This window comes from Aptenodytes patagonicus, chromosome 14, assembly GCF_965638725.1.
Source record: "Aptenodytes patagonicus chromosome 14, bAptPat1.pri.cur, whole genome shotgun sequence".
Classification (NCBI taxonomy): domain Eukaryota; kingdom Metazoa; phylum Chordata; class Aves; order Sphenisciformes; family Spheniscidae; genus Aptenodytes; species Aptenodytes patagonicus.
Genome location: NC_134962.1, coordinates 11,499,158 through 11,603,560, shown reverse-complemented (window position 1 = coordinate 11,603,560; position 104,403 = coordinate 11,499,158). Strand labels below are relative to the sequence as shown.

Here is a 104,403-nt window from a genome sequence, read left to right as displayed (position 1 = left end):
AGAGGAGAGGAGAGGAGAGGAGAGGAGAGGAGAGGAGAGGAGAGGAGAGGAGAGGAGAGGAGAGGAGAGGAGAGGAGAGGAGAGGAGAGGAGAGGAGAGGAGAGGAGAGGAGAGGAGAGGAGAGGAGAGGAGAGGAGAGGAGAGGAGAGGAGAGGAGAGGAACACAATGTCCATGAGAGCTGTCCCTCCGTGCGTGCTTGGGAAGCCCGGCACCAGCCTGCAGACCACTTAGTGCTACAGGCAGAGCAGAAGGAAATTTGCTGGCAAATTGATTTCTCTCAATAGAGGGCAATTTAATCATTTAGGCTGATAAGGGCTCAATTATGGCTTTGCAACAAGGCCAGTGTTTGGGGCAGTAAGCAGCTGCCGTGGCTGGGGAGCAGCCTGGCTTGCTGGGCTCCTGGGGGCGCTGGGGAAGGTCCCTGACATGGGACGTGGCACTGGATGGCTGAGCCATCGAGGACTGCCAAGCTCTGCCCCTGCCAGGGGACAGGGAGGCTTTGTGAGGGCTTGCAGGGACCCGCTGCAGTGCCCCCCCTTGCCAATGGGAAACCAAAGTGGATTTGGCACCCTCTGACTGCCTACAAAGAGAGTCGGAGACATTAAAGAAATCTGTGGGCCTGTGTTTGGAGGGATGGGACCTACATGGAAGTGGCTGCCCCGTCGTGGGTCCCTGGGTGATGGGACAGCCATCAGCCAGGAGAGTGAGGGTGGCAGCACTGCCCTGTCCCGGGCTACACCGCAAGGAAACTGGAGTGAACCCTATGAAATGAGATGAGATTAGCAAAGCAGCTGAATTATTCTAAGCTAATAAAATACCTGGTCCAGATGGCTCCCACCATGAATACTATTAAAGAGAAAAATTCAGGGTAAATTAGGAGATTCGAGGCCCAGGCTTTTAATTCATGTGCAGAAGATGCTCTGTGGGGTGGGGAGCAGCCCCCTGCTCCCTGGCTGCCTCCAGGGGCAGAGATTTGGTGCTTCCTTGCAGCCCTGGAGAAATGAGTATGTGCTCCTTCTGACCCAATTTCTTCTGTCTTTCCCTTGGAAACCCATGCTGGCCGTTCTTGTTGCCTACTGGCACCACCAGGCTTGGAGCCATGGAGGTATTTTCTTGCCACACATGTGCCCACACAAACTCCAGCTGCTTGGGATCTGTTTGCAGAATTATTTCCCAGCCTTCAGGGTGGTTTGAGCCCCCAGACACCTCTGTGCTGGCCCCCTCCCGCTGTTTGATGGGAGCCCACACTAAGACTCTCTACTAAGGGAGCAGGCAACGTGAGTTTGCTCCTGAATTTTGGTGCCTGAAATAAGCCGTAAGCAGCAATGAGACCTGTGCTGTGTTTGCCTTGCAAAGGGCTGAGCTGCAGCCCCAGACGCAGAGGGGCTCAAAGGGAAGCTGCATTTAAGGGCTAGCTGCAAACCGCAGCGTGCCAGGTACGATTTATCCGTCCCCTTGCCCTGGGAAATGGATGCCAGAGGCAGTAAGTGAGATATTGGTGCAGAGCAGGGGTAGATGCAGCCCTGAGCTGAGCTGGAGGGAGTGTGGCAGTGCTAACCGGGGTCCAAAGTGCCTGGTACATCCGTGCCATGCAGAGGAGAGTGACAGCTCATGACATGGGCTTGACACCTTACAGAGCAGCTCAGGGCAGGGAAGCAGAGCAGGCAGGACCCAGCGGGCACTTAGAGGCATGGAATTTCCTACCCACCAGGGTGTTTGGCTGAGGATGGACATTTAAAGCACATCCTTATTCCAACAGGGAGAGGGAGAAACTATGGCAGGGAGAAAAGAGCTGATTTTGCTCCATCCGCAGTGACTGGGGCAATAGATGGCTGGTGTGTTTAGTTTTTGAATTACCCTGATGAAATGTATAAGCTTGTTATTTGTTTTAATTAATGTGAAGGAAGCTGTCAGAGTGCCAGAAAGTGTCGAGAGAGGGGGAGCAGGGAGGGGAGATGGGGACACTTGGAATTGAAGCATCCTATTAATATCCCCGCTGTTATATGAAAGGTCATTAATGAACCAAAGAAAAATGAGCTGGGAGGGAAGCAAGAGAACCGAATCCCTCTCTCTGCCTCCCACCATCCGTGTTGCCACCGGGACACCTTCCAAGCACTGCTGAAGCCCTGCTGCCCCTTGTCCCGTACCTTTCTTTGCTGTCTTTAAGCTGCCAGAGGGAGCTGGGCTCCCATCGGTGCTGGACGGGATGGGAGGGTTTCAGGGAAGATGGGAGCCGGTGCCTCATGACACTGACACGAGCCTGCTCAAAACTGCACCCATGTGCTGACATCCTGAGCAACGTCTCCTGCCTTTGCCCCAGGACCTCACCTGGACACAGCCTTGCACCTGCAGTGCCGTGGTGAGCAGCAAGGGTGCCAATCCCCTGCTGAAGGCATCGAAACCCCAGCGCTGGAGTGATGTTTGACAGGGAGAGGTGCTGCAACAGGCAGTAAAACCTCACTCGGTTTATTTCTCTCATTTTTTCTGCTCTTTTGGAGGTTAACGTAACCAGTGTGTGTTCTCAGCCCTGCGCTGAAGCTTTGCTTGCACAGGAATTGATTTGCCACGCTTGAGATGGAAGAAAACAAAGATTAAATTTAAGCTATTTGTTCTGTATCTCAGTTACGCAATTGGACATTGTAGATTAGGGAAGGTGACCTCCTGTAGCACAGGGGGGATTTACTGACATGTTCGAGCAAATATTACACTTCCTGGGATCTGGCACAGCTCAGGATGGAGGAGAAAAGGGTACCAGCCCGTCTGCCCTGCCCGCCTGCGCTGCCTCCCTGCGCAGGTGCCTAAACCCTGGTGATCTTCGTCTTCCCCCAGAGCCTCAGACTGGAGGACCCAGGATCTCCGAAGCAGGGGACAGCCTTGCTTCCTCCGGCAAGGAGAAAAAGGGAGAAAAGGAAAGGACTGAAAGACGAATGGGAGGGGAAGGGGGGAATGAGCCTTTGCAGAATCTCCACCACCTGCTAAGCACGACCAGCCCCAGGAGATGGAGGATTTTGTTTTGGTCACCATGTCCCACGCTCCTGGCTCCTGAGAGCTTCATGGTGTTGGTGGAGCCAAGGCTTTGGGCTCTCGCTTGCCGTCAGGAGGCTCTCCAGGGGCCAGGGCTAGTCCCGAGGGCTGGGCAGGGGGCAGGCAGAGAAGAGGATGCAACACTAGAGACCATGGGAAGGTTCATTTGCTCAGGAGGCCATTAATGGACCAGCAATTTAAAATTTAAATCTGTGCTCTTAAAAAAGAAAAGAAGGGAAAGAAGCCAGGGAGGACTGGTGTTTGCATTGCAAACTGTCACTGTCTCTGTTTGTGAAAAGGCTTTTGACTGACAGCAAAGTTTGTCAGAGACATCTGACGTCAGAGCCCTGCGCAGCAAGGTGTCGGAGTGACAGCTTGCCAACGGCAACAGCAGCATCAGCCGCCTCTGGGTAGCTCCGAGCTTCCCGCCTCCTCCTCCTCGCCAGGCTTTCAGAGCAGACGAGCAGGCTGCCCCGGCACCGACCTGCCCGCTGCCCGTGAAACTCCTGGGTGGAGGAGGAAAGGAAAGATGCTTTCATGCCTACTGGATGCCACATGGCTACGGAGCTGTTGTACCTCCGTGATGGAGACATCCTGACACAGACAGGGCAAGGTGCCCAGAGCCACCTCCCTCTCCCTGCAGCCCTGACCTCCCACTGGGCCTTGACAGCAGCTCGGCTCAGTCTGCAGCCCGGGAGGGGAGCAGTGGAGGGGAGCTGGGCTGCTCACAGGAGCGGTGTAGCAGAGCAGACTCCAGCCCGGCACCTCCCAGGTGCAGTGCAAACGCCTCCAAACCTGACCCGGGGATTTTTCCTAACAAAGTGTTCCGCGGCCCCTTCTCTGGCTTCTTCCTGGTTCAGAAAATTCATGAATGTGCTAAGTGCCAGACTGCAATGCTAACCACCTCCTGGGCCTTCCCCCTCTCCTTGCTGGCTTTTGTGCCACCTCCTACACAGCCTGGACGAAGCAAGGGCTCTGCCTGAAGCAAACCAGGCAAATCAATAGGAGACTAAACCAGTTATTGCATGCTTTGACACTGAAACAATATAGTAGCTCTGGCAGTGGCAAGGCCAGGGAGAGCTGAGGACAGAGGAGGAGGCTGGGACGAAGGCAGCACGAATGTCTCATGTTTGCTCTCTTGATGTGAGATCTTGCAAATGGAAATGATTCGCCAGGAGAGCATCTGTTCCTCAGGCAGGGGCTGTACCACTGCAGGCATCCTCTAGAGGCATCGCTGGCCCTTTGTGCAAATAAATAAATCAATAAAAGCAGTGGCTACAGCGAGGGATCTGGCTGTCCGGGCTTGGAAACACCTGAGCCATCCGGGATAATCACCCTGTGGCCATGGACGGATGGGTTTTCTGAGCCCCGAGACACCTGCTTGCCGCTGAAGTGGTTTAGTCCATCTGTTTAATGCTGTGCTAGCTGGGAAATTGTTTCTTTGCTTTGGCTTTAAATGATGAATTGTTGCCTGAAAGATTATCCTTTGTTTATCTCTCTCTGTTCTAGTGACCCCCTTTGCTGGGTCTCCTCTCGCCTCCGCTCGGGCGCTGCAGGGGCCAGGGCAGAGGGAGCAGGAGGCGAGCTCATTCCCAGCCCTGAATGTCAGACTGTTGATCTTTCCTCCAAGCCATCCTGTCCCCAGCTGAAACCCTGCCTCTGCCCAGCTCACGGCTTCTCCAAAACACAGAGCAGGGTCTGGCACTCCTGAGACTAGAAAGGAGCACGAGAAATACGTAATAGCTGGAATGAGAAAGGTGGGAAGGAGAAGGACCAAGCTCCACGTCTCACCCCCTCCCTCCCTTCACCTCCTGCCTCTAATCTCCTCCACTTCCATGGAGAGAGCAGGGGGCTGCTCTCTGTGCTTGCACAGGAAGGTCTGTGCGTGCTCGGGGATGGGGCTGTGGCGGCACCACCCTCCTGCTGAGGGCCAGAGGGATGTCCTGCGATGGAGGGACACAGATGCTCCACCCTGGCTTGGCTCAGGCAAACTCCGGTGGGACTGAGCCAGGCTTTTGGCACACTCGGCTGCTGCTGGTGGGGTTGGGCGCCAGGCGAGAAGAGCTGGGCTTGGAACGGGCTGCGAGACCCTGCATGGGTGCTCCCCGCTTCACCCAGCACCCCGAGCCCCAGCACTACCAGCACCTGAATGCCCCCAGGGTGAGGCCACCTCTGTGGCCCTGCTCAAATGATTTCCCCTGTTTTCCCTGCGTCCAACATAACGGTCTCCAGAGGAAGAATTTGCCAGCTTGATTTGCAGTTTAGATAATTTCCCTTAGAAAAATCCTTAGGCTGTAATTCTCTTAGGAGGACCAAATATTTTCCCTCTGAAATTTGGCATGGCTTGCTGCTCTGTTGATGCAGGTGTGAAACTGTTAAACATCCTAAGCCAGCTGGGTCTCTGACCCTAAACCGATAGGAGCAGCGACCCCAAGCCCCGAAACCACCTGTGAGAAGTTCCCATTTCATTTGGGTGTTTCTGAGAACCGGAGCCCGAATTCCTCTCTGTTCCCTGATGACATGGACCAACCACTTGGGAACCAGGTTTTCATGCAAATGAATTAGCGGAGGAAACGGAGCCGTTACAAAAACGAGTTGAATCTCACTGAGGAAACTTTGCGGCATGAGCCCAGCTCAGCGCAGGAGACAGAATAAAGCAATGAAGTGACAGGATGGATTCATCTGTAATTTGGTTAGAGCTTGGGGTGGGAAATCTGCAGAAGGTCACAGTGACACTAAACAAGTGTCTTGTATTAAACCCAGCTCAAGTTTTAATGTCTCGGTAAAAGAGCTGGAGCATCTATAACTAGTAGCAGGTTATTTTTGGCATCCCAACCTATTTTGTAGCTCCCAGGAGGACAAAACTGCTTCTCTTTGACTTCGCAAAGCCTGGATTTCTTTTTGTGTCCGCAGGATGCTGGGATCTGCATTTAAATTCTTCTGCCACTGCCTGTCTTAACAAAAACTCACAGGTCCAGGCAATTACTGTTCTTGCTTGCTTTGCACAGAGCAAAGAGCCCGCAACCTCGATGAGGGCTGCGTTGTTCAAGCTGCTGTTCAAAATAACAACGCAAAATGATGTCGCAGCCCTAAAGAGCCTAAATTCTCAGCAGACGCGGCGGTCCGAGGGGTCACTCTGTTATTGCCTTCTTACAGGTCACTGGGCCACCGACATTTGCTTGACGTCACTTGGAAAGTCGGTAGCAGAGGCTGGTACCAGAGGCAGGCCATCAGTGGTTTCCATGGACCTGTCATCAGACAGGTTTCCATGACTCTCCCTCGTCCTTAGCATGTCCCTTCCCAAGCCCTGGATGCACCCACACCATGTTCCCACACTTCCTAAGGCTGTTTGTCAGATGGGTGCCAGATCTCCAGTTCTGCAACGCACTGTGTGACATCTGGTCTGCCTTCCCTCCCGCTTCTCCCAAATGGAGATAGCCGGAAAAATATTTAAGCCAGCATACACGGACCCATCAAAATCAAAGTACTTCACAAAATTGACTGCATTTCACTGGAATTTTGTTTTTAAATGAAACAAACAAACAAACAGATCTGGCAGCATCAAAACATCTTGTTTCAGCGTTTTCAGGAGAAAGAAAACCTTCCTGTTCTATTCTGAAAAGGCTTTTCACTGCTGAGATTGTTTTAGAAAATAGCTAAATCAAGCAGAAAGCAAATTACAAAATCAAAGTCTTTTGGAGATGGATCCAATTTCCAGATTTTTCTCTGATTGGCAGCCAAGGGGGGCAGTGCCACTCTGGGCATCCCACCCAGTACGGCGCTGGTATGGCACTGCTCGCCTCTGGTTCCCTATGTGTGCATGGGGGGGACAGTAGAAGAGCAGGGAGGTGACCCAGGGCTAGCTAAAACCCGGGTAAACCAGGCAAAATCAGGGAAACCCTGCTATCCGTGCGGAGATGCTCCTCCTCTCATCAAGGACCAACCTCCAGAATAAAGTTGTGCACTGAAGAAGGACAAAGAGGACTTGTGATGTGACAAGACCAGATGTCTTAGACGTGTTCAGACAACCCCTGCCTCTATCTCCTGCATGAGGAAGAACCGGGCAGGTTCTTCCATCACATCAATGCACGTAACACCCACGGCATGTACCCGGGGACAGGAGTGCTCCCGCACTGCCCATGCCAGGGCCCCATCCCAGCAAGGTGGGGACAACAGAGCTGAGTGCTGCAGCACCCTGCGGCTCCCCCAGCAGCCGGGCAACGGGAGCAAACCCCACGGGGCTGGGGTGCAGCTCACAGGGTGTGCAGGTTTCTCCTGCAAAGTTCATTATAGGAGAGTTTTCAGGGAATTCAAGGCTGTGTGCTTAAGCCTGGTCTTCAATTACCCAAACATCTCATCTCTTCATACGTCAGTATTTCACATTTCCTTCAAACACTTGGATGGATATATAAGGCCACTCTAACTCTCGCTGGCGTTATGGAAAGTGGCCTTGTCAGGGAGCAGAGCCCCTGGCACAGGGAAGCTGGGCAGATGCCTGCAGAGCCATCAGCTGGGGACTGAGGGAAGCATGTATGGGGGGGAGCACCCCCTCCAGAGTCCGTCCAGGGCTCCAGCGTTGAGTGTATTTTGCCTCGAAAAGCAAAAATAAGCAACTGCTCCAGTAAGTGATCTGCCCCAGGGCAGCAATGCATCTGCTGGAGGAAGAGCTCTTCTGTGCTCAAGCTAAAACGGGAGCAGTCAGCAGTGCAGGGGTGTTACATGGGAACCAGAGCACAGTCAATGCACCAGCCCTGGGAAACACAAGATTTCCTGGGGTCGAGTGGCACGGGGTACATCTCTGTCAGAGCTGACACATACGATCCTGACACATACAAGTTTAATTAGGCTCTTTGTTCATGAAAAAATGAAAGTGGATTCGAGCCACTGGATCCCCACAGTAAGCTGGTCCAAATGCTGAGGAGCATGTCACCAGTCCACTAAGACCTTGGACAGATGCTGCCGGATAAACAAAATTCCTGCCTCCTTTAGTGATGTGAGTTTTAGACAGGCAGGAGGGAGAGAAACAAACACGGTGTTTACAAAACTAAAAAAACCCCTAAACCTGAACCTCCAGGATGGGGATTGTACTGTCGACCCAGTCCACAAGGGATCCAAAGAAGAGCTGGTACAATACATGCTGATGCATAATCAGTGGTGAATACCTCCTTCCCGTATTTCTACATCCCCCACAATTTTATTGAAATAAACTAAAAGCAATTCTTGGACCTTGTAAGACAAGGCAGTTAACTCTACAGCCAGCCAGCAGCAGATTTATTGACCTCTAAGGTGCGTTCGAACCATATTTTCTTTCATATGACAAGTGTCCTGCTTTATTAAAGCAGTTTTTCAGCAGTCCTGAATCACCGCTGCAACTCCATTTTGTCAAAAGCAAACTGAAGATGTTTTCCACTAGAGGCAAGGAAATTGAACACAGTACCTTTGTGAAATGGGGAACGTCAAGCCTTTAATGGTAAGAATTGAAGTGAAAAAAGGGCAGGTTTTCAGGCAATAATGATAAACACTTTAATAGCTGAACTTGAAAGTGAGGGAGTCTTTTTGGCAGCAAGAGTAAAAAAATACGGTAAACTGTTTTTACAGTACTTTCACTACTGTATTTGAGTATTTGAATGAGTGGGCCTAGTAGTTTGAAGATTGGAAGCAATTTGGATGAACTTGAAGAATTCTCCTTGGCAAAAAGTGTGAAACCCAGTCTGAATTGCATTAGGAATGTTGACAACGACGCCCTCAAAAAGATTGACAAAGGTGAATGATTTGATGAGTTTGCAAATGTAAGAAAAAGTTGAAATTAAATGTGAAGAGGGGAATAAAAATAAGACTGGTGAGATAAGAAATGGAGTGATATATTCAAGTACTTGGTGTGAAATACAGTCTCTGCAAAAACATGAAAACATTATCTGGGCTTTTACTGGTACTACCAGAACCAATGTATCTTTATAGGCAGATGATAAGAAATATAATAGCTCTGAGGCTACTAAAGCAATCAATGTAAAAATATATTTCCAAGATATGCTTGTAGTGAATTTTATCATATGCTTCTTTAATTTTAAACTTTCAGAAGATACACATTCTTGCCAGTACAAAATCCCTTACATGTCCTCCTAGAGTTCTCTATACTTAGAGAATTAAGAGAGGAGTTACAACACTTGAAAGAGCAGTCTGTTGATGGCATATATAGATAAGGCATTTTGAAAGGTAGAGCACATTATTTTTGGGTTTAGGACGGGTTATGTCAGAAGACAGAAGAGAGTTGTGAAGCTAAATGTGAGCTTGCTGGTGAAGACTACAGCAGGTTATTGAGATCTCTCTTTATTTTCAAGTTGATGCAATGTTTTAGGGTATTACGATAAAACTTGTGTTATCACTTGGTTGATCATAACTGGTCTTGCCTTCAGTTTGTAGTTACACAGTTTGAGTCACAGCTTCAAATAATTTTTCTTGTACAGCCTTCTATAAACAATCTGTTAGGGGCTTCTTATGTAACATTCCTCTCAAGTTCAGCAAAAAATGCTGCATTGTGAAAAATGTGCATAATGTATAACAAATTTAGCCCCTTTGGTAACCGCAGAGAAGTGAATCTTCCTTTCATTTTGGAACATGGTTATCGCAGCCTGGAGGAAGGAGGGAGGGAAAAGGCAAGGCAAAACAAGAAAAAGGGTAAAAGCAGCCTTTGTGGCAGTACCATAAAAATACAAACGCATTTTACCAAACTGTTGCTGGCTGTTGAGATGAAGAAAAAGCATTTTTCCCTTCCTCCATTGGCTTCTAGGGTCTTGCCCCACACTGCAGGACACAAAAGCCCTTTAGGCTGAGACCAGCCTCAGCACAGACGCAGGCGCAAGATGGCAACACATTTGAAGTATCCTCAAGTGCTTGCCGTGATTTCTCCCTCCAAGATGCAATTTTGCTGTAGCCGCTATGTTGCATCACCTCTCATTCTATAAATCTGTCAATGTCTATCCAAGCCCGGAGCAAATCCATTTGCTACAACTTTTACAAGTACTAAAGCCCATCTGTAGGAAGCCACGCACAGGATTATTTCTGTCCTCTTCTTATTACAGACTCAGCAGACTCATTTAAAAAAGATATTTCTCAAACCTGTTGCCTCCCAGGCTGAGGGCGTGCGCGCAAGCGGATGGTAGTCCGAAAGCGAACAGGCTGCCCGGGGAAGTGGCTGGGTCACCGTCCCTGGGGGTATTTAAAAGACGTGTAGACGTGGCGCTCAGGGACCTGGTTTAGTGGTGGACTTGGCAGTGCTGGGATTATGGTTGGACTCGATGATCTTAAAGGTCCTTTCCAACCTAAATCATTCTATGATTCTACGATTCTATGATTCTATGACTTCGGCAGCATCGATGACCCCAATGTGCCACTCCTGCGGAGGGAGCAGAAATGCCGAGATGAGGCATGATGCAGTGAGGAACACGTTGTCCACACGATTATAGGGTCTGGCAACTAAAGGACCCAAATCCTAACATTAAATCTAAATTAAATTACCATTCGCTGAGCTGCTGAGAGGTATCTGCTCTAAGGGAGGGTTTATGCCACAGACTGCAGCAAAACCCAAGCAAAATCAGCTCCCAGTTAGCTTGAGTGCCAGCAGCACGCCAGTGGCTGCAGCGCAGAGCTCACATACCCTTATCTGCTGGGTTTCTTGGCCTCCTGACTAGGGGGTGAGCTACCCAAGCCCCGTAAAGCCGGCTTGGTGCCTTGGGGCTGCCCAGGGCATGGGGTGGTCCCCGCTATGGGATGCTTCCCAGGGGTGGCTGGGTGGTGGTCTGCACTGAGGGCTGCTGAACTCCAGCACGTGGGTGAGCCCACGAACACGTCCTTAGCCAAAACCCTAGATTCACATTTTCAAACTCGGAAGCTAATATCGGAAAGCTGAGATGTCTATTTTCTGTATTCCTTCCAGGAAATGGTCTAACTGCACAGGTAGCAGAACTTCCCAGTCTTGGCACTGAATATTGACATTACAACAGTATTTAAACATTTATTCTCCTTTCACACACACAGACATAAGCTCGTGTGTGTGCACAGGGGAATCAGGTGGGGTCACAGTCCTTTTAATGTCAGTGAGAGAAGTAAGCCTGAATTTTTCTAAGCATGACCTGGGATCGGTGCCATACTACTGCTATGTAAGTTGGCCGGATAGTTCTGAGCCATCTTAATTCTCCAGCCATCATTACTTTGCTTGGTTATCATTCATACATTTCTATATGCTAGTTTGCTTGGAGGAAAAAGGCTGGACATTTACAGCTAGAGTGGATGAGTGTATATTTTTGGAATTGGAGCTGAATTACCCACCAGTTGAAGCATTATTGTGTTTTACAATAATCGCTGATTAAAATTCAAATGCACTAAATTCCACCTGTCATTCCCAGCATCGCCTCTGCCTGTGACAATGCCAACGCCAAGAGCGGGTATGAATGAAAGGACTGAAGGAAGCGGTTTGTCTGCACGATTCCATGCTTTCATTCAGCCCAATCTGCTAACTCCCGTCTCCCAAACCCTCGGGATATCTTCCACAAAATGTCTGCTCTACAGGATGCTTTGTAGAATGAAGACACCGTGGTTCAGGTTTTCAAAAGCAGCCTCTTCGTTTTCACACCCATGCAGGACAGACACCCACCTGCCTGAGCTGCTCTATCATTTGTGTCCAAACCTGCTACTTTAATACACAGATGCTTATGACTGTTGATCGAGTTTCCAAGTGGGCTTTTCTCTTATGAAGCTTTTTAGAGGAGCTAGATGAGCTTTTCATGCACATGAGCTCCTACTTAAGTGTCTCATTTTTGCTCCTGGCCATAGGATGTACCCCAAGTCCCTTTTTCCAGCTCTCCTGAACCTGCCTGTGGCTGCAAAACTTCTTCTGACTGGTTAAACTCCCCAGTCCTTTCCTTCTCCCCTTGTGCCTCCTCCAGTTCAGCATTTTTGGCCACCTTCTTGCTTTTGCTCTTCCATCCTCTTTTTCCCAGCTCTCTCAAGCTTTTCCTCACTGTGCCTAGCATTTCCCAGCCTGGAGAGCTGGGGAATAGCACAGCCCCTGGGGAGATGTTGTGTTTATGATAAATCAGGGAAGTGGATAAGCAAGTACCTGCTCTTAACAGCATTGTCTCCATGCAGGTGTTTCCTCTTCCCTTTTGCTTGTGGCTGAATATTGCAACAGACAACATGTGTCTGCAAATTACCGCTACCCTGCGCTTCATCAGTCTGGGTCCACGTTTTAGTCATCAAAAAAGAATCAGCCTGATTTAACATCCATTTACCTATCCTGGCTGCCTGACCCAGGAAAAAAAAAAACAAAAACCAAAAAAAAAAGCCAACATTTGGGAAGGCACAGTGAAGCAGAAGATGCAGAAGATGGTCTGCTGAGTTATACCCCGTGGCAGTGCCCAACCCACTCCCACACTCCTGCTCCCGGGGGCTGGAAGCCACTGAACGGGCTGAACCTGTCCAGATTTAGTAGATGCCAACAGTAAAAAGAGAGTGCAGCATGTGCTGTGAAGCCTCGAGTGCTCTTAACCCTCAGGAAGAGGCTGGCTAGACAAATGTGAGGAGAAGCAGGGCTAGCAAGGGACCCAAGACTGACGGCTCAGCATCTCATTACTCATCCTCTCGACTCTGTCTCACTAGTGGTTTAGCACCTTTGTGGGCTTGTTTTTGACAGCTAAAGAGGGAGAGAGAGATGTGACTCTAAGACAACAGGATATTAGGAGAGAAGGGTGGAAGAACAGCAAGACTGAAAACAAATCTGCTTCTAGATGGGGTTTTGGGTTTGAATAAGTGCAGTGTGTTTTGAACTACACTGTGCACACAGCGTAGCGTTCTGGCTAGCTCCTTAGGGCAGCACTTGCTGTGCCACAGCAGGGCATGTATGTGCCCTGTATCAACAAACCAGAGCACTCCTGGCTTGCCTGGATCCCAACCAGCAAAGGATGCTGTAAAAGCCTGTCTGGCTTACAATGTAATTTTGCTAAGGTTAGAATATTGCTCGTATTAGTGAAAAGCAGAAAGTAGTCTTGAGATTAAGGCAGGAAATCTGCGCACAATTCCTAGCTCCAACAGAGACTTTCCTTATACGGTCTTGGGCAAGCCAAGTAAAACTCCCATGCTTTGCACCCTGAATTTGTATAAGAAAAATTATACTGCCTTCTGTTCTTTGTCTTGACTACTTAGAGAGTGAGCACTTGGGGAAGAGAAAGGCTTTCACTCTGTGTTTATACTGTGCCTGGTTCTTCAGGACATCAGTCTGCAATATTGCCTCAACACAAATAACAAGAAATAATACGTAAGTTAAAATGCGTATTGTTACGCAAGTGTACAACAACCAAGCCCAGTGAAACTGTGGTACTTGGTGTAATTGGGTACATGAGTCAGTATCTCGCAGCGTCATCCCATATTGGATGCCATCCCATTGGGTGGCAACGCCAGGCCATTCTGCGGTGTTTATTCACTGGTTCTGTGTATCCACGCTCAGCACGTCTCACCTCCTGCCCTCCAGCCTGCCCAGAAAGACCAAGAGGAACTCAAATCAGGTAAGGGAATCAATCAGAGCCCTGGAGAGCAGGGATGATCAGGTTTGCATTTGCTTTTGGGAGCTGGAGGACATCACGTACGATCAACTATGAACTGCCTGGCTCCAGCATCAGCTTCGCCCTGAGGAAGGAAGGGGTAGTATGAGACAGGGAGGAGCTCAACTCCCCTTACCCTTAGGGATGCTGTATTTACTCTGAGTAGATTTATGCACGAGATGTGTTCTCACTAGCAGGGTTTGTTTCTCCGTTGCATTTGAGGTCCGAGGACATGGACTCTTTTTTGAGCAAGCAGTGGGCAGACAGGGCAAAGAGAGCAACATACACAAACCAGGGAGTTTGGTTTTATTTCCGAACGGGCATACACAGAACCATAGGGGAGTACAAGAGGGACAGGGCAGCATATCCTCTTGCTCCAGTATATAAAAACTAACTTCCCAGGCTGACCCAGACACCTAAGTCTCAAGTCAAAAATATAAGCTATGTGACTAGTGGGAAGAGAAAGAGCCAGCAGGAAAAATCTATCAGAGCTTTCCATGGTTCAATCAGTCAGAGCCTGCTTCACTGGGAAAATAATCAATTAACCATTTCCACTAGAGCAGCCACAGACGTGCTATTCTGGAGGTAGTAAATCTTTGAGTTTATTTGTTCTCGGTTGTACTCTCAGCTTATTTACAACATCACAGGAATCTTCCTCCTTGCTTATGCTCACTTCTCGAAGTTTCTCCCGAGGATCTTTCTGTCCAAGATGATCAGTGAAGAAGAACACTTGTGGACTAACAGTTTCCAGCTTCACTGCAAATCCTTATTTCCCTTAAACAGGCAGCCAAAACAAACTGTTTCCTCCAGGCATGTGGAGGGCATTATGCCTTTAACTGTCCATCTGATTTCCAGCTGTCAATGCATTTTGTCTCACTTTAAGGCAGATGGTTTTGGTTTAGGATGTTTTGGCCCAACCAGTAATCAAAGAGCCCTGCAGTACATGAATTAGGCAGGTCCCTGCCCTGAGGAGCAAAATGTTGTAGCAGGCAAATGAGAGTCAGATGACACGAAAGCTAAGGGATGATGCTGAGAGCACTCAGCCCAAGCCCCTCCATTGCAGAAGGGTGCAGGAAAGGACTCGAGCATGGCCGGTCCCACGGGTGTGGTACAGAGGGAGGTGTGAGACAGCTTGGAAAAAAATGCACAAAAGGAGCATTGAGAAGATGTGACCAAGTGGTGCTGAGAAGCTGTGCAGGCGCAAGGGGTTCGAACTGCACCCGCAGAGGGAGGGGAAGGCAGATGGATGGAGCGAGGAGAAAGGTGCACAATGGTGATGTGGGTGATGGTGATGGTCTTCCTCAGCACCTCATATGTAGATCTCAAAGCACTCAAAGCAGAAGGGTCTTCAGTCCCAGTGCACTGGTGAAGAAAGCAAAGGACAGAGAAGAGCGCTGGGGATAGAGATCAGCTATCCAAACCACAGGCCTGTGCTGTCCATTAGGCACTGGTACCTCTGCCAGCACTACGCTTTCAGGATGTAGTGAAACAAGAGACATTTAGATGGCCACAGCATAAGGTTGAGATTAAATTTCTATTCCCCATTTAAATTTTTCCCCACATGCTTTAAATGAATAGAAAGCAGCTCTCAGTGCTTCTAGGTAGCTCCTGTGCCTGGGAACCTGGAAGCAGATTTTGATTCACGGGTGCCTCTTGCTCCTCCAATCGCATGGGCTGCCAGGACTGGTAGACAGGAGCTGTCTTAACAGCTTTAATGCACTTGGGTTTGTCCCTACAGCTGCTGCTAATGCCTTGATTGGTGCTATTGAAATCTCTTCTTAAACATATGGTAATACATTCCTCGCTGATGTCCCTGCCTGTCAAAACTCAGACCTGGAGTCATCACTGTCTGTAATAAGTTCATTCTGTTCCTTCTGCTTTACTGCCTGCCCAGCCTAACTTTGGTGAAGGAATTCATGTAACTCCAGAGCAAATTTTGATTAGTTTCTGAAATAAAAAACATATTTTCTATTGGGAAGAGCCCTGCAAACTCAGCTTGGCATCTGATATTCAAATGATCTTTGCTATTCTGGATGCATCATCAGTAATGACAACTCTGGATGTCAGGGCCTGGAGTCCACTAACAGGCCTTAATTGCCCTGATGAGCCTTACCTGCCCCCCCCCCCCCCCCCCCGCCAGGAGCTCCATTTAACCTCCAACCCCGGGGGTCTTCAGTTCCTGCCTGGGCCATATTGTAGGTGAGCCTGCCTGCTGTTTGGCTTTCCTTGGTTGACCTTGGAGCTGGTGTGTTGATAGGACCCACTGCCATCACCACCCTGCTCTACCTCCCACAGTGTGGGACTGTGCCCGGTCAGTGGGGTTGTTCCTGCCCTGTGCTGGGGCTGCTCCTGGCTGCCCTTCCCTGGGAGCAGCCCTGCTCTTGCTGCTTCCTGACACAAATACGCTACAGCTCTGGTAGGATTTTCAGTAGATGGAAGACTCTTAATGGATTGATTTATTAACTGTTTGAGAGAAGAGTACAGGTAATATTACAGGCTATAATCCTTATGTTGCTTACTTTGCATGGAAATAAAAATAAAAGCAGTATTTATCCGCTGCTGCTGTTTCACGTGGGCACCAGTGACACAGCCAGGAGCAGTCTGAGGACTATCAAGAAGGACTACAGAGCCCTGGGAGCGGCGGTAAGGGACTCAGGAGTGCAGGTAGTTTTTTCATCAATCCTCCTGGTGAAAGGGAAGGTTTGAAAGGGCCAGTCAAATCTGGTGAATCAACAAATGGTTATGGGACTGGTGCCACAGCCAGGGGTTCAGCTACTTAGACCATGGGACTCACTTTGAGGAACCTGGTCTGCTGGGGCCTGATGGGGTCCATCTGTCAGAGGAAGGGAAGAGCATCTTCGGTCATAGGCTTGCCAAGCTGGTGAAGAGGGCTTTAAACTAGAGATGCCGGGGGAGGGGAACCTCAATCCATCCCACTCCTACCAGGTTGATGCCAGGGCCAGCAACAGATGCCCAGAGCCTGGAGAATGATCACAGGTCAGCAGGAGAGCACCTGAAGAGCAGCACAAAGGATCTCCAGCCAGCAAGACAGTTTCATCGGGGGCCCAACTTCAATGCCTCTATGCAAACACACGTAGCATTGGGGAATAAGCAAGAGGAGTTAGAGACGTGCGCACGCCTGCAAGGCTACGATCTTATTGGCATCACAGAGATGTGGTGGGATGGCTCCTATGGCTGGAATGTTGGGATGGAGGGATACAGGCTCTTTAGGAAGGACAGGCAGGGGAGACCAAGAGGGGGTGTCGCCCTCCATGTCAATGACCAGCTGGAGTGCATGGAGCTCTGCCTGGGGATGGGTGAAGAGCCGACTGAGAGCTTAGGGGTCAGGATTAAAGGGGGGGCAGGGACAGGTGACGTTATGGTGGGGGTCTGCTACAGGCCACCTGACCAGGAAGACAGAGTGGATGAGGCCCTCTATAGACAGACAGGAGCAGCCTCATGCTCACAAGCCCTCGTCCTCATGGGGGACTTCAACCACCCTGGTATCTGTTGGAGGGACAACACAGCAGGGCATAAGCAGTCTGAGAGGTTCCTGGAATGCATCAATGATAACTTCCTTCTCCGAGTGGTAGAGGAGCCAACGAGGAGAGGTGCTACGCTGGACCTTGTTCTCACCAACAAGGAGGGGCTGGTGGGGAATGTGAAGCTCAAGGGCAGCCTGGGCTGCAATGACCACGAAATGGTGGAGTTCAAGATCCTTAGGGCATTGAGGAGGGCACACAGCAAGCTCACTACCCTGGACTCCAGGAGAGCAGATTTTGGCCTCTTCAGGGATCTGCTTGGCAGAGTGCCATGGAACAAAGCCCTGAAGGGAAGAGGGGCCCAAGAAAGCTGGGTAATGTTCAAGGATCACCTCCTGCAAGCTCAGGAGCGATGCATCCCAACAAAGAGGAAGTCAGGCAAAAACGCCAGGAGGCCTGCATGGATGAACAAGGAGCTCCTGGACAAACTCAAACACAAAAAGGAAGCCTACAGAGGGTGGAAGCAAGGACAGGCAGGCTGGGAGGAATACAGAGAAATTGTCCGAGCAGCCAGGGACCAGGTTAGGAAAGCTAAAGCCCTGATAGAATTAAATCTGGCCAGGGACATCAAGGGCAACAAGAAAAGCTTCTATAGGTACGTCAGGGATAAAGGGAAGACGAGGGAAAATGTGGGCCCTCTCTGGAATGAAATGGGAGACCTGGTTACCTGGGACACGGAGAAGGTGGAGGTACTCAATGACTTTTTGCCTCAGTCTTCACCGGCAAGTGCTCAAGCCTCACAGCCCAAGCTGCAGAAGGCAAAGGCAGGGACTGGGAGAATGAAGAACCGCGCACTGTAGAAGATCAGGTTCGAGACCATCTAAGGCACCTGAAGATGCACAAGTCCATGGGACCCGATGGGATCCATCCACGGGTCCTGAAGAAACTGGCGGATGAAGTTGCTAAGCCACTATCCATCATATTTGAGAAGTCCTGGCAGTCTGGTGAAGTTCCCACTGACTGGAAAAGGGGAAACATAACCCCCATTTTTAAAAAGGGAAAAAAGGAAGACCTGGGGAACTACAGGCCAGTCTCACCTCTGTGCCTGGGAAGATCATGGAACAGATCCTCCTGGAAGCTATGCTAAGGCACATGGAGGACAGGGAGGTGATTTGAGACAGCCAGCATGGCTTCACCAAGGGCAAGTCCTGCCTGACTAACCTAGTGGCCTCCTCTGATGGAGTGACTACATCAGTGGACACGGGAAGGGCTACAGATGTCGTCTGTCTGGACCTCTGTAAGGCCTTTGACACGGTCCCCCACAACATCCTTCTCTCTAAACTGGAGAGATATGGATTTGATGGGTGGACTGTCCAGTGGGTGAGGAATTGGTTAGATGGTCACATCCAGAGGGTAGTGGTCAATGGCTCAATGTCCAGATGGAGGCTGGTGACGAGTGGCGTCCCACAGGGGTCCATTTTGGGACCGGTACTGTTTAATATCTTCATCAATGACATAGACAGTGGGATCAAGTGCACCCTCAGCAAGTTTGCAGAAGACACCAAACTGAGTGGTGCGGTTGACACGCCAGAGTGATGGGGTGCCATCCAGAGGGACCTGGACAAGCTCGAGGAGTGGGCCCGTGTGAACCTCATGAGGTTTAACAAGGCCAAGTGCAAGGTTCTGCACCTGGGTCAGGGCAACCCCCAGTATCAATACAGGCTGGGGGATGAAGGGACTGAGAGCAGCCCTGCCGAGAAGGACTTGGGGGTATTGGTGGATGAAAAGCTGGACATGAGCCAGCAACTTGCACTCGCAGCCCAGAAGGCCAATTGTGTCCTGGGCTGCATCAAAAGCAGCGTGGCCAGCAGGTCGAGGGAGGTGACTCTGCCCCTCTACTCTGCTCTGGTGACACCCCACCTGCAGTACTGTGTCCAACTCTGGAGCCCTCAGCATAAGAAAGACATGGACCTGTTGGAGCAGGTCCAGAAGAGGGTCACAAAAATGATCAGGGGGATGGAACAGCTCTCCTATGAAGAAAGGCTGAGAGAGTTGGGGTTGTTCAGCCTGGAGAAGAGAAGGCTTCAGGGAGACCTTATTGCAGCCTATCAGTACTTAAAGGGGGCTTATAAAAAAGATGGCGGCAGACTTTTGAGCAGGGCCTGTTGCGACAGGACAAGGGGAATGGCTTTAAAATAAAAGGGGATAGATTTAGACTAGATCTAAGGAAGAAATTTTTTACGCTGAGGGTGGTGAAGCACTGGCACAGGTTGCTCAGAGAGGTGGTGGATGCCCCATCCCTGGAAACATTCCAGGTCAGGTTGGACGGGGCTCTGAGCAACCTGATCTAGTTGAAGCTGTCCCTGCCCACGGCAGGGGGGTTGGACTAGATGAGCTTTAGAGGTCCCTTCCAACCCAAACTATTCTATGATTCTATGATTTGTAAGTATGAGGTCTCTGGCTCTATCACAGCCGTAGAGCTCAAGTGGGGTTGAGCCAAGTGCCAGGAATGACTGACCCCAGGATGCCCAGTCATCTTCTGGTTGTCTGCAGCCAGGCTCCAGCACCGGAGGAGGAAAACACTTTTCACTTCAGGCTGTTGTTCTGCAGCACTCAGCGTATCGTAGTCTTAGCTGCACTTTTCCTTATGGAGACGTTGGGCTCTAATCTGCATTTTTGGAATAGTACAAACAGGCCTGTCACTTCATGTGTTCAATGGGATGGCATTTGGTTATCATGATGGGTGGACAGACCAACTGCATGAGGAACATCTTCCTTTGTGCCCCGAGGGGACAGTATTCTCGCTGGGGACACTAAGTTGCTGCCAGAAAACATGCTCTGTCTCATCCCATCCCAGCTTTTGTTGCACGAGGATGTGCTGGGTTTCTTTCCCCAAAGTGGGAACGGGTGATACTGTGATGTCTATGCTGCTTCGGAGCGAGTGGTGTTCAGCACCTGCAGACAGCTGGTACTTCTGAGCCAGTAATTCTCCGTAAGGCTTGCCAGAAGAGAAATACAAGAAGCTAGCCTTGGGGAAGGACCTAGAATTCACTTGTTCACAGAGCACCCCAAGTTCCCACCAGTACCTATCCAATGGTGTGCTGCAGAACTGGTTTAAATGCTGAGCCAGAACAGGCAGCAGCCTTCCAATTTAATTTAACCCTCCAGTCGACCACCCAAGGAAAACCTCTTGGTTTATATGCTTTCTGCCTGGGAGCTTGGATACTTCCAAACAGTGGCTTTTGGTTTTTTGGTGTTTTTTTTTTATTTTTTTGGTGCCTGAAGAGAGGTACCTGGGGAAAGAAGAGTGCTGTGCTGGTGGGTGGTGATGACAATGATCTTTGGGATGGGGATGGAGAAAAGGGGAGAAAGTTTAATGCATGGAATTAAATGCGATCATGGCCTGGTTGGGAATGGCCTTCTCTGGGGAGACAGGGCAGGGGGCCTTCTGATATGGGCAACGGCTGAAACATCCCTTCAGAAGTGGGAGGGATGGGTCTCCCCATTGCTGCTGGCCTGCAGGCTCCGCGGGTGTCTGAAGACCCCCTTACCCCGCGTCTGCCTCAGGGGAGCGGCTGCCCCCCGAGATGGCTGTTTGTGGGGCTGGGGAGCCGGGCTGTTCCGTAAATTACACCACCGTCGTTTATCTTTCCCCCCTCTTTTGGAAGAAACCTCCTGGAAGTCTCAAGATTATTTTTGGTGGGACACACCGGGCCGGGGCCGTGTGAGGAGCCGCCGGGCCCCGCGCGGGGCGGGGGAAGGCCCGTCCCGCTCCCCCAGGGCCTCCTCCGCCTCCGCGGCCCCCGCCACGAAGATGGCCGCAGGGGCGAGGAGCCCCCGGCCGCCCCTCCGCCCTCTCCCGCCGCCGGGCCCCGCCGCTGCCCGTCCCTCCCCTCCGGGCGGCGATTGGCGGCGGCGCTGCCGGGCGTGAGGCGGGGCGGCGGGGCGGGGCGGCGCCCAGAGCGCCGGGCGGCAGCAGGTGGCTGCGCTCCGCACCGCGCCGCTCCGCTCCGCGCTCCCGCCTCGCCTCGCTCCGCCGCCTCACCGCGGCCCCCGCCGCAGCCAAGACGCCGCGGGCCGTGCTCCGAGTGAAGAATGGGGCGGCGAAGCTGGCCAAGCCGCCGCCGGCGGCGGCGGGCGAGGCCCCCGGCGGCGCCCCCGGACCCGGGCTCTTCATGGAGCGGTCGCAGAGCCGCCTCAGCCTCTCCGCCTCCTTCGAGGCCCTGGCCATCTACTTCCCCTGCATGAACAGCTTCGACGAGGAGGACGCGGGTACGGGGGGGAGGGGGCCGCAGCCGCGCCGGCGGGTCTCGGTCGCGAGTGGGGCTGGGGGCGTGTGGCGGTAGGGGTGTAAAAGAGGGGGCAGGGGTGTGCGTGGGGTGGGGAGGGCGCCCCAAAGCAGGGGGGAGACCTGGGGGTGTCGGTGGGGCCGGGGGCAGGGTGTGGGGCCGGTTTCCAGTGTGCGTGCGTCCACCCACGGGTGCCGTGGGAGCAAGGGGGGGTGGTGTAGGCTTGGGCGGTGTGGCGGGTTTGGGCAGGAGAGGGTGGATTTGCGGGGTGTTGGCGCTAGCCCTGACCCCACCGCGGGTTTGGGGTGTAAGGGGTCCCCCTCCACTGCCCAGTGGGTTTTCAGCGTGGGGTTTGTGTGCAGCAGGGTGCCCGGGGCTGGGGTGCCGAACGTTTGTGCAGGGAAGCGTGTGCCTGCGGAGATTAAAAGGGAGAATTTTTTCATGACAATGAAACGCGCTCCCTCTTCTAGTCAATAGCAAAACCAGGGTATTTGCAAATGGAGCGGCTTACGCGCCAGTCCTCTTGTGCCAGGCTGTGTGAAGTGGTGAAGGGCAGCACTCGGGGAGAAGGCATCCATTCTGCTGGACGCTGTGTCCAGTCTGCCATTGATTTATGCACGATGAACTCTCAGGCTAATTGTTCTGAGGGGTTGTTGGCACAATACACCACGCTGCTTTCGGAGAGGGGAATAAAAGGGATTCCATTTAAATGAGCGCAAAGTACATCACAAAGCATGTACAAAAACCTTTCAGAATGGACGCAGTGATTTTTGCCGGCTTCATAAAGACCTTTCTGGCCTCAAAGAGTTGGCAGTGGTCATAAAATAAGACCAAGCTTTCAAAAAGAGGGCCATTGGTAAAGAAAAGTGGGAAAGAAATTGGGTTGAATGGGAAAGGAAGGACGCTGGGTGCTGGAGAAGGTGCTGGGAGTAGAGGGCAGCACAGCAGCTGCATGGGTAGGGAGGACATAGGAGGGAGTGCGGTGTGTAAGCACTTTGTCTGTTCCCAGTGGCTCACTTATAAATGAAGGATGTTTTTCACAGTACACGCTGTGAAAGACACCAAACCTTTAAGTGAATCTTCTGAGCGGCAAATAATGAAAGTTGGTAACTAAGGCGTATTTTAACACTGGCTGTCATGGTTGCGTCCCTCAAAATGCCGGCATGCTCCTTTGTCTAGCGGCTCATCCCAAGATGTGCAGATGCCAGCAGGAATACATAGGCAAGTCAGCCCGCTAACTGCAACACCTGTAATGTTGTTGTTTTTAAAGGAATTGACGTAAGAATAAATTCATCATCTGTGTGATTAACCTAGGATTGTCATCAGCGTTGTGCAGGGGTGTCAGGCAGAAGATTGTATCCTCCAACGGATGTATTTTTTAAAATTTTGTTCTCAAAAGTATGCTGATGATTTATTTGCACTTCATGTTTGGTTCGAATGCTGGGGAGCCTACAAGGCAATAACGGGAGCTTTGGGAAGTCTTGCCGCTGTTGCTTCAGAAATGATTGATAGCGAGACATGCTCGAGTACGAGAACCCGACACGATGCCTTGAACAGTGTTTCATTCCCTGGTGTCTGACCCCTCTTGCTCTGAGCAGGGTGACAGTTTAAGTGAATGCTTCCTCTTCCAGTGCTTAGAAAAATGGTTTTGCACTGAATTGTATTTATTCACAGTTACTGAATGCTCATGCATGAATGTTAATGGGCTGCTCTTAATACAACACAAGTACTTGTCTCTGAGTTAAATAAATCTACAATTAAGACCTCATTCTCCAGCAGCTTATTAGTGGATGTCGCCTGCCTGAGTTAGTCTCGTTAGTAAAGCTGCTTGGGGTAACGTTCAGTACAGCGGGGACATTGCAGTATTGCTCCTGTATTTTGTGCCTATGAGTGTGTATTCAGACACAAATGAGCAAATGGCAAGAAAGAATGTGTGCTGCTTTGTATTTTTTGCGTTAAAACTACAAGCATATAATTTTCTCAAGAAAATGAACGTCATGAAAGAGAAATTATAAAAGAAACACTGAAATTGTGCCAGACAGGATTCTGTATTATTCATACACATGCATGCGCCTGAAATTGAGAGAGATTCTGACCAGTTTGGGTTGCAGCATGATTTCTGTCAAAAAAAATAGGTCTCGATAGCTCATTCAGGGAGATGAATGCTGCACTTGGCAAGATGTTCTCCATAGGATATGGCAGGAAAAAAAAAAATTGATCCCACGAGCATTGACAAAGTAAACAATCCTGTTTCAAACAGACACATCATCCATTTTGTCTGAAGCTGAGAACCACATCTTTAAGAGAATAGTCGTCCTACGGAAAAAGGAGAGGAGCTGATAAATGGCCAAGCTTAAAAGAAACTTGATGTTTTCCTCTGAAAAAGGAAAACAGCCTAATGAGAGCTCAAATCTACAAACAAGAAAAATTCTTGAGGTGTTTCATTTAAGTTACTACAGATGGGTCACATTAAAGGAGTGTAAAAGGAAATTTGCAGGAGTGCCTACACTGAGAGCCGTGGCAGTGTGGAAACATAGCTAGTCACATCTGGCCAATGCTAACGATACCTCTGGGTTCCAGTATTTCCCACTTTTAGTCTTGAAAAATGACTCTGCTTTTGAAAATAGCTTTTACTTATAGAATATTTCCTTTTCTGCCATGGCCCTTTTGTTCTTCTTTGCTGTCCACCTTCTGGACATTAGGTGAGAAGACTGTTCTCATCTTCCACAACTTTTCTGCCTGCCACACCACCAGTGTGTCTGGACTGAGTTCTCGGCAATGAAGTGGATGCAGATGATACCCGCTTATATCTTAGCACGCGGAAGCAGGCAGCCAGCGTAGGCAGGGTAGCAGTAGGACTTGGAGCAAGAAACTGGATCGTTTTTGAACGCTTCCAGAGCATGAGGGTGATTGAGTTTCAGATGTGCCCTGTGGCAAATAAGGCCACGTGCCTGTCTCTCCAAAGAGGTGGATGCGGACTTGCACTCCTATGTTGTAATACCCTTTTCATTCCTCAGCTGCGTATACAAAGAGGATACTCTGAGCAAACACTGAGCTGTGTTCACCAGGAAGCTGCAGTGGGGCTTTGAAATAACAGAAGTTACCGTCTGCACTCAATAGTGCAAGGACTCTAGGTTAATAACTCTTTTGATCTCGGCATGGTAATGTTGCCGTCCTTCCTGCTGGCTGAGTGCCACTATCTTCTCTCCATTGAGGTCCCCAGCAATGTCGGTGAAGTTGAGGATTTTGAAACTGTGGGTTTCATCATCATAATTGTTGGTTTAAGTTATGCAAATGTCTATCCTGAGCTCTGATAATTTTTCAGTTATGGAGTAGTAGACTAAAAAGAGGTAAAAGTCAATCATGCATTCTTTGTGGGCACATACCTAGAAATGTGAGCCTTAAATCAGTGCCTATTTCTAACAGCGTGAACACAAATCTTAGCTGTCCTGAGGATCTGCCATGTGCTTGGTCTTGGCTGGAATCAGCTGTTTGGTGTGCTGGGATTCATGTGGCAACATGTCAGAAGGGACCGAACTGCCAAGGACCAAACCGCCAAGTGGCAAGTGCACGTGGGTTAATAACAGGGTGTTGAGGATCCATGATGACTATGGGGACCTGCCTTGTAGGCAGCTTGTGAGTCCTGGGTGCAGTGCACAATTAAAACTGTGGGATTGTGAAATGGGGTGTATGAAATCCACCTTTGACAGCGGCCTTAGCACAGTCCTGCCCAGTCCAGGATGAGGGACGTCCTTAAGGTTAATGGGGATGTGTTTGCTGGCATGGAGGAGAACCAGCTTGCTCCATGTGCGGAGCATGAAGTTTGGAAAACTGGCTAAAGCAGAACAGAAAGTGAGGTTTTGGTAGAAAGCAACAGCAACTGACTTGGAGCTGCACATACAAAACCCAGCGAGCTTTGGGCAGGAGGGAGGAGGTGGTTTTAGTAGCAGGGGCAGTCAGTGTAACGGTGGTGGACCTGCTGGGAGTCGGGAAGCCAGAAGCAGTCCTCAGCTCTGAAGAGGTTAGAGCTTCCCGACAAGGACCCTGTGTACTGCAGAGGACAAGGACTACACCTAAAGAAACACAGGGATGGGGAAATGCCAAAAATCACTGAGGGGGATGGGGTTTCCTTAAGCCCCTGTGCCTAAACTGCAGGATCCAGGAGCACTTCTCAGGCCTGGGTGTGTGCTCCAGCTGTGCTGTGGCTTAAGTGGGTGAGATGCAGTAATGCACCAGCTCCTTTCTGTTTCATCCTACATCCCGGTTTTCTTGGGAGGGACACCCACTTGCATTGACAGAAAGCATCTGAGGTGTGCCCTGACAGGGATGCGGATTTGGATGTTTGGGAGACTGTAGCCATGGGTCATATTGCAAATGCGGCTACCCTGAAGTCCAGGTACAACTTGAGCATCTGCACAAGGGGAAATGCATGTGTTCAGTACAGGGATCTTACACCCATGCAAGCATGAAGAGCAGGGATGCTTTGATCAGGGAGCAGGAGAAGGTACAGAATAGCTGTGAGGGACGTGTAAGGCTCCCGTAGGTCAGGACCCCAGCACAGGGACTGTCCAGCTTGGCAGACCTCTGCCCTGGCTGCAGGACGGCAGAATTAAATCGTGTCTAAGCCAGCTGGAACCAAGTGTCTGGCAGAGAGAAAATGGTTTCCAAAGTCAAAATGTCTCCTAGATACTGACGGTAAGCCTTCCCTCGTGTCAGCTGCTTGTTCAGAAAACAGTTGAGTTAGAGATGAAATTCAGCCTAGGCTGCTGCTTTTACACACTGTCAAGTACTGGCAGATGCACTGTGTTATGATCAATTGCTTTGAAGAGAAGCTATGTGAAATATTAATTTAATGGGTTGATAAAAACATTTAAAATGTTGGGGTGGAAGAATGTGCTGTGGACATGTAGTTTAGTTTAGAATACCTTCTTGTCTGGGTTTTATCTATTGAACTTTTCTATAATTTTAAACATTAAAGCGTCACAAAGTTATTAAATAGAGAGAGTCCCTATGTGTGTTTTCATGTTGTCATGGATATTTCTCAATTGCAGCACTGTATCGGATTGGGGTACATATGATTTTAAGGAAAATGATGATTCAAGTCCTTTAGTCCATTTGTGTATTTTTTTTAAATGTATATGTATCAAGTGTGTTAAGTCCTTTTGGTGTTTAGTCTGTTTTTGCTTCATCCAAAGTTACCTTTGAAGTTTTGTAAGCCTCTAACCAGTTTTGTTAGTTGTTTGTTAGGTAGGCAACCATGTTCGCATGGCAAACATACAGGGGACAAGGGAAATTATTTGCACATCTGGGATACTAACTTTTTCTTATTAATCTTTTACAAATGAAATGATAGTTCATCCCTGTAACCCTGCAAAGACACCGACTCTAGGGCTCGTCTGGCAATGCATTACCCCAGGGATGCTGCAGGACAAGTCTGAATCAGTCTTGGAATATACAAGTACGTAGAGAGTTTGCCTGTGGCCTAATCCCTGCTGCGCACCTAGCCAGCTCTCTTGGCTGTGCAGGAGGCAGCAAAAGCCATAGCTTTTCCCTCTTTGTGCACAGTAAGGGGTGTATCCTTGGCCATAGGTTATCCTAGTGATTGTAAGAAATGCCTCTCTCCCCGCTGGGCACGTTCTAGCTCTAGGTAAGCAGATGTTTGTTTCATAAATGGATTAAAATGAAATAAAAAATGAGAACAATTTTAGAAGGGCAGCTGTCAAATCAGTCTTTCATCAGAGGAAAGTGTATGAAATGGACCAACAATCTAGAAGAAGATGCCACGGATAATACCTGCAGAGGTTGGTGATCTCACACCCACTCATGAGTTAATCCAGATCATAAATGCAACAACTGACTCTTACACGGCAGATGTGCCTAGTCGGGACAAAGCTGAACAAGCTGTGCTGTTCCTTACATCCCCTGTGCACTAAAGGCAGCTTTCTGCTCTCTGGATCTGTTGCCTGCATACCTGCATATGTGATCAGTAGACTGCAATTACAGAGGACGGGTTTTGTCTTCTCCTGTGGCCGTGTGAGACCAGAGCAGAGCAGGAGCCCTGTGAATGAGTCAGCACTAGGAACAAGACATTTGAAACCTCATCCTCATTTGTTTTGCTCTTGGTGTTGTGGCTGCATGTGAGAGCCGTAGTCCTCGGCCAAGTTCACGCTGCGCCTGTAGAAATGCAAAGCAAAATGGCAGTCTCTGTCCCAAAGAGCTTACAGTCTGTGGCAAAAGCCAACAGATGGGTACGGTTAGACAGATGGGAGAGCGCAGGGGAAGGGTGACGTGGTATCGGTCAGCACTCAGTGTGGTGGGCAGCCTTCCCGGGGCACCAGCTGCCGCCTGCTCCCGTCTCCCACTGGGCACCTCGGCAGAGTCATCCGGCATGCCCCAACCTGGATCATCCGCCTGTGCCTCGTGCTGGTGCTGGATGTAGGCTGAGGAATTGTTTTAAATGATGTAGGATGGGGGAGAAGAGAGAGAGCGGCTAGCCCTGGGATCCTAAGCGCTGTGCCACGATGTGCTGTGCAGACGTTTCCTCGGTGGTCATCCGGGTGTGGATTTACAGGGCAGAGGGTACCTGGATGAGGTCCTGGGCCTCCTGACGGTGGCACTGTGCTGTTCCCTTAGCACTGCTTATGGCAGCACGCACTTGACGTCGTGGGAAAGCACAATATTGTCTCCTTCCCTTGAAGGTGACTGCATCTGGCCTGACGTATGTTACAGGTGTTCAGGGGATGATGTTACGTTCCAGCCACATGTGCAGGAGTTGTAGAGGGCTGGTTATACGTGACCCCTGCCAGCCTCAGGGGAAGGATATCTCTTTCTCTTATTTTGCTGTCAATTTACTTCCAGATAAAAGAGTCTGTCCCTGGAAAGCTTTCTATCTAGGAGAAACTGTTTCCTTAGTGCTTCTATTTCATGTGAAGTTAATTCTAATGCAACATTTATTAATTCAAAAGCACTCTGTTCTCCAGGCTAAAAAAAGTTATCTTTACTCTGTCAAATTCCTACATCAGGACAAGTTGTGAAATGCTGTAACTACTTTGCTTCAACATTTCTGTTTGACAGAATGTATGTATCTGCTTTGTGTAGGGAAGAATTAAGTTTGATTGGAGTAGTTGTTTTGAGGAATAATTTGCGCAATTATTTTCTGAAGCACTATCTGCTCATATTTGAGTGCCTTCAGTTAGATTAGAAATGTGAACGTTTTAATTTAGGAAATGGTCTGCAAGTTGCTAATGTGTTTTAGTGGGGCAATGAGACCTGGCTCACACAGGCTTCTCAGCCTTGACATCTTCTCCTCTCTTCCCCACAGACATCTGTCGTTAGCCTATTTGAATAAGGATTTCTGGTCTTCTGCAGAACTGTTCAACACAATTTGAATATCCATCTATCCAAATGACGGTCCTTTGAGGTTTGGTTTTATTTTCTGGGAGAGGGTGTGAAAACCATGCTATACTGTATGGGAACGTGTCATGATAGGGATCCTGCAACACAAATGATGCCTCAGTAGGTGCCATTGCTTAAATCATCTGCTGATGACATGCACAAATTAGGCACACTCTGCTTTCGCTGTCAGACTGTGCTTGCCTTGGGATCTGCATTTAAGTTATATATTTGGCTTTGCTTTTGCAAAACAGCACGCATGTAAAGGCTGGGAAGCCCTGGTACAGCCTAACTTCATGTAGGAATAAAGCAAAGCTCAGCAGCCCTATCTTTTAACCAAATCCAGCCAGAGTTAAGTCATTGTGGCAGATAATGTTTCAGCTTCATGCCACTAGAGTGTTATATCACCTTTGTCCAATACACAAAGAACTGGTACAGCCTTGCAGAAACCAGTCTAAAATGTTTTAGTGCTCAACAATTTGGAGAGTACAGCATGTACAGAGGTAAATGTCACATTTTTCTCAAAACTGTTTTATGACTAAGAGGAACTCGTGATAATGTCTGCATGTCCTTATTCTTAGAAACGTAGAGGTAGAAGGGGTCCTGAGGAGTCACTTGTGTCCGCTCCCCAACTAGCTAACCTCTTCCTGTTGAAGTTTACCCTATTTAGCTTAAATTAAGCAGATTACTATTGTCTTGCTCCCAGCAACATGGGAAACAATTGATCACAGCTGTTTTTAGAGCAACTCTTCACGTTGCAAAACTGTTCTTCCCAGTGCCAATAATCCCAAGCCAGGAGATGACCGTAATCATGACCATCGCTGCCTGGCATCCCTCCCCCTCCTTCCGCAGCCTTTTGATTTTTGAACCAAAGAAGCCTGATTGAATTTTTTTGCATGGAGCAGTTTTCCAAGCATCATGTTGGCCTTGTTGCTGGACTCGAGATCTTGCAGGAGGAGCAGCGTGGACAGTGCTCTGGCTGCCGTCTGGCTGGCTCCTAGCAGGGAGGAATAACTGTCTCCCACACTTTGTGTGCAATATTCCTATAAATACACACAGTGCTTTGCAAGAGTGTCCCCACTCCTGACTCACATTCAGGGAATGATCCATGCCACTTTCCAGATCATTCTCTGCAGGACTGCTGCCTGGCTATTCCTCCCTTTCCGGCATTTGTGAATTTAGTTTTTTCAACGTTCTGAAGTTACTACTTTTTACATGTGCCTTTATGCAATTTCCTTGTATTGAGTTGGTAGGGTGAGCTATTTTATCCCATCGGTATCGGTCTGAATTCTGTATCTGCATATATATCACAGCAAGACCTGTGCTGCTGGGATGTTTGTGGGATTGGAAGGTGAGGTAAATGGCTGTGATAAGGTGCTTTGTCCTCTGGGTTCCAGGAATACTGCACCATTTTGTGGATGGTTTTGGCAGCCGGAGGAGAGCTCTGTAACTGAGGATCCACGGGTGAAGTGTTAGCATCCTTGAAAACCTTTGCTTTCAGTCCATCTGGAGTGGCCTTGTTTTTTTTCAGGCACCTTCTCATCGCCTCATTTTACAATGCTCGGTTCAAGGGACTGTTGAGGTGTCATTCACACTTAATAGCTACAATAAAGATAATTGCGGTTAATGGTGCTTCACATTGGTGACAGATCTGATTTAAGAGGTTTTAGTCTCCCTCCCCACGTCACATGTGATTGTGTCCCTCTCTGGAGCTGACCACCCTCTTAGGTGCAAGAGCTCAGCTGTTGGGGGGGTCAGACCTGCGGAACGACCCACCTTGGCAAGGAAACGGCTGCGTCGCCAACAGGCAGGAGCGTGTGGGCACAGCCTGCCCCTCGCTCGGCTCCATGGGCAGTGTGGATGAGGCTGACATTTCCCAGTGGTGACAGTTTCCCAGTGGTGTGGGACTTCTGCCAGCTGCCCACCAGCAGCATGTGTATTTACGGTTAGCAGGGAATGTATCCTGCCATGTGGATGGAAAACATGTTAATTGTGTTGCAGCCAAGATGTCTAAGAAGATTAAGATATTATTTTGTTGGAAATCCAGTTCCCCGTTTAGCACTTCTCAGCATCCTGGAAGGATTGTGTGGGTGGGTGTTTTTTTGTTTTATTTTTACTGTTTACCTTTCCTTTCTTGTATTTGATGCATGAAATCACAGCACTACTGAAAAGTTAGGGAAAATTTGATTCAAGATTTTAAGGTTGCTGCTTTATATCCATATTTGGGTTTTAATCAGATTGTCAGGAAAATAAATGAGAAGGCTTTTCCTCTTTCTAATGCCTGTTAGACTTCCAGCTGTTGTAGTCGGTTCATTTCTGGATGGCGGTATTGTGACAAATCGGGCCCAGTAGCTTTCTTTGTCTCTTACGTTCAGTTCGCGCTGCCGTCCCTCTGGCTGAAGCCCTGTTAGCTGCCATGAAATCTCACTGGTGGCCCGTGGGATTAGAGCAATTGCTCTGCAGCAGTTCTGCAGAGCCCTTTCACCTTTATAGTAGTTTTAATTAAATTTACGATAAAGGTGGGTAGTGGTCCAGACTAACTTTTGAGGCTTGACAGTATTCTGCTTCCACCCAGTTCCCCCAAAGCCAGAAGGAATTGCAGGAATTTCTGTCACAACCCAGTGTTACATTTCGATGGTGATTTTGGTATGTTTGTCAAAAAGCCACACATTTTTATGTGGGTTGATCCCCGTACATCTGCCTTTGTGAATCACATAGTCCACAGTTGCATCCCCTCCAGATCTGGGATCTTTATTTCAATGTAAGTAGACAGGAAAAGGTTAGGTAGTATTACCTGATGTGCCTTGAGATAAAACAAGCTTTCTGCAATGAACTTTGTATTGACAGCAAGAGTCTGTGCTTGTTTTAAATATTAAATATGCAAAGTTGGGCATTTTCAAAAATGCCTGGGAGTTTTGGTCTCTAGTATTTGTTGAAAGTGAATGGGATTTGGGGCTGTACCTGCCTTCAGCAGTTCAGAAAATCATCCTGCAGCCCTGCAAGTGTGGGGCTGAGACTCTGCCGCTCCGGTCGTACAAAGCCAGCTTGGGCAGAGGAGCAGGCTTTCGTTTGGATTCTGCAATTCAAGTAAGTTGATGAAGGAACATTGAAAATGCTGGTCTGGAAAGCAGGGCAAGCAGTGCCGAAAGTAGGCATGCAGGCCAGTGCTCAGCCTGGCAGACAGCACACATTAAATCAGGGTGATTTATGGAACTGTTTCTGTTAAAAGCTTCCTCGTGCACTTTAGAAAGCGGAGCTGCCAGATTGGTCAAAATCCAATACCCAGACGGTTTGAATTGGCTGCCGGCTACAGAAATAACCGTGGTGAAACTCTAATAGCCGTTTCATGCAGGCTTTGCAGGCTGCCACATCGTTGCTGCTTCGCAGAAAACAGACAGTGTCAAAATGTTACGCGGTATGAGGACATTTCCATGGTAACGTTAGCATCCCATGACACCCGTTCTTGTACTGCAGTGTCAGTGCATGCTGTCATCATTGTACTTTCTTCGTCCATCTGGGGCCATCCATCCTGATCATATGGATTTCTTCAGTGACTGCTAGTAGTTATGGGGCTGATAGTGGAAGAGATGCTCCCTCTGGGCTTTTGGGTGTCTTAAATAAGGCAAGTATTCCTTCTTTGAGCATAGCAACTCTCACATAATTCATCTTAAAAGCACTTGGTTTTGCTTTCTGCTGCACTAAAAAAGCAGCTTTCCCTCTGTGATCAGACAGCTCACTGCAATAGCTGTTTCGTACCTGGCATCAGAGGCACCCGCACTTTTATCTCGCGGCTCTTTGTCAGGCGACTCTGAGATCACTCAATTCGTGAAGACTCTCCAGTCTTGTTTTGGGTCTGATCCTTTCAGCCTGGAGAATGCTTAGCGCTGATTTCCATCTGCAGCCCGACAGCAGTCTGCTCCCTCCTCCCCTTCCTTTGCAGGAGCCATCAGCTGCTCCAGACACTGCTGACCAGGGCCTGGTTTTGGACAGCAGCATGAGGTCTTGGGGTAGAGTCTCATCCATGGCTATCACCTGGTTTCATTCGTATCTTGATCAATGGTTTTGGCCTGCCTATACTTATTTCAGTATTTTATACTGCAGTAACAATGTCCCGCTAGGATTCTCAGTATTCCCCCTGTGGTTCTTCCTCTTTTCTTTCTGTATTTTCACCAGGTGACGTTTTCCAAAATTAGCATTGTGGGGTTTTTTCACTGTGGAGGCAACACGTGTTTATTGGCTCCTTTCCCTTGACACAGAGAAAGCTGTTCTCAATATTTTATTGATAAGCTAGTGCTTTGGCAAAAAATAGTAAAGGTAAAGATGTTTTCTGTATGGCAGCCCATGGACCTTCCACCAGCGCACATTTTTCACTTGTGCTTGGTACTTTGTAAGAGCAGTAGAGAGATCTTGGTTTAGTTATTTTGCATGCGTAGGTTCTGAAAATTGCATGGGTAAAGAGACAGTCATTTAACTAACGTTTTGCCTGCCCAATATGCATAAGCTATGGATGTGCAATCTAGGTATGTGGGTGCACAGCAAGGCTATTTCTCATACAGCGGTGCTGTGGCATAAAGGGGTCATGTATGATAAAACCCAGTGCTTGTGATTTTAACATCTGTTCTGAAGTATTTCACTTGAAGGGACCGAGAGGATAAATGCGAGACTTGAGAAAGTACAGGTTGGGACTAGGGGAAGGAGCAGAACTTGACTTTCAATCATATCTGTTCCTCAGGACGCACTTCTGGACTGTTTCACAATAATAATTCTCAGCTCTCCCGTTTTGCCCAGGGCTCTGCTTTGAGCCATGCCAGAGTCCCAAGTTATCTTTTTATAAACTTGTTTTTCATCTGCTTCCACTGAATTCCTAGCTTCTGCCTAGTAACAGGAGTAGGTCTGTTCCTGTGACCTGTCTGCTCTGTCTCTGCAGAAACACTCGTACTGCTCCTGGACAGGAGGCGGCTACTGCGTCCTAAACTCAGTTTTTCCCGAGACCTGACCCAAGCCAAGTGCTTCTAAACCTGGCGTTGTGTCAGCCCTATTTCAATATTTTTCTATTTCTGTCTCAGTACTGCCTGGCTTACCTACTAGAGCTCTGTGAAATACTGCATGGTCGGTTGAGGCAAAATTTGGCTTGCTGCTCTAGGAATTATACCAGGCAAATTATCCACAGTCCATTTTAGTTGGTGAATTTGACTCTCTGTTTTCACAGTGTTTGCTGCGGCCATCTGCTGCAGAGAGACAGCAAGCTTGTAGGACAGGTTGACTGTGAAAATCAGGAAGTCTTATTTCAGGCCATAATTTTTTTTTAATTTCCTGAAATCTAGAAAACTGTTTATTTCCTAAAACACCTTTCCCTTAGAGCCCTAAGACTGGATTTCCAAAGATCACCTGTACAGGGTACTAACTGTGTGAAAAATGTTGGCGGGGGGAAGTGAATCCTGAAGCAGTGACAACATGATAACCTGAAAATGTTTCACTGATCAAAATATTCATTAATAATTTCCTAGGCTTCTGTCAGTATTGTTAAGATCTGTACGAGTTGACCAATGCAAAAGTGTTCTGCAAGTGTCAGTAATGCAGATTAAAGCAGCGTTTGGCCTCTGATATTCAGTAAATGGTTTGGAAACTGGATTTTGCCTGCTCTAACGCTAAACTACTGTCAGGAAAGATTCTCAGCCTTTTATTTCAGTTTGTAAGGGGGGGGGGGGGAAAGCTTAACATCTTGATATGAGTACATCTTACAAGGTTTAGACATTGTAAAAGGTTTAGTGACCCGCTCTCTCAAGCTCTTATAGTCATCAGATTTGAGAGGAAATTGCAGTCAAAAGTGAACATTTTAAAACTTGCTGATCTAAGTGGTCTAATAGTCGACCTGTTTTTTCCCTTGATATTCCTGTGCTTATCTCTTCAGACCTGCAGGTGTTCGGTCCACTAAGGCTGCAGAGCAGAAAGGGGAGAAGAGCTGCAAAACTAGGACAGACTTGGATTATATTTAACAATGTTCTATTTTGACTTGACAACCAGCTATGGAACACCTACAAGTTTGCAACTGTGATTCACTCGGAAGCTGACATAACTGATGTCACGTTGTATTAATAGCTACAGAATTGTAACTGCTTTTAGCAATGAGATTCATTAACAGCTTCTACAAACACACTGACAATTGGTTGAAAACCTGAAAATATTAGGTGTATATAAAAATGGATTGTGCCATAAAGGAACCTCCCTGTGCTGCCAAATGTGTTTACAGCAAGTTCTTGTGGGTGTTATGCATAATGATTCCACTTCATCACTTTCAGTAGGTCTTACTGATAGCAAAAGGTGTTTGAGGACTGATCTACACTCTACATTAATTAGGAGCTGCTGATCTAATGGGGTTACACGACATGAGTGTATTTGGGAGTTACTGTGTCCACAGCGTTTTGCTTGGCAAGTGGAAGCTGTCCAACCAATTCCCGCGTAGTGCTGATGTTGTTTTGGGAGATGTTTGGTCCTTTACTTGTTTTAGTTGAACATTTTGGCTTCAACGGGAAGTGTTGTGACAAACCATGCCTAGACAGTACTCTCCAAGCTGTACTAAGTGCGTTGAGTTCAGCTCCGCTTTGCATGCTTTCCTCGGTGTGGGCTGCTAGCCACCTCTGAGGGGATTGGCGCAGAGGAGGTGGAAGTGTTCATTGCTTCCAACCATCTTCTTTGAAGGTACTGAATTAGTAGCTAATGATGGTGGCATATAACTGGTCCTCACCAGCCTCTGTTAACTGTCCTCTGGGTGAATCAGTCAGTTACTCTTCCAGGCTCTTAGTAAAGTCATCTCTGCATTACGTACGTGTGGTTTTAAGGTTTGCATCACCGGCATGATAGGTCAAGACACTGTTGTAGAAGTGAAATGAAAACTGAGATTCAAGAGAGGAAGTGTTCGGGATGACGTTGGCTCGATGTTGAATCGTGTAGCCAGACTTGTCGCTGGGAGTAAATCTGTGGACCTGCGCATTTGGCTGAGATTTCTAATGCTCTGGGTACTGCTGAGAGCTAGTCCATTGCTCCTTACAGAAGTCAGTCTTCTACTTCCCTCGGTTCCTTCTTTCCCTTCTTTCTCTTATACACATCACACTGCCTCTTCTCTTCCTTTTGGCCATGAATAATTCAGTTGTGTTTAAGTTTTCAGGTAATGTCTGCTCTGTCTCATTCATCTATCACCTGTTTTTGGCATCTGTCATTTGGATGTGACTTTGCTTTTGCTGACCTGTGACTCTTAGGCTGGCCTCGTGTGCTGACTTCTGGAGACGGAGAGTCTCCTGAGACCGGTAGGAATGGTTGGCTCAGGACGCAGCAAAATTGCAAATAACAGTCCTTTGAAAATGGTACTGTCTGGCAAGGGAGCAAAATCCATTATTTTGAGAAGATGGAAATCCTAGGCATTTTTTCCCCTTTCTCGTTGTTCTTTTTTACAAGGCTAGAAACCTTGTTTTCAAGTACACCACCAAATGGTCATTCACCCTTCCTCCCCTAGAGTGATAAGCAGCTGTCCAGATAATTAAGTACAGTTGATCATCTTCCAGTAACGCTATTTGTATTTTAAATGTCGCGATAGCAAACGATTCATTGGGCATATAACACAGCAAGTGATCAAACCACCTCTGGCTCAACGTAGGCTCACAGCCTATGACAGTGAAGGAGTGTAATTAGCAAGACACATAGAATGGGATTGAAAAAAGATGTGAAAATAAGCAGAAGGATTTGAAAAGGATTAGGAGACTAAATGACAAACCAGTAGTTAAATGGTGCATGGTTAATGACTGTAGAAGTAAAAGGTTGACTAAATATTGTGACTCTGTAATGGCTGCCCCAAAGTAGTAGAAAATACTTTGTTCAGAAGACTCCAGAAGTGGATTTATATCGACACACATGCTGACTCCGGGTTTAGACGTGTTTCTTAGACTTGGCTTAGGTTGAGATGAGCATCCTCTGAGACGCTTTCCTGGTTGACTTGATGATCTGAGATTCATCTTCCGTCTTTAATATTAATGAACAGCATCAAAATGTCAGGTACCCCACTGAAGTGCTGTGAGATAGTTTATTCCTCTTCTGAGCCTTGGTACAGGTGGGAGTATCAAAACTGTTTGGAGCCACATAGGCAATTGGTGGCTCTTTTGCTGGTATTAAAGGAAGTTACATCTGCACTGGGACTGTTCTCTTAGTGCTACAAAACTGATTTGTGTATGCAAAAAGAACCTGAAGAAGGTGCAACTTCCACAGTGCTTAAAGGAGTAAGTAGGAGTTGCTCTCGGTAATGTGGAGTTGCTGGGTGTAACTCTGTCTTAATACTGACTTTGTCACGTCTTTTATATAACACCTGATCTGGAACTGGGTTTCATCTCTGGTTTCTTGTCACTGCATGTTAAATTCTAATTTTCAAGGAGGTACTGAACTCCTCCATGTATTTAGTAAATATACTGTTGAGGACTTTGAGCAAACTCTGAATTTTCTCTTTTCTGTAGTATCTCTGTCTCTGCTGTTTTAGGATCGGTGTTTGCGTTGTTCCTAGCCATGTTTTGTCTTCAGTCTGGGCCTACAGCCATTCTCAGATCTGCTCTTTTGTGTCTTAGAGGAAACGAAGCTGTATATTAATGTGTTTTAAAGTTCAAGGTTTGTCTCAAACCAATAAAAACCAACAGAAGTGAATAATAATAGATAGATTATATTATCCTAATAGATATTATTAGGATAATATGCCATCCTAATAGAGATGCTTTGACCAAAGCTTTGTGGTTGACATAATTTTTCCATTGGGAGCATTGAAGCAGAGCTGCAGGATAGGGAAATTCTGAGCGCAGCTGAGTGCGTGGTTTTGGCTACCATGAAGAACATTTGCTGTTAATATTGCAGTATGGAGCCCCAGTGAAATTGTTCTGTAACCTTTGATTGGTGGTGTGTGTGCTTCCTAGAGGGTAGGGAGCTATGGAGGGCACCTGCTGTCTGTTCCTTGCTGGAAAGGACACAGCCAACATGGGAGGAAGCAGTTTCTCTGTTTTTCTCCCTCTTTTTTTTAAAAACAAAATCTCATTACTGTCAAAAGTAACATTTTTTTCCCTGTTACTGCTTATTTCTGACAACAGAGTTGGACATACGTAATGGTATGTAATTGTTACAAGTGTCTTGTTTCTTTAGCAGGAGCGCGCTCAGTTTCCGTTTCCCTGCACAGCGAGCAATCCCCCACCAGTTTCTTTGGGGCTTTCATGTTGTGTTGGGAGAGAAAAGAAAAACTTTTTCAAATAGGTGAATCTGTGAAATCACAGAAACTGGAATAATACGTGAGTGGGAAGGGAGCAGATTCAGGACTCTAAACTGTTTTTGACTCATTTTTGGAAGTCTGCGTTTCAGTTGGCGCTCCTCCTCGCCTCTTGAGGACTGTTGCAGGCATAGCTGAACTAATTACACCTCTCCTTCCCAGACCCCCCCACTGGGGCTCTGCCGGCTCCTGCCGTCATCCGCGGCCTATTTGGATGTGCAAGCCGCCATCTGGGCATAGCTGGAGCATCTGTCCTCACCGGTCACCTGGCTCTTGCTTCTTGTGGCAGATAAGAGGCTGAACTGTAACAGGCATTTCCTTTGGTGGGGGTACCAATTCAAATCTCTCTTCTGTCCATGGGTGCTCATTTTCATTAATCTTTGGAAATATGCTACCTCTGAAACCTGATCTCTCTGTGCAGTGTAGTTCAAAGGTTCAGAAGTTAGGGAGGGTGGAAGAAGAGGCAAGACAAGTATTGTTTCCAGAGGCAGCTCCGTTGAAAAGGTTATCTTTGCTCTGCAGAGAGGGAAACTACTGCTCTTGGGCTGCGTGCTTAGAGCGAGGGCTGGATTTGCAAAGATACTTAGACGCCTAAAGAGCCCCCGGAGCTTTAAAGAGTGCTTCACGAGCCAATTCCCACCGATCCAGTATCTGTCTATGTTGTCAAGAGGCTAAACATCTTTAGCCTTTAATTCGGCCTTTAACTGCAAGTGATGCGAGGTTGGGGGATGTCATTTTGTGTGCAGGCAGCCAGTGCACGCCTTCCTGAAGGGCATGAGGGACTGTAGGCAGATTGAGCCCTCCTCGCTCGCCGTGGTGGGAATCCTGCAAAGTCTCCTGGAGGCTGTGGACCTCCGAGACCTTTCACAGAGTCAGAGGCCTGGGGTGTGAAGTGTAAATAATCTGAAGCTGCGGTAAATAATTAGCTCTCAATAACATGTCTGCAGTGACTTCCATCTTGTCAGTGAAGTAGTTATTAGAGATGTGTATTAGGAATCTGTTAATCTTCGAAGATAAAATCATCTATATAAAGTGTATCTGTATGATACATATTCTGTCACTGTGGGACAAATGGCTGTATGAGAAATGGATTTATATTATACACTGCTTTTGTAGCTGGGATCTTTGAATATAGTTCTGTGTTTGGGCACAAATGTGAAAGAAAAAAGATTTTATTTAATGCAACTGCTGTTTTATTTATAATCCTTTCTATAGGAAAATCTTTCCATTGTAGTGTGACAGTCTGTGCAGGGTGCTTTTGATTTTAGCAGGTAGGATTTAGAAGAGTTCAGTTCTCTACTGGATACATATGCCCATGCTGCATTGCAGTGGGAGTTAATGGGAATAGCCAGCTGTGAAAGGAGAAGAATAGATCCCAAGGAGTAGATCGTGTATAAGAAATTTCAGCTGACTCTTATGCAGGGCTAGTCATATAAATTGAGTTTAGATGGAGAAGAGATCAGTAAATGGGTTACTGTCATCTGCCCATCATCTGCTGGGCATCAGGAGTTAATCAGCAAGTGATGTCCAGTGAGACTTGTGAATTATTACTAGTTTTATCTTCCCATATCCTGGCTTACCTACAGAGGAGGTCACACGGCGTTAGAGGTGGGCTTTCGCTCCCCATTTTGAGAAAATTCACTGCTGATTTGAGATGTTCTAGGAAGTGGACAGCATAAAGTAAAAACAAGCTGACAGGTCTGCCATATCAGAAGGAGGAACTCCAGTGTCCTGGTTAGGGAGCTGTACACAAGTGTTAAGGCTACACTTGGAAAGTAGAGAAATGCCACAAATGCCCTGCTGTGGCTGAGTGCCAGGGCAATGACACCGTCACCTTTGCAAGAGCAGGGTGATACAGCTCTGCAACCACTTCATGCTAGCCCAGCATGGCCCACTGCTTCGTGCTTCAGGGATGGATCCACCTCTTGGCTCCAGTGGAATGAAGACAGGGAAATGGTCATATAAAAGTATCCAAAGTCATTGCAAAGGGATAGTACTTTACTGAGAAGATTGCTGCCGTTGCTTGCCGTGTCTTAACGAAGAGATGAGATGAAAAAAGGAAACACCTCTTTCCTCGACTGGACTGGCAGTCAACAGCGTGTCAGTAAAACTGTTCTGTGGAAAATCAGACTCCATCTTCAGTAGCTCCCAGCTTACGGAGTTTAGTTTTGTCTCTGAGCACTAAATTGCTTTGAGTTCAATAATTCATCTCCCTCCAACTGCTTTATTGTCATTTGATTTATTAATGACTTGGCTCGGACAGCTGTCCTAATGCTTTATCACAGCAAAGTGAAACCAAGGGTTGCGCTAAGCACAGGCTGCAAACGCGAGCACATATTGTGTGAACAACACACCATTTCCCCGTAGCTGGTCCTGGAGGGACAGCATGGTTAGTAGATTGGGCGTGCAAGATCTGGCGCTCCTAAACTCTAACCTTGTTTCGTCCGTCAGTGTCCCTTCCCAACACTCATCCTCTGCCTCTGTCTTGCTGTAGAAGAACTTCAGATCATGCTTTCTTTTTTTCAGAAGTGGATTGTGATGGTTAATTAGATAATGTTTGTAGAGCAGCTTACAAAACCTGTCAAGGGTTACTGTCCTCACTGGTATTATTAGAGCTGGAGGAAGACTGCCAGAAGGTATTGATTACTTGGTAAAAATAAACCCTTCAAACTTCTTTGGTCTTTATTCATTATGGCTTTTTATCTCTGCATCCTGCAAACATTTCAGAGGGTGGATTTGTTTGCCAGAAGATCAAAACAAAATGTTGACAACTACTGGTGCCAATTTGTAGCCTCCTGTGTGGGCGACATCAGAGGAATTTGTGCAATGCTCTGGAAAGCCTTTCTAGGCTTTAAATCCACTTGGGTCCTGGAACTGTTGTTTGAGCAAAGCATCCAAGTGGCCAGGTAGGGATAGCGCATCGAGTATCAAAAACAGGGAGAGAATCTCTTTGGGGTTTGTGAAACTGTATTGTGTATAGAAGCTTGTATATACTTCCTAAAGTTGACATTTTGATTTGTTTAGTGAAGTTTGTTGATTAGTTGAGTACAAGTTGAGTCTTGCAATGTATAGTGGGTGCTGTTGAGAGAACTGTGGCTGACTGGTGGGAAGGGCTTGCTGCCTTCTGTGTTTTCTAGTTCATCTCACAGTGATGGTTTACAGCTTTTCTTATACCTCACTGTGGAAAACAAAATGTCACACTTTGAATTCATTAAGCAGCTGTGCAAAGGAGGGGGGGCTGTTGAAAGGAAAGCTGTTTCATACAACAGTAAAATACAGGGGGAAAAGTCACATATCTGTAGCAGAAAATACATGAAAAAGACAAATACTGTGTAACATTCAGAAGGGCTAACTCATGCTTGGTAAAGTGAAATTTCTGAGGAGAAGGGATACAACAGGAGGACACTTTGAGAAGGAGTACAGCTTACAGGATACCAGAAAGATGTACTAGTCATTCATGGATCCAGAGGACTAAAATTTAGTAGTGACTTCAAAGTCAAGTGTAGCCTTATGGTTTACTCTGATTGAAATGTGCAGTCAGAGCAGAAGCAAAACAATAATGTCTTTCTCCAAATTAGGCCAAGGACAAAGCACAGACCTCCAAACATCTGCACACGTTATGACCTAGAAACTGCTTCAGCAGTGAGACTAAAGCCAGGCTTCGGTGGAGACTGCAAAGTGCTTTCTGTGCATGTGTCAGACTTGCAAATGGATTCGCTTTGGTTATCACAAGTCCCCTTTGTGTTCATTTGCTGCCATTATTCCAACCATTAAGCTTCTTCGAATGAATAGTTGGGTAAATAGGAAGTTTTTAAGCAAATATTGATGGCTGCACTTAGTGAGAGTCATCCAGGAGTCTAAGAACTGACCTGTCATGGAGCAAAGAGCACATCTTGTCAGAGCTGCCCATTAGTGCTTGAAGGCGCTGTGCTGGCCTGGCATGCCAACCTGCTTGCTCAGGAACAGAGCACCTTCTGGGTGCGCTGACCAATGTTACTCTTTGGTAACCTTGAACAAGTACCAGCTTATTTTCTTTTAAAACTCAGGACAATTCATGAGCAAAGGATGGGCAAGAACCATCAGCAGGTGCTATAAACTCATTCCCCAGTGCTAGTTGCTCAGATTTCTTCTAGAAGTAACTTAAGATGTGAGCAAGTCTTCTGGATGCCTGCTGCATAAAGTAGGGGTGAAACAGGTTTAAAAGAAAAAAAAAAAGCAAATGACAGAATTAATGTGTAGCTGCGTAGGTACGTTACTGGTGAAAGGGAGGAATGGTGCCAGTGCTGAGAAGTGGCAAAGAGGTTTCTATTATTGAAATGTGTCATAACCCATCATTAACTTAGAGACGGAAGAAGAGCTGTGGGACATGGGACAGTAAAGACCTTACAGTACAATTTTAACTCTTTTCCAATGGAGCTGTTTGTATGTAGTTGCCTGTTTGAGGAGACCACTGAATATAGGTTTTAATGCTGGTGCTGCTAGGCGAGTTCTCATGTGGGCATTGCAGCATCATCCCTGATGGTCCAGGCACGTGTGGAGTTAGACATGAGCATGTTGAGTGAGAGGGGAGGAGCAGATGCTCTGTGGGAGGATAGGGCCTGCCCTGGTGGGCTGGGCACAGATGGAGCAGGGAGACCACGCAGGACATCCAGTAAACCTATTGCACAAGCTATAGAGGAGGAAAACTTGGAAGCAGCTTAGGAAGTGAATGGGAGACTACTGCAGTCTGAGGACTGTGACCTCACTTCTCTGTGTTGTGGCAAAAGGGAAGGAATAAGAGGTTTTTGTGTTTGCAAAGGTGTCTGGAGAAAGTCGGGGAGATGGTAAGAGAGTCCGACACCATGGAGGAAACCCGTGAGGGAGATGAGTGCTGGGACAAGGCATCAGCCTGACCTCCTGATCAACAGCAGTATGGGTTTACCACCATCCCTGTGTAATGCACAGCTAAATGGGAGATGGTGAAACCTGAAAGCAGAAGCATGGTTTCTTCCCAGAGAGCCCCACTTCTGCCAGCCGTGAGTTTGGCTTCTTTTATGAGTGCCTGCCTCGTATCCCTGCTAGTAGTAGCTGCCCAGATTTATTGTGATGCTTCTTCAGGGTGCTGGCCCAACCTCCACTGACTCGTGGCTTAGGGACTTCCTCTGTTCCTGATTTTTTTCGTCATTAATTTTGTCCAGTTGCTTTTTGAACCCTTGTCAATGTCCAGCAGCACCATAAAGTCCTGCAGCGAGGAGATATCCACTCCTTGGCAGGGAGCAGTGTCTGTTGCTCCTCTCGCCTCATTAGGATGTCTTCTCAATTGTTGGCATGATGAGTTCTTGGCTGTGGGTTGCCACAGAGCTGTGGTGGGGCAGACCCTAATTTTAGCACATTACACTGGTTTAATGACAGTAATAGAAAGTCAATTTATAGGTAAGAACAAATTACCTTTTTATATGGGGAGGAGGATAATTCCTCCCGTGTTGCATTATTAAATTGGTAATCTTCATTTCTAATGCTTTTCAAAAGTGAACATTAACAGAATCTAAAATACAGATCTTAAATTTATGAGCTGCATTTTTTTCCCCAAACTCCTCAAGTTCTATAATTTGTCTTTAAAGGTGAACTTCAGCAAGGTGGTGTTTTTTTTTTTAACTTAATAAATTAAAATCCCTTAGTCGCTGCCTATCTCTGGACAAGCTTAAAGGCTCCAAAGATACTTACATTTTAAATAGCAATAATGGATATCTATTTCCATCTTTGCTGAGTGGTGAGCTCTGAGTTCAGGCTTATTCCCTAGTGATAAAAGATACCAGAGAGAAAAAAATGATACATTTTCGTATGCCATTTGCTAGCGAGGAGGCTGTTGTGATGCTCTTTTTTGTTGCCAAGGAAACGGAGCCCTGAACTTGTGGCTCTGCAGGCAGGAGGAGGAGGAAAGGATGTTATTTCTCTCCTGAGCTTGCTTTGTGATTGTGACTTGTGATGGGGGACTGTGAATGGGTTGGGACTGAGGGTCTCTCTCTGAAGTTTGCTTTCAAAATTGTGTGTCCCACCTCCTTATGTTTGTTTCTGTGGTAGTTGAAATAAATGTGAAGGCTGGAGCCTGATGGCACAGTTCCACCCTCGTACTCGTAACGTGGAGCAGGTGGCTGTACGCATGCAGGTCACTAGCACAGTTATTGTACAAAGCGGAGTGAAATGGAGCGCTCGGAGTGCAGTTGGTGATGGAAGAGGGTTGTGCTGCGTCTGAAATGAACTTCTCTGACCTTGCCAGTACCGTCTCAAGAAATCCCAAGGCCTTCTTATGTCAGCCCGGTCTTTAAGTATGAGAATAGAAATGTAAAAGTTAACTGCAAGTATAAGAAAGAAGCAAGTTATGCAGACGCCGGTGCTTCATAAGCAAGGTTAATGCAGTGTCCTCTTCTGACCTTGTTTCATTGCTGTTGGTCAGTCGTTGCCTGCACATCTTATAAAGAGGTTCCCATCAAACATTTTTTTTGTTAGTTATGTTAAAACTATTTTTTCCACTCCTAAATAAAGATACACATTGCTCCGTAATGCATGTTTGATCTTCCTGAACTGGCAGCGTTGTCTGCAAGACTGACACTGCCTATATCACAAGTCCGTACTTCTCTTTTATTTCTTCTTCATCTGTTCTCTTTTCTGCTGTCGTAGGAGAGAGAGAGAGAAATCACCAAGGTGCTCTAAAGCATTTTGTTCATCCCTGCTCCTTCTACAAAATGTATTTAGAAATATTTGGCAAAAATAATGGGATTTTGGTGAACTTGCTTCCATGTACATGTCATGGGGTAGCCATGCTACAAAGAGCCATCCGCTTCTCATGAAGCTGGGCTGGTGTGTGACCGTTTTATACAATGAGTGATTAACACAAATTCCATTCAATACAATATTGAACACTGTAGTGTGTCTCTTCTTGACAAAGGACCGATTTTTCCAGCATCTAATGGTTGGTAATTGAGAAAACTAGATCTTGGTATTGTTTCTAAAACGTATTAATCTGCTCCATTGATGGCTTTTTTTTTCTCTAATCCTCAGTGATCTTCAGACAGGCATGATATTTTGGTTGGTTTCCCACATTCTCCAGTATCTTTCAGCAGAGATGAAGATGTTACGTCTCTTTTCCAGCTCTGGCCAAAGGGCTTTTTTTCCTCTATTGGAAGCTCAATACTCTGCTTAGACAAATGGTGAACTGAATTTCCCAATGGATTTCAAATAATTTGGGGTGGTTTTATATGAGAGTGCTGTTTTTGTGCATGCAGGAGACAGATGTAGGAGGCAGTTATGTGTCTGCCATGTTCATCTGTGGGAGAGTTTATCACTCAGATGAGAGTCTGCATGCATCTCTTCAGGGTTTGGGCTGTGAAAATTTTTCTTGAATGTGGGGGGTTTTTTGTTTGTTTTTGTTGGGAGGCTGCTAGTTAAATTTCAGCGCCTCTGTTTTTGGTATTGGATGGTGTTTTCTGTGTTTAATGGCTTGACTTGTCACCAGTTGAGGATACCTATGACGTATGATTGGCAGGGCTGTTTGCTATGTGATGAAACCCAGTGTTTTGACCACTTCGATTTCTTAGTCACCATGAATCACTTTATATTGTAAGGTACCGCAGCAGCATGATGGCTGGTCCTGTCCTGCTTCTGAGCATCAAAGCCTGACTGACCCTCTCTTCCAGCTGTCCAGAGATGCCTGCAGCCAAATTATCACGGTCATGAAGGGCAGGGTGCTCTCCGTTCACTCCATCCCAGCAGAACCAGGCACTTGGGCCGTATTAAAGTGATCCCAGATCCTGACAAGGGATCCATACGAGAGAACTGGTACGAGCGCAGTGGATCCATTTGCAAGAGCAGAGCTCTCGTTCGTGGGTTGGAAGAGCCAGTGAGCAAGTTGGGCTGCTGCTGTGCCAGATCCCCTCTCCGCCTGCCAGAAAGCGCTGGGCTCTTCCCCAGGCTTTCAGGAAACACAGCCACCCTCCGTGCTCGCTGCTTCGGCATCGTAGGCGTGCTGCGAGTGGAGGTCTTTGTGCTCTTCTTTGTACCGCTTGGAAAGAAAATGCTTCCCTTTAGCGCACCTATGGTGGGATGCGGTAGTTGCCCGGCAGAACAGGCACTGCATGGCCGTGGATCTGTCAAAGGATGTCTGTGCGAGTCAAAGCAATGTGTAGAATTAGAGGGGAAAAATGTGCTGGCTTGCTGGCTTCCTTTAGCATTTGCTACAGGTATTACATGAAAGCACCTTTGGTGAAGGCTGACACAGATAGTTGTATCATCTGGTGAAACTGCCTGGAATTAGAAGGTGAATGCCTGAAATTGTTTGACTTGTCTGGAAACCAGACCATCGTCTGCCCCTCTCTGCTTCCACAGTGGATCAATTAATTCTTCCAAATGGACGCAAGTTATTAAGCAGTGTATATAATTAAAAGTCAACTCCTTGTGAATTTGATCATTCATTTCCTCAAGGAAAATATGATGAAGTAATTACAACCCAAGCTAAACACAAATCAAATGGTATTCTAAGCACAATTCTGCACCATGATTCTAGTTTATGAATGACTCCAGGGTTCTGTGGCTTCATGCCTGTTAAAGAAATGTGGCTGTGTTTTTAATTGTGTTTATAACGAATGAACAAAAGGTTGCATGACTCATTCACTGTGCCAAGACTGTTGCTCGCTCTTTGTGTTCACACACACATGGTCTTGACAAAGCCACTCACTCCTAAAAGAGCATCAGTGGGACAGAAGAAAAGGGAAAAATCTTGTTAATAAATCTGGCCTTGTCAGCTCTTTCCCCCTGAGTTTTATCTGTACCAAAACTAAACTTTACTTGCTCTAGCTGTGAATTTGAGGGAGGCAATTACTTCTTCAATAAATAAGGCAGAGGCCTGTCCTCGCCCTCTCTCCATCATTCCTATAAATGTAGCGCATGCTTTCCAGTTTCGGCCAAATTTGGTGGAGAGGTAGAAGATATGAAGATGCTGTGATGGCTCTGGGTAGAGAGAGAGACCCAAATTAGTGGTCCCAGAAGAAAAGGTCTGATGTATAATCTCAGCTTAAAAGTAGCGCTCTGAGTGAAAACAAAACCCTGGAGCTGAGCATTATAAATCCCCTGCGTGGAAAGGTGTGTCAGCTTCTCCGAGAAGCTTTGGTTGCTTCAAGAGGCTCGGGACCTCAGAGGCATCTCCTACAACAGGAAAACACAGCTTGCAAACAGGCTGCTTAAGTTATTTTGCCCACTGCTTTCTTCCCAAGAGTTACTGGGTGAAGAGCAGGACGCTGGGCCCTTCCAGGAGGCATAGTTAGCAAGCAGGCAGGTTCAGCGGGCTCAGGAAGAGCAGAACAGCCTTGTGCAAAGCTTCCTGGCTTAGCGAAGTGGAGGCAGGGCAGCTCTTTCATCTCATGCCATCCTTCTCTTACAATGACGCTTTCTAGCTGCTTTATTTCCGTGAAGTCACCTCATTTTTGTGATTCTCTTCTAAACTGAGAGGTTTTCTGCAGCTCTGGCTTACTCATATTTTAGATCCTGGACTTAAGCAACATCCTCAGAGTTATTAATAGTGTGAGATGGAAGGCAGAATTAGGACACAGTGCTCTGGTTCAACTCACTTGTAACTAAGTAGAGATCCTGACCTGGCCTTCATAGCTTATGTTGGTCAGCTGGAGGACTTCCAGCCACAGGGACGCAAACCACCTCCACCTCTGGTCCTCCTTGTGAAATAACAAGAAGCAAGCCCTGGGATGGCCCTGGCAGACAAACTAGCCACCCACCTTTCGGCTTCTCATGTTTTCCTGATGCTCAGATCTTCATAGTTGGCAAAGTTTTAAGAGTTTTGAACTGAGAACATTTTGTCTTAAAGCGCTGCTGGTTTTTGGTTCTATGTCTGACATTTCCCCCAGCTTTCTAGGGAATAAATACTACAATGTAGTAGTTTAAATAAAATCAGTTATTTATTGTTATTAATTGCCTGTGGCTGTGCCAAATGTACCTGTTCTCTGAGCCCATCAGCTAAACTTTCCTTGGCTTGGCACATACTCAGATAGCAGACCCCTGGGGCCTCCCGGGTGGGCAAATGTCAAAGAGGGGGAGTTAAACTCCTAGTGAGGCTTAAACCACAAAATCCAAGAAGTGGGAGGATTGGATCCCCTCATTGCTGTGCAATCAGAATGTGTGTGTGTGTATATATCTGTGGTTTATTGCATTATAAATATCATAGTAAGAATTTTTTTTTTAAGCCATCAGCCCTTGCCCAAGCACAAAAGAAGCAGAAGATGGAGAAAGGCCTGGGACGCGTCTGTCCCAGACATGCAGCTCTTCCAGGGATGACCAGTGCAGTATCAGCGGTCCCGTGTTTGTCTGTCCCTAGAGACCTGGGCCTGCAGACGGGGCAGTGTTCGGGTTTCCTTGCTAGGCTGCTGAAGAAATATTACAGCAGTGAATTTTCTGTATGCATATGGACATTTCATTTAATCAGACTCTCCTGCAATGCATGGCAGATTGGGGAAAGAGAAGGGGGCAGCGTGTTCCATTTTCTTACAAAAATAAAAATGCAGAAGCAGCCATCAGATGAAGCTATTTGGATCCTGCTGCTGGAAACAAAATAGAGACATGGAAAGAATTCTGACGAGTTGGATCTAGCTGCAAAGTAGTTCCCATGAAATACCCTGAAAGAAACGAACGTTTTTGTTAGTGTTATGGTACTGTAACTTTTTTGGGGTGAAAAGCTAAACAGTTTTTTATGGTAGTCAAAAAATCTGTTTAAAAGTCATTGAGAGTGGAATATACATGTTTACCTTTTGGTTTGTTAGCTTTCTCTCTTTTGTCAGTGAAAGAAAAAATCTCAAAGTAATTTTCCTGGCTACATGTTAGTTGCAGAACTACTTCTTTAGACGTTTTTAAATGAAAATTTTGGCCACTTAATTTTTTTATATAGATGAATTATCAAAAAGGGCAAAATTAATAATAGTTTCATGGTAACTATTTGGTTTTAACCTCAGAAGGAGCAGAAAAAATATATCACACTTTCCTAGTTTAAAATATGAAAATGGATCTCGCCATGAAGGTAGGAATCAAAATCAATGCTTTACCCGTGCTCCACCCAACCTACAAGAGGCGAGAACGTCTTGCTGGGGGTGGAGACCTGCTTAAATACAGACATAGCTGGATTTAAAACAAACTGCAGCTCAGACCAGCTTGGAGGAGAAGACACTTGCTGCTTTAAAGTGGCTGAGGCGTTGGGGCTCTGGGCTGGGTTGCGGGGTTGTTAGGAACTACAGGCAAGCCTCAAAACTGATGTGTGGGGTTTGGTGCTTCCCCTGCCCACACCGGCGGGGTGGGTGAGGTATAGAGGGCGAAACGCTCTTCTCCCAGGGTGGTCTCGCTGGGGCGGTGGGAGGGAAGGACAGGCTGTGCAGGGGAGTGTCAGATCTGTGTTCCGTTTTTAGCATTTACAGGAAGGAGGTTAGCTTTGTCCTACCTAAATTGAGCTACTGTTAGGCTTTGAAAATAGGGCTGTTGCTTTATGAAGACTCGCAGGGCTCCCGTGCTGTGCACAGCTACGTAATGAGTCGCCCTTCTGCGGGCCAGAGGAAGTTTTCTGTTGCGCATCTCAAGCTCAGTAGGTAAAGAAGGGACGGCAGCCTCTGAGACTGCTGCCAGGTGCCTACTTCATTCACAGGATTATTTTTATTATTTTTGGTCCTCTTTTAATGTTGAGGAGGAAGAAGGAAAAAATACGGGTTCAGGGGGAGTTGGTTTGATGTGCACACATCTGGGCACGGGTGCGACCACTGCCTGTCGGTGTGGGCGAGGAAAGGCAGGGTCGAATGCTAGGATGAGAGAAAGCTTTTTTTTTGTGCTAAAATACCATAGTGGCCTGGGAGCAGTGGGACATGTTGGTGTCTATGCTACGGGTGGGAGTTCGGAGGAGGTGTCTCGCTGGCATCTCCATAGGCTGCCCGTGCAGGTAGGGTGTCCTGGCCCTGCTCTGCATTCAGCTGGGGTCTGTAGCTGTCACAGCAGTACAAATAGTTGCTAATTTTACTATTTTTTGGCTCTCCCAAGAAGAGTTGACTGACCTTTCCCAACCCTGTGGATGTACTTAATCTGCACAGATTAAGAATTAACATGTTGAAATATTTTTTTTTCCATCCCATAGAAGATTTTCTGTTTAATTTGGAAAGAAAGGGTGTGATTTTATTAGTGTCTGAAACTAGGACAAGGGGAACAAAGCAAAGAGCCCGATTAGTGCCCCTGCTTATCCCCAGCCATTTTCTGTCATTTCTGGTGGATTATTCAGGCTGTGATGATAGTCTGGTGTGTTCTGGAGCACAGTACAAACTGCCTCTCTTCAGGTGCTCATAATTCACACTCCATTAGGATGTCGATGTAGAGAATACTTGGCAGGATGTCGAAGCTTGCCAGGCATGATGAGATTGAGTTCATCGTATTAAACTGCATTCTGAAGTGACAATCCAGTATTTATATATATTTTTTTTTTTCCTCAGCAGTAGCATCCCCTTAGGAGAGCGGCATGGCTCGCTCCGAACACGGATGCCGATGTAAAAGGGCCTGTGATGCCCACCCCGACAGCCGCTCTGCTCAGCATGTGCCAGGCTGTCGCAGGTGTTGGATATTCATGCAAGGCTGTGGGCAGACTTTTCTTTTTTCCCTTTGAAGCTGAGCAATGGAATTCTTTTATTCCTCTCAGAATTGATTCATGGCACACGAATCTTAGCACATGTCTGTAGGGATTCAGCATCTGACTACACAGAAAACAATCTTTTATTTTTAAACCCATTAGGAACAACAACACAGTGACAAAGTTTGAAGCGGAGAAGCTAACGTGTTGGGTCTTTTCTCAGAGTATTTGAAAATAAGTAGTAGGTAAAATGGTCAGTGCTTCAGCAGTCTCACAGGGTGCGGAGCTGAGACTCCCACTGCTGCTTTTTGTTCACAGACATGCCAAAGACCAGTTGTTGGACTTGGGGACCTTCTTCCTAATCTCAGCAGGTGATAATAGCCAGATGGCTGCTTGGTGTTCTTCCCTTCTTCATTTTCAGCCCCAAACTGACGTGCATCATCTTTTCGCTGGGGCAGATCTTCATGGAGAAGAAAGCAAGAATCAACTCTCTGTTTTTGACCTTAAGAGTGAAGTTTGTGGTTGTGGGAAATGAAAGGGCTTGCAAGACCACGTTTGAGCCAAGGACAGAGCAGGCAGATTTGGCATAAACTGCTGCATAGCTCGGGGCATATCTCCTTTGCAGGCAGTCAGGTCCTGTCCCACCTGGCCACGCGCCCCTGGTACCCCTGGATGCTGACTGCAGATGCGTTCTGCTGTCGCAGATGTTCATCCTCCTCATCTCTGCTTATCTCTGCTTCTACATGATCTGCAACATGCTCCGAAGGCTGCATCGACTCTGTCAGATGGGTTTTTCTGTTTCCCCTGCTGGGGTTGTCAGTTCTCCATGCTTCATAAGTGCTGGTTTGTACCTGGGTCTCATTTTGGAGCAAAGCAGGTAATTCACTTGCTGAGGAACCCAGGTGTGAAGCCAGAGAGCAGTGCGTGCCAGGTCGATACCCTGCAGCATGTGTGGATGCAAATCGATGCGTGCTGCTTGGCTTGGGTAAGAAAAGCAATAGAAATGCAGTCTCTTCACTCAGGCTTGGACTAGTCTTTCCTGGAAAACACAAAATGTTATTTTGTCCAGAGCTTTGCAGTAGGAACAAATGCAGCCTGAAAGCAAGCGTCCAACTGATTGCCTTTCCTTTCCACCTTGCACCCCCAGGTGAAGTTTGGGAAAGAAAAAAGCTAACCAGGCTGTTTTGCCGGACCCTTGGTGTGTATGCGGTGGCCTGTGTTGGTGCTGCCTGGCCATGTGCTTTGGGTACCAACATGTTTTGTGCTTGGAAGCAGTTGGTTAATTTAGGAGCAAAGCTGATCAAGTTGAAATTCAGTCAATTCCTAATCTCAGGGTTAAATCAATATTAATTAATTCTAAAGTATGGGAGGGTCCACAGCACATGCATCACGTTGGTTTCTCGTTGTGTGGGTGGCATCCAGCAAACTGAGCAAACATGGAGGAGAAAATTGAAAACAAAAAGGAAAAGAGAAGGAAGGTACCAAGTACCTGGGTGGGGGAAAAGGAAGTGACGAGAGAGGAGGTAGCGTAAGGATAACAGTGAAAGGGACACGCTTTGTCCCTCAGAAACATCAACTCAATAAACATCTAGAGTAATTCTGTGTAGGAGTAATAATTATATAATCATGACCTTGTGATGAGCTATTGCAGAACTTGCATGGATTTTTCAAGACTTGACGGCCTCTGAGCATGGAGAGACCTGTCAGTAGCGGAGAGGAAGGGCTTCGAAGAGTCGTGTGTTAGACTGACATAGAAGAGGACGTGAGAAATGGTGACTCTTTCCTTGGGGGAGAGAAGGGGACAATGCCGCTCTTATTTTTCCCACCCCCAAGATTTAAGGCAAATACAGTTCTTGGTGGCAGGCAGTTGTGCTACAGGAGTGGCGTCATCCTTGAGAAGGGCGGCCTCTCGATGCAGTTGACAGCTGAAAATATATTTAAGGAAGGGAACTCTCCAAAGGATGCTCTGTGCTATGCAGGGCACCTGCACGGTCACCTTACTCCTTTTTGTCCATTACTGGGTTGTCTGGAGGGTACTTTTGGTTAGTTGGTCTGATGTCACTCACAGACAGAATTAGGGGAAACTTGATAATGAGATCCAATTAATAAAGAACAAAATGATGGAATATAATTAATACCAGTCAAGAAGGATTTAGGGAAAATGGGTCTTGTCAGGCATTTTGTTTCTCCGAGTTTTAGTAGAAGCAGGTATCTGGATAAATGTGGTAAGTGTGTAAGGGTTTTGTCCTAGAACAGCATGACCCTAAAAAATGTGATAGTGATAAATAGATTAAAAACTTACTTCACATTTCAAAAAGCAGTTGTCAAGGGAAAGCCTCAAAGGCAGGAGGCTCTTTTGAAGGCCTGGTGCTATTCAGCATTTGGAGCAAGCATGAGTTTAAACCTCACTAAATTCACAGGCGATATGCACATTAGAAGGGTAGTAAATAGTATTGAGGGTGGGAGAGTTGTATAGAGCTGTCTGGACTTTTTGCTCTTTTTCTTCAAATAAAATGTTTTCTTACATATTTCTTAATATAATGTTCTACAAGGTCGTACCAGCAGGACAGGCAGGGACTGCACAGGTGAGGTGTGATGCTATACCAAGACCTTACTGTGGTCTTGGGAGATGCAAGCAGAAGCAGTGAAGATGAGAGTACAAGCTGATTTTTACCTCTGTACATGTTTTTGCACTAAAACGCAGTTCTCTAAAGAGAACTAAACGCAGTTCTCTTTAGTTTTAGAACACTAAAACTCTGTGCGTGTTCTCAAAAGGGCATTTAAAACCTGGGGAGGTCATTAAAAAGTTTCAAGGGCAGGAGCAAAAAAAAAAATGCCAGAGCATGAGAAACATAAAGAGCTCAGTCTGTTTAACTTGTGAAAAAAGATTGAGAGATGACTTGATTACGCCGCAGAAGAGTCTTTATAGCGAGAACACGAAGCAGCCATCGTGTTGGAGAAGGGCATTAAAAAAACGGATGGGTGAAAGCTGAAACCAGACAAACTTAAGTCACATCTCTAAATGTCAGGTAGTAAAATAAACTGTATAGGCAAATGGCAGATTCTTCATCTCTCGATATCTTCAAATCCAGAGTGGATAGCTTTTTAGAAGGTATTTTTTAGCCAAACGTAAATTGTTTGGCTGAACAGAGCAAAAATCTAAGTGCCTGTCAACACAGAGAACTTGGCAAAGTGTCTGCTGGTCCCTTCTGGTTCTTGGCGTCTGTGAGGTGCTGTGTATCTTCATCCTGGATATTTGAGCAAAAAATTTCTTCTTCCCAAGGTCATTCTGAAGCAGAATCTGCTCTTCAGCTGTGTGTTGCACTGCAGACTTGACTGGCTGCTTAACCTTTGTCGTTTACCGCTTAATGAAAAGGTGCGGGGAATAAATCGGGTGACACTGCGGAAAATATCGATACTACTCTTACTTGTTCCAGATACTGCTAACCATTAAATGATGACAAATGGTTTTGCCAGGCAACACCCACATAGACGCATATCATTTACCTTCTTGATTTGCAAAGGTGTTGAAGCACAAGATTTCAGGTAAGGGAGGAGGCACAGCCCCTATGCGATGCTCCACACTGACCAGGGAGGGTTGCTAGTGGGTGACTGTTGCTTGTGAAATGTTTTCAGTCCACAGATGAGCAGTGCAGATTATTTATTTCCTCTCTATGCTGGCCCTTTCCAGGTATGCTACTTCTGATCCGCCCTTCTCTCCCAACTGAGGGGGTTAAAACACTGTATTCTTGTAATGTGCTGACTATGGGTGAAGTTTGGCTAAAGGGTTTAAGTGAGTGATTTAGGAACCTACGTCCCATTTCTGATGGCATCTCTGGTGCTTGTGCCAGTCTCTTACCCTGTTTCAGTCTTGACTCTGGCTGCAGTGGTTTGGGAGCTTGCCTTTTGGTCAAACAGGTTCTTTCTCTTCTGTTCAAGGGAAACGTCTGGCAAAAAGAGGCTGGAGGAGAAAACCTTTCTCCAGAATAATGGGAGATGGTTTGTGAGATGCAGGAGTCGTTGTGCATCTCTGTCTGGAAGAGGAGGGAGGAACGAAGGGTTCTTGTCATCTGTTCCTGTCTCCTTGTTTTCCAGAGTTTCTCCATTATAAATTTTTTCTTTTTTTTTTAAATAAGAATATCCACGTGTCATAGCTGTAAAAACAATCAGGAATACTAGAAAACCACCCACTCACAGAAAGCCAGTAGTGCAAGGCTTTGCGTGTGGTGCTGTAGCTGAACTTGCCCCGTGCCAGCTGAATCATCTCTGGTAAAAGTGCTCTGGTACTACCCATCTTCAACGGTGCTGCCTTTCCTTGTCTTTGGGCCCTTCTGCTTTATGTCATTAGCTTTGAATCAGGAGATGGCTAATAGAAAGCAGCAAGTACCTTGGGTTGCTCTAAAGCCTTGCTCTGTCCCGAGCCTCTTGGTTGTTGCCAGATGTGGATGCATAGTCTTCTAAGTATGAATGTCTCCAGGCATGTCTTATTAGATTGGGGAAATAAGAGATTTTTTAAACAGATGTTGCTTAGGTGGGCAACGGGGCATGTTTAATTTGTTTCCTGCATTTGTCATTTGCTGCTTTGACTGTGGTTGCCTACCAAGGCTCTCGTAAGGACTAACCTAAAAGGTGCAGAAGGATGAGTGTTCTGAGAATGCACACGTGAAGGAGGGGTGGGCATTGATGGATGTAGACGACTAAAAGATTATTTGTGGAGATGAATGCGAGGCAAATTAAATGGACCATCAAGTCCGCCGGCAAGGCTGTGGGATGCTCTCTGAAAGGAACCTAGAAACCCCATCAGAGGATCCAGCAAGCTGCACAAGGCTTGTTGAAGGTGCGTCAAAGGGAACTGTTCAGCAGTGGTTGGGGAAGTCAGTAAGGCTGTTTCACGAGGCTTTGCTTTTATTGATGCCTATATTGTTGTTATTGCCTGAAGGTTTGGATTTTTGAAAGCACATTAAAAATATGTTTTACATTTGTGTAACTTCCTGATTTATACAATGTGCTTCATACATTGCTCTAGGCACACAAACAATACAAACTGTAGTTAATGTTAACCCAGAACATGCATATTCTATCCTCTTAGCCCACAGGGACATGCATACACATACTGCACCAAATGTGGGGACAGCAGCTGGTATAGAACTCTGGGGCCAACACGTTTACTCAGTTGGAAACCTCATGATACAGAGGAAAAGGGACTTTATAGCTGAGTTTATGGAAGAATTTTTGCCTTTGCATTTCAGTGTAGGTATAATTTGAGAAGTAGGATAGGAAGCATTTCTGATATCTTACTGACTTTTTTTTTTTTTTAAAGCGCCTGTTCACAGTTCACACCAAGATCCAAAGAAAAGTGTTTTAGGTCAAACAGCTTGCTACACAAATAACAATGTTCTGCATATTTTAGACAGGTTCTTACAGATATCCTCATATTTCCAAAGTAGTTGGGAAAAGACTTGTTTTCTTTAATATTTGGGGATCTTGAGTTCTCTGGAGTCAGTAGCTGGGTCATTTCTTCTTCAGGGTGGTACTCAAAAAGCTGATGGGTTTCTGAGAGCACTGTGGGTCAGAGATTTGTTGCCTGAATCCGGGTTAATGGACAGGCACCTTTAAAGGATTTAGATAATTCTGCTTTGTTCAGAAGACTTGTAGCAGATGTGTTTCAGGATGAATGCTGTATGTGGGATGAAATCTGGAGCCTCCTAACACCAGCTAAAGCAATTAATAGTAATGGTATTCATTACATATTCATTACATAACATGGTTTGTTCTCAGAAACAGACTGCTAGAGATGGAGGATGAAAATAGCAGCTGTTAATTTCAGAGGGCTGAGCCTCTGAAGACTGCACCCAGGAGGAACCAGAACCTACTTAATTCCCTTTGCGCTCTGGCCGAGGGCGAGTACGAAGGGGAATAGTCCCCTCTGGGGTTTTCTACTCCTGGTGCCATTACAGGTGCCACCAGGGAACATTTTGGCCGTGTCAACTTTTCCCCTATGGCCTGTCTGGGAGGGCTCCTGCCTTCACATCACCTCTGGTGCTGCCTGGCCTTTTCCTCCCCTCTACTCCCTTGATGCTCACCAGGAGCTGCGGCTCTTTGCTGCTCCACACAATCTGAGGCAGCAACATGGGATTTAGGAAACGTTTCGAGGCATGGCCAGGCTGTACACCTCAGCTGTGCCCATGGTTACTGCTGCTGTGTTCCCAAACTGGGTAGCTCCACATATAGCCAGCTTGTGTGCCTGCATGCACCTGCACCTGATGCATAATTAATTGGTACAAATGGTTGGGGTAGGTAGGGTGGTATGTATGTTTTGAGTTTCTGCTGGGCCCTGGCTTGCTGGAGGACTGGGTTTGTTCCAAAGATGACTGGGAGCTGCTGATGAAGCAGGGCTGAGTAACGAAACGCTGCATGAGTGCAAGATACTGCCTGGCTGCCAGATGCCAGGCAGATCTTCTGAAAGACCTTCTCTGCTTCTCCTTGACTCTGTCGTTGCAAAAGGCTCTGGGAACAATAGCTGACTGTCTTCTCTCCCCTTTTGTTCCTAGATGGGGATGGTCGGAGACTGAAAGGAGCCATCCAAAGGAGCACAGAAACGGGGCTGGCTGTCGAAATGCCCAGCCGGACTGTCCGTCAAGCCAGCCATGAGTCCATTGAGGACAGCATGAACAGCTACGGATCAGAGGGAAAGTAAGTCATTGAAAGGGAGCTGGGTAATCGCTTGTGAGATGCACTGTTCTTCTTATACCTATTAATTTTCCTCTGGCATGATAGATGGTGTGTTTGTCTGACTTGCCTGTGCTGCAGGTGTACTGCCCATTCAATTAGAGTAGAGCGGATCTCTCTGCCTGCATAGCTGGCACATACTCTAGCTGTTTATATACTTTTTTAGTGTCCTCATTATTCTGAGCTGAAGCAGAATACCCGTTACTTTTAACTGCTTTGCCTTTAGAAGAATAATTCAGGGTGAATAGCTGAGGCTCATTACTGGTAATAAATGATAAGCCAGTAGTCTTTAATGCTGCACAATAGCTGCCCATCTTCCCTATTTCAAGATAGCCTTTTGGTTTGGGGGAAAAAAAAAGTGCCAAGGTGATTAAAAGGATGAAAGTAGCAAAATAATCATTCTGATACCAAAATACATACTTAGAAGCCTATGTATACTTCTGGTAACAAGCTGTCTTTTGTTCATCTGAGTTACAGTGTCCTAAAAGAATGTGTTTTAGAAACGTTTTTTGACTCCAAGAAGAGTTGTAACACACTTTGCTGCACTTAGGCTTTATACCAGAATGCAAAGCAGGGGATCCTTAGGCCAGAAATTTGGGGGCTGGCTTGTCTCCAATTCTCATTTTTTGTATTTCCATTATTTGAAGCCATATATGGAGATTATCATCATTTTATTAAGATGACCATTCATGGGAATCTTTGAAGACGAAAAAAGCCCGGTATTTAAAAAAGGGGGCAATATATACTATCAGATTCCGTGCTTCTAGGTATGAGGCCAAAATGTTTGTATACCTAAAACGTGCTCTGTTTAAGCCAAGTACTGCGCTTGGCATCACTCTGTACGCTCTCTAGTCCTAGGTGGTATTCCGAGTACACCGTACTGCTAAAATGCTGGGGTAGTCCAAAGGCACTCTCAATTAATGTGATTCTGGTGTTAAATAAGTAACAGGCTGTAAATTAAGAGAGACTTTCTTCAGCTTTAGAAGTAGGCTAATCCTGGAAAGGCATCATAGATCTGTGCTGAAGGTTGGAAATAGTAATGAGGCACAGGCTGCGATAGCAATCTTGTCACTCCAAAGCTGCAATGTACCTTATCTCTTCCGTGAGCTGCTGTCTCTGGGGAAATATTCCTGCTGCACCACCACAGTCCTGTGGCTTGGAGTTCTGCCTCCCCTACAAGATGCAGAGGATTAGTGATTAGGTTCAGTCCCTTGGCAATGCGGGGCAACAATCTGCTTTCGTGCAGAATAGAATTCTTTCCTTTTTATATTTACATAGCTTACCCTCCTGGGAAGGGGTATAATTCTCTGAAAGGTCTGTGTCCTATCATTGCATACGCTGGCTGCTTTGATTGCGCTTTCCTGGAGAGAGAATATTTCTGCCAACAAAATATTGCACCCATACAAGTGCTGTTTTACCCTGAAGGCAGGCGGCATGTAGCTATCAGCTCACCAAAGAAAGAAAAATCCTGTCTTGCAATCCAAATATCTTTATTAGAACAAGTCTAACATTTGGTATTCCAACCTCGAACGCTGCCAGAACATCCTTGCCAGCCCCTCTGCCAGGGATGGGATGGTTTCTCCTCTTACTTCTCTGAAAAGTGTGATTAAGTGGTTCCTGGATGCTTTGTTCCTAGGTGGGATAATTGATCTCCTCTGGAAAGCCGGTGGGAACTGCAGCTGTCTGCCTGAGCTGCAAGCGATAAGCAAACAGGGCTGAGAGTACAAAGAGCTAAGAGGGCTCTATTCTCTTGAAACATGGTGGGAGGGCAGTTTCTCTGCTTTCTTTTCCTGCAGCAAAGAAAGGAATTGTTTGGGGAATAGCTTTGAGGGACAGAAGTGTATTCTCCTAAATCAGATTTCTCTTGACCTCTCTCGTTTGCTGTAGCTGTGTTCCCAGGGAGGCAAAATGAAGATTCATATGACTGTGTTAGCTGTGGCAAGTTTATTTTCTTTTTAATGCTGGGTTTCTGACTGATGCAGATACTCCTAGGTCAGAGACAGTTTTTACCAGTGACTGTCAAAAACCCAGTTTTCAGCAAGATGAGGTTGCCCTAGTTCTTCCTACCCATGCATCTCTCCGGTGTGTTCACACAGGGAAGAAAATGGATTCAAAACCTCATCATCCAAGAGGGTTTGTTTTCCCAAGTTTTGTATGTTTTTTATAATCCTTTTCAATTTAAGGACAACTTCCAAAAGTGGCACACTGAAATGATCAAAAATTTGGTGAAACTTTGCTGCGGAAGGTCTTAAAATACCTGCGCTCAGTCATACAAACGTGCTTTTAAAGTGATGCTGATTGACTGCTTTCATGTTTGTTGTGGCGAGCTGGCTGCAGCTAGCTATAGCTGCTCAGTGCCAGTGCAAAGCATCGCAGCTGAAGAATTTTCTGTAGTGCATGATTTTGAGCAACGCTGCTTTTCGTGTGAATACCAGAGTGCATGACATCCAGGGTTTTTTTTAATGGAGAGGCTTATTATGTAGGGATATACTTCTCCTCAGATATGCTAGGCCCTCCTTCAACAAAATATTCCCCTTAGGGTTTTACCTGAACATGAAGTATACTGAAGATTACCTGGTCTAAAGGATGTGTCTCCTGGAATTTAAGCTCGTGCGCATGCCCGTAAGTGCTGACAATGTCAACACACTGCTCCATTTAATTTTTTGCCATACAAAAAGTCCCCCAGCTATATTACCCAGCTTTTATACTGCACAGTGGTTGTGCACCACTGTAGAAAATTAATATAATAAAACTCAATGTGAGGCCTTATAGAAGGGAAAGGGGATATTTATTCTAAACAAAACTGTTTTCAGTCATTCACGTTTCTAGGTTTCACTCACTTGTGCTCTCACCACCCCGTGCAGGCGCCAAGCCTCGTGCATCCATATGCTGTAGCCAGGCTTGGTTGTGTGCTGCAGGGAGGACCAGGGACACCATCTGTCAAGCCTTCGCTATGTCTTCTGAGTTGTTCTTCACAACAGACTGGCTCTTGGACTGTTTTTTACACTTTCTAGGACTTACCTGTTGTTATGGGGTGATCTTTCACCTCAGGGTCTTGGTTTTTTCGGCTTCCATAGATCTTAAGCAGTGCTGCTACCGTTTTGGTTCCTTGTTTGGGGAAGCTTTACGGCTATAGCCTGCCTTCAGACAGGCTATGGAAGCGATGTGCTCTCTAATCCTCCTGTCATCAGAGGACAGGTCTGCTGCTGACAGGTTGGTTGTGCTTTCACACACACAGATGTTTCCATTCATAATTCATCCAGACCAATCTTAGTACTGCTTACAAATCTCTACAGCAGTGGGTATTTTCGTCTATGTATGTGCCTAAAAATCTGCATGAGAGGACAGTTACCCACTGTAGCAAGTGCCTACCGGGTAGTCTCAGGACACCAAGATTGCTGCAAGGATAAAATTCCGAATATAGGAATAACTCACAAACAAACCCCTGAGATTCAACAGAGATCTCCAGCTCCATCCTGGCTCTTGCACAATCTACATCTTGTTTTGGCTGGGTTTTGCTGCAGCTGCACGAGACCATGTACAACATTCAGAAAGCAATAGATTCTGGATTTATGTGTAACTTATTCCTGCCAACGACTTTTCTTTCTGAAAATGGAGCAGAAAGACAAAAATGGACCTGTAACAAAAGACTGCTAGCTGCCATAGTCCCTAATAAGTGACACTTGTCCGCTTTTTTGTTCTTGCTGGCTACCGCTGAGATGATTAAGTTATGGAGAGCTAAGGTGATTCTTACCTTAGAAAAGCACAGCAGGTGATGACTGACAGAGACTTAGAGGATTGTTCTTGTATTATCTGAGATGAGTCTGCCTGTCCAGCAAGGAAGCATCTTCTTGTTAGCCATATCATTTCTCTTTTCCCATCGTGAGGGCAGCACCAGCCTGAGTCCTGCCTGAAGCCACTGTTGTGACGAGGGCTGGAGGCAGAATGGAGCCTGGCACGCGTGCCGCCAGCACGGGCATCTCGCGCCTCTCAGCTACGTTCTGTCTCGTGCTGTTTCTGCAAGCTACGGCTTGTACCAGTTCTCCCATCTATGCGTACAGGGCTGATGTGAACCAATGCTGGGACTTGGGCTAGGAGAGCTACCTGCCCTTCTCTGCTTCACTGTGGAGCAGTAACTAAAAGGAAGCTGGAGAAAATACTGGCCTGGCTTGTGACCATATGGCCATGTGAAAATTCACTTTCCTTCACCAAAAAATATCCATCATCATTCGAGAATTACCAAAAGACTTGATTCTTAAACGCACTGTTCAGGAGATTCATGTCATAGCTATTCACTGAGTGTCTCTTTCGGTATCCAAAGCCAGGGACTTTGTAGACTCTATAGTAGACTCTTCTACAGCAAATTATCTTTAGGGCTCTCCTTTTAGCCACGTTCTATTAAAAAAAATGTAATGAAATGTGTTGTTAATGCAGTTCAGGCTATAAGAAATCAAGACCTTTCGAGATGGAAACGGCATGGAGACTGTTTCTGTAATACCCCAAGAAATTAGTCAGCCTGTTGAGCAACAGCACATCCTTTTGTGCTGTTAAGCTTGACCAGCACAGCTCAGAGAGGATGCGACCTTGAGAGCTGTAGTTACAGCAGTAAATACGATGAATCCCACCTTCAGCCACCTCTTGGGAACAGGCAAAATTGCTCTCTGAAGGCAGGTAGCTATCTTTTATTCGGTGCATCTGAGATCACTTGTGATTGCTAAAAATGGAGCTAGCCTGGTAAGGTGGGGAAGGGAATGGGGGAGGTCTTTGTACATTCACTGCATAGTTTTTATAGCTCCGTTTAGGTGGCAGAATTCATACAGCAGAAGGAATAGGATACATGAGCGGAGTACGGTGTGTTACAGCACATAAGACAGCACGTCACAGTGCTAAAAATGTTATGGAAAGTGGAGTGGCCAGGAGAGAAGCGGAGCTTGTTGAGAGGCAGAGATGGTGATATTGCCTGGCAGAGAAGAGGTGTGCGGTCGGTGGGGTAAGGTTGGGTTTGGGTCCTGCGGGGATAGATACTCATAGAAAACCTTTCCAGCCGAAGTGAAGGCTCCTGCAGCATTCACATCGACTTTGACAGGGTAAGGGGCTGTGTGCCCAATCCCATGACAATGTAGTCAGATGCGTATTGCATTAATAATTCCTCATGTGCACCATAAATATTATAAAGATGGGGCAGTAGATGTTAAATTAACCAGTTCTGCCTTCCTCCTTAGCTGACAGATACCTACTTGGCTTCTGCGTGTAAGATGTGATTTAAAAGACCTTAACATGCAATATGGATGAGTGTGGTTGTTATACAGTACATTACTGCTCCCTGAAATTGGAGTTCTGATGGGGTTTTTTTAATGCTCAAATAAAATAACTGTCAAATACATTATCAGTCTCAGAGGAGACTTCCCACCCGCCCCTGTCTTCTGGATGAAGGAAGTATGTGTTGCTGTCCCTGGTTTTTAAAGACAGAGCTGGAGAACTTAGCTATGCATTAGATGAAGATGTACAGCAAATTTGTTAGTTCAGCTGTGCAAGTCAAAACTCTTCAGTTGCATGGCTGTGTTTAGGCAACTTGCTTATTAATTACAACTTTGTGTGCTAAGAGGACAAAAAAAAGTCTTTTAGAAAATATTTGCGAGAACAGAACAATAATTTCTGAACCCTGGGCCCAAACACAGTAGAGAACCTCTTTAAGAGTGTATCACTTCTAAAGGCTTGAGTTGATGGCAAATAGGCGGTTGTGTGGATAGTGTGAATAAATCCATGAAAAGCACAAGACAAAATGTTATCTCCTGAAAATAGCTGTTCTCTGGGTGTGCCAGGGGGTGGTTGCGTTGAAGCTATCTGGCTTCACCACTGCCCCACCTGGCTGAACCCACAGCAGTGGAGCAGTGCAGCTCTGCAGAAGTCGAGATGTGCAAGTGTAATAGAGAGGCAGTAATGGGGATTTGGTCCAAGGGGGGGACACACACAAAGTCTTCTCAGAATACCCCTCTTCTTGATGGAGCTCCTCAACAAAAAGATGTTACACCCAGCCTGTGAAGGGAGCAGGAGGTGACTACCTCGCTCGGCATTTCTTCTGCACAGACGTAGCAGCCAGCGTGTGGCCGTTACAAGTTGGTACAATGGAGACCAGTCCCAAAGTCTTGTAAGATAGAATTAAAAAGTACTGTATCGAGGGCAAAAGAAAGGAAATATGCTGGTCTGTGCTTCGAACTGATAACTCGCGAATGGTGTTGAGGACTGATGTGCAAAGAAAGAGGACTGGAAAAAGATTTGGAAGGAAAAAGTAAAGAAAGCACAGGAATAAATTCTCTAGGGAGGGATTTTAAGAACAGCTTATACAAGCAGCTGTCATGAATGATGTAAATAAAGCTGCTCTGGCCTTGGGACCTGGGTGTGGACTGGGTGACATGTGGAGATGTGTTCTTACCATATTTCCTGTGAGTTTTGCAAGGTTTTGACAAGCTGATTCTGCGGATGCTTGCAGCAGCATAATGGTATACCTGGCATACAGAGTCCCAGAAGCAATTTAAAAATAGATTTAGAAAAGAGGTCAGACAAACTCCGCATGGACAGGAAAAGAAATTAATGATACATTTTCCCTAAATGTGTCTGTGCCGTTACACGCTCTGCATGCTAATGTGTGGCGAATGACGGGTGGGGTGCAGAAGAGGCTGAGCAGAGCCACATATGTGGTATGAGGGATCAGCACAGGTGCTCTGAATTCTCTTTATACCATTTGGTATTGAAATCAGCATTGTCCATCTAGGCATTCAAATCCTGATCAGTTTACAAGCAAGCTTTGAAAAGCTAGTTCACCATCCGAATATATATGAAGAGCAGCAGCCTTGCCGTGAAGGAACCAACCGCATGATGCTTTGCAAGTGGAGAGGAAGGGCGCAGATCTTTGCAGTGAGTAGGTCAGGAAATACTGCTACCTTGAAAGAGCAGAGAAGTAAGCAGCTGGCAAAGAGCCTTTAAGCCACTCTTAAATTACACTACAGAGGACAGATTTCATATGCCCTGACCTACAGCGTGCAACGCAGGAGCAGAGTCTTCAGAGACTGCTGCACAGATTTCCTAAATAATCAGGATTATGAATGTTGTGTTTAAAAAGAAGAACATCTAGGCAATTTCAGCCCCAGTTTGAGCACACGGTTCCTAAGACTGAGTGAACACACAGTTTTATTCTGCATATAAATGTGTCACAAAAGAAATAAATTGTTTATGCAGTCACCTTTTTCATAAAGTCGGGAATGGTAATTAGCTACATGTTCTGCATGGGGATTGCATACGGGTGCTTGCAGCTGCCTGGAGCTGCCGGGCTGGGCTGAGGGCTCTGCCTGCCAGCTGTGGGCTCGCAGGCCGGTGTCTGCGTGGTCTTGTCTCCCTCTCGCGGGTGTCCAAACGACTGCAACAAGAGCAGTTGTCCCCTGCTGTCCCAAGGTGTGTCGGTGCTGCGATGCCTTCAGCATGGTGTGGAGGCATCCATGCTAGCTGGCTGCTGTGCCAGGGACAGCTTGGGCTTAGAAATGGCTATTTTATCCATGTGTCTGAAATGAGTTTTGCAGCCTGTGCTGAGCCTTGAGGTGGAACTGGTACCTGTGCAAACAAAATTAATCTTCATGCAGGTTTCTGCTGATGCTACTTCGCATTGGTGGGCTCAGAGACCCCAGGATCAGTAGCCTCCAGAGCGTCGTCCTGCTGCTGCCCCTGCTCTGCTTCCTTACCTACAGCCGAGAGCCGTGTTCTGCGAGTCCTCCAGCAAAATGTCCTTCATTTGTCCTTGACACCCCAGAGGTGTCACTGACCTCCCTGTACTCTCTCTGTGCCTTCAGGTCAATAACAGAGTCACGTTCAATTTAAAACCAATTCCCCAGCAAAACCCATAATCTTTAACTTCATTAAAATTCATTCTCATTCAGATGTGGCAAAGCAGAGCCCATGAATCATGATTAGTGAAAGCAGAGGGCCAGAGAAGAGATAATTAATTTCTCTCTCCTGTTCAAAAGGCTGCGCTGCCCTCGCTCAGTGGAGGATTTGTGCCCTTTAGACAAAAGGCTGACAAGTGTCACCTGTTAATCTTCTCTGTGTGCGGCTGTTTGTCAGCACGAGATGGTCCTGCCGCAGTCCCGGTCCCCAGGGCACTGCTGGTTATGACAGTTGCTATTTGCAAGTCAGCTGCGAAATGCTCTCACTTTATTCCTCCAGCTATTTTTAGCACTTCTTTTTAGATTGCAATAAAAAAAAAATACATCTCATATTGGTGATAACCAGGTTGTAACAATTTCTCCCCTTAAGGGAGAGGCATGTTTGGCGATGGGAGAGGAAGGGCTTTCCAGGGTCACACCAGTGCATGTGAAACCCACCTGCTAGCTGTCACCTAAGGCAGAGCTGCCACTGTCACCTGCGGCAGATCCCTTTGGGAGCGCGTATCCCTTCGGGAGCACGTCTCCCCGCCAGCACAGCCAGTGTGCGATGGTTCAGCTGGAGAGCTGGTTGCTGAATCAAGGGCATGTGAGAAACGGCTCGGTTTCTTCAGAGGTCAGGCAGGACAGGTCTGCTGAGCGTGCAGCATGTGGCAGAGTGGCAGGGGAGGGCTCTTGGGAGCACCAGGGCTGCGTTTAAAGACCTGAAAGAAGTCACAGTGGTCCCTGGAGCTCTTTCCCTCCCTGCTTCAGCTGCAGGAAGAGCAAGTGAATGGGGAAGGTCTGTCTCACCGATCTCAGAATCACACCGTACACGGCCCCCTCACCTTGGCATCCCAGCTTCTTTCCGAGCACTTGACAGACAGAGCTCACTGAGCTGGATTTGAACATCCTAAATTTAGCGGATGCAGCTAAATGGTTCCTGCTGTTTTTAATTCACATTCATACTAAATTTCTGCTGTTTTATTTTCCCCTTCCCTCTCCTCTCAAGGGAGAAGCAATGGCTTTCTTGGAGGTAGCTTATGATTTTTCCAGACAGAAATTGTTTCCATTGCAGGGTTATTGGCAATACCCAAATATATGTCCAGGAATCGGTCAAAGCCAAGGAGCCTGATTTAGAGCTGCTGCTTCTAATGTCTAATAAAGCAGCACTGCAAAAGGTCAGCCTCTGTGCAACGTAGCAGCCAGTCCCACCAGCTAATGGCATAATCTATTAAAGAATTAATTCTCTACATCTTCCCTTCCCAGTCAAATATAACAACAACAGGGAACGTTAACTGTCTAACCTAATATTGAGTTTCATATAGTGCTAGTAAACCTATTAACTGAGGCTATTATCCAAACTGCCGGAGTCTTGACCTTGGCCTGTGTTTTTAAGTGGGTTTTCGCTGTTCCTCTCGAGATCAGCCTCGGTGCTACAAAGCAGCAGCAGCTTCATTCGAGCAGCAGCTCCACTGCTCTCCTTGCGAGGGTCCGTGCTTGCAGCACAGCCCTGGTGTCCCTGCAGCAATGTCCTGCCCTCTCGCTGTAATCTGCACTGAGGAGCGTTCATCGTTTCGAGGTTGGGCCGAGCCCTCTGACTTCTGAATCTGTGTGGAGATAACAGCAACGTTTGCTTTACTGTAAACGCTTCCAGTTGCTGTTGGTTCACCTTTAGCCCAACAGCTCTTGTTCTTGTGCTTTTTAACGCTGTTCTTCATGCTCTCCTGCTGTTTCGCTCCGTATTATTGATGTAGGCTGCAGCATTGGCTGCTCCATTAGCAGGTGCTTTTATTTTCTCCTGAGCTGCCCCAGCTGCTGGGCAAAGCCTTTGCTAGCAGCGTTGCCCAAAGGAGGGGTGAGCTGGTGTGTGAGAGCACGGGTGGTTTCTCTCCACGCACGTATCAAGCACAGACAAATACTTGGCATCAGCCTTTTGACGTGATTCTCTCCCCAGCAGGTAAGGGGAAATGGTTTCCTGTGGCAGGTTTCGTGAATTACTTTGCGTATTCAGGGGCCAGAAGGGTCTCTCTTCTTTGCTGTTCCACAGCAAGTGGAGTTTCTTTGGGTGGTCTCCCAGCTTTGTGTCCCCACTGCAGTAACGAGGCTGGACTTCACCCCGGAGAGGGATTGCTCCGAGACCTGGTTCTGGGTGTGCTGCAGGCTCTCGCAGTGCTAGGCTTCACTCAGTCCTGGGTTTCCCCTCCGCTGTCCTGGTCCTAGCCATCTTGTTAATGAGCCCAAGCATCTGTTTTGAGCATAGCAGTGGACATTGCCCTGACAGCTGTGAGTTGTCTTGCCAGCTTTTTATTTACGTGCTCGTTCAGGTCACATACTCCCCGGGGTAGGAGTGAGACCCGAGCTCGGACCATTTATCTTCCATGAATTGAAGAGAATAAAGAAAACATTTACCTTTTGGCTGATGGTCCATTCATCTCCTGCTGAATCTTATGTCTTTGTCAGGTCTCCTTTTTCTTGAACTATTTTGGGTTCTCTAAGCACTAGTTTTCATCCTTTTTTGACTCTATGGGCAGCTCAAAATGCCTGAGCCAGCAGGCTCGAGGAGTCTCACTGGTCCTCGTGTGCACCAGGACTCACTTCTTCCCTCCTTGTATGGGCAAATTGTGAGCCTGATAAAGCCCGTCTGGCTCCGGGCTCCCCCTTCCCCTGCTTTCCCCATCACGTGTCTCTGTCCCTGCAGTTTTAACAGCCCTGGGGATGTCTGTGTCTGCACAGTCTGTCCTCGGCAGCCTTGCTACACATCCAGCATCCCTGCCCTGGTCCTGTGCTTGGGGCGCTGTTCCCCGGAGAGGTCTGCCCCATCGGGGCCGGCAGATGCCAGCTGGGTGATGGGGCAGGAGTTGCGTACCCACAGGGAGCAGAGTGCGGTCCCGCACTGCCTCTGCCCCCGGGATGGACGGTGGCACTGAGGATGCGCCTTGTGCATCTGAGGAGTTGGTGACGCTGAAAACTGAAAAAAGACTTAAGCCTTCTCTGCAATTAATGCCAATTATAAATCCCGCTGTTTCTGTTGTACCTCTGTTGTTTGTGCAAACAGTGGATGCAGGGTGAAAAAACACCAAACCAGGGAAAATCCACCCCGTGCCAGAGCCCCTCCCAAGCTTGTCTTCCAGGACGCCAAGGCACCCTCCTCCCTTGTCCCTTTTCACAAAGGTGACATTTGTAAAGAGCTCAAGGGCAGGTTTTTCCATGCTGAAGGCTCAGCAGCTCCCTGTGTAGCAGCGATAACCAGGTTTCTCAAAGAGCTGGGTCCGCGCAGAGGGGAGGTGCAGTGCTCGGTGGAAAAGTCTGGCCATTTAATTCGGTACCTCCGTCGCAGTATGCTGAGCCACCCTGTGAACCTGTCATGAGAATGTGCTAGTGACACATCCTCTTCAGTCCCATGCGTGGCGAGATGCTGAGGTGTGTGTGCTGGTTTCCTCATTCCTCATATGAATAAATAAATATTCTCGTGGGGCTGAGACCAGGTCTGCAAATAGCTAATGAGAGCTGAAATCCCAACCTGAAATTAACGCTCTTCTGGATGAATAGGGTTTAAAAAAAATTTCTTTTTTTTAATCTCTTTTACATGTAATTGGCGTGCAGGGGGGAATCAATGAATCTTTGTGGCTGACTCAGGCTGCGTGAGAGCCTGTGGTCCCCAGCCCGCCCCACAGGCAGGGTTCCTCTCCGGCTTTGCTTGTACTGAACATGCAGCCTCCTCACGGCATCCTTTCTGAGAAACGAATTTGGGGCAGCAGGGAGCTGTGTCATGATGTGGGTAATTGTCCCCCGCCAAGGACGTTTGGAAAAGCGCAGGAGGTTCGTAATTGTGCCTGACTTCGGCATGCAGCAGCTTCCCCGGAGGCAGAGTGCAAAACCCAGCACGGTAGCGTGGGTACCCTGGTACAAAGCTCCTGATGTGTGTTTCAGCAGCTGTGTTTCGGTTTGGCAGATGCCTGTAGGACAAAAGTTGGTGTTGAATGGTGGCCTCAAGCCTCCTCCTTAACCATTCGCAGCAAGTGGGGCAGCAGGTTTTCCCACAACCTGTGATACAGCTGTGTAAATCAGGGTACAACTGGGTAAGCCTTGATTTGTATCAGTGTACCACAGGGTTCGACCCTTTTGCGTTGCTTCACCCATGTCCAGTGCAGTGACCAGCACCTGTAGCCATGCCAGCGACCAGCCTCAGGTGTCTGGTGAATAGATTTGGCAGCTGTTTTTTCCCCTGACAGCTTTTGTTTTGCTGCAGTGGCTGCGGCAAAGGCATTGCTGGTGTTTGAGAGTGTTGTCCCTTTAGCCTTGCACCAGTGTTCAGGTCCTTTTCACGATCGCTTCAGGCCCGGTCGTGGAAGCAGGTATGAAAACCACATGGTGGATGTGATGGGTGCTTCTGGTGTTGAGCAGTAGGAAATGGGGTCCTCTGGTCAAGAAGGAGATCCACTGCTCTGTGCGTGTGTGAGAAATAAATAGGGAATTGAGTCCCAAGGGGATTGATGCCAGCACCCCTCATCTCACTTTTAACTACTGCTCTAGATGCATTATTTCCTCCCCAAAAAATGAGGATTGGGAAGGGACAGCTAACGAGAGATCCTGTAAGATATGCCAGGAAGCTGCTTAGATTATAATGCTGCCTAGAAGAATTGACGGGCTGCATATGAACCTGAGATGGCAGAGATTTTCCCTTACAGACAATTAGTTATAGATAAACAAGTATTAACCAACTGGTGACTGCAACCATTACAGGTTTGGGTTTTTTTTTGTATGAGGAAAGGGATTTTAAATGGATTCCATGTAACTAAACTGCCTGGAAATCGGCGAGTTTTGCAAGGGAAAACGGCTTCTGTAGATGTCATTAATTTCAAAGAGATATTAAATCTGGTTCTTTAGTTACTGGGTTGCTTTAAAATGCAAATGAACCACTTGCCAAAATCAATTTCTTTTGCAGCTTGAATTTCAGTGGAGTCCATCTGGCATCTGCTGGGCAGTTTAGTGACTTCCTGGGGAGCATGGGCCCTGCACAATTTGTTGGGCGTCAGACCTTGGCCACCACCTCGATGGGTAAGGAACACGAAGATGTTAGGTGACTTTAAATTAATCTTGAACAGACCGCTCCTACAAACCACCTAATAATGTGTCCAGCATCTGCTGATCTACCACTCCCCCACTCCGTTTCTCTCTTAAATCAAATAAGCTTGGCTGAAAGGTTTAGCTGATTGCTGCAAATGCAGCATTAGTAGGAGAGCGCCAGCTTTATGCTTTCCTCCATCAGATCTGAAAGGCATAGACTAAGTAAAACACAGCTAAAATCCTGAAAATGCATCCTGTGTATCCTCGTGTTTTTCTTGCTCTCTAAGGCCCACCGAGCTCTGTAAAGATTTTCTTATGGTCCACCATAATTGCATTTTCCAAAGCAGCCTGCAATTCTAGGTGCTTCAGTTTGGGAGAGATGAGAGGCTAGCTGCCACTGAAGAGTATGAGACTGAGTCGCCAAAGCCATGTTAAAGGACTGACATTAGAGACTGCTTTTGAAAATGTGGGCTTGAATCACTGCAGAGCTGCTCCAGAGTAACACAGGAGGAGATCAGGCACTCAGGGCCTACGGTTTGTTAGAGCTTGTAGCAGGCATGACATGAAGATTGTTTGGTTTGGTTTTGTTTTTTTAACATTTTAGTAGCCCACACATGTATAGTTTTGAAAGTCTTCTGTCTATTTTGACATTTTGGTTTAGGGGATGTGGAAATTGGCTTGCAAGAGCGAAATGGGCAGCTAGAAGTGGATATCATTCAGGCTCGAGGACTGACACCAAAACCCGGCTCCAAAACACTGCCAGGTAGTATGCTTTGACCCCCCAAAGTAACTAACTGAGCCCCAGCCTCCTGCGATGCTTGTGAATAGGAAAAATTTTAATTCTGCTTGGCTTCTGCAGGAATAAAGCAGTCTGTATTCAGTATTGAAAATAAGGCTGGTTGAGCAAATCTTTTCACTGCTGTAAATGCCTTCTTTAGAAATACCTGAGACACGGCACTCTGTCTTTTCTAAAGTGAGCATGAAGATTTTTTCATATTTGACCATATTTATTTTTTCCAGCTGCTTACATCAAAGCTTACCTGCTAGAGAATGGCGTGTGCATTGCGAAAAAGAAGACAAAAGTGGCTCGCAAATCATTAGACCCTTTGTACAATCAGGTGTTACTGTTTGCTGAGAGCCCCCAGGGCAAAGTATTACAGGTAAGACGAGCAAGTCTCAGGTCTGCCCATCTCTCTTCCACCTCTGCTGGAAGATACTAAGTCTGGCAAGGGATCTGGATAATTAATGTAGATGAGAAAAAGCCGGTGTTTTCATTGAACCAAATGCACTTGATCTGAACGTAACAAATGGAAAGGAGAACCTCTTTTCCCTACTCAAACTGATTATTATTTGACACCCTGCCAGGTAACATGAGTGCCTACCAGGAAAAGGTTGATTTTTACTTTTTTAATTCTTTTTTTCCCGCCCAGTTAGGAGATAGGTAGTACCTATAGATGCTAAACAATCTTGCGGCATAGCTTGTCTTCTGTGTTTATATGTATTCAGAGCACTCTGCTTTGGCCATCACCCAATCGCATATCCTACCTCTTTCTACCTCTTTTCTTTTACTGCCGTACATTTTCTGCCATACTCATATTTTCAATTCTGCACCTATGTTTCCAGAGCAAAGAGTGATTTGCATTGTTACTTCATTTCCATCCAATAAAGCCTGGCTAAAATCCACTGGTAATACTGATGTAATTAATCCATGAGTTTCTATTGCTTACCTCCACTGGTATATGAATTGCCAGCTAACCTGCTGGATCCTTCTCGTTAGTGAACTCTTCCTCATTTACCCTGATTGAAAGCATTTTCCCCTGTTGCAACGAGACTGCACATTTTTGACTGAAATGGGGTGGGATCTGGCCTGGTCTGCTCTTGCCTTGCATTGGTTTCCTTACCTGCTGCCTTGCTGCCAGGAAAGACGCTTATTCCAAGCCAATAAAATGAGGACCTTGGCTCTCTGCCAGCGGCCGTGCCACCAAACCAACTTTCTGCAGTGGCTTGCTCCATCTCATGCTGACCTAGAGTGTTAGTTTTTCTCTTTTAATTGACATTCATTGTCTCTCCTACCTCATTTTACAGAAAATTGTAATGTTCTGGTTATTCGGAGCCTAGGGAAAGAAGCTGTCAGGATTAGCCAGAGATCACTAGTCACCGTCATAACACATCGTACTCATCCTCTCCTCTTCAGAAGATGGACTCGCTCTGGAGTCAGTCGTCACCTTTGTCTTGAGCCACATAGGGCCACTCGGTCATGTGCAGACCTCCTGCATGCCTAAGCCCATGACCCTCCATACATCTGTTGTTCCACCCACTGGTCTCTCCATCGTGTTGTAAGTGTGATTCAGCTTTCCCTGCTCGTCTGCCAGCTCTCTTTCATTAGACCTTCCTCTGCGTCTGCAAGTCTTTCTCGGCAGTCTGTTCTGCTTCCCCTGCATGCCACTCCATGTGTGCCCCTTACGTCACCGGTCCCGCTTGCCAGCGCTCGGCTCCTGCCCTTTCTCCAGGTGAGTAGCCATGCCTCGTCACCATCTGCCCTGTGTCACAAGCTCCGAGTGGAGAAGTTAAGACATGCTCTTTTCCTCAAACTGTTGGCTCTTGACCCAAGCTATTGCCCACCTTTTTTTTTTTTTTTTTTGGTGGTGTATTTTTCCAGGTCAGGAGCCCTTCCTGCCCTTTTCCCACAGGCCACCTTTTGTTGTGTCCAAGGTCCGTTGCTGTGCCAGGACCAGGTTTTACGTGCAGGTGTTGGAGCTGCAGCTCCAGGGATACTTTGTGCACACGCTGGTCCTGCCCAGCAGGTAGAAGAGCAGAATGGTGTCTCATCCGCACATGCATTCACCTCTTCTCCATGGGGGCATGGCAGGAAAAGTCTGATAACATTAGGAGTTGTAAAACTGTGCTTAAAAAAAAAAAGTAAAATCATCAGCCAGAGCTTCACGTCACCTGTTGCTAGTGTAAACCTTTCTGCTCTTCTCGAACTGTAGTAAAGCCCCGGGAAGTTGGATGAGTAGAAAGAAGGATTGATCAGACTTGTGCTTCCCAAGCAAGTGTGCAAGTTGGAGGATTAACTGTGCTCCCCCCTCTTGTTCCTAAGGTGATAGTCTGGGGAAACTATGGACGCATGGAGCGCAAGCACTTCATGGGAGTCGCCAGGGTCCTCCTGGAAGAACTGGATTTGTCAACTTTAGCAATCGGCTGGTACAAGCTCTTCCCAACCTCCTCGATGGTAGATCCCACTACAGGCCCACTCCTGCGTCAGTCCTCACAGCTTTCCCTGGAGAGCACAGTGGGACCCTGCTGCGACAGGTCTTAGTGAGTAAGGAAGGGGGAACTGCTTTTGTTTTTTAAACATGCTGTCAAGGTTTTGTTTGCTGGAACTCTGACCTCAAGTGCAATGCATGTTCAATCAGTTCTTGTGGAGCTGGAAGAGGAGGATAAACCAGTGACCTTAGACAGAAGATGAGGGGGAGGGCGCTGTGCCCTCTCCGTCCGAGGAGGAGGTGCCGTGGGGCATGAGTCCTAGTTGTCAAATTAGACATACACCTCTTGTTTCACTTCTCTCGCTGTCATTCTTGGACCCTTGTTTCAGATAGTATTAACCCTGGAAAGTTGCAGCGTTTGAAAGCATTTGGGGGGAGTAAGGAGGGTATTTTTCTTAACTGTGCATCTTAGAAATTTCTAATACGGAATCTTTCACGAGAAAGTACCTGAAAAATTCAGAGGCTGATATCTGACCTAAAAAGAGCAGGAGCAGAAAGTTTCAGAGGAAGCATTAGGTTTTTTATAAGGTCTTTCTTCTTGAAAGGAAGAAAAAGAAAGAAACCTGCAACTCTTTCTTTAGAATCAGTTCCACATCACTGAGTCATGTTAACTGTAACACTGTCGTCGCTGTGTTTTCAAACTGTGCCAAATTACCAGCAAGTGTCTTTACTGCATTACTTGTCTAACACTGCTGATGAAGCATACTTGGTGGGAGAATAAGTAGCGCCTACTTAGACCAGACAGTTTGAACAGAGTTTGAGTTTAGCAGGCCAATTAACTGCAATTTTGCTCAGAAAAAAACCTAGCACTAGAAGTGGGAGCTGAACATCAGACTTGCAGCTTGAGATATGTTTTGTATTGTCAGATACAACATTCTGCAATTTACTGACTCCCTTACTTGTTGCTGTGCATCCTTCCATCACGATGTCTTCTATCTCCTGCTTTTCTTCCATCTCCTTTGTACTGGTACATATCTGCTGGAGGTGCTGCCCTTCCCGTTGTGCTATGGACTGACCTGAAACAGGACTGTTTTATTCTGCCACGGGAGAGGAGATTGAGGTTTCTGGGGGCGCGGAAGAAAGAAACCTCGGTTTTTCATCTGACAAGAAGGTGCTGGAGAGCATGTAACCTTCCTTGTGGAGAAAAAGGTGCTTTAGACAGTAGTGGTAGTACAAAAACCTTGTCAAGTGTCCTGAAAGAGGAGATGCAATCCCCAAAGTATGGAGAGGGTAGTGGGTGAGGAATCTGAAGACGCTGTGGTCACAGCATGTCTATTTTGTTAACTAAGTGCAGCACTAACTGTAAACGAGTCTGGTAGATTAAGCCAGTAAAGCACATTCTCTGAGCTGCTGAGCTACAGCAGCTGTTGTCAGCAGAGTCATGTGCTGGAGTAAGTGCGCTACATCCTTCAGACAATTAAAACCTTGTTATCCAAAATCACAGAGAATCTCCAAAGATTTTCTGTTGATAGACCTGTTTTGGCTAGGTTTTGTCTTCGTTCCTAATGAGGATTTGATGACTGCTGTGTCAGAATAAGCTTTTGGAGGTGTTTTACTTTGTGATTTAAAAGTGAAGGTCCCATGTGACGTTTCGGAATGAGCGGATTCTTGACCTGTCGTAGGCATACTGAACATTTATTTCTGCATGTGGACCTCAGCTTTGTTAGAATAAAAGCATGAGTGTTGAGTGGATGGCAAAAGCAGTTGCTTTTGGTCCTAGCTTGTCTATGGCATTTTAAGTTATTTTGAGATAAATTACAGGATAGATGGAAAAATAATAGGCCTTACAATAATCTCTGTAAAAAATTATATAATATAAAGGAGAGGGAAGGAGGATAAGGGACATAGATTGAATGGTTTTTGAGTCTTCAGTGGCAAAGTGTCAACATTTCAGATAAATCTCTTAATTTCCTTGATCAAATACATGTCTGGCCTCTCACTAATTATTTTTTCTAATCGTATTAGACAACTTCTATATATTAGCTGAAGAAAGTTTGTTGCATGCTGGTCAAACTATGTTGTGGCGCTCTCTTTTATTTTTACTTTTTAAAAAAGCACATTTACTGTAATTCAAGTCAGCATCTTTTCCTCTTGGTATGTAGTGAGTACTAGGCAATATTGTACAATACGTGTATGAACTAGAATAGATTAGGTAGATTTAGTGGTTTGTAGCACTGGATCTTTTAATAACTATGTCTTTAAAAGGACCGTGGGGAGCTCCAGGTACATGCCAGACCTGGCAGCTGAGTAACAGGGCTTCTGTGTTAAGTTATGCCGAAAACTTTATATTGGTACTTAGTTTGGACATTATCTACCAGTAATAGCTAGTTAATCATGGTTTTCCTGTGTCCAATAAGATGAATGCAACATTTTTGCAGTCTTTAATGAGGAGTAGGAGACTATATATGCCAAAAATATTCCCCCAGAACACTTTTTTTAATGACTGTCTGTTGAAAAGCTCAGTTCCTGTATGCTTGGCAAATGTGTCTCTGTATCCTACCCCTCCAAAAGCTCTGCAAGCTCAGTGATGATCGGTTTAGTTACAATAGGACTACTTAACACTGAGGACTATCTTCCGTATGTTTTTAATAAAGCTAAAAGGTCACTATCAGGGTGTAAAAAAAAAAAGTTACAGTTCTACTTGTGTTATTTTTGTTAACGTCTCAGATTCTGAAATTTGGAGGCAGTTTAAACAGTCTGCTCCGTCCTGTTTTCTTCTGCATTTTTTACGTGGTTGATTGTAGTCCAGTGGTTCTCACTTTTGTTTCTACTCACTTCCAAGTCCTGTTTCTCCCCAGTAAGCGAACGTTGCAACCCCTGGCTGCCACGCACAGCGAAGTCACGTGAACTAGCAAGTGCAGATGATCGTCCTTTGTAAAGCAGACTCACAGGAGCCCTTCTGAGAGTGCCCACGGGGCGCAGAGTGAGGCCAGGAGAGTTGCACGGTACCCTACAGTCTAAATTCTTGCTTCACTCATGCCCATGACTCCTGCACTGACCATGGTGTGTTATAGTTAAAAAAGAAGTCTTCTAGTTACCCATCAATTTAAAGACTCCCAGTATAGCATCCAAGGCAAGTCTCAGGTTTGGAATAGCTTATTTTCATAAAGCCTAACCTTTTTCTTTCCCCTCAAATTTGACTTGCCAGTTTCTGTCTAAGGTGACGTGATACGACAGTTGGGATTACCAGTGTGGTCATGTAAAAAGTAGCAGTTTGCTAGAGTGATGAGCAGCTGAAGACTAAACTTTGGTCCCCCTTGCAAGTCCTGACTGAGTTTTTTTCCTGTGTCTGAGTCTAGCTGTTAGTTATAGTCAGGGAGGGGGAGAGAGAGGAAGAGCAGGAGACTTTTAAAAAAAAAAAAAAAAAGGGCATCATAGTATTTTTGGTCTGTGAACGATGATGAGGGATGAGACTGAGGAGAGAGAAATACCTCCTCAGCTCAGGGTCGATTCCCTGTTCCTTGTGCATGAAATACTACATTTTAACAGTAGTGGGAGGATTGCTTGCCAAAAAAGAAATGGAGAACCGGTCCCTAAATGTTACCTGCATTACTATTACCATGGAAAACAAAGAAATCCTGATGCTGAGAGCATCCCTGAGAGCAGAATGATCTCTCCCCAGTGGGAATCCCCTGCACACAGGGAGAGCAGAGCAGTGAAACCATGCCTCACACGCGGCTTTGTCCTCTTTGTGGTCCGAGCAAAAAGCAGCCCTGACCGTGGTTAGTCCTGGTTTGTTCAGGCAAGAAATGAGATATTTTCCCAGTCTCCTGGTGTTGCTTTCCCTTTGCCCCAACACAGCTGGGATGCCACAGAGCCAACACAAGGTCCTCACTCTGCGATTCAATCCATGGGTCCTCATCCTGCAGCCGAAGCCACGTGGGCAGGCTGGAGCACCCCTTTCGCACTGCGTGCGGGCATCTGTGTCCGCGGGCAGAGTAAGGGCCAGATGACTTTATTGTTTAGCCAAGTACATCCCCGCTTCTTGGCCGTGGATTGTTTCAAAGAACATTGCAGAATTATTTGCTTTGAATGAAAATATATATTTATTGTTGCTAGCTACCGGATCCTTTATCAATGTACTGTTCTAAATTTGCAGGTCTTCTGGAGTATGAATATCACAAGTTCCTGTAAAGGAGCTATTTTTAAGATGTTGAGGCAGTTAACAGAATCTCAACCTAAGCATGTTTAGTAATGTTTAGACAGCAAGACAACTTTTTTATGAAACTCATTTTAAGTTAGTTTATTACATGCTGTTGGTAATATTTTAAAACAGGAAAAATATTTTTCTTTAAAGACAAAATGATGTATGTTTTTTAACAGATAACATAATTTAGTGTTTTCAAAAATGTTTAATGTTCTTGGTATGAAGTTTACTCATTCTTTTGATTTCTATGTTCCTTGTTATATTTTATCAACTTTTTTCCAAAAGAAAAGAGGCATATGTAAATAAACACCAGAAAAGAGTCCTATAATAAATTCTGTTCAAACTGGCCATAAAATTATTAGTAAATATTTGTTATCAGTCATTAACTCTCAGCTACTATTCAAGCCTTTGTTGAAAGAATTGATGTTGTATTTTCAAGATGAAAACTACTTAGCTAGTTTTGTCATAATCCTGTACTCTGTATAAAAATCTTTTTATAAAGAAAGTCTAATAGGCTAACAAGCAATAATATATTCCATTTGGTGTGCACAGATTGTGACTTGCAGGCTGTAGTACATATTGTTGATACAGTTTATAATTGTCTTCAATCTCAATGACATCACTTTTGAAAAAGATCCATATTAACTTTGATTGTAAAAAAACGAAGACTGGGCTGTTGCCTTGTGAGATATATTCATCCTATAGACTTCTCTGTGAGTATATGTGCCCATCGACATGAAATCTCTCTTGGGTGAAGAATGAAACAGCTGTAGGTGACTTCATACTACAGAGGTAAAAAATAGTTTCAATATGAACTTCATGACTGTTTCAATCTCCCTGTTTTTCTTAGGCTATCTAGTATTTGTAACTCGATGAAAATGGTTCCCACTGCCACTGTAGCCCTGATAAAGCAAAAAAGCTTTTGCACTCTGGGGCCGCATGAGTTCTGCCTGACAGCTGCCTATTTTCCTCGAGATACCAGGGGCAAACTAAAGGGAGGGTTTTTTTCAGAGCAGCAGATTGAGCTGCTCTCCTTTGAAGGCTTTGTGGGTTATTTTGTCCATTTCATAGGTGGTATTTGTCCATTTCGTTAGAAAATTCCACCCAAGGCAGGGAGATTGCACCTTCGCAGAGGATCACAGGGGTCTAACGTGTAAAACAGGAACAGGCTGTTCTGTGCCATTCTTCAGGAGTTAGATAATGCTGGGCAAGATTTTTCCAAAGCGGCAGGATCAGGATATTGGATTTTAAGTCAGCTCTGTCATTGATGCAAGCGTGTAAAATAAAACAGCTTCAAAACAGCATCCCAGTTCATTGCCTGTGGATTTCTCGCAGCATTTCCCTTAGGAAAAATCTCATGTTGTTTTCAAGATTGCCGGTCCGCTGGCCGTGCAGGCAGGAGGTCACTGGCCCAGTGGTGCTGGGAGCCCCGTCGAACGATGAAATAATTCACTTTTTTTGTGCAACGCTTTGAGAAGAAAAAGAGCCGTGTAAATGCAAAGTGCCGTCAGTAGAGAAGTCCAGGGCATATTGAGACCTGGAGCGAGCATCTAAAATGAAATTGCAGCTACCAAATTTGAGCCAAACGTTTAGAAAAGAGGATGATCAGTGAAAGCCTTTTCATGTTTACCCCAGCGCTCACCTGCCAAGGCACGTATGTTTGTGAACGTCCATATGTGTGTGTCTGTACGAATGGATACAGGCACACAGCGCACAGTAACGCTTTGGAAAATGCCAGGTTCCCTTAGGGAGGTGAAATCCCTCTGAAGGGGCTGGCTGGTTGTGCAGTCAGCACCTCACTCCCTTGTATGAGCCCTTTGCCCATGCAAGACCCAGCAGCCAAGCCTGTGGGACATCCGTGAAACCCGGCATGGCAGAGACCCAGACGCAGAGACATGCGCCCTGCGTGTATCTGACGGTCTGCCTGGCTTTCCAGCGTCTGTCTGTAAATGTCGTAATTCCCCAGGGAGTTTGCAGGTGATTAGGTATTCTCAAAATGTGGCTAACGAGTCTTAAACTCACACTGCCAGACTCCTCTCTGCTCGGTGGCCAATGTCCCAGTGGCCAAGCAGCCGCACGTCCATCCCTAGCCCCAGCCGCTCACCCACGACAGCAGCGTCAGACTCGCTCCTGGGGAACCTCAAGCTCTTCTCATGGTGTAGACACCCTTCTGCCCTCCCTTCCCTGCGGAAGCTGCTCTCATCCTGGTGGAGGAGAGGAACCGGGGAGAGTTTCTTGTAGCATTTGGTTCTTTGCACTTTAGCGGCTGAAACTGAGAAGGAGCCAGCACCAGCCCTTTACAGAGCACCAGCAAACAGAGGCCACGACCTAACGATTTTCCCTTCATGACTTTCCAGTAGCTAAAATAGCAACCAAAGCTATATTGTTGAACCCCCCTCTGCCAGGTCAGTAGACAGCCTTTGCATTTACACTGCACGCTGGGCACCTCACATGGGCTTGAGACCCCCTTGCGTGGGAAGGAAGGGGCTTTGTCTTGCAGGAGGCCGTGTGGGCACATGCAGCGCGTGGGCAGCAGTGAGCTCTGCTCGCTGAGCAGCGATGGGGGCAGAAGCAACCTGAGGGAAGAATCGAGGCACACCTTCTGGTGAAGCCATGCCCACAAGCTTTCCAGGAGCTAGGATTTTGTAGTTGCTTGGGCACCACAGATTGGGGTAGCTGCCCACCGGGGCTCCAGATCCCTCTAAACACCAGCTTGGAACTTTAAATCCTGCAGCAGTTTTTTCTTTGGGGCTGTTGCTCCTTACCCAGTGCTGCTCACTGGTCTCTGCTTTGGTGATTCCATCTCCTTGACCTGGAGCTGGTTTTGGCTTTGTTTGGAGCAAGGAAGAGCGAGGTTTGGAGAGTGAATCCAAGGCACGTTCCCCCAGCCTCACCGTGCTGGGCTTGCCTTCCTCCTGCGAGCTGCAGGCTGGTCCCTGCGCCAGGTGGAAAGGGCATCCTGGGGATGCAGTGCCTCACCCGAGACCCCCTCACGCAGCACTGCCGTGGCCTGCCACCCACCTGGGATGCCAGCGTCCTGCCCATGTTTTGTGGCAGTCCTGAATTCAGACCACCAGGGGGTCCTTTGTTTCCCGTCCTTGGTAGGAGCTAGGGGTCTTCTGCAGGGGCTCCGCAGCCCACGCAGGCGTGATGTGCCATAGAGACGGCCAGGAGAAGGCAGGGACAGGGAGGGAGCTGCCGCTGTGCTGGCCAGGGAGAAGGGGAGCTCCCAGCGAGCTTTCCTCCAGGTTCCCTTTGCTTTCCCCTGCACCCGCTGCTCCTTACGTGGGTTCTCCCTTCCCTCTCGATACGAGGCCTTACTCCAACACGAGATCGGAGATGGAGGCTGCCCGCAGCATCTCTTTGCACTGAAGCATCCATCCCACGCTGCCTGCGGGGAGCCCCGGGGCAGTGCCGCAGAGCTGGCCTCTGCTCGGGGATGGAGCCACCGCTCCCAGCACATCCACGCTCTCGCCTCCCCAGCACCAGCGTGCCGGCGCTCTGCCTTGTACCCCCACTGCCCAGGGGCCTGGCCATGGTAGGGAAATCTGCTTTCATGGGGTTAAACCTTTTTACTTCATTAATTGCTCCACAAAACCCAGTAGCTTTGCAGGGGCACTACACAGTTGCTACCTCTCCTCTTGCCTTTCCGTAGGAGTGGGGGCAGCTGATCTGCTCTTTTTGGCCTCTGTAACCCTCTCCAAAACTTTTTGGAGGTTTTAAACATTACCTGGTGAGATGTAATCTCTGTGGAGCCAGAGGGAACACAGGCAATGGAGCCGGGCAGCCTGCTTGCCACGGTGGCGAGTCGCTTGCGAGGTGCATGAGCTGCCTTGGGTGGAAGGTGGGACGCCGTCCCGGCAGCGCTGGTGTGCCGCCGGCCGCTCGTCTGTAGTCGGGAGAGGATTCTGCTGTACTTTTTTCCTGTCTGTAGGTTTTATTCAGACAATATGTAATGATTGAGTGATTTACAATTCAGTGTTAAGCTAATGAAAACGTTGATAATGGTGATAATAAAACCTTTTTTTTTTTTTTCCTACGGTGTGTCGGAGGTTTTTTGTGGAGTGTCTCTGCCCTCTCTGTTGCCACCACTGTCATCTTCAACCTAAGATTTCAGCTGGCCCATCCCTTCTCCTCGTGCCTATAGGGAATGAGAGCAGCTCAGCCTGGTGTGTTCCAGCGCTGTCCCAGGCTCCTGCCCAGTGCTCTCCGTGGAAGGGCCCTCTCTGAATCAACCCCAGCCTCAAGCCTGCATTTCCCTGTGCCATTTCCAGATGTAATTTGGCCGTGGTCATCTCCAGGCACAGAACTAAGCTTGCTCCCAGCTTGTACGCTGCTCGCTACCCCAATCAGAAGCATTCTGCTCCTGCTGTTTTCTTCCCAAGACCCTTCATAGTCAACATTCGCCATTCAAAGTTGATTTTGAAACCCTGGAGGTGAAGATGCTGCTGACAGAAAAAACTACCCCTGGCCCAGGCTGTTGGGAATGCCAAGAGTCAGTGTGGGTGCAGGGGGAGCCTGGGGACCCTTGGGGAAGGAGACCCATGGGTGTTACTGGCTGTGCAGCTACTGTCTGGTCCTGGATGGCCTCGAGCTGCGAGCCCTCGGGTAGGGAGCGTTTGGGGGCTCTGGTGTGACTCCTGCTGTGGGAGTCTGTGGGAGGAGGTGGTGAGAACAGGCAGTGTTCCCTGGGGAGCCGCTGCAAGCCCTTTTCCCGTGGGAATTATGAGGGATCGCAAAGTCCCCAGCTCACTGAGAATTTCTTAAAGGTTTTTTCTCATGCCTCCAAATCCCTCTGCAGGTCATCAGGGCAGGACCGAGGGGCAGGGCAGCTCCCCACCCAGCCATCCACCCACCCCAGCTACAGCCCCTGGGGGAGCAGCGGTGGAAGGGGGAGGAGGAGGATTCCTCCAGCGGTGCGAGTGCCTGGGAGGTGGGGGCAGCCCGGCCCAGCATGGCACCTGGGGACGGACGGCACCTCCCACCATCATCTGGGCAGCTGGCTCAGACCATCGCCAGCTTCCAAAAGCAGGATGGGGCTCAGGCAGTCACTAAGCAACTGAGCTCCCCAGCAGCGCTGCCTAGCAGCTCGGGCTGCAGAAAAGCAGCAATTAACCCAAGCAGGTGCCCTGCTTTCTGCACTGTCAGCTCGTTGCCAGCTCCATCCTCTGCCCGAGACAGGCTCCGCAGTGCGGACGTCACACCGCCAGCCCTGGTGCCTCTGCTGGGCTTTGCCTTTGCATCGTTGCATAGCGGGCTCTGGGGCACGAGCACGGAGCCACTGAGCACTGGCAGCGCCGCACTGAATCCGGAGGGAGAGTGCAAGGCTGGCTCAGCCTCCGGATTGTGGTTGTTCTCCCACTTCCAGCTCCAGAAGAGGTGGGTTTCACCTGGTTTCACTTGTGCAGGAATTGAAGAGCTGCTTCCTTCCACTCTCATGGAAGGAAGGGTGAGAGGTGCCAGCTCCATCCTGGCCACTCGGAGGGTGTCCCAGGTTCAACACGGAAAGGGTGAGAGATCTCGGCTGCACAGCTCTGATGGCAAGGGCAGCACAGCACACCTGAGCCTCGGGCTGACAGCCTTGGTGAGGGTGGGGGGAGATGGGACACGGCAACGAAGGGGCTGAGCTGGTGGGATCAGCATGAAATGACACCACTGAGGAGCTGAGAAGCCAATTAAAGCCTCATTTTTAAGCCTGTTTTATATGCTTGCAGCTTGCTTTCTCCCCCCCTCCTCCCCCTTTCTATTTAAACCAAGGCTTACACAGCTGGTCCAGATTTGGGGCCACTGGTGCAAAGCGACGCAGCTGCTGAGCACCTGGGGGGAACTGCAGCCAGGGCATTTTGGTGGTGGGAGGCTCTTCACCCCCCTGCCCATGTGATGCCACACACCCCGAAGGGCCCTGGGGAGCATCCAGGCGAAGGTCTCGTAAACCAGCTCCTCGTGCCAGCCCAGCAGCACCTGCACCATCCTCCCTGCCTGTGTGCCTCAGGCTGCGCAGCCCAGGGCTGCGCTCCTAGCTCCATCACTGTCCCCTGCCCGCACGTGGGACGAGGGGATGGGCTGAGGCTGGGAAGCGCCGGGCATCTTGCATGAGAGTCCTGCTGCCCCAGGGGCAGGAAGGATGGATCTACCGTGGCCACATCGTACCCCGAGAGTGGGTGTAAAGCCCTACCTCTGCCTCCAGTGGGGTGGAGAACCTGGCAGGGAGCAGGCAGCCGTGCCAGAGAACTTCCCCCAGATAAAGGCACCAGGCAAGGAACACCCCCTCACCTACCCAGGCAGTGCAGCAGCCCCACTGCAGACCGGCCCTGCCGGCACTGCTCTCTTCTTCTGCCAGCCGGCCCCAGCAATCAGACCTCCTGCCCATCCCTGTACTTGCCTGCTTGGGCATCGCCTATCTCGAAGCCCAAATCCCTGCCATTTTAGAGACTGGAACAAGAAAGTCCCAGTTGTAACAAGCCTGGACAGATCTGGGGTGACATCGAAGCCCAAAGCTACCTCCAGGGAAGCCCAAGCAACCAGGAAAGGTTGGAAACGTGAAGATCCCTGGCCAGGGAAGGTGGAAGAGCTCAGGGCATCCCCGTGTGGGGTGCAAAGACACCATCCCACGATGGGCAATGAGACCCAGCTCCTTCCCAGCTCTGGGACAGCCACTCCGCCCCCCTCCTCCCTCTGATGCCCAAACATCCCAGCAAACATCCACAGGGATAATATCCCTGGATATTAACACTGCCCACACCCCCGTGGCAGGGGAGCCAGCCCTGGGGTACCCCTGCAGCCGGGCAGGGCTGGGGTTTGGGGCTCGGACACATCCCTCTGCTCCCCCTCGTGACAAATAACCACCACCACCAGCTGGATTCACCTTTTATTAAACTGCCCAGAACAAAAAGAGGAGACAGCAAAGCCTGCCCTGAGGCCTTCCCAACGCTGGTGCTCTCCATGCCTTCCCCACCAGGAAAAGGGGTTTTTCCTCCAGGAAAACACCCTCAGAGGGTATTTTAGATAGAACTAAGAGTGAAAATGTCCCTTTATTGGGGGAAAAAGTGAAATGAAGCTCCTACTGCTGTCAGAGCCCAGTCCTGCTTTCTTGCAGACGAGGCAGGATGGACACGGGCCATGCTGGGGGGCACCAGCTGGAAACAGCCTCCCAGGTGGGGCTGTGCAGGTACCGCATCCCGCCTGGGGACGCACATCAAGATGGGATCACCCCACCTCTGATAACCCCAGCAGCAACGAGCACAAACCCATGGGCTCGTGGGGACTGGGAGGAGGCGAGGAGCAGGCACGCTCGCTGGGCTGCCAGCTGGAGGAAAGGTGGTGAAGGAAAGGGTGATTTTAGCTAATGATCTCATGATAACGATAAACCCTTTGCAGGTGGCTCTATATGGTTCAGGGAGGCTCTTCCTGGGGCTGTGCCCTTAGCACAGTCTGGGCTCATCACAGAGGAGGGCTATGGCTGGGCTGAAGGAGTTCAGCTTCCCCTGCGAAGGGGACACAGCATCCCACCAGCCAGCTCAGCCCGGAGGACCCACCAGCAGCGAGGTGAGGTGTGCTGGTGGGTACGTGGGTGAGGGTATGGACCTCCAGCTTCCAAAAGTACTAAGCCAGCCACAAGCCTGAGCTTAGACCTGGAGGGCTGGTCACGGGAGATGCAGTGCCACGAAGCTGTCCCCTTGTGCTGAGCAGCAGGACTGCAGCCCGTCCCCCTCCTGCCCACCTCTCCCTGCCCACCCACCAGCTGCAAACCTGCTGTGTGGCACCAACTTACCTGCACCTGGTGTCAGGGGACAACCTGAAGATCCCCAACCCTGCAGGGCTCACTAACACGGGCTTTGCTTCCGATACGCTCTCAGCAAGTGCAATCCAGCCCATGTAGCAAGAGGCATGTGCTGGCAGTGGCCACAGCCAAGGTTAGGCAGGGTGGGAGGGCAGCAACGCCTCCGTTTGGGGAGCAGGGAGGCAGGAAAGCAAACCTACAGCTTGCTGGACTTCATATCGGGGGGTCTCTTGCCAGACCCAAGTGCTTGAACCTACTTGGGAGGAAAAAGCAAAGAAAAACTGACAATGTCATTCAGTGCCTGCAAAAAGGAATGATTATTTCTCAACAGGGTTTAAAGGCTCCTGCTGGACCCTGCGTGGGGCTGGCTGCCAGCTGAAAAGGGAGAGGAACAGAAGAAATGAGAGCAGTAAGAAGGACCTGACATCTCTGTTCTTAATTTTTCATCATAGTAAGACTCGAGCACTGAGTACAGCTCAGCACACGCTCCTAGATGGATTTCCTCCGCAGCCGGGGGTGTTGCCGGCAGCGAGCGCTGTTGGATGATAAAGTGCTCCCCGGGGAAGAGCCGGTCTGACCCCGCGTGCTCAGGGAGACCTCATCGATTTTGTAGGAAATGGAGTTGTAATACACGGGGTTGGTGTGGCAGCTCAGGGTCTCGGGGTGGGACGGCACCGGGCTGCTGCATAGCTGAGGTCTGTAGCACAGGCATGTGCAGAAGGAGGGGACTGCGGCCGCTGAGTTGGCCGACTGGCGCCGCTGCCTCTCCGCGTCCTCCTGGATCAGTGGGATGAGGTTTATCTGGCTCATCCTGTCCTCCACGGGGAGAAAAATGGCATTGCTGCTCCGGCTGTCCTCTTTTGGCTTGAGGTGGATGTTGTTCTGGGCTCTCCTCAGCGAGGCTCGCTCTTCAGCGTCCCGCCGCTCGTCCTCCGAGTTCATCGTCAGGAACCGCAGCACCACCAGGTTGAGGAAGGCGCCGATGACAGTCAGGCCCACCAGGATGTACATGAAGCTGAAAGCCACGTACGGGGGCTTCTTTTGCAAAGCCTCGTTCTTCTGCAGAGCCACAAAGTCTCCAAAGCCAATAGTGGTCAAGGTTATGAAGCAGTAGTAATAGGCATGAAAGAAAGTCCAGCCCTCGAAATAAGAGAAGGCTGCTGCACCAATGCACAGGGTCCCCATGCAGGACAGAAAGCCGACTAGGACCATGTTCTCCATGGAGACATTGGTTGTCCTCATGCCCAAACACTTCTTGATCTTCTTGAGCAGCAGCCGCACGACAGTGTTCATGCGCTCCCCCAGGCTCTGGAACATGACCAGCGTCAGGGGGATGCCCAGGATGGCGTAGAACATGCAGAAAACTTTGCCGGCGTCCGTGCCTGGGGCGGCATGCCCATAGCCTGCGAAGGAAAGAGGAAACGCAGGTGTCAAGCCCTCACTGGGGTTTCCAGCAAGGCCAAGGGACCAAGAGGAGCAGTAGGAGAGTGGAGGGAAAATGGAAAATGCATCAGTAACAGATCTGCAGGCAATGCTAACGGGGCCATGGGATGCCACACCCTTTGGGATGATGGCACATTGCAGTATCATATGGGCAGAACCTCATTTGGCCTCTAAAGAGAGAAGGTACCCTCCCGACAGCCCCTGAGCTTGTATGAGGTCACGGAGGCCAAGAGGAGCCCTAGAGCTGGATTGGGGTCTGCAAGCCTTCTGCAGCTCACAAGCAATTCAGAGGCAACGATGCCGTGCCAGCGCTGGGTCTGCAGGGTAACCTGAATCCCCACAGCGAGGGAGGACGGAGGCTCCGCAGGATGCTGAGACCAACAGCGCCAGGTCACCCTGCGGGAAGGTACGTGCCCAGCCAGTCCCACCCACAACTGCCCTTGCAGGGCGATCGTCACCTCCCCCTGGCACCCGCTCCTGCCCCTCCTGTCCCCTGAGCCCTCCAGTGTCACATCCATCTTTGACTCTCGGCTATATGATCATTTGCTGCGTGGCCTGTTGGATAGGAGCTATAGGGCCCCCGCGCTATAGGGTCAGTCCCCGCAGGAGCAGCTAAGTCTGGGAGGACTTCTGCAGAGCAACTTCAGATTTACTCCAGTGTCACTAAGACCCAGACCTAAAGCACTGCTGGATCGTTGGGGAGGAGGGGTTGTTCTGTTTTAAATGCAGGGAAGTATTTATGCCACCACGTCCCCGTCAGCCCTTGTCCCAGGGACAAGGAGCTGAAGGAGGACAAGGTTCTCCTTGAACACCTTCTGAGATTTAATTTCCCCACCTTGCTCCAAGTTTCAGAGCTGTGACTCAAGGACACACACAATTACACCGTGAGTCGTAATGAGCTATTCACTGCAATCTTCCGGACTTCGGTGATTCTGCACCCACCTCACTTAATTATAGAAGCTTAACAGAAATCAGTGGCCCCTGACCGAAGCGGATGAGTAACCAACTCGGTGCAAGGGAGTCACGCGGTGTGGGGAGTAACGGCATCCAAAGGCATCCAAGCCTTCTTTTGAGTTTCCATGAGAAACTACCAGGGCTGGAAACTTCCTTTCTGAAGGTGCCTGCAGAACAGCGTCGGCTCCTTCCCGTGCTGCTGCGTGGCCTTTCGCAAACAGCTATTTATATTTTCACTTTTGCCAGGTAACCACATGACTTTTGCATGAAGATATGGGGGAAACCCCCCCTTTTTTATTTCTCAGTCTTGTTCAAAGCTGTGACTTGGCTTCACCTCTGTCTGCTGCCAGTGGGTTTCCAGGACTCTTAGGGAAGCTGTTAGCACACAGCGATGGGAAGACCAGAGGATGATAACCACGTTGTCCCAGGCTCCCGAGCACACCTCCCAGTTCAGGAAACTCCTGCAATGGGACAGGGCTGGAAGGCTGAGGACAGCGTTACCCTCGACCGTGCTGTGCTCCAAACTGCAAGCAGGCAGGAAGGGACCGGTTTCTAATTGCTCTGTCTGTTCATAAACCCACGCAATCAAAAATGATAAACTTAATGCCTGCATGCCACATTTCACAGAATACAGAGCAGACATGAGACTGCAGTGGCAAAAAAACCCCAGTCAGATCCAAGCTTAATGACTGAGTGCCATTATCAGGTCCTAGGCTACAAGATAATACAATGACAGCAGTGAGGAGGTAAATATAATGATCCGGAAAAGCAGTAAGTGGAAAAACAGTTGTTGTATCCTGAGAGACTGCTGAAAGTATTTGACTGATGCTTTCAAAATGACAAAGGGAATTAGAAAGAGTAAACACTGCTACATTAATGTTAAAACTCAGATTCGGAGCACAGCCCCATATAAAGAGATCTAACGTGCCAGTGTTTTAGAAATATGACACCTGGGCTAAAATTATTTATCACATGTGGTGTGTGATAAGCGTAGCAATTGTTTGTCACAGTCAACAGAAAAATAATGTAAATGAGGCTATAGCCTGTCACGAGATGATGGAGATTTTCACTGAAGCCATTCATCCTACCCTCCTGCTGGGGCCTGACACTATCCATGCCCTGAACCCATCGCTGTTTGCTGGCCACGTGCGTTGCCAGCTGCACAAACCCCACAGCACATCTCGTGGGGGCACACGGAGGCCCCTGGGGCAGGACCTGCGGGGTACCTGCCCCTCCGCCACCTCTAGTCCCCTGGTAACGCAGCGCAGTTGATCCCACCAGCTCTTGTCCTGAGGGATGATGCTTTCAGCTACCAGATGTATTTCACCCATCCCAAGCCCCTTGGTAAGGCTGAGCCCCGTCCTACAGATGAGGAGGTGGCTGCTGGCTGTGGAAGGGCAGGATTCGGCCTCAGGGTTCCTGCCTCCAAGTCACTTCTGCTGATTGAAATCCCAGCACGAGCAACGACATGAGCACAGGATCCCACACCTGTCTACCCCCACGGGATGCTCAGGGTGCATGGATTAATAAAAGTGGATTAATTAAACAATGCTAAACTCCCATGTGGCTAATTTCACCTAGAATTAAGGCAATCCTCATTCAATTTAGTTTCATTCTCGTGCAAAATTGAAGAGGGCAAATCAAGGCTGGGCTCTAGTATGGGTAAGCGTGTCTACGCAGGGGTTCAATGTGACTCAATCAATCCCCTCCAAGCTAATTGACACCCATCTCTCTGCAGGTTCCCGTGCAGGCAGAGCGAGGTTCAGCGTCTGGTGGCTGTCTTGGCTCCCTGAAGCAGGTCTCGTACACCCAAACCTCCAGAGTTTTGAGCTGACAAAGAAGCCAACAGTTCTTGCCCAGCTCTTCAGCCTGGCTTGCTGGCTACAACACTCACTGCCCAGAGGACTGACGCGGCTCCCACCTCTGCCCTCCCACACCCCCGCCAACTTCTGCAGCTGCCTGCCCCAAAGGTGCCTGCAGAAGCTCCGCGTGCTGCCGCCTCCCTGGGACAACGTGCACGTCACGTTTCACGGCCCCAGCCACAGCAGCACCCCCGGCATCCCCCAGAACCGGGCGGCCCCCAGCCTGCCCGTGGATAACCTCTCCCACCGCTGGGCACTGGGGTCCCACAGGGTCACCTCGGGAGATGTCCCAGCCTAGCAAGGGTGAGACCCGCCTCTCCTACGCAGCCAACCCCCCCCCGGGCTGTCCTGGGGCACCCAGAGGTGGCGGGAGGTTGCGGAGGTGCAGAGGTGTGGGGATGGAGGGATACAGGGGCGCAGGGATGTGGGGATGGAGGGGCGCAGGATGCACGCCGGGACGCCGGCACTCACCGATGGTGGTGATGACCGTGATGGCGAAGTAGAAGGAGCCGGCGAACTTCCACTGCCGCCCGGCGCGGTGCGGCTCGGCCTGCAGCACCAGCCGCTCCAGCTCCCGGTAGTCGTCGGCGGAGAAGCGGTACTTCCTCCGCAGCTCCCCGCGCTTCTGCTCCAGCAGCCGCTTGCGGCCGCTCTCCGCCTCCGACTCCAGCGCATCGAAGACGGCGGCGCCCACCAGCAGGTAGGAGAAGATGCAGAGGATGAGCGCGGCCGTGCGCAGGTTCTGCCGCTTCATGGCGAGGGGCGGCCGCGGCGCCTCAGCCCGGGCTCCGCATGGCCCCGCGCCCGCCGCCCCCCGCGGGCCCCGCCGCGCACCCCCCGCGCCCGCCCGGCCCGGCCCGGCCCCGCGCCCGCCGCGCCGCCCCCTGCGCGCCCGCGCACCGCCCCCTGCGCGCCCCGCGCACCGCCTGCTCCGCGCAGCGGCACCGCGCCCCGCGCCCCGGTGCGCCGCGCACCGCCTCCTGCGGGCACCGGGCGCCGGCCCCCCGGGCGCCGGCTGCTCGAGGCCCCGGCTCCTGCGGGCACCGGTACCGGTTCACGTTGTCACCGAGACCGGCTCCCGCACGCCCCGAGCCCACCGTGCCTGGCAGCCCCGGGCCGGAGCTGGCAGCCCCAGGCTGCAGGTGAGCCCTAGCGAGGCCGTGCTCCATCCCACGCCGGTGACATTAGTAACAGTCCCTTTCCCCAAAGCTGCGCCTGGCTGCGTGCCACCGGGCTGGAGGAGCTCCTTGTGCCAGCGCCCTCGCCGCCTGCCCTGCCTGAAAGCAGGGACCTTTGGGGTTGTGTGGACTGCCAGCTGCTCCCGCAGCCCTGCGGTGCCATCCCCGTGCGGGCAGCCCTCGCCTCCGCTGCTCCGTCCGGCTCTGGGCAGGGAGGTGCTGCTTCACACCCACAGCAGCGAGGAGGTGCGTGTTCTCTGTGTTACCTCTGCTTTTTCCAGCCGGTCACCAGGGCGGATGGTCTGGCCTGCTGTGTCCAGTGCTGTTTTAAGACAGCAGAAAGGAAGAAAATAATCAGGTTCAGTGTTTCTGCTGATTTCTCTGACATGTTCATCAGGTGCTGCAGGTGCGGGGGGCTGCAGGGCCCACCAGGCGTGGGGAGCAGTGAGCAGAGCCTCCCCGTGCTGATGCACCGTGGACAGCCCAGGTCAGCTCGGAGGTGTGGGGAAATTAGCTGTGGTAGGAGACAGAGCCCACGAAGTGAAGACCCTGTTCTCGTTACTGGTTTCCTGAGCTTTTATGTAACCCTTACGTTTCACTTTCAAAAATAGAAAGATACTTCTCCGAGTTGTATGTTGCAGGAGATGGTATCTCCTTCAAGAAATAAACTCTCCTTTTGACTGGGAATAAAACAAACAAGGCCAACAAACCAATGAGCAGGCTTACACCCTCTTCGCTCCATCCATCTCACTTCTCTCTCTGGAGAGGCCAAGACGCTTTGGGCTTTAATTGCAGCAAAGGAGGTTTGAGTTGGACATAAGAAAACTTTCTAACCGTGAAGACAATGAAACACCGGAACAGATTGCTTGGGGAGATTGTGGCAGCCCTATCACTGGAGGAGTTTAAAAATAAGATAAGCAGATGTCTGCCAGAAGTGCTCTGGGTAGAGCTGGTGCCCTCCCGGAGGAGGGGATGACTCAATGCCCTCCTGGAGCCCCTTCCAGCCCTGTCCTCTGCATTTCCATGGCCAGCATGAGGGACACGGTGCCCTTTCCCGCTGTAATCATGAACTCTTTTTCACCCTGGACACTTGCCACTTCCCTCCTCCTTGCCGAGCCTCCGTGCCAGCACCATTAGTGAAAGCTGTTATTGAAGAAAAAATACAGGCTCCAGCATCCATCACCAGCAGCACAAGCTGTCGGTGGATTGCTGTTTGACATCGTAGCGCTTGCAGCCTCCTAAATCACACGGCAAAGCCTCCGCTGGAGGAACATGTCTGGCTTATGTTCTCCGTGGTGGTGTTTGCAGCCCTGCTAATGGGGCCTGGGATGCCGTCAAACCTCCAGACCCAGAGCAATGTGGGGGGCCGCCTGCTAGAGAAGATACGCTTCACCTGCTGCCATCCAGCTGCTGGTGATTTTTTCTGCTGGTCAACAATGACATCCCACCTTGAAGACAGGACACGGTGCTGCTAACTGAGCTCCTGTTGGTTCTGTTGCAGAGGAAGCGTATCTCATGGTGATCACATCACCGGGTGCCTGTCACACATCTTTTAGGAGGGGTTCTGGGGCCTCTGGTGCCTTGCAGGTCAAATTCTGGTGTCCCCAGGTAATATTTGGAGCATGATGTTGTAGCATGTTGTCCAAAGCCAGCTGCTCTATGCAGACGTTGGGCCAACATGCCAGTGCATGTTCAAGTGTGCAAAACCCTGGGACATGCTTTCCAGCCACGGAAGAAGATCGGCACAAGCTACTTGCACAGCTTCCTTTAGCAGCAGCATCAATCATAGATGGTCATGGGCTACCTAAATCCTCCACATTTTGTTTCCAAACATGTGTCTGTGACAACAGGCAGCAGTGCTTGGGCAGAGGTGGTAGAGCACGGCCTCCTCAAAGCACTACCTGCATAGGGAAGGGGCCTGTGGATGGCATCTCACCCTCCCTGTGGCTGGGGCCGTTTGGGGCAGGGGGACCATCTCCACCCCCGCAGTATGATCAGCTCTCAGCACTTCCTCAGCGTGGTTTCTGCTAGGCCTGTCCTCTTTGGGTCTTCTCCTGACTCCAGAAGAAATTCTCACCTGGCAGTGTCTTGTGCCATGGATCTTCCCTCGGCACGGCCTTTCCCTCCTACGCTGGGAGTTACAGAGATTCAGGCAAAACCTTTTTCTGGAAAAAAAGATTCTGTGCCATCGATGGAGCAGAGTTGGAAGAGGGTCTCATTCAGCAACGGGCACAATGAAATGGCTGCTGATCACTCCCACGGGGGCTTGGGACGTCACTGGTTTCTCCTTTTGGGGTTTGCTTTGACCTCATGCAGGTCACAGGCCCCTGTGGAATAAATGCTGCTCAGCAGGAACAAGCGTAGCAGGATCCAGCTCGTCATAAGAAACCCCCCCAGTAACAAATCCAGCGCTGATGAAACCAGGACCGTGCGGCAGTAATGCAAACTGTGTCAGATCGCTGTTGTGCAGGGCCGTCCCCCCTGAGGCACACTGGGGAGCTCCCTCAGTTCAACCTTTGTCTCTCCCTCGACTTCGCTGCGCTTGAGAAAGGTCAGGCGGGAGCCGCAGGATCAGGCCAGGCAAGATAATGTACTTTATCATTGATTTCCAGCAAGAAGTTGCATTATGAGATTAAATGTCTCATTTTTATTGCATGGGGAGGCAGAGAGAAAGCAAGAGCTCTGAAAATAAAATAGAAGTCAAAGTGATGTGTTTCTGTTGTAAGGTGCTTGTGACCGGGAATGAACATACCTTGTTTGTTCGGTCCTTTGGAGGTGAACTTTGAGAAGCTGCTTCCTTCTGAGGTTGGTAAACAAAGTCAAACCTCATCTGTGCTTAAACCAGTGCCTAATTAATGTGTCTAATTGGCCCACATCTACTAATTCCAGGCTGGAGGGGAATTTATTAAAAAGCTTTTCTAGTTTTAATGGATTGAAATAAGCAAAGCTGCTTAACAGTCTCAGACGAAAGACACTAAATAGGGACCAGCAGTGTGGGTCTCAGTCGGTCCCGCAGCCCGACGTACGTGGGGAGAGGTGGGAGCATCCCGCCAGCATTGCTCGAGCTGCTTCAGGCATCGACACTGCCTCAGTCTGCTCTGGCCTGGGCCAACAGCTCCTGGTCCCCGAGCAAAGGGGTCAATGTTAGCGGGAGGTGCGGTACCGGCTGCCGTCGCACCTCCGGCTGCCCTGCCCACCTACCCACGGGTGGCAGCCAGGGCTGAGGATGGGCTCTGGCAGGCGTCAGCCCCCTCCCCGGGTTTTGGCCCCAACGTGCTCCAGCTCTCCGGGGGCTGGGGGACCATCCTGGAGTGCTCTGCTTCTTTCGGTTATTTTTAAAGACCAAATAGATGTTTTATTTTGCCTTAGTAAAAGAATCAGCTATTCTGGCTTTAATGCCATTTAATACCGAGATTATAGCCTCGCAATGCCACAGGATATTTTTAAAGCAATGCATCAGTTCATTTCTAAAAAGGATTAGATACCGAGATATGAATAACACCCAGCTGCAGCTGCCCAGATGAGAGCGGGACTCCAAGCACTGCCCGGCTGTCCCAGGCCGGGCAGCACCGTGAGCCAGGCACGGGGAGCGATCCCTCCTCTCCACGCGAGGAGCACGGCAATGCCCTCTTCTGCGGACGCAGACTCCCTGACCGGATCCAGGCTGGATGTAGCAATGTTTGCTTCTGTCCCATGACTCCATAACTCTTCCTGTAAAATACCCTTCTGCCAGCCAGAGCTAACTTGTCCCTGTCGTACAGGCCACACTCTGGGTTATTGGAGGCTCGGGAACCTCATGGCTTTCTCTTGGCTCTGGGATTTCCCTGCTGCCTCCCTCCCTGACTCTTTGTAGCTCGGATAGCTGCAGGCGCTTTGCTCTACGTTGTAATCTGGAAACTGAGCAAGGGAATTAACGAAGCATTGGATATAAACTGGTTGCAAATGCAGATTGCCTCTGCGTGGTCACCATGGATGTGGCTTGCAGGTTTCAAACCCCAGGGCAGGTGGACGCAGCTCCACGTATGACTGTCTTCAACCACCTTGCCTGGTACCAGCCATGCTAAACCTCGGCCGTGCCTCCTCCTGATACCCCACAGCCCCTTAGTGAGCCTTCCTCAATTACCCTTCCTACCCAAAACGGGTCCTGCAAGGGGCCACACAGCCCCATCTTCCCCACCCCTGCTCCCCCCGACAGCCTGATCTGCCAGTGGTTGTACACGAAGCAGACCTGGGCTGGAAATGCTGACAGTGCTCTTGACAGTTTATGGTCACAAACTCTATTTTCAGCCTAATAAGTTTTTTATATGCTTGGAAAGCTGTCAGTTGAACATCAGCCAGGCACAAAGTACCTGCCATAAAGCGCCTGGACCGCAACCAAATGGGAAAGGTGCTGGTCTGCTTTAGCAAGTTCTTGTTCTCAGCTGCTTTAGTTGGTTCATTTATTTGGTTTGATGATCTTGCCTTTAATAATAAAATAATAAGATAAAATAATAATGCCCCTGCTTAATAATTTGTGGAAGTATTTGCTGAGAGCCTGTTAAATCAGAGCCTGTTAAACCAGTTTGGGGTTAACTGGGGCTCGGGGGTGGGAGGCTCCGTGGTGCTGCTGCCAGTGCCGGGGTGGGCTGGTCCCTGCGAGGAACCACTGGACCCCAGTGACGAAGGAGAGAGGCTTTGGGAATGTGTCTGGAGAAGGGTCCCGCTCCCTGGGAAGGTTAATCTGGAGATGAGCTGCCATGGCCACGACCGCAGACTCACCATAGAAACATGGCCACGTCAAACCCTTGGCCAAATGGAGAGCAGGGCCTGATCCTGAGCGTGCCTCTGCTCCCACCGCGGCAGCGTCACGATGCTATAAATGACTTTCCTGCATCACAGCCCACGGGGTTGCCAGGAAGGTCGAGGGTGGGGGGCCAAAGGGTCTGGGAAATATGCAAATATGCGAGGCTTTTTCGGAGGGTGCCCCGGTGACAGCTTCACCCCTGTCCTACAAGGCAGCCCCTGCCATGGCGGCGCTGCACCACGGGGACGGGAAAGGTCCTGAACCGCTGTAGGGTCCCTGTGGGACACCCCTGGGCGAGCGATGGGCTCTGGCATGCTGTGTGGCACGTGGTAACCCACGTGGCACCCGGTGAGCCCCTCCTGGGAGCCCTGCGAGTAGCTTCAGTGCCAAAGGTGTCTGTCCGCATGGTCGGTTCATTAACCGGGTCCCCGGGTCCCTCCTTCCCACGGGGGAGCCGCAGGGCAGCGGGTCCCACTGCAGGGCACTGCAGGCTGGCTGGGGCAGGAGGCAGCTGCTGCCAGCTGCCGGCTCCCGGCTCCGGCAGCGCGTGTGCGTGCCTGCCTGGGTGTGCTTGAGGGAGGACTGGTGGTGGCTCCCGTCCCACCGGCGAGCTGAACCGTGCTCCGGGTGAGATTTGGCTGTGCCGGCAGCCAGGGCGGTGACCTCGTGGGGTGGGAGCTGCGGCAGCCCTGTCTGCCGCCCCAGGGCTCCACTTCCCAGGCAGACAGTTTACAGCAAATGGCTCATTTCGATGCTAAAAATAACCCAGTAGAAAACAAATTGGCCCCAGCACTTCAACTGGGGAAAAGTGCATTTATTAGTAAAACTCAAGACATCCTTTCCTGTTCTGCCTCTGAAGCTCTGGGAACCGGTGCTGAGATGCTGACTGAGCTTCCCAGCCAGGCACCAACTTATTTCGATGCAGTGTTTGATTCCACCAGCATGCATTTTTCTTTCCCCCCTAGCAATGCTCGACAGGCTGGTCCCAGCCGCCAGCTTCCGCCAGCCAGAAGTGGCTCCGGCTTTAGGGCCACAAGCGATTTCCCGGCCGAGGGAGCTGTGAATTGCCCTGTGAAAATGCTCCCAGCTGTGCCATGCCGGAGAGCACAGCAGGTTCCCAGCGGGAAATGAATACAACAAAATGAAAATATTTGTTTTCTCTTGCAGCGAAAGCACCGTGTTGGGGCCACATTTCTTCCTCTACCTCAAAACTGCAGATTTTACTAAGTCTTGTTTGTATGCAGAGATTTTCCAGCTGCTTCTCTCCAGACTTTCCTCTGGAAGGATTAACTGGGGAGATGAGATGCATCCTCTCTGAATTGCAAATGCCAAGATGTTCCTGTGTGCGCCTGGCCCATCTGTTTGTGCCCTGCTCCAGCCCTGGTCCTTTCTTTCCAGCCACGCGCAGGGGCTGTGCGGTGTCCCTGGGGCAGAGCAAACGGCGGCACAGGAATCACAGCTGTTCCAGGCATCAGGATGCCAGATCTGCCATGAATCAGTTATAGGGAATCAAATTAACACTAGGCTTTTCTGGAGGCAGGCAAACCACCTGAGCTAAATGGGAAAATAAACCGGAGGCTTCTCTGGGTTCTGAAATATTTAGCTAACTCTTAGGTCCCTTGTTGAGTGTCTCTTGGGGTGGGAGCTGAGGCGCTGAGCAGTGACAGGAGACGATGCTCATCTGGGTATCGCCCCAGGGCACCTCCCCACAGGGCCAAGCGGCAGACTCAGGGCATGGCCATTTTTGGGTTTCTGGCTTGGGATCCGCATGTGAATGGTCCCCTTTATGTAGGAAGATCGAGAGCTGCGAGCTGTCCCCCAGCCTGGGATTTGCAGGTGCTGATGCGACTGCAAGTCCATCGCTCATCCCTGTGCTGTGCCTTTGGGAGAGGATGCTGCTCTGTACTCCCAGGCTGAGTCTGCTACCCGGGTTCATCCATGAACCACCCTCTGCTCCTCACCCATGTGTCACTGGAAAGGAAAATAAACCCTCTTCTTGCCTTCCGTGCTGCTGGGTTTGCTCCCATTGGGGCTAACCAGAACTACTGGCAGTAAATCTGGGGATGAGGAGTTATGAAATGGAGACCTGACAAGGAGGGGGAAGAGGCACTGACCCACTCGGAGATTGGTTCCTCCACTACCAGCTGTGGCCACAAAATCCAGCCATGGAGAGATGGCTCATGCTCATCCCAATGGACAAATGGGTTAAAACACAGACTTCTCCCTAATATTTCAGTTCACGGGGCCCCTCTCCTTCACTGTGCACCTTGTGCCGTTGGTGTCTCTGTTCTGCAGCTGGCCCTGGGGCAAACCTGCCAGAGCTCTTCCCCACCTCCCAAGCTCAGCGCGGTGGGATAGTGGCTATGGTGATGGGACTGTTGTTTCTGCTTTGCGCATGGAAAGATGCTTTCCCCCAGCAGCCTTGGGGAGGCTGCAGCATCTCCTGCTGGGTATTGTAGACCTGCTGGGGTCTTGGACAGCCCCAGGCACCCAGATGAGCTGCATCCCAAGGGCTCTCTGCATCCCCAGCTCCTCTGGGCTCTCGGCATGGCACTGTGTTGCGGTCCCAGCATTGCACACTCTTTTACAGGGGGATTTTTGCCTCCACAATCAAGTAACGCTTCATTCAGTGAGAGTACCTGGCTCTTGGCATCACCACCAACAAACCTATCCCCGAGCTCTCCTCCATGCCAGCATCTTCCTATTGCCATGGGACCTTCTCACCCTAAACGACCTGGACCGGAGGCACAGCGGTGCTGCAGGGTGGTCTGGGCTGGTAAGAGCTGACTGGGAGCTGTGGTGAGCGGTTCTCCCCCACCTCTGCTGAGCGGCACCTCTGCATCAGAGCAAAGGCAGCCAGGACAGAGTTAATCTGTCTCCTGTCCTTGGACGTCCTCTGCACAGCACGGGAGGAAGCAGCCTCTCTGAGGAAGAGCTGTGGTGCTACTGAGAAGCCTGGGAGCTTTCTGATGCTCCTTAGGGTAAACTTTTTGCCCATGAGCCCAAAGAAGCAGAAGAATTTCACACTGGATGGGCTGTGCCCTGGCATGAAGGGCTCTTCAGGGAGCCAGATCCGACCTGAGCATCTCCTGGTCGGGGCAGAGCGGAGGTGTTGGGCTCGCCAAACTGTAGTCTCCTCCCAGGTTGCTGAGAAGGCAGCGCAGGGTGTGGTGCACAGAGCAGCTCCCGGGGGTTTCTCGCTGCCCTGCTCTCTGTGCTGACCCCTGCCTCGAGCAATGAGCAGCACTGATGGCGAGGGGCACGGAGGGCTTGCCGCTGGGGGATATTTAGAGGGATGGTCTGAAAAATGGCACAACTCTATTAAGCCTGGCCTCACCAAGTCCTCCAGGACAAATCCCTGCCTGCGGGGTGCAGCCGCAGTCGCTCTGTAACGCACATACAAATGCGTGTTACAGCTGCAAGCTGCGCAGTGCCGCTGCCGCCGAGCTGCAAGTGCATTCCTTAGCTCTCGCTCTCCCCAGGTCCCACGCTACATGGCATCACCTATTTATAACTGCATGCACTGCAGGAATAATATTAGACTGATGGCCTCACGCAGTCACACTAAATGTTATTCTATTTATGTGATTCGCTCTTCTTCACAAACTGTTGGTGTCCCAGATGCCAGAACACTCTGCATAGCACAGACAAAGACTCAGATTTTTCTCTTTTATTAAAATCTTCACCAGCGGCACCCGGTCCCAGGTATATTTACCATTTTTTCCCAGGTCACCTGGAGTAATTGCATCTACTATTCTTTCCCCGCTCTAATCGATATCCTTGGGAAATAAGATAACCTGTCAGGTCTCTTGTCCCTGTAGCCAAAGGTACTTTAGCAATGAAACTGTTTTGCTGAAGAAATAAATGCCTCTTGCTGAATCTGAGGATGCTGTGACCTTTCATTAGTGACCTGAGTGACTCATCCCTTTTTGTGTGTGCACTGCAGCCTCCCACCACGCCGTAAAAGATGCACCACAAGGTCCCGCTGTCTGGTGCCCGGCGTAACAGGGAGACAAGACCTGTGGGAGCCTCCTGCTCACGCTGCTGCTCCTCTGGCTTCGCACGTGGTCTTCACACCTCTGCCTGGGCCTGGGGGCTGTCACATTATGGAGATGCCCTGTTTGCACGGTGGGGACCCTGTGCACCATCTCAGTCCCTCAGCGATGTTCCTGGCACTCCCAGCCCTTGTCCGAGCAGCAGCTCCCGCTCCCCTGGGCTGTGGAAATCTCTGACACAAATGCATAAGTCCATGTTTTCAGCACAGGGCAGCCAACCCACGCTTGTTTAGCAAACAGGGCTTTACTGGCCATACCAACCCCCCTGAAGTGAGGTGGGCAGCTCAGTCAGAGACAGATTTCAGCCAGAGGCCAGGTGTCACACACCGTGAACTCTGTATTCACCGGTGGTGGCAAATCCTCCTACTCCAGCGGGCTAACGTCTTGTGCCTCTGCAGCCAGCAGCTGTTAAACAAGGCCTGGCAATCATTTTGCTGAACTCAAGGAGTCCCGGCGGGTCCTGCGGCACTCACCACTCACTCCCGCTCCCCACCGCTTGCACACGGGAGCTTCTCGCCCCCTCGCTTTGCTGGGTGCCTCTGGAAACACGTCGTCTTTAGTCTCTTTTTAGAAATCTGTGCGAAGTGAAATAAAGAATTAAACAGAGTTGAGTCCTATGCAATTTGCTGCTGCTGCTAGCAATATTTTCTTCTCGTAGAGTGTTTTGCATGCCAAGAAAAAGAGTTTTGCATTTTAGGGAAAGAAAGTGGTTGTATATCTGTGCATCTGTACGCGTGCCTGTTAATTCTGCCTGAACGGCTTCCCCGGGGCTGTCAGCTCAAAAGTTTTCTTTAATGTAACAAATCTTGACTGTGTTTGCAACAAATCCTCAACCAAAAGGGGTTTATTTAATGAAGCAAGAAATGCTGCCAAATTTCCAGGCTTAATCCCAATCCCATTAATATCAGCAGGAGAGTTCCCACCATGTTCGGTTTCTTGGTTGGGTCTAATCTGGGTCAGGGAGTTAAAAATCTGCGTTTGGATCGGCTTTGCAGACAAGTTCATTGCTCCATTTCGCTGTGCCAGAGAGTCTGTGGGAAAAGCAGACGGTACAGGTGGGATTCCTCTCGCCTGATTTTAGGCATCTTCAAGTCCAGCAACAGATAGCCAAGGGAGGGAAAGAGGAACATTCAGATCATCTTAAGCCAGGAGCCCAGAAGAGGTGAAATTAGTTTGTTTCTTCCTGCGGAGCCATCTCACCCCATGAAGATGTGCAGCTCGTGTAAAGGAACCTGACAGCGCTGGAAAGTCTCTGCAGCAGAGGTGAAAGGACCTTGCTCAAAGCCATCCCCTGAGCGGGTGGGTGCCGACCCAGACGCTGCCGCAGGTCTTCTGCTCAGGTCTTCTCCCTGCGCTTGTGCCAGCCAGGAACCAAGGCTGACGCCTGGTTCAGGATGCAACCACGACACAGCAACTCCGGTGGGCACTGACCCCCTTCTGCCGGCAGCAAAAGCTTGTGCACGGCCCTGCCAATGGCTGGCAGAGCTGCTGGGAGAAGGGGAAGGGGGAATATGGCAGCTCCCCACCTTCCCTGTCCCCTCATGCACTGCCGAAACACGCACTACGTCCTTGCCTCCCCATGCCATGAGTGGGGACTAGCACAGAGCAAGAGCTGCCCATGCTTGTTGCTCCAGGGACAATCCCACCCCTCTGCTCCCAGAGGATAAAGAGCACTGGGGAGGTTTTGAGGGGTCAGCGGTGCCCACGCGTTTTGAGCGGGTCCCCAGCAGTGACCATGCACCTGCAGTGTCCCGCAGAGAGCAGCAGCTGCTCTTTGCGAGGGAAAGAGCCTCTCTTGACTGCGGGGGCTGGAGGAAGGAGGGCTGCTTTGCTGCTCCACCACCAGCTGCAAAAGCCGGCCACGCAGGCTCATGTGCCAGCGGCTGGCCCTTAATTACACATACAGCTAATAAAGGGAAGGAGCTCGTTTCTTCAGTTCACAAGGGGAAGCAGCATTGTCTGAGAATCAAGGGGACTGCAAAGCACGAGATACAACCTCGCCCCCCCCCCCCCCCCCCCCCCCCCCATCGCAGGGGCATCAGCCCAACACACAGATCCTTAATGGCTTTTGCTGATTTGACAGATGCAGGATGCAGAAAAATGAGCAGATTTATGGTTGCAACTGTCCCTGGGGCTCAGAGATGTTTCTCGGGATACAGATCTTTAAATCATCATTAACAATGACATGAGAGGGCACTGGAGAAGACAGTTGGGCACAGCGATGCAGGGGGTGAGAGCAGAGTTTGCTGGCACTTCCTACGCAGCTCTCCCTCCCTGGGGATGCGGTGATGCTTTATTTCAATCAATCATGCACAAAGTGGGTGCAGTGACAGGGTGCTGCAGCTCCTATGGGCTGTGGGGAGCCAAGGCTGGTACTGCGGGGAGCTGTAGCATCTTGGATGGGATCCGTGTGGGAAGATAGAAGAGCTGGACAGCTTTTGGAGGTGTGGGTATTTTTTCAGAAAAGAAGAGCTCAGAGCTCTGGAGAAGCCCAGATTCGGGGACCATGTGCAAGCAGCAGAGGCCAGACCTGCTTCTCATGTCCCAAAGATCTTCCCTACTGCAGAGACAGAAGAACATCTCTTTTGGGAATTTAAGCTTTGTCTTTTGATTTTCTCTGCATGAGGTGGGAGCTGAAAGTTTCAGGGCTTTGCTGGACCCCTGCCTGGCGCTGAGCAGACTCCGCAGACCTACCTTAGTGCATGCCTGGCCCAGCACTGCTCTCCGCTGGCTGCCTGCAGTCCCGCCGGGCAGGCAGGCAGTGCTCCCGGCAGCTCCCCGTCTGCAGAGCCCTGGGAAACTCGTCACCGCTCCCTGCAGCAGGCAGGCCCCTGCTCCAGCCCGCAGGCCAGCTGGCTCCCGTGTTCCTATAAAGCTTTAAAAGAAGCCAGACGACTCACGACTGAAAGCATTAGGTGTTTATTTGCACTTTAGACATATTAACTCCGTCTGAAAGCCAGTTGCAGCTCCCTCAGCGCACCAGCAAAGGTGGGTCTGTGAGGGGAGCCGCTGACCGTGATAAATATCGGGCTTCAATCCAAAGAGTGCAGCATCCATGGGTCAGCACTTTCCCAGAACGGGTTGATTTTAACTCACAATCTACTTCCTTCAGCCGAGCTGCAAGATCTGCTGTTGCAAATCACATTGCTCCTTTCACGAGGACATTCAAGCTGTTCATGGTGGGGAACACCAAAAGCAAAAACCAAAATGCTGCTCGGGAGCCTCTGCTCCCCGCAAAGCAGAGATCCCTACGGCCCTTCCCAGCGACGACAGACGGACTGCCCTCGCCATTGAATCTGCCTTCACAAGCCTTCAAACCAGCGTTGCTTCTCTTCTTTTTGCATGTCTAATTTTTAATAGACACATCTAATCCCCTCACAAGCCTGGATGCAAGAGTAAGATGCAGTCACCCACCTGAAGATTTCAAAACTCTCCTGAGATTTGCCTGCTGAAAGCAGCGGTTCAGGCTACTGCAGTCATTCGCCTTGCAAAAAAACCCAAACCCAACCAACAACATCCAGAAACTTAAAATGCCACTTTGTTGTTGTCTGCTATATGCTCTTCCAGAAGAGAGTGAGTAATGCTAAAATTCTTTTTTCTTCTGTGAAGGAGGTGGGCAGTAGACGATAACAGATCCTGAAGCAGCTCAGTCACCCAGGAACAACTAACCCAGGAACTGGCACAGTTTAGTCATATATTTAAATCCTGATATTTTTATGAATATTTCCATTTCCAAAGCACTTCCCCCCCTGCAAAAATTCACCCTCTCAGCTGTCCTGCGATGTAGGGAGTTAATTACCCGTGTCCTCTCCTTGGGTGAAGGAGGGAATCCTGTCTCAAACCCATGTCCACTGGGGGAGAGGGCATGCAGTGGAGGGACACCCCCATCCCTCACTCATTGAGGAGCTCGATGAGCGGCTGGGGATCCAGGGGGATGTTAACCAGCTCTGAGTGCTGCACTGGAGCCCGGACTAAGAAATACTTCAGGACTGGAGTAAACGCAATGTTTATCTCTTTCCATCTCCAGGCGTGCTGTAGGCAAAATGGTTGGGTTGAGTAGCTTTGCTGTAAAACCTGGTCCCACTTTGCTCTCTGATGCCGGCAGTCCTGTCTGTCCCTTGTGTGAGATTGGAGCGAGTGATGCTGCAGTCACCATCTCTCTGCAAAGCAGGTATCAAGGTGGATGGGCTGCTCCCAAGAAGGGGCCAAGCGCAAACTGAAGTGGTGCGTCCTTTGGAGGGCGTGTTCAAAGCTCATCAGAAGCCTCCTCTTCACAAAGAATGATGCTCATCTTCTTCTCATCTGTCTGGCAAGAGGTTTTCCTCCTGAAGGTGGACCCCAGGGACTGGCTGGCTCTTTGGCTGATGGTCCTCATACATGACATGCAGTCTTTGCTGGTCATCACATAGAGCAGGGGGTTGAGGGCACTGTTGAAGCTGGCCAGGCCCCGGGTCACCTGGTAGGAAATGTAGATGTTCTTTAAAGCCTGTGTGCAGGACCCTTGCAGCTGCCAGCCTCGAGACAAC

General features: G+C 48.7%; 3 protein-coding genes across 3 annotated transcripts in view; 1 reads left to right on the top strand and 2 right to left on the bottom strand.

Annotated features, from left to right (window-relative positions):
• The first annotated feature begins 21,153 nt into the window (after positions 1-21,153).
• Positions 21,154-81,858, top strand: RIMS4 (regulating synaptic membrane exocytosis 4). The gene is made up of 6 exons (XM_076351612.1): positions 21,154-21,371; positions 57,252-57,393; positions 70,288-70,400; positions 71,071-71,172; positions 71,430-71,569; positions 73,510-81,858. Exons 1-6 carry the CDS (start codon positions 21,275-21,277, stop codon positions 73,726-73,728), a joined length of 813 nt encoding a protein of 270 aa, XP_076207727.1. The 5' UTR covers positions 21,154-21,274; the 3' UTR covers positions 73,729-81,858.
• Positions 81,859-85,548: 3,690 nt separating this feature from the next.
• On the bottom strand, positions 85,549-90,641 carry KCNK15 (potassium two pore domain channel subfamily K member 15). The gene is made up of 2 exons (XM_076352228.1): positions 90,333-90,641; positions 85,549-87,005 (listed from the first exon to the last, which is right to left on the bottom strand). Exons 1-2 carry the CDS (start codon positions 90,613-90,615, stop codon positions 86,092-86,094), a joined length of 1,197 nt encoding a protein of 398 aa, XP_076208343.1. The 5' UTR covers positions 90,616-90,641; the 3' UTR covers positions 85,549-86,091.
• A 13,456-nt stretch (positions 90,642-104,097) lies between these two features.
• LOC143167189 (P2Y purinoceptor 1-like) overlaps positions 104,098-104,403 on the bottom strand; it is a 1,082-nt gene continuing 776 nt past the window's right edge. The window contains exon 1 of the mRNA XM_076352352.1: positions 104,098-104,403. This exon is cut by the window's right edge and continues 776 nt beyond it. Coding sequence (XP_076208467.1) covers positions 104,124-104,403 — 280 coding nt within the window. The 3' untranslated portion in view covers positions 104,098-104,123.

Bases quoted from the DNA above. Each gene is read 5' to 3' on its own strand.
- RIMS4 (XM_076351612.1), top strand. From the start codon at position 21,275: ATGGAGCGGTCGCAGAGCCGCCTCAGCCTCTCCGCCTCCTTCGAGGCC. The intron at 70,401-71,070 runs GTAAGGAACACG...ATTTTGGTTTAG, and splicing joins CTTGGCCACCACCTCGATGG to GGGATGTGGAAATTGGCTTG. The intron at 71,570-73,509 runs GTAAGACGAGCA...CTTGTTCCTAAG, and splicing joins CCCAGGGCAAAGTATTACAG to GTGATAGTCTGGGGAAACTA.
- KCNK15 (XM_076352228.1), bottom strand. From the start codon at position 90,615: ATGAAGCGGCAGAACCTGCGCACGGCCGCGCTCATCCTCTGCATCTTC. The intron at 87,006-90,332 runs GTGAGTGCCGGC...TTTCCTTCGCAG, and splicing joins CACGGTCATCACCACCATCG to GCTATGGGCATGCCGCCCCA.